Consider the following 103,151-nt stretch of genomic DNA (forward strand, 5'->3'; position numbering starts at 1 on the left):
GGGAGGCATGGGTTCTATCCCTGGGTCAGGAAGATCCCCTAGAAAAGAAAATGGCAGCCCACTCCAGTATTCTTGCCTGGGAAATCCCATGGACGGGGAGCCTGGTGGGTTACAGTGCACGGGGTCGCAATAGAGTCCGACATGAGTGAGCGACTATACAACCACAACCACCTTTACCGAAAGTCTCCAGACCCCTGACTTAGGGGATTCAGAACGATGTGTGGAGGTGGATTGTTATTTTCCATCAGGAAGTCAAGGAGAACCTCACTGATAAGGTGACATTTGGGTCAAGTCTGAAGGCAGGAAGGAGAAAGTTACGTTGTTGTTCAGTCGCTCAGTCCTGTCTGACTCTTTGCAACCCCGTGGACTGCAGCACGCCAGGCTTCCCTGTCCTTCACTGTCTCCCAGAGTTTGCTCAAACTCATGTCCATAGAGTCAATGATGCCATCCAACCATCTCATCCTCTGTCGCCCCCTTTTCCTGCTGCTTTCAATCTTTCCCAGCATCAGGGTCTTTTCAAATGAGTCAGTTCTTCGCATCAGGTGGCCAAAGTATTGGAGCTTTAGCATCAGCATCAGTCCTTCTAATGAATATTCAGGGTTGATTTCCTTTAGGATTTACTGGTTTGATCTCCTTACTGTCCAAGGGACTCTCAACAGTCTTTTCCAGCATAGGGGCATCAGGAAAAAATGTTCAAGGCAGAGAGAGTAGCCGGTGCAAAGGCCCTGAGATAAGAATGCATCTGTTTGCTCAACATCACTCATTATCAGAGAAATGCAAATCAAAACCACTATGAGGTACCATTTCACACCAGTCAGAATGGCTGCGATCCAAAAGTCTACAAATAATAAATGCTGGACAGGGTGTGGAGAAAAGGGAACCCTCTTACACTGTTGGTGGGAATGCAAACTAGTACAGCCACTATGGAGAACAGTGTGGAGATTCCTTAAAAAACTGGAAATAGAACTGCCTTATGATCCAGCAACCCCACTGCTGGGCATACACACTGAGGAAACCAGAAGGGAAAGAGACACGTGTACCCCAATGTTCATCGCAGCACTGTTTATAATAGCCAAGACATGGAAGCAACCTAGACGTCCATCAGCAGATGAATGGATAAGAAAGCTGTGGTACATATACACAATGGAGTATTACTCAGCCATTAAAAAGAATACATTTGAATCAGTTCTAATGAGGTGGATGAAACTGGAGCCTATTATACAGAGTGAAGTAAGCCAGAAGGAAAAACATAAATACAGTATACTAACGCATATATATGGAATTTAGAAAGATGGTAACAATAACCCGGTGTACGAGACAGCAAAAGAGACACTGATGTATAGAACAGTCTTATGGACTCTGTGGGAGAGGGAGAGGGTGGGAAGATTTGGGAGAATGGCAATGAAACATGTAAAATATCATGTAGGAAACGAGTTGCCAGTCCAGGTTCGATGCATGATGCTGGATGCTTGGGGCTGGTGCACTGGGACGGCCCAGAGGGATGGTATGGGGAGGGAGGAGGGAGGAGGGTTCGGGATGGGGAACACATGTATACCTGTGGCGGATTCATTTTGATATTTGGCAAAACTAATACAATTATGTAAAGTTTAAAAATAAAATAAAATTGGAAGAATTAAAAATAAATAAATAATAAATAAATTTGAAGACTTAACTACTAAAATACTTATGCTGACCAAATTAAAAAAAAAAAAAAGAATGCATCTGTTGTGCTCAACGAACAGGATAGAAGCCTCTGTATCTGGGGGAGACTGAGCCAGGGCTGAGTAGCAGGAGTGAGGATAGAATGGTGGCTGGGGCAGATGGTGTGGGATCGGCCACGGGGAGGACTCTGGGCAGGGGAGGACCGTGGCCTCGCTCAGGGGTTAACAAGATTCCTGTGGTTGCATGTGGGGAAGACAGTGGGGACAGGATGGAAGCATGGAGACATGAGAGGGGGCTGCTAGGACAGTCCAGGAAGGAGCTGATGGGTAGCTGCTGGGGAAGGGAGGGAAGTGGGCAGATTCTGGATAAAACTGAGGGTGGCGTTGACAGTATTTCTCAACAGAGAATATCCTAGCTGGGGAAAAGTCTCTCCTAAAAGCGTTCACATCCCAGGCTATCACATCAGACACACCAGGGTCTTAGTCCCAGCTTGACTATATACAGGCTGTATGATGTTGGCTAAATTGTTCAATCTCTCTTAGCCTCAGTTTCTCCATCTATAAAATGGGGCTAGAGGACTTCCTGGTGGTCCAGTGGTTAAGAATCCACCTCCAATGCAGAGGATACGGGTTTGATCTTTGATTGGGGAACTAAGATCCCACATGCCATAGAGCAACTAAGCCAAAGACCCAGCACAGCCAAAATGAAAATTTAACATTTAAAAATGAGGTTAATAGCCAGGGTGCAGTATCAATGAGATTGTTTATGCAAAGCAGTCAGTGTGATGCCTGCACATGGGGAGTGCTCCATCTATATATGGCAGCTGTGATAACAAGGAACCTTCCCCAGGTGGGACCCCAAGACCTGTCTGCCCAGGTCCCTGTCCCTGAAGAGTAGGCCACCCTCCTAGAAGGGAGCTGTCCCTCCATCAATCACCTCCTCTGGATCCCATAGGCCTCTTCTGCCTCGGACCAAGTCAGTGACCTGAAGGCCACACAAAACCCTGAAATATTTCTATTAGGATTTCTGAGGACTCTGTTTACACCAAATACTACTTTTGATACTGTACTTAGTTCACTACAGCCATTCACTGGTCTAATTCTCAGCAATTCTCTAAAAACATATCAAGTACGCAGTATGTTATCCCCATTTTACAGATGAGGACACTGAGGCACAGAGAGCCAAAGGACTTAGAGCTACTAGAGTTGGAAGCTGGGTTTGAACCCTGGCCACCTGGCTCCAAACACCTGGTTTTTCATCCATTAATGCCATTTCTCTTCTCCGCAGAACAGGTGAATTTCACCACACAATGAAATATCACACAGTCATTACAAAAGAATGTTTAGAAGAGTCCAGTAAAATAACATTGGTATGTCAGATGATCGTGATTCAACTCAGATCCAGTGTCTAAGAAAAAAGGCTCCAATGAGGGACACCCACTGTTACCAGCAGTAGCTTAAGGGTAAATGAACACTGAGTGATTAAATGAAATGTTTTGTTAACCATTGCAGCTACTATTAATTGAGTTCTTTCTTTGTGCCTCACCCTATGATATAGGCTTTACATGCTGTATCTTTCTAAGCACTTATGAAGTAGCCAGGGACTTCCCTCGTGGCCCAGTGCTTAAAACTTTGCCTTCCAATGTAGCGGGTGTAGTTCCATCCCTGTTTGGGGAGCTAAGACCCCACATGGCTCAAGGCCAAAAAAAACCACATGAAACAGAAGCAATGTTCTAACATATTCAATAAAGACTTTAAAAATGGTCCACATCATGTACCTAGAGTCTATTACACAAAGTGAGGTAAGTCAGAAAGAGAAAAACAACTATCATATATTAATATATATATATGGAATCTAGACTGCTGACAGTCCTGGGGACAGCAAAAAGATCAAACCAGTCAATCTTGAGGGAAATCGATCCTGAATACTCATTGGAAGGACTGATGCTGAAGCTGGAGTGTCAGTATTTTGGCCACCTGATGCGAACAGCCAACTCATTGGAAAAGTCACTGATGCTGGGAAAGATTGAGGGAAGAAGGAGAAGAGGGTGTCAGAGGATGAGATGGCTGAATGGCATCACCAATGCAATGGACATGAACTTGGGCAAGCTTTGGGAGATGGTGAGGGACGGGGAGGCCTGGCATACTGCAGTCCATGGGGTTGCAAAGAGTTGGTCACGACTCAGGGAATGAACGATAACAACATGCAATCTAGAAAAATGGTATTAATGAACCTATATGCAGGGCAGCAGTGAAACGCAGGTGTAGGGAAGACTTGTGGACACGGTGGGAGAAGGAGAAGATGGGACAAACTGGGAGAGCCACACTGAAGCATATACATTACCATATGTAAAACAGATCGCCAGTGGGAATTTGCTGTATGACACAGGGAGCTCAAACCCCGTGCTCTGTGACAAGGTAGGGGGCGGAGCGGGGTGGGAGGTGGGAAGGTAACTCAAGAGGGAGGGGACATGTGTATACCTATGGCTGATTCATGTTGATGTATGGCAGAAACCAACACAATATTGTAAAGCAATTATCCTCCAATCAAAAATAAATTAAAAAATTTAAAACTGCTCCACATTAAAAAAAAAGTCTTAAAAAAAGAAGTAGCCATTGCTGAACCCATTTTAGAGATTAGGACACTGAGACTAAGAGAAGAGTGGAACTAGTCCAAGGTTACCCAGCCAAGAAATGGCAAACCCAGGATTCAAATTCAGGTGTGTCAGCTGAATTTGAGCTGGTTATCCTTTTCTGGCTCTTTCTACTTTCTTATTTTTCAGTAATAAGATGATTTACTTTCTTAAGGAAAGAATATTTTAGAAAGAAGTCCCCTTAAGAAAGCAGACTCATTTATCTTTATTTTATTAGCCATGTGTATTAGTTTAAAAACATTAACAACCCCACCTCACACCATACACAGAAATCAGTTGCAGATAGATTGCCAACCTAAATGTAATGCAAATGATAAAACTTTTGGAAAATAAGAGAATATCAATATGTTTCAGAAACATGGGGATATAGCTTTAATAGGATTAAAAAAAATCCATAAAGAAAAATTGAGAAATTGAGTGATGCTAAAGTTAAGACTTTCTGTCCATTCAGTTCAGTTCAGTTCAGTCGCTCAGTCGTGTCCGACTCTTTGCAACCCCATGAATCACAGCACGCCAGGCCTCCCTGTCCATCGCCAACTCCCAGAGTTCACTCAGACTCATGTCCATCGAGTCAGTGATGCCATCCAGCCATCTCATCCTCTGTCATCCCCTTCTCCTCCTGCCCCCAATCCCTCCCAGCATCAGAGTCTTTTCCAATGAATCAACTCTTTGCATGAGGTGGCCAAAGTACTGGAGTTTCAGCTTTAGCATCAGTCCTTCCAAAGAACACCTAGGACTGATCTCCTTTAGAATGGACTGGTTGTATCTCCTTGCAGTCCAAGGGACTCTCAAGAGTCTTCTCCAACACCATAGTTCAAAAGCATCTAAAAAATGCCATTAAGAGAGTAAAAAGATGTGATTTCCCAGGTGGTCCAGTGGTTAAGACTTCACGGTCCCAATGCAGTGGGCCCAGATTTAGTCCCTGGTCAAGGAACTAAATCCCACATGCTGCAACTAAGACCCAGAACAGCAAAAAACAAAAAAAACAACAACAAAAAACACCTAATTGACAGAATATATTTTTTAAAAAAGAGAGAGAGTGTGTGTAAAAAGGCAAGCCACAGTAGGAGATGTTCATAGTTCATATAACTAACAAATGGCTGGTGTTCAGAATATATAAAGAGCAAATTCATTTTAAAAACAAACAACCCATAGAAAATTGTGCAAGACACATGAACAAACACACCAAGATAATGGATATCCACAAGACCAGTATGCAAATGAAAAGATGGTCAATTTTAATTGCTCATCAGGGAAATGCAAATTAAAACTATTATGAGCTACCACTACAGATCCACCAGAATGGCTAAAAATAAAACACCTGACATGGCCAAGTGTTGGCGAGGATGCGGAACAATGGAAATGCTCCAACATGGCTGGAGGAAGGAGAATAAATTATTACAACCACTTTGGAAAACTCTTTGGTAGTATCTATCTATTATCTATCTATCTGTCTGTCTGTCTGTCTATCTCTATCTCCCATGAGCCAGCTAGTCTACTCCTGGATTCATACACAAGAGAAATGTATACAGATGTTCACAATATACTGTAAATGTACTAGAACAAAATATGTACTAGAAAGTTAAGAATACCATTTGTAAGAGACAAAAAATGGAAAGAACTCAAATTTCCATCTACAGTCAGTAAATAAATAAACTGTAGAGTATTCACAGGATGGAATGGTACTTGACCATAAGAAGGAATAGACTGTATGTATAGACCCAACCTGGCTAAATTCTGCAGTCATAATGTTGAGAGCTGGCTTAAAACTCAACATTCAAAAAACTAAGATTGTGGCATCCAGTCCCATCACTTCATGGCAAATAGATGGGGAAACAATGGAAACAGTGAGAGACTTTATTTTCTTGGGCTCCAAAATCACTGCAGATGGTGACTGTAGCCATGAGATTAAAAGACACTTGCTCCTTGGAAGAAAAGCTGTGACCAACCTAGACAGCATATTAAAAAGCAGAGACATTACTTTGCCAACAAAGGTTCATCTAGTCAAAGCAGTGGTTTTTCCAGGAGCCATGTGTGGATGTGAATGTTGGACCATAAGGAAAACTGAGCGCTGAAGAATTGATGCTTTTGAACTGTGGTGTTGGAGAAGACTCTTGAGAGTCCCTTGGCCTGCAATGAGATCCAACCAGTCCATCCTAAAGGAAATCGGTCCTGAGTATTCATTGGAAGGACTGATGGTGAAGCTGAAACTCTAATACTTTGGTCACCTGATGTGAAGAATTGACTCAGTGTAAAAGACCCTGATGTTGGGAAAGACTGAAGGCAGGAGGAGAAGGGGACAACAGAGGATGAGATGGTTGGATGGCATCACTGACTCGATGGACATGAATTTGAGCAAGCTTCGGGAGTTGGTGATGGACAGGGAAGCCTGGTGCGCTGTAGTCCATGGGGTCACAAAGAGTCGGACACAACTGAGCAACTGAACTGAACGTTGAGAGAAAGAAGAGAGACACAGGAGTTCACAGTGTATAGTTTCGTTTATGTCATGTGGGGAGCAGGCAAAATGAAAGAGGCATGAAGAGACATACTTAGGTGCGGTAACCTAAATCAGGTAGAAGTTAGTGAAGTGGGTACCTTCATGGGGAGGGAGAAAGCCGTGCCTGGGAGGAGGCTGGAGGGAATTTGTAGAAACCTGGGAAGATCTGTTTCCTCACCTGGGTGGTGGTTACACAAGTGTGTTTGTCATAATTCATTCAGTAGAACATTTATGTTTCATGTGCTTTTCTATATGTATGCCATATTTTGCAATAAAAGATTGCAAAATATATATTTTTTTAATTTGTTACTTCACTTTATTATGGATCACACTGCTGCAGTGAGGAAGACTTACGTGGTTTTTTAACTGAGAGACTTCTGTTGTCTGCCAGGGGAGGAGATGGAGGCAAACACTTCCCTTCACCTACTTCTGCAGGGCTGTGAGTGACAGAGACAGGCTACCTTGTGGTCAGGGCCACTGAACTGACATCTAGGATGGCAGGACTCTTCAGGTAGAGGGTTTCGCTGCTCCCCTGATCTCTGGCCCGGGGAGCAGCACCACAGTCATCCTATTACGGGCACCCAGCGGGTACCAGCCTGCGGATCACTCTTCAAGGAGAGGTGATCCTCCCCAGGAAGAAATCCAGACTATTCTCTCGAGAGCCAAGTCCATCATTCCTACCGAGCAGGCACAGGCACACCCAGCAGCCTGGGGGGTGGGGGTGAAGGATAAATAACTAAAAATGACTCTGAAAAGTAGGTTCGTTATAGCCTTACCTTACAAACTGGGCAGACTGGAAGTCTCGGGTAAATAACTGGGAGGCACTGTGTGTGGCGCTGGCTCTGTGCTGGGCACTGTTCTAAGTAGCTTATATCTATTACCTGATTTAATTGTCACGTAACCCTCTAAGATGGCCACTATTAGTATCACCATTTAACAGATGGAGAAACTGAGGCACGGTGAGGTTCAATCATTTCCCTAAGCTGGTTAATGCTAGATCTAAACACAGGCTAAGTCACCCCAGAGTAGATCTTCTGTTCGCCACCACAAGATTACTCTAAGGAGAGAATAAGAAATAGGAAAATGGGAGTCTATTTATCAAAAGCATAGAAGTATCTAAAAAGAGAAACTAGAAGTAATTATATGGCTGTCCTGAGAGTAGGCAAGAGGCCTGCGTATGATTAGGACAGAGGAAAGGGGTCATAAGTGAGCTATGACCCCTTTATCAGCTACAGCAGGGACCAAAAAGTACAATTCCAGTAGGGCTTTTTTCTTTTTTGGCTGCTCAGCTTGTGGGATCTTACTTCCCCCACCAGGATGGAACCTGAGGCCCCCAGTGGTCAAAGCGCAGAGTCCTAACCTTTGGACTACCAAGGAAGTCCCCAGTGGGTTTTCTTTTTGGCTGTGGTCTTGGTTGTGGCGAGCGGGGGCTACTCTTGGTTGTGGTGTGCGGGTTTCTCATTGCAGTGGCTTCTCTTGTTGCACAGCACAGGCTCTAAGGGTACACAGGCTTTAGTAGTTGGGGCAAGTAGGCTCAGGAGTTGTGGTTTATGGGCTCTAGAGCACAGGCTCAATAGTTGTGGCACACGGGCTTAGTTGCTCCGTGGCCTGTGGGATCTTCCCAGAGCAGGGGTTGAACCCATGTCTCCCGCATTGGCAGGCAGACTCTTCACCACTGAGCCACCAGAGAAACCCCGCAATGGGGCTTTTTAACCTGACTCAGCGATAGAGTTCAGGGGCCGTGTGAACTCGGACTGGAAAAACAACTTTGCTTTGACAGCCCTTCAATTCAATGATCCTCAGCATGTGGTTTGGGAACAAAGCGATTTTCATAAGATGTGTTTGTCCTTTTCACTCTTTAGAAGCTACCTGACCTGCGATGACGTCATCACTGTGATGGCTAATGAAACGTATGCACGTGTATTCTTGAGTTTCAAAAACTTCCTCTTTCTGGGAATCCCTGGAGGTCCAATGGTTAGGAGTCGGTGCTTTCACTACAGAGAGCCCAGCTTGGGAAACTAAGATCTCACCATCCTTGAGACACGGCCAAAAGAAAGAAAAAGGAAAGAAAAGAAAAAAAAAATTCTCAGTTTTATTTTCTTACACTGTTGTTGTCCAGTCGCTCAGTCATGTCCAACTCTTTTCGATCTCATGGACTGCGGCACGCCAGGCTTCCCTTTCCCTTACCATCTCCCAGAGTTTGATCATGTTCCTGTTCACTGAGGCAGTGATGCCATCCAACCATCTCATCCTCTGTTGTCCCCTTCTCCTCCCGCCTTCAATCTTTCCCAGTATCAGGGTCTTTTCTCATGAGTCAGCTCTTCCCATCAGGTGGCCAAAGTATTGGAGCTTCGGCACCAGTCCTTCCAATAAATATTCAGGGTTTCTTCCATGGTAAATATTGATAGATATAACCCCACATATAACAAAACTCTTTGGGGTCCTCAATAATTTTTAAGAGGGTAGTTTACGAACTGCTGCTGTAATTGAAATTTCCCAGGTGCTTCTAACATGGTGGGGGATTGGAAGGGCCAACCCCAGGACACAGCAGATTTCTGGCTTTGTCATGAGAAGAAATTACAGATGTTTTTACACCCTATTATAGTCATCCCTATTGTAGTTGTCACAAGACTCAAACACCATCAATACACTCAACAAAGTTTCTAAATTACTAACATTTTTAATGCATTGATAAAGAAGTACATATATTACTGTATCACATATATAAAAAATTTCCTGCATCTGTGTAATAGCATCCATTTCCTTTGTATCCTGTGTATTTTTTTTTTTAATGCATGTAAAAACATGATTCGGGGAAGGGCTTCACCAGCCTACCCCAGGTGACTTTAGCAAAAAAACGTCAGGTAGCAGTAGTAGCAAAGAACCCAACCACCAATGCAGGAGACGAAAGAGACGCAGGTTTGATCCCTGGGTCGGGAAGATCCGTTGGAGGAGGAAATTGCAACCTGCTTCAGTATTCTTCACCTGGGATATGCCACGGACTGAGAAGCCTGGTGGGTTACAGTCCATGGAGTCACAAAGAGTCGGACACGACTGAACACACACACAGGAGGAAGTTAAAATTGCTAAGGGTAGAATTTCCCTGGTGGTCTACTGGGTAGGACTCCATACATTGAATGAAGAGGCAGAGGGTTCAATCCCCGGATAGGGGAACTATTGGCCCACAGGCCCTGCTGAGCAGCCAAAAATTAAAAGCAAAAACAATTGCTGAGGGTGAGCAGGGTCTTGAGGTTATTTGAGTTTGACTAAAAGGGCTGCTTTTTTTTTTTTTTAGATTTTAAGCTGTAACGGAGACTCCAGGAGGTGGAGAAAAATCCAAGCAGTGCAAAAGCCCATCTTGAACCACACCCCCAGTGTTGTTCTTGGAAACTGGTGTACACAATCTGCAGATACAGCTCTGCTTGAATTTACAAAGCCAAATTGTGGAGTCATTTTGTCAGACAAGAAGAAGCAAAGAAAACCTGGACCTCTGACTTTTCCTGCTGCTCTGGCAAAATGAGGGAATGAAAGTCGCTCTGTCATGTCAGACTCTTTGCGACCCCATGGACCATAGCCTGCCAAGCTCCTCTGTCCGTGGAATTCTCCAGGCAAGAATACTGAAGTGGGTAGCCATGCCCTTCTCCAGGGATTGAACTCAGGTCTCCCACGTTGCAGGTGGATTCTTTACCGTCCAAGCCAGGCTCTGGGAAAATATCCAAGGGTATCGTGGCAAGCCACTTACAACCTTCAAACAGGTCACAAACCTTTTACAGAGAGGTCTCACTGGCTCCCACCTAGTTAGTTAGTGCTTAGTCCGCCCCCCTGGACTGTAGCCTACCAGGCACCTCTGTCCATGGGATTCACCAGGCAAGAATACTGGTGTGGGTTGCCATGCCCTCCTGAAGGGGATCTTCTCCACCCAGGGATCAAACCCAGGTCTCCTGCATTGCAGGTAGATTCTGAGCCACGGTAAGTCTGAGCCACTAGGGAAGCACGGTCCCACCTACATCCCAAGGCAATTTCTGGAACTCACACATTAATAATCATAAAAATAACAGCTGATTCTTATCCAGCCCTTACTCTGGGCCAGGCCCTGTTCTCAGCATGCAATTTCATGTGTCAACTGGTTTAAACTTCACCATAGACCATAGTGTTCATACTGTTATCACTGTCATTTCACAGGCGAAGAAACCAAGTCCCAGCGAGGTCGAGCAACAGCCGAAGTCGCACAGCTCAGAAGCAGCACTGTGATTGGTGGACTTAGATTTTCTGTTTTCAGCATGCGGGGGGCGGGGCGGCAGCTGCGAAGGACTGAACTAAGCTTGGAGAGGAGGAGGAAGGAACTGCCAAGAATACAAAGCCCGTGAGGAGGGAAAGGGATGGGGAATCTCCCCACCCCAACTCAGGTCGCGGATGAAGGTGCCTGAACACCTGAGTACCTCGGGATCCGGAAAGGCCAGAGATGGAAACCAGTGTCAGTGCCCTGGGGGCTCCGCAGCTGCGGGGTGAGGCTCCTGGAGACAAGCACAGACTTACCGGTCCGGGCGCTCACCTGGTGGCCAGCTTGGAGGTGGCGGCGGTGGTTTACCAAAACTTCCTGGGTACCCCTTCCTTCGCTCCGCCCTTGGGGGGTTGCGTGTGGGCGTGGGGCGCCTGGGACCGGCCAGACCAGTGGGACGCGGGGCCCCAGCTGTCTGGGGAGGCCGTCACCTGGAGAAGGCAGGCTCTTCCGGGGCTGGGACAGCTGTGGGCGGTGGGATGGCTCATAAATACCACCGTCGCACTGGTGCCCGAGACGCGCGCATGCTGGGAGCTGGCGTCCCAGAGGGTGAGCCGGGACCCGGAGGGAACCCCCAGCCCCAGCTCCCGGTTCCCGGATTGACAGTCCCCACCTGCCTCTGCCCTGGCAGGCAGGTCCTCCATGACCAGGAGATCCGAACTGAAGCGGGAGGGGAAGGGCTGGGGAGAAGGAGGTTGGGTATGCAAGCGCAGGGCCAGGAAATAGGGAGAAATTGGGGTCACTAACTGCAGGATGGGATGCTGAGATGGGGGCAGGGAGGATGGGGCTGCTCCAGGTGGGATGAAATGCTTGGTTGGTCTGGGGATGGAGTGGAGGTATTGGAGTCACAAAGATGGAAGGTTGCAGGATGGAGGAGAGGACCATGAGATCTCTGAGGGCAGGGTGGAATGCCCAGGATGGAGAGCCCCACCCCCAATCCCATTCCCAAACCTCTTGCACTGGGAGTGAAGGCGGATAAGCAAGGGTTCTGCAGCCAGGACCCCTGAGTTCCAGTCTCCGCTCCTTCACACTTGAGCCATGCCACTGAATCACTCCATTGCTCAGCTTCCTCATCTGTGATACGGGGCTGATGATCACAGAGGCTACCAATACAGGAATGTTGTCGGGCTCCCACGAGTTCATCTATGCAAAGTGCTTAGCATCCAGTGAGGCTCAGAGGGTATTTGTCTCTCAGTCGTGAGTGACGCTTGCTTTTGTTTTCTCTCCAGAGTCTGGATAAGCACTCCCTGTGAAGCCCTCCCTGCCATCCCCGCTGACTCCTTCCCCCATCCTCTCAGCCCCTCCTGCTGATGCCTGCAGGACCCTTTCCCTTCCCCTGCTCCCCACCTCCCCTCTACCATGTGTTCCTTTCGTCCCTGCTGGACCTGCTGCTGTCTACTCCTCTTCTTCTCCCTGGAAGTCCGGGGGTCCCCAAAGCCTCCCAGTGCTGCCCCCGAGCAAGTGCACTTGTCCTACCCAGGTAAGTGTCTGTGACCTCTCCCTGGGCATTTCCCAGTGAGGACCAGTTGGTTTGGGGGCCCTGGTATTTCGCACTGATTCCCGAGGGAGTCTAGGCTGGTGGGTCTTCCTGAGCCTCAGTTGCCCACATCTGTTAAATGGGGATTATAAGCAGTAGGGTATGTGGCTGTGTGGGAAATGGTTCTGGTTCTCAGCCTATAGTAAGCATTTTCCTTGGAGGATTGGAGTTGTCATTATTCATTGTGTAACTGCTCATTGTGTTGTCACAAAATACCTCCTGGTCCTTAATCTTGGGGTGGAGGTGCAAGGGGGTAATAAGACCCTGGACTCTGGACCCTCTGCACCCAGACTTCTGGGTTCTAACCCAGCTTTGTTGCTTATCTGCCGTGTGACCTTGGGAGAGTGACTTAACCTCTCCGGCCTCAGCCTCCTCATCTGGACAGTAGGGTAATATTAGTGAGACCTCCCAGTGGAGAGTAAGTGAAATAGTAACCTGTGAAGTGGCAAATGGGAACTTGGAATGTGGCAGTGGTTCTCACATGTTTCTGTCTCAGGATGCTTTGGCACAGCTGAAAAAATTATGAGAACTTCAGAGAGCTTTAGCCTATGTGAGTTATATCCATAACAATCGCCATATCAGAAACTAAAATGGAGGCATTTAAAAATATTGATTCAATCATTAAAAATGAACAATAGTAAACCTATTCAGTAGTAAGGTAAATGACATTTTTCATGAAAAGTAACTACACTTTAAAAAAGAAAAGCAATATTGTGGGAAAATTGGCATTGACTTATTAAATCTTTTAAGGTCTCTTTAATGTCCTCTCCTATCTGTGACAGTTTCTCAGACTTTTCTGCTTTTTTGGATCCTTGACACTTTTAGGGTAGTTTCACTTAGTTCGTTATTTATTCGTTTATTTATTTGTTTGGCTGTGCTGGGTCTCCGCTGCTGCTCAGGCTTTTCTCCAGTCGCAGCGAGGAGGCTACTCTCTTGTTTCAGAACATGGGCTCTAGGGCAGGTGTGGGCTCAGAAGTTGTGGCTCTCAGTCAGTTGCCCTGTGGCGTGTGGAATCTTCCTGGGTCAGGGATCGAACCGCATCCCTTGCATTGGCTGGCAGATTCTTAACTCCTGGATCACCAGGAAGTCCTAAGGTAGTTTCTTAAAGGTTAGTTGCATTGAGAATCTGAAACCTTATGAATGAAATGGCTTTGGCATTTGCTGGATAAGTAACCTCGGACAAGGCACTTTGCCTGGAGGCCTCTGTAAACTGGAACAAAAATAAAACCCATCTCACAGGGCTGCTGTGAAAACCCAGTGAGATCATAGCTGTCCTTTGTTTGGCCTACACAATAATGATATAATAACAAATATACTCTTAGAAGTGATTCAGATGGAAAACTCATTTAACCTCTTATTGACCTTAAGCTGTAGGTACTATTGTTAGTTCCATTTTACAAAAGAGTAAACTGAGGCCCAAAGCAATGAAGAGTCTCACGTCAGGTCACACAGTCTGGGATTTGAATCCAGGCAGGCTGGCTTAAGAGCCTGCCATATTTGGTCTTCAAACTGTAAATTTTGTACTAATTTTAGATACCATGAGATCTTACTAATGCCAGCAGTATTTCAGTCCACCAACAAGGGTATACTTTAGCCTTCTTTCCTCATTTGCAACTTCTTTTTCCAACATTGAGAAACCAAGCTCCCTCTATCTACAATAGACTTACTCATTTGTTCAGTGCTAGAGTAAGCATAAAGGGGTTGCTCCATGGCCTGTGGGGTCTTAGTCCCCTGACCAGAGATGAAACCTGAGTTCCCTGCATTGCAAGGCAGATTCTCAACCACTGGACCGCCAGGGAGGTCCCTGTTTTTTGATATACTTACAGCCCTCTGTTAAGTGTTTCTATTCCGTATTGACGTCCCCCTACAACCTACGTGTGTGCTAAGTCACTCCAGCTGTGACTGACTCACTGCAACCCTATGGACTGTAGCCAGCCAGGCTCCTCTGTCCATGGGAGTTTTCAGGCAAGAATACTGGGGTGGGTTGCCATGCCCTCCTCCAGGGGGATCTTCCTGACACAGGGATCAAACTCTTACCTCTTATGTTTCCAGCATTGGCAGGGAACACTAGCAGCACCTGGGAAGCCCCGCTACAACCTAGGAAGGCTTTAATTGTTCATTTCTTGGGGTGTGTGAAGGAAAGATGAAACAGGACTATAGCTCTAGGACTCAGGGTTTTAAGAAAATGACAGACTTGAGAAGCATCCTACCCCTGCCTCTCGACTAACTACTCCATTCCCATCCCCTCTTTTTTCTACCCCTTCCCCATTCCAGCCCACGTAAGTAATCCAGCTGTTCAGTTTCTGGTGTACGTCTCTTGTACAAATAAATGAGCAGATACTTGTGTATTCTCTTACACCCTCTTACATGAAGAGTAGCTGCCTACAGACACTCTTTCGTACATTGCTTCTGTTAACGTTGTGTCCTGGACGTCATTCTATACTGGTTCCTAGAGTTCATCGTCTTCCTTTCCGACAGCTGTGAAGTGCTCCTGGATACGGATGTTAGATAGTTCCTTAAGTTACGCTCCTATGTAGGGGCATGTCTGTGGTTTCCGATATTTTGCAGTTACAAACAGTGCTGCCATGAATGACCTGTGCGCGTGCCTTCTGTACACACGTTGCAGGAAAAAGAATCACCTGGTGGGCTTCCCAGGTGGCACTAATGGTAAAGAACCCGCCTGCCAAAGCAGGAGACATGAGAGATTCCATTTCAATCCCTGGATCGGGAAAATCCCCTAGAGAAGGGCATAGCAACCCACTCCGGTATTCTTGCCTGGAGAACCCCATGGGCAGAGGAGCCTGGTGGGCTGCAGTCCGTAGGGTCGTAATGAGTCAAACACTACTGAAGCGACCTAGCACGCGTGCACGCACACCACATGTTATTTTTAAAACCTTGATTTTGTTGCTAATGGGGTTTGTTTATTTGCTTTTGTTTGTTTGCAAATTGACTTTTCTGGTCATGCCTTGTGGCATGAGAAATCTTAGTTCCCTCATCAGGGATTGAACCCTCGAACCCAGGCCCCCTGCATTAGAAGCTGGAGTTTTAACCACTGGACCTTGAGGGAGGTCCCTGGTTGCTGACATTCAAGAATTAGAAGCTATTACTTAAAAGTTTGTATGTGCTCTTGGGATATGAAAACCACTGTATAAAGATTTCGGAGAAGGCAATGGCAACCCCACTCCAGTACTCTTGTCTGGAAAATCCCATGGACAGAGGAGCCTGGTAGGCTGCAGTCCATGGGGTTGCTAAGAGTCGTGCACGACTGAGCGATTTCACTTTCACTTTTCACTTTCATACATTGGAGAAGGAAATGGCAACCCACTCCAGTGTTCTTGCCTGGAGAATCCCAGGGACAGAGGAGCCTAGTGGGCTGCCATCTATGGGGTCGCACAGAGTCGGACACAACTGAAGTGACTTAGCAGCAGTAGCACTTAGCAGTATAAAGACTTGCTCTAGAAGTTGACAGACTGGCTGGTACCAAGCCTGCTTCCTGCACGGCAGCCATCCCTAGAGCTGAACAATGGTTTCCACTCCGAAACGGCAGGCTCTACGCTCGGTCACAGACTCCACCCCTCCCTGCTGCCTTCCTCCTTACAGCTGGCCCTTGTTCCCATATATATTACCTAACTGGCCTCCAGACATTTGAGTTTACAACCCCTAAACAGTGTCATGTGTAAAGTATGTGGCACAAGCCTGCACATAGTAACACCATTTATAATAATATCCATCCACTCATGTAACCCTGACTGTACCAGACACTGTTTCAAGTGCTTTCCTCTTATTTATTCATCTAAGCCTCAAAGAACCCTGTAGGGAAGATACTATTATTATCCCATTTTACCAACAAGGAAACTGAGGCTCAGAGAACTGCAGTGACTTGCCCAAAGAAAGCACAGCTTGGAAATGGTGAAGTAGGGATTGAACTTGGGAAGCTCCGGAACCTGTGTCCTTAACTCGTAAATGTTCAACAGCCTCTCACTCTCTGCACATCTCTCCCCACGTCTACCCAGGCCTCACTGCCGAACCTCCTTTGCCTCTCTCTCCAGGTGAGCCAGGCTCCATGACTGTAACCTGGACCACACGGGTCCCGGTGCCCTCTGAAGTGCAGTATGGGCTGCAGCCTTCTGGGCCCCTGCCCTTCCAGGCTCAGGGCACCTTCAGCCTCTTTGTGGATGGGGGCATTCTCCGGCGGAAGCTCTACATACACCGAGTCACCCTGCAGGGGCTGCTTCCAGGGGTCCAGTATGGTGAGAGGTGCCCCGGGGCCGGGTGTTGAAGGGCGAATGCGAGGAGAAGTGGGATGTGGGCTAACAGCTACTATTGGCAGGTGGCTCAGGCAGGCTGGTACCCTCTCTGCTTACCTGCAAGCCTATTGTATGAGACCCTGGGATGAAAACGGAAGGCTGGAGACCTGGGGTGAGGTGGTCAGAAGGGGCATGGGTTAGACCCATTCAGTCCCCCCACCAATTGAAGATGGATGGGGGTGAAGGAGACACCCTGGGGCGCTCCCCCCACCCCCCAGCCCCGGCAGACTTTGACGTTTTCCTCTCCCCTCAGTTTACCGCTGTGGCAGTGCTCAGGGCTGGAGCCGTCGCTTCCGCTTCCGGGCCTTGAAGAAGGGACCCCACTGGAGCCCGCGCCTGGCTGTGTTTGGGGACCTGGGGGCCGACAATCCGAGGGCCCTCCCCCGACTGCGCCGGGACACCCAGCAGGGCATGTACGACGCTATTCTTCATGTGGGTGAGGAGGCATCTGCTAGGTGTGGGGTGGGAGGTAACGCCAGGACTGCAAGGGGCCGGGAGCCGGGGCCAGCGTGGTTCCAAAGGGACGGGGGAAGAGACTGGCTATGGGGATGCTGTCGCGGTTAACTGGGCTCCCGGGTTAAAATCAGTCTGGCACTTAGAGCTACGTGCATTGGTTTTCTCCTCTGTATTACTGTTTTAAGAGCTGGGACTAGGTTAGATTCTTCCGACTGTTGTGATGACGATACGGACGTCCCAGGGGGCGCTAGTGGTAAAGAACCTGCCTGCCAATGCAGGAGATGTAAGAGACGCGGGTTCGATCCCTGGGTCAGGAAGATTCCCCTGGAGGAGGGCATGGCAACCCACTCCAGTATTCTTGTTTGGAGAATCCCATGGACAGAGGAGCCTGGCGGGCTACAGTCCACGGGGTCACAAAGAGTCGAACACAACTGAAGCGTCTTAGTACACATGCACCATGATGAAATAAGTCGACATTGACTGCCACGCTGTAGGTGCTACATAAGTGTTGGTTGTCATGATCATTTCTGCTGTGATCTGAGAGCCAGGAACCAGATGGGACACGGAAATCGGGGCTATGATTCAAAGCTGTAGTAGACGCTGGAATCAGACTCCTGAGGTTTGATTCCTGGATCCTTAAGCTCAGCTCTGTGACCTTGAGTCAGCTCTCCACCTCCCTGGACCTCGGCTTCCCCATCTGAAACGGGGATGATAATAACATCCACTTTAGAGGGTGTTTTGAGGATTCGGCTGATCAAGCAAAACATCTGGAACACTGCCTGGTACAAAACCAGTGCCAGGGCAGACCATGCCAGTCTCAATGCTGTCATGACTCTGGGAAGGGACGAGATGGGGCTGGGGTGCTGGGGCACAGGAGACCAGCGAGGTCCTGGGTCCTGCAGGCATGTCAGGGACCAGAGGCTAAGGAGACGGTTCCAAGTGCCTAGGCACTTGGGTGTGAGGTAGGGACTGAAGATGCCTGAGCGGGAGGGGGAGCCAGGACTTGATCAACAAGCTCTCAGTTCTGGCAACAGCAGAGCTGGGTCTGGGTCTTCATCCTCTCCTCCACCCCCCACCTCCCCACCCCCACCCAGGAGACTTCGCCTACAACATGGATCAGGACAATGCACGTGTCGGAGACAGGTTCATGAAACTCATCGAACCCGTGGCTGCTAGCCTACCCTACATGACCTGCCCTGGGAATCACGAGGAACGCTAGTGAGGCCCGAGGGCTTTGGGGTGGGCGAGGGCCTGGCTGACAAAACCAGTCCTTCCTAGTGTCTCACCTTAGTTTCTCACACTGCAGCCGCTCATTGACGGATGTGAGAGGAGAGGAGATGAGGGCTGGGCTGGGAGCCAGGCTTGGCCTGATGGTGGGAAGAGGGGGGAGGGGCACCCAGACCCTCCCTCCTACCCTTTTACTTCCTTTTATCCAGCAACTTCTCCAACTACAAAGCTCGCTTCAGCATGCCAGGGAACACCGAAGGCCTGTGGTACAGGTAATCTGGGGGGGGAGCAGGGACAGTGGCCTCCCTCCCCTGAAGGATGGGAGATGCAGAGGAGACCCTCACTTCTGACCCCTGCCCTTTGACCCTTCCAGCTGGGATCTGGGACCCGCACACATCATCTCCCTCTCCACCGAGGTATATTTCTTCCTTCATTACGGCCGCCACCTGGTAGAGAGACAGTTTCACTGGCTGGAGAGCGACCTCCAGGTAACCTGTGGCTGTCCCCCTGGGATGTGCCCCCCACCCCCTCCTCCATCACCGGCTCCCCCCTGCTCCGCCCGCCCCTCACTCTGAACCCTTCTCTGCAGAAAGCCAATAAGAACCGGGCGGTCCGGCCGTGGATCATCACCATGGGCCACCGGCCCATGTACTGCTCCAATGCTGATTTGGATGACTGTACTTGGCATGAAAGCAAGGTGAGCACCCCCTCCCAGGGAACCAGGTGCTGAAATCCAGGTCGGGGGTGAGCCTCAGCCCCCCTCCCCTCCTTGCTCATCTTGCTTAGGTTCGCAAAGGCCTCCGTGGCAAGTTCTATGGGTTGGAGGATCTTTTTTACAAATATGGTGAGTGACCCCCCGCTCCACCCCAGGACTCTCGAGGCCCCGCCTCCCTTCTCTCCTGGATTCAGAGGCCTGAACCCCTCTTGCTTTGTCTCAGGGGTCGACCTGCAGCTGTGGGCCCATGAGCACTCGTATGAACGCCTGTGGCCGATTTACAACTACCAGGTGAGGGAGGCCCCCGGGGAGGGCTGAGACCCATGGGGCTGGTGGTGTCAGTGGACTCCCTCAGTCAGATCCCCGGGGGCCTGGCCGGTGTGACACACCCTCTCCACCTTGTCACTTCTCCAGGTACTTAATGGCAGCCAAGAGATGCCCTACACCCACCCTCGAGGCCCTGTCCACATCATCACAGGATCCGCCGTGAGCAGGGCAGGGTGGGGTGGGGTGGGATGTTGCCTTTGACCTCTGATCTATTGAGGGTGGCACCTGTGCCAGCTTGGGTGCCTCCTCCTTTATTCAGCTGGCATCTCTTAGAGGGTTAGATGTACCTAGTAGTGTGCCCATCGCACAGATGCAGAAACAGAAGCTAAGAGTAAAATACTCCTTTGAAGTCACATGTTCAGTAAGTGGCAGGGGGAGGGGGTGCTTGCCCAGGTCTGCTGGTCGAATCGAGAACAGAGGGCTTATTATTATCCTTGTAACTGGACTCCAGCCTTTATTCACGTTGCACCAGCTCATCCTCCACTGTATTTGGTTTTTGTGTCTCCTTGTGCTCAGTCGCAGCCAACTCTTTGTGACCCCGTGGACGGTAGCCCACCGGGCTCCTCTGTCAATGGAATTTTCCAGGCAAGAATACTGGAATGGGTTGTCATTTCCTTCTTCATTGTGTCTCCTTAGTCTCCTCCCATCTGTGACTATTCCTCCATCTTCCCTTGTCTTTCATTCTGGCCAGTTGTTTGTTTCTGGTTTTTTTTTTTTTCCTGAATGCCCGTGGATCTGGGCTTGTCTGATACTTTCTCATGCCAAGATGCAGATTACGCGTTTGGGGCCAGAGGATCACAAGTGATGGTTGTGTCCTCAGCACATCATACCGAGGGGTCCAGGTCCTCACAGTGTCTCATTCCTGGAGGACTTTCTCTGAATCACCTGTGTAAGGATGTTCTTCCACCATCAACTTGCTGTATTTCCCTTTTGGCTGATAAACATCTTGGGGGAGATGCTTTTAGACCCTGCAAAAGTTGTTTCTCCCCCAACTTTCACCCACTATTTTCTTTTTTAAATCTGTTTGCCTGTTCCAGGTCTTAGTTGGGGCACATAGAATCTTTCTTTTCTTTTTCTTTTTTTTTCAGCTGCAGCACTTGGAATTTTTAGTTGTGGCATTTGAGCTCTTGGTTGAGGCGTGTGAATCTAGTTCCCCAACCAGGGATCAAACTCAGGATCCCTGCATTGGGAGCTCAGAGTCTTAGCCACTGGACTACCAGGGAAGTCTCCACTTACTAATGTTTGAATCCATCAGTGGGTCTTGCCTGCAACAGTGATCACTGGGGCATTCGGCTGGGAATCGTCTATTTCCCTTGTTTCTCCCTGATTTATTAATTAGCAACCTCCTGTGAGGAAGGGTCGTCCCTTCTGCCCCATTTAGTTGGTTGGTTAGTTATGGATTTGCACCAGTGTGGACTCCTGGGGAATTATTTCCTTCTGTGGGTTATAATCCAGTTCTCCTGCTACTGATGCTGCTGTGTACGGGCTCTCACTCTGGCCACTGGGAGCTCCTCAGATCAGGTCCCGCATCCTTCCAAAGTGTCCCTGTCATTTTGTGGGCTCTTTCTTACTTTTTGGCTCCACAGGGTGCTCCAGGAATATTTTGTGTCCCATTCACTCTCACCCCCAGCAGCCTTGGAATCAATCACTTCCACAAGAAGTGAGGGCTTATTTTTTAAGCTGATTTTACAAATTAGCGGTCTTCCCAGTGGGTCACATATGGCTGTGAGAGTTGGACCATAAAGAAGGTGGAGTACCAAAGAATTGATGCCTTTGAACTGTGGTCCTGGAGAAGACTCTTGGGAGTCCCTTGGACAGCAAGGAGATCAAACCTGTCAATCTTAAGGGAAATCAGCCCTGAATACTCGTTGGAAGGATTGATGCTGAAGCTGAAGCTCCAGTATTTTGGTCATCTGATGCCAACAGCCAACTCATTGGAAAAGTCCCTGATGCTGGGAAAGATTGAGGGCAGAAGGTGAAGAGGGCATCAGAGGATGAGATGGCTGTATGGCATCAGCAATGCAATGGACATGAACTTGGGCAAACTTCGGAAGATGGTGAGGGACAGGGAGGCCTGGCGTGCTGCAGTTCATGGGGTTGTAAAGAGTCAGACACGACTGGGTGACTAAGCAACAACACATTAGTGAGATCCAGTGAAGAAGGCTGAGCGCCAAAGAACTGATGCTTTTAAACTGTGGTGTTGGAGAAGACTCTTGAGAGTCCCTTGGACTGCAAGGAGATCCAACCAGTCCATTCTGAAGGAGATCAGCCCTGGGATTTCTTTGGAAGGAATGATGCTAAAGCTGAAACTCCAGTACTTTGGCCACCTCATGCGAAGAGTTGACTCATTGGAAAAGATTCTGATGCTGGGAGGGATTGGGGACAGGAGGAGAAGGGGAAGACAGAGGATGAGATGGCTGGATGGCATCACTGACTTGATGGACGTGAGTCTGAGTGAACTCTGGGAGTTGGTGATGGACAGGGAGGCCTGGTGTGCTGCGATTCATGGGGTCGCAAAGAGTCGGACACGACTGAGCGACTGATCTGATCTGATCTGATCTGAAGGAAGCACTTCTTGTGATAAAAATTCAGACAGGAGATGCAGCCATCCACATCCTTCTTGCTAAGTCACTTTAGTCATGTCTGACTCTTTGCGACCCCATGGACTGTAACCTGCCAAGCTCCTCTGTCCACAGGGATTCTCCAGGCAAGAATACTGGAGTGGGTTGCTATGCCCTCCTCCAGGGAATCTTCCTGACCCAAGCACCGAAGTCATGTCTCTTGTGTCTCCTGCAGTGGCAGGCAAGTTCTTTACCACTGAGTCCCACTCTCAATGGTTACGTCTCTTGGGTGGCATTTGAGAATATTTTCTGTGTATGCAAATTAGTCAGTGTCTCAGTAGAGATGTATTAGTACATCACCCACTTTTCATTTTTTTTGGCTACTCTGGATTTTTGTTGCAGTGCATGGGGGGGGGGTGCGGTGTTGCTCAACATTGCAGCATGAAAGCTTTCTCTAATTGCAGTGCCTAGGCTTCCCGAGTTGTGTGTCAGATGGGCTTAGTTGCCCCACAGTATGTGGGATCTTAGTTCCCTGACCAGGGATCGAACCCACATCCCCTCCAATGGGAGGCAAATTCTTAACCATTGGACCACCAGGGAAGTCCCATCACCCACTTTTTAAAAACATCTCGGATCATCTTTCATACCCTAGCAGTTCTCAGCCTTGATGCATGTTAGAATTACCTAGGGAGGTTTTAAATCTTTGATGCCCTGACCCAACCCCAGGACAAACACCAGAAGCTGAGGGCTTGGCCTTGGTGTTGTGAACATTTAACCATTCTTGTTTCAATCTCTATTTCTGTCTCTGTCTCTCTCTCGATATGTGTGTGCACACGTGTGTGTGTATATGTGTGTGTACAGTTTCACTATCATTTGCAGATCCAATGAAGAGTTCAGCTGCAGAAATGATGTCCTTTTATCCTTCCGTCTGTGTTTCCTAAAAAAATGAGGACATTCTCTTACATCAGTACAGTATAATAGATTCAAGTAGTTAACAATTGATACTATACCATCATCCAGTCTCATTCAGATTTATCCAATTGTCCTATTCATGTCCTTGAAAGATTTTTTTTTTCCTGCTCCAGGATCTAGTTTAAGATCATACGTTCTATTATTGTGTCTTGTTTCTTTCCCCTCCTTTAGTCAGAAACATTTTCCCTTCTTTCTGCATTCTTCAAGACTTTGAAAAATTTGAAGAGCGCAGCAGTGTTGTTTGGTAGACTCTCAGTGTGGGTTTGATTAGGTTGAAGTTACACATTTGTTATAAGAACACACAAAAGTGATACTGGTTTTGCCTGTGTGTTTGTTTTGACATTTACTTATTGGGCCTCGTCAGATCTTAGTTGCAGCAGTCAGATCTTCACTGCATCATGCACGATCTTTTGTTACATACTGAGTCTCTAGTTGTGATGTGTGGGCTCAGTTGCTTTGCAGCATCGGGGGTCTTAGTTCCCTGACCAGGGATTGAATGTGCATCCCCTGCATTGCCAGGCAGATTCTTAACCACTGGACCAGCAGGGAAGTCCCCAGTACTGTGTTCTTTTCAGTGTATCCTATGAGGAAGTGCATGGTATGTCTTTAAGCCTCGGTTTACGCATCTCTTGCACCATACTTATGATTTTCCCCTTTAAAGTTAACAAGTGTCTCCCGGAGCTACTTGGAGACCATGCAAATATCCTGCTATTCCTCATACTTTCGCCGCTACTTTGACCATCCATTGATGGTTCTTGCTTCCAGCAGTTATTACAGAGATGGCTGCAACATGGTGATTTTTCTTTCTTTTTTTTTTTTTTTTAAGCTCCCTCATCCTTCCTGCTCACATCACCTAGTTTTATACTGCAAGGATAAACACTTCCTCTCTCCCAGGCAATGATGATTTTAAAAGCTTTCTTGGAGGGTCTACTCTGCAGCGAGGGTTGAAAGCCACCGATTTCTTCTATTTTGTGAATTGCATTTTCCCCTTAACAATACATCTTGGCCATCTTTCTATACTGCCCCTCTCTGTGATGGCTACGCTCTAATTTATTTAACTGACCCTTACTGATGGGCATTTGGCTGTCTTCCAGCTCAGAGCTTTTACAGAAAATGCTTCAGTGGACAGTCTTGTACAACCACGCACTGTTGTCTAAGTCCAAGACTCGGGGCACAGAAAGCCTGGCTGGGTCAAAACACTCAGTTGTATGTGTTACCAAGGTCAAGTCTTAACCAGCTTTGTCTTCCCTGGGGGTGGCAGGATCCCACCTGGCAGGTCTTTTCTGCTCCCCAGAGGGTACTTCACCTGCCCCAGCCCTGGGGCTAAATGACTCTTTCCAGCAGGGCTGTGAGGAGCTGCTCACCCCCTTCACCCTCTTCCCGCGGCCCTGGAGCGCCCTGCGTGTGAAAGAGTACGGGTACACACGGTTGCACATCCTCAACGGGACCCATGTCCACATCCAGCAGGTGTCTGATGACCAGGTCAGTGAGCAGTGGCCCGATCCCTGCCTGAGAGAGCAGGCCCAGTGTGTTCTGGAGTCAAGTGGTTTAAAAAGTGGACTTGAGAGCTGGAGATCCTGGGTTCAAATCTTGCCTCTGCTACTTACCAGCTGGATAACCTCAAGCAATTCTGAGCCACAATTTTCCTATCTGCAAAATGGGGATGTTAATAGTTTCTGCCTCAGAGGATTGAACGAGGGTTGAATGACTTATTACATAGAAAGTGCTCAGAATGGTTTCTAAAACACGGTCAGTTCTAAAGGGATTTATCAACATGAAGCAGGGGAAGGAAAAAGTAGGTGGGAGGCAGGCAGAGGGAAACCAATATGATGTGTGTGCAACCCCACAGACTGTAGCCCGCCAGGCTCCTCTGCCCATGGGGTTTCCCAGGCAAGAATACTGGAGTGGGTTGCCATTTCCTACTTCAGGGGACCTTCCCGACCCAGGGATCAAACCTGAGTTTCTTGTGCCTCCTGCATTAGCAAGTGAAAACTTTACCACTTGTGCCATCTAGAAAGCCCCATGGCTTAAGCCTAGATGGACCCATATAATCATGGCTCACCTTTCTGTATTTTTGCCATTGTAGTTTTAAAATAGCACTAATAACTATGATTGATTGAACACTATTGTGCACCAAACCCTGAGCTCAATGCCTTATATTTAGTCCCTTTAATCACCACAATAATACTATAGGGCACATTTTATTTCCATTTTACAGCTAAGAGAACAGAGGCTCAGAGAGGGCAAGTAATTTTCCCAGGGTTGCACAGCCAGAGGTTACAGAAACGACCACAAAGACCATATTCTTTTTACGATAAGTAGCTACCATTTATTGTGTGGCCCATACAGGGTCAGGCACTTGTGTGTATTATCTATTCAGTTCTCCCCACTTTTTATTGGGTTGGCCAAAAAGTTCATTTGGGCTTTTTCTAAACATCTTAATGAAAACCACAAACAAACTTTCCGGCCAACTCAAACACAATAGAATATGGAAGTCAGGCTCAGAGTTGGATCATGTGCTGTAGGCCACAGAGGGTGGCTTTGCTGGCGTATAAAGTGAGTTTTGTCTCACTCTGGGGTTTGTGCTCTAATGGTAACAGCCTACACTTACCCAGTCCTTTCCATGTGCCAGGCTCCCTTTTAAGCCTTTTCCAAATACCTCACTTAATTCTAACAGTATCTATGATGTGCGTACTACATCCTCTCTTTCCAGATGAGGAAAACTGAGGCTCAGAGAGGTCTAGCCACTTGTTCAAAGTCACACAGCTTATCAGTGACAGAGCTGGGATCTGAACCCAGGCCACTTGGCCCCAGAATCTGGGCTTTCAGCCCTCATTTCCTCCTCCTTTTTTTTTTTTTTGTCCCTTGCAGGATGGGAAGATTGTGGACGATGTCTGGGTGGTGAGACCCCTGCTTGGCCGGATGATGTACCTCTAGGAATGGAGACAGCTCTCATCAGGAACCCCAGGCCTTGCTGCCAGGCCCTAGAAGGGAGTCGGGGCGGGCCTCGACTCCTCTGCCGTCCTTGGCACCACGGAGGGTGGATGCAGCCCCGAGAGAGCTGGAGCAGCTCTCACCTCCCAGAGAGCTGGGGGTCCCAGCCTGCTGGGTTGGGAGAGCAGGTGTATGTACAGGGAGAGTGAAGCAAGACAGGTCATGGGTGGCACCGTCCTGCCCTCCTGCATAGCACTGATTGGGCGGAATGTCCACAGGGCCTCGGGAATAAAGAGGCTTATGGCTATGTCTCCCTGGACTCTGAACTTCCGCTGGTGATGGCCTTCTCTGGGCTGTCTCCTCTTCTGCCCACCTAGCAAAGGCCCTTACTAGCCCCAAGTCAGCAGGGTGGGCACAGCTGTCATGACACCACTGTCCAGCAGGTGGTGCCAGCGACCTTCTCTTCCAGGCCGGCCCTCCGTGCCAATCCTGCCTGGCTCCATAGCCCAAGGGGAGCTAGCCAGTGTGGTCTGTGCCTCAGTCTCCCAGCCTGCCACCGAGTTATCCTGGAAGCGGGCAAGTGTTAACACTCCAAACTGCCAGCTGGGACAGACCTGCTGTTTTCCTCCCTTTAAAAATTTCCCCCCTCCTTCTGTTTCGCCTCTTCCTTTTGTGTAGTCGATCGTTATTTATTGAGTGCCTGTTATGTGCCAGGACCTGTTCTCCATGCAGTGAACAGCACAGAGATGTCTGCCCTCATGGAGCTGAAATTCTATCCAGGGTGTCAGACAGCAAGCACCATAGATAAGTAAAGCACATAACAGGGTAAATGGTGATGAAGCACACAGCAAAGGCAGGAAGGGGATGGAAAGTCACGGGAGGGGACAGTGGCAGTTTTCACGAGGATGGTCAGGAGACCTCACTGAGAGGGTGATATTTAGATCTGAAGGAGGAGTCACATGGGCAGAGCGGTCCAGGCAGAGGAACAGCCAGTGCAAAGGCTGTGGGGCAGAAACACATCAGAGCATCAGTGGAGACACCAGTGTGATGGAGCCAGAGTAAGAGGAAGAGTGGGATGAAAACAGAGAAGTGACAAGGGCAGATCACATGGGACATTGTGGGTCACAAGGCGGTCTCTGTCCTTTATCCTGAGTGACATGGAGCCACAGGAGAGTTCTGAGCTGGTGATGGGCAGGACCTGACTCCAGAAGTCTTAGGCAAAGGCTGGACTCTGGCCTCAAGGATGAGGGCTCTCCTGAGTGAAGCCAGTGAGTTCCTAGCTCTGCAGGCTGACAGCACATCGCTTTGTCCATTGCGGTTTCAGCCTCCTCAGATCTTTTTCCCACCCAGCACCCACTCTGCCCAAGGCTCTTTGCAGCATTTTTTTTTAGGTTTTTTTTTTTTTTTTTTAATGTCTTGGCTCTATTTATTTAGCTTTATTTTAGTCAGTACTTGCTGGCTGCACAGCATGTGGTATCTTAGTGCCCTGTTGTTTAGTCACTAAGTTGTGTCTGACTCTTTGCAACCCCATGGACTAGTCCACCAGGCTCCTCTGTCCATGGGATTTCCCAGGCAAGAATACTGGAGTGGGTTGCCATTTCCTTCTCCAGGGGATCTTCCCCACCCAGGGATAGAACCCCTATCTCCTGTATTGGCAGGTGGATTATTTACTGTTGAGCCACCAGGGAAGGCCTTAGTTCCCTGACTAGGGATAGAACCCGCACCCTGGGCAGTGGAAGTAGGGAGTCTCAACCCCTGGATGGCCAGGGAATTCCCTCCTTGCACTTTCTTGAGCACCAAGCTCTCTCTCACTGTCGGCTCCCAGCCCTGTGCACTGGCTCTTCAGCCTGTGAGTGCCCTCCCTCCGCTCATTCGGGGCTGCATCTGCTCAGCCTCAGGGCTCGGCCTTCCCCGACAACCCCAGCTAAAGGGTCACAGTCACACTCTGTCTCATCCTGTTTTACTTCATGTCCAACTCTTAGCATTCTGCTATTCGCTCATCGACTGATCGATTACCCTGTTCACTGTCAGTTTGCCTCGCTGGGCTGGGGGCGATCTGTGAGGGTGGAAACCAAGGCCATCTTGTTCATTCATGGGTCCCTTACCTCCACCAATTCCTCCCAGACCCCTTCTCAGGCTGAGTCGGGGCCCTGCCTAGTCTGGACTGTCACTGTCTGGGGGTGGGTCTGTCTCCCCCACTGGACTGTCAACCCCATGAGGGCGATGCTCAGGGCTCACTCCAGCGCAGCCCAGCACTAGATAAATTCTTGAGGTTAATAAATACTTGTGCCTTAATGAAGGCTGCCACGTGTCAGGCTCCAGCCAGGCAATGCCAGGGACAGAGATGAAGCAGCCCAGTAAGATCCTCTGGGAGCCCGAGGGCCGGCAGGGAAATGTGGTTACACAATACGGATGACAAGCAGCAAGAGAACGCCGCAGAGGGAGGCACCAAGCCCATCGAGTGACCAGTGGGGCAGTCACTCATTGCACGCTGTGACCAAAGACTGAGTTGATGTCCGTGTGGGTCTGGCACATTCTGTTGGCCTGGCACTGACCACCAGGCAGAAACCGGGTTCGAATCTCCATTCTGCCACGTCCTGTGGGGTGTGGAATCGCCAGCCCTCTCTGAACCTCTATTTCTTCACCTGTAACAAAAGGGTGATTGTACTTTGTGGGGTGTCCTTGGGATTAAATGAGGTTGAAAGCCTTGGTGTTGTCCCTGACTCCTCTTTTTCTCTCATCCCAGGTTTGATTAGGTAGTAAACACTGTTGGCTTTTTTTTCTGACTGATCAACATGTGGGATCTTAGTTCCCCGAGCAGGGATTGAACCCGCACACCCCCACGTTGGAAGCATGGCATCTTCACCATTGGACCACCAGGGAAATCCCCTGGCTTTGACTTTTAAAATCTATCTAGAATTCGTTTTTTCCCTTCCACCTACAAGACTCCCTCCCTTGTCCTGTCACCTTGCCCCCCTGGTCTCCTCCACTTCCCCACCCCCACTGTCCCCACTCCATAGTCTGTTCCCTACATACATTCCTATGGTCACTGGAGTTGGGGAGCCAGAGCTCTCCCCATAGCCCACCCCAATCAGCTTACTGCCTTCACCTCCCTGTGCTCATCTCCCACCACTTGCCCCTTGCCACTCTGCTCCAGCCCCGTGCGTGTATGCATGCTAAGTCCCTTCAGTCGTGTCTGACTCTGCAACGCTATGGGCCATAGCCCTCCAGACTCTTCTGTCCATGGGATTCTCTGGCAAGAATACTAGAGTGGGTTGCCATGCCCTCCTCCAGGGGATCTTGCTGACCCAGGGATCAAACCCGTATCCCTTCTGTCTCCTGAAGTGGTAGGCGAGTTCTTTATCACTAGCGCTGCCTGGGAGGCTGGCCTCGAATAGATCAGGTCACCCTCTCACATTTGCAGGGCTTGTTCCTCTCCCTGGGAGGCTGCCCCCAGGGATCTGCCTGGCTCCATCCCTGCCCTCCTTCAGGTCTCTTCTCTAATCTCACCCTTTTGGTCCCTCTTGGACCGCCTTGTCAAAACCAGCATCCTCAGCCCCCTCCTCCCATCCCCTTTCCCTGCTTTCTTTTCTTTCTTTTTTGGCCACACCATGCAACTTGCAAGATCTCAGTTCCCTGACTAGGAACTGAACCCAGGCCATAGCAGTGAAAACCTGAAATCCTAACCACTAGGCCAGCAGAGAACTCTCCCTACTTTATTTTCCTTCAGAGCACTCGGACACTGACCTATATGGATAGATGTTTAATCATTTATTCTTTTTTTAAATATCTGTTTATCTATTTTTCTGTTCTGGGTCTTAGTTGTGGTATGTGTATCTAGTTCCCTGACCAGGAATCAAACCCAGGCCTCCTGCATTGGGAGAGCAGTCTTAGCCAGATCACCAAGTAAGTCCCTAACCATTTAACCTTTACCTCCTCCTTCAGAATGTGAGCTTCCAGGGTGCAGGGTTTTCTGCTGGTTCTGTTTACCCCTGCAGCCCCAGGACGTGATTCACAGTAGTTGCTCAACAAACATTGGTTGAAGGAAGGAAGGAAGGCAGGAAAAATACAGGTAAATTTCAATCACGGCACCTGATGCTGAGGGAGCAGGTGAATGACAGAAATGATAGTGATTTCGGTGAATTAGATAAAGTTGCTCAGCCCTAGGGGCTGCCACGGCTGGGTACGTAGGACATAAGGCATGCACGGCTCATTGCAACACTGTGACATGTGACCCACACAGGAAGTGACAGGTTGCAAGCCGGAGACCCTGAGGCTTCAAGCCTTGCAAAGCTTGAGCAAGGCTCAAGTTACACAGATGCCTGCCTGGCAGGTGGGGGCAGGGAGGGAGGTGTAGGGAGGTTGAATGGGAAGGGGGCTGTGAGTGCTCCCAAAAAGGACATCAGGGCCTGGAAAGCTCCTGGGATGTCTGGTTTTGGGGGGGTGGGGGGGGGGCACTATGGAGAGATTAGAAGGAGGAAGCTGCAGGTCTCTAGATTCAGTCATTGACAAATATTTTAATTAATAAAGTCCTGCATTGCTTAAATCAGCCAGACATGGTTTCTGTGGATTGCAAGAACCACGCGAGACTTCTCTGGTGGTTCAATAGTAAGGACTCCACACTTTCAATGCAGAGGGCGGGAGTTCAGTCCCTGGGCAGGGAAGTTCCACATGCCACATGGCATAGCCAAAAAAACAAGAACAAAAACAAAAAACAACTATGCACCTACTATGATCACATGCTGGAGACATGGTGGTGGCCCTTGTGAAGCCTGACTTCTACTGGAGGGAGGAGTGTAGAGAAGAAATCATGAAAACCAAAATGGCATCACAGGACAGTTCCAGATGGTGATCAGCACTGTGAAGAAAATACACTGAAATTAACATGTGGGAATGGAAAGAGTGCTTTCGATGTGGTATCCAGGGAAGGCCTCTCTGAAGAGGTGACATTTGAGCCAGAGGACAGGGAGTCGGTCAAAGTAAAGACCTGGAAGAGTGATCCAGGCAGAGGGCCCAGCAGGTGCAAAGGCCCTGAGGCAGGACTGAACCTGTGTGTTTGAGAAACAGCCACGAGTTTTTTAATAATTAAATGTATTTATTTTTAATTGGAGGATAATTGTTCTACAATATCATGTTAGTTTCTGCCAAACATCAACATGAATCAGCCATAGGTCTCCTCCCATCACGATGAGTTTTGACAGATGTGTATTCCCGTGAAACCACCATCAAAATCAAGAATCAGAACATTTCTGCACCCCAAAGCGTCCCCCATAACTGCAGTTAATGCTTCCCTGTCTCTCTCAGCTTCAGGCAGCAACTCATCTGCTCTTTGTCACTATAGATTTGCTTTTCCTGGAATGCTCTGAGTGGAACTGTACACAGTTGGCTACAGTCCTGCATCCTTCAACTCAACCAACCACGGATGGAAAATACCCAGAAAAAAAATTCCAGAAAGTTCCAAAAAGCAAACCTCGAATTTGCTGGATCCTGGCAGCTATTTCCATAGCATTTACAACTATTTACATAGTATTTACACTGTATTAGTTACTACAAGTAATCCAGGGATGATTTAAAGTAAAACATACCAGGGGACTACCCTAGTGGTCCAGTGGCTAAGACTCCACTCTCCCAATGCAGGAGGCCCAGCTTCAAACCCTGGTTGGGGGACTAGATCCCATATGCCACAACCAAGACGCAATACAGCCTAAATATAGTTTCCCAGATGGCTCAGTGGTAAAGAATCCCCCAGCAATGCAGGAGACACAGTTTCGATCCCTGGGTCAGGAAGATGCCCTGGAGGAGGAAATGGCAAGCCACTCCAGTATTCTTGCCTGGGAAATCCTATGGACAGAGGAGCCTGGTGGGCCTCAGTCCACAGGGTCATGCTGCTGCTGCTACTAAGTTGCTTCAGTCGTGTCCGACTCTGCGGCCCCATAGATGGCAGCCCACCAGGCTCCGCTATCCCTGGGATTCTCCAGTCAAGAACACTGGAGTGGGTTACCATTTCTTTGTCCAATGCATGAAAGTGAAAAGTGAAAGTGAAGTTGCTCAGTTGCGTCTGACTCTTCGAGAGCTCATGGACTGCAGCCTACCAGGCTCCTCCATCCATGGGATTTTCCAGGCAAGAGGACTGGAGTGGGTTGCCATTGCCTTCTCCCCATAGGGTCATAAAGAGTTCTAAATAGAATTTTTAAAATAAGGTATACATACAGGAGAGTGTATGTAGGTTATAATTCGAATACTACACTGTTTTATACAAGGGACTTGAACATCTGTGGGGATCCCCAGGGGTCCTGGAATCAATCCTCCATGGGTCTGGAGAGAGGACTGTAGTATCTTTTGAGGCTGGCTGTTTTCACCCAGACTAATACATTTGCAGTTCGTCCAAGCTGTCCTCCTTATCACGAATTCCTTCCTTTTCGTTGCTGAACCACCCAGTACATCTATGTTCTATGGAATGAATGTACTGCAGCGTGTTTATCTGTTTACCAGTTGATGGATGTTTGGGATTGTTCCCAGTTCAGGGTGATGATGAAAACGGCTCTGAACATTCCTGCACAAGTCATTGTGGGAATACATGTTTTCACTTCTTTTGATAAACACCTAGAGTTGGGTCACGGGGACCTGTGTCTTTTGCCATCTTTCATGGCTGTCTAGGTGCAACCTGTGACATATTTTGAGTTCTACTCAGCATCTTATTTTATGTTTATTATTTAATTGTTCATGGGTTTATTTTCTCTCTCTCAAGCATTTGTTCTCTGAAAAAGAAAAAAAATGGTTAGGAGCCTAGATCCTGCAGCCAGGCTGCCTGTGTGACTTTGGAGAAGTTACTTAACCTCTCTGTGCTTCACTTTGCACACTTGTAGAAAGAAAATAGCAATAGTGCATAGGGCTGTTGTGGGGATTAAATGAAGTAGTATATGTGAAGGGCTTAGCACAGGGCCCCTGGTAGCTCAGAGGTTAAAGTGTCTGCCTGGAATGCAGGAGATCCGGATTCGATCCCTGGGTCGGGAAGATCCCCTGGAGAAGGAAATGGCAACCCACTCCAGTACTCTTGCCTGGAGAATCCCATGGAGGGAGAAGCCTGGTAGGCTATAGTCCATGGAGTCGCAAAGAGTTGGAGCCTGGTAGGCTACAGTCCATGGGGTCCCAAAGAGTTGGACACGACTGAGTGACTTCACTTTCACTTTCTTTAGCACAGGGCCAGCTACACAGATAATTCTCCATACGTGTTTTCAGTTATCATTATGCTTGGCACGCAGAAGGCAATGAATGTCTTTACTGAATGAATTTGAGCCGTCTTTAAGAGCATCAGCTTTGAAGTCAGACTTCCTGTCTAAAATTCCACCAAAGCTGCTTACAAGTGAGGGGACTTTGTCCCACTTCCTACCCTACCTCCATGTCTCAGTTTCCTAAGTCTGTTAACAGGGGCTAAGGATCCCATCCTACAGATATGTGGTGAGGTTTAGAGAAGATGATAAAGAGTCTACAGGGCATCTGGCATAGCAAGCAGTGAAAAAAAACTAGAAGCAACTTAAATGTGCAAGAATAGGGGAATTGTTCAGTACAGATCAACAATTAACAAACAATAGTGAGGGACTTCGCTGGTGGTTTAATCGCTAAGAATCTGAGCTCCCAATGCAGGGGACTCAGGTTCAATCCTTGGCCAAGGAACTAGATCGCCCATGCCACAACTGAGAGTTCACAGGCTCTAAGATTTTGTTGTTGCTAAGTCACTTCAGTCGTGTCTGACTCTGTGCGACCCCATAGACAGCAGCCCACCAGGCTCCCCTGTCCCTGGTATTCTCCAGGCAAGAACACTGAAGTGGGTTGCCATTTCCTTCTCCAATGCATGAAAGTGAAAAGTGAAAGTGAAGTCGTTCAGTCGTGTCCGACCCTCAGCGACCCCATGGACTGCAGCCCACCAGGCTCCTCCGCCCATGGGATTTTCCAGGCAAGAGTACTGGAGTAGGGTGCCATCGCCTTCTCCGGCATCCCACACGCAGGTGCAGTCAAATACCTAAATAAATATTGTTAAAATGGTGATTAAAAAATTCATTTTTTAACCTCAGTGAAAGTTGCTCAGTCATGCCTGACTCTTTGCGACCCCGTGGACTATACAGTCCATGGAATTTTCCAGGCCAGAATGCAGGAGTGGATAGCCATTCCCTTCTCCAGGGGATCGTCCCAACCCAGGGATTAAACCCAGGTCTCCCGCATTGAAGGCAGATTCTTTACCAGCTGAGCCACAAGGGAAGCCCAGTAAGACTGGAGTGGGTAGCCTATCCCTTCTCCAGGGGATCTTCCCGACTCAAAAATTGAGCCGGGGTCTTCCGCATAGCAGGTGGATTCTTTACCAGCTGAGCTACCAGGGAAGCAGCACGGCTTTCAACCTCATGGCTTGTGGTATCTTAGTTCCCCAACCAGGGATTGAACCTGCACCCTTGTCAGTGAAAGCACGGAGTCCTAATGACTCCACGGCCAGGGAATTCCCCCCAAATTCTTTTTAAAATAACACTGGAGATGAATATCTTCACCTATACTCCTTTGTGTATATATTTTCCTTTAATAATTCCTAGAATTAAAATTGCTGTTTGTCGTTGTGTAGTCACTAAGTTGTGTCTGACTCTTTTGTGACCCTGTGGACTGTAGCCTACCAGGCTCCTCTGTCCATGGGATTCTCCTGGCAAGAACACTGGAGTGGGTAGCCATTTCTTTCTCCAGGGGATCTTCCTGACCCAGGGACTGAACCTGTCTCCTGCATTAGCAGGCAGGTTCTTTACCACTTGTTAAGCCTCTGGATGAATATTGTCAAAACCTGTCCAGGATTATAGTCCTACATGTGGGATATAAGAGTGGTTGTTATCTTATATTCTCATCAGCACTGATTATAATAGTAAATAAATATTTTTGTGAGAGACCAAAAAAGATCTTTTGTTAAGAGTCTGATATCCATTTTATTAATTTATTGTTCACCAATTCTGTTTTTCCTTATTGTCTGTATTTTCAAATTTTTGTTCACATTCTTTGCTTACTTTTCTGTTGTATACTCACCTTTCTTATTGATTTGTAAATGCTCTTTACATATAAAGGGCAGAAAGCTTTGTTTGCCATCTATATATTGTCACTGATCTTTTTTTCTCTGATGTACTGAAATTTATCACTTTTATGAGGCCAAATCCGCTTCACTCTTCTCATCTGTTTTGATGTATTGGAGGGTCACGTCCTCACTAACCCCTCCAGGAAGTCCTGTACTGGAAGCTCTTTGGGATCAGATTCCCCCTCTGAGGGCACTGAAGTAGGGGAACCTAATTGCCCATCCTGGGGAAACCCTTGGGGTAGGTCAGCCACTGGGCTTGTTCCAGGGCTCTGTTTGCTAATGGGACCCCCAGCTAAGTTGTAAGAGGGCTTCCCCACATATGGGTTCTAGAACCTGACAGTCTTCAGTGTGGGCAGGCCATTAAAGAGGCAAAGGCTAGATAACTGAACAACTGAATCAGTTTGCTGTAAACCTGAAACTCACACAACATTGTAAACCAACTATGCTGTGCTCTTCTGTTCTTAGTTGCTCAGTTGTGTCCGACTCTCTGCAACCCCGTGGACTGTAGCCCGCCAGACTCCTCTGTCCATGTGGATTCTCCAGGCAAGAATACTAGAGTGGGTTGCTGTGTCCTCCTCCAGGGGATCTTCCCAACCCAGGGATCGAACCTAGGTTTCCTGCATGGCAGGTGGATTCTTTACCATCTAACCACCAGGGAAGCCCAAACCAACTGTAGTCCATTACAAAATAAATTTTTTTAAAAAAGGCAAGGGTTGCACCTGGCCATCCTCCCATCACTGTGACCTGAATAAAGTGCCATCATCTCAGCTTCTAGACTCGGTTTGTTTGTTTTTTTTTTGCTTGCAGGATCTTAGTTCCTCAACCAGGGATTAGATCGAACTTGGGCCCCGTGCACTAGAAGCATAGAGTCCTAACCACTGAATCGCCAGGGAATTTCCAATACTTGGTATTTTAAACATGGAGACCCAGTAAGGCATAAAGATTTCAAAAGAGCAGAAGAACAAGAATGTTTAATGCTGGTGAGGATACTTAAAGAGGGTATTCCCTCTGAGTGCTGGTGGAAGTGTGAATTGGTTGGAAAACTCAACCTTCAAAAAAACTAAGATCATGGCATCCAGTCCCATAGCTTCATGAAAAATAGATGAGGAAACAATGGAAACAGTGACAGACTTTACTTCCTTGTGTTCCAAAATCACTGTGGACGGTGACTGCAGCCATAAATTAAAAGATGCTTGCTCCTTGGAAGAAAAGCTATGGCAAAGCTAGACAGTGTATTAAAAAGTAGAAATATCACTTTGCCGACTTGCATAGTCAAGATTCGCATAGTCAAAGCTATAATTTTTCCAGTAGTTATGTACAGAAGTGAGAGTTGGACCGTAAAGAAGGCTGAGCACCAAAGAATTCAGTTCAGTTGCTCAGTCATGCGACCCCATGGACTGCAGTGCGCCAGGCTTCCCTGTCTATCACCAACTCCCGGAGGTTGCTCAAACTCAGGTCCATTGAGTAGGTGATGCCATCCAACCATCTCATCCTCTGTTGTCCCCTTCTCCTCCTGCCTTCAATCTTTTCCAGCATCAGGGTCTTTTTCAATGGGTCAGTTGGCCAAAGTATTGGAGTTTCAGTGTCAGCATCAGTCCTTCCAATGAATATTCAGAACTGATCTCCTTCAGAATGGACTGGTTGGATCTCCTTGCAGTCCACGGAACTCTCAAGAGTCTTCTCCAACACCACAGTTCAGAAGCATCAGTTCGTCGGTGCTCAGCTTTCTTTATAGTCTAACTCACATCCATATGTGACTACTAGAAAAACCATAGCTTTGACTACATGGACTTTTTTTGGCAAAGTAATGTCTCTGCTTTTTAATATGCTGTCTGGATTGGTCATATCTTTTCTCCCAAGTAGCAAGTGTTTTTTTAATTTCATGGCTGCAATCACCATCTGCAGTGATTCTGGGGCTCCCAAAAATAAAGTCTCTCACTGTTTCCATTGTTTCCTTATCTATTTGCCATGAAGTGATGGGACTGGATGCCATGATCTGTTTTTTGTATATTGTTTTAAGCCAACTTTTTCACTCTCCTCTTTCACTTTCATCAAGAGGCCAAAGATTTGATGCTTTCCAATTGTGTGTTGGAGATGACTCTTGAGAATCTCTTGGATAGCAAGGAGATCAAACCAGTCAGTCCTAATGGAAATCAGTCCTGAATATTCATTGGAAGGACTGATGTTGAAGCTGAAGCTCCAGTACTTTGGCCACCTGATGTGAAGAACCAACTCATTGAAAAAGACCCTGATGCTGGGAAAGATTGAAGGCAGGAGGAGAAGGGGACGACAGAGGATGAGATGGTTGGATGGCATTACCGACTCAATGGACATGAAGCTGAGCAAACTCTGGGAGGTGGCGAAGGACAGGGAAGCCTGGCACGCTGTAGTCCATGGGGTCACAAAGAATCGGACACGGCTGAGGGACTGAACTGAACCAAACTACAGCACAACTTGCAACGTGTGTCCCTGGCCATACGGAGGCAGCAGAGGGCAGTTAGCGAGAGCCTTGCCTGGGAGTTAAAGCTGGAGATGAGCCTGGTGTGTGATTTTGAGCAAATGAAGTTACTTCTCTAAGCCTCAGTTTCCTCCTCTGCAAAGCAGGGATAATCACAGTCCCTGCTGTTTAAATTACACAGCTTAGCACAGTGCATGGTGCATAGAAATGTTTGAGGCATGGGAACTGCTGCTATTATTATATCTTAAAGATGTACATTTCCTTTGACCCAGCAGTTGCATTTGTGTTGATCTATTCAAAGGAAATAATTACAGATGTGTACAAATATTCAGCTACTTGAACTTGGGGGGGTTATTTATAATAGAAAAATATTTATCACAGTTTAAATGTTCAACGAGTGGTTCAAACGAATTAGAGTTCATTGACAGAATGGCATCTTATGCAGCCATTAAAACAAATGTTCTTGAAGAATATTTAATGACATGGAAAGATACTAGTGGTATTTATAGTCTTGTTTTAAAAAGATACAAAATTATTTATAAATGTGTTTCTGATTCTGTTTTATTTTTTATTTTATCTTTTTTTTTTTTTCTGATTCTGTTTTAAAAGGGAGGTGAATGTACAGGGCTTCCCAGGTGGTTCAATGGTAAAGAATCCACCTGCCAATGTAGGAGATGCAGGAGACAAGGGTTTGATCCCTGAGTCTGGAAGATCCCCTGGAGAAGGAAATGGCAACCCACTCACTCCAGTATTCTTGCCTGAAGAATCCCATGGACAAAGGAGCCTGGCAGGCTACAGTCCATAGGGTCGCAGAGTTGGACGTGACTGAGCACGAACACTGAAAGTACAGAGAAAAAAAAGGAATTATGCATCACTCATTCACTGTTTTTGCAGATATTAATTAAATGCCTACTCTGTAAGACACTGTGCTGGGGCAAGGGATATGCACTAAACATTTAAGAGTACTTCTGCAAAGGTGGATTTACAACTCATCCAACCATCCATTCAGCCAATGGGCATGCACAGTGAACAAAACAAAACTCCATGCTCTCACGGAGAGACATGCCAGCAAGGCAGATGACCAAAACCCGATAACTACGACTAGCTAATTCTGTGTATTAGATAGTATGTTAGAGGGTGATCTGAGCAACAGAAAATAAAACCAGACAAGGTAAAGAGTTTAGGAGCATGAGAGGGGTGTTTGTTGCATTAGTCAGGGTGGGCTGGAACAGTTCTCCTGTTAAGGTGACATTTGAGTAAACCTTGAAGGAGAGAAGGGAGGAAGAAGCCATGAGGGTACCTGTGTTAAGTGTTAATGTGTTAGTTGCTCAGTCCTGTCCAACTCTTTGCAACCCCATAAAGTGTAGCCTGCCAGGCTCCTTGCTGCTGCTAAGTCACTTCAGTCCTGTCCGACTCTGTGTGACCCCATAGACAGCAGCCCATCAGGCTCCTCTGTCCCTGGGATTCTCCAGGCAAGAACACTGGAGTGGGTTGCCATTTCCTTTTCCAATGCATAAAAGTGAAAAGTGAAAGTGAAGTCGTTCAGTCATGCCCGACTCCTAGCGACCCCATGGACTGGAGCCCACCAGGCTCCTTAGTCCATGGAATTCTCCAGGAAAGAATACTGGAGTGGGTTGCCATTTCCTCCTCCCAGGGATCTTCCTGACCCAGGGATCGAACCCAGGTCTCCTTCATTGCAGGCAGATTCTTTACTGTCTCAGCCACCAGGCGATCCCAAATGAATATGGGATCTTCCCAATCCAGGGATCAAACCTATGTCTCTCACGTCTTCTGTGCTGGCAGGAAGGTTCTTTACCATCGATGCCACCTGGGAAGCCCCATCTGCACTGAGTGCTTACTAAATTCCAGGTACCAGCAAACACTTTGCATGCATTATCAGATTTATTTTCCCCATTTTGAAATGAAGGGTACCTGGGGGAAGTCTATTCCAGAAAAAAGGAATAATCAGTGTAATGACCTTGAAGTGGGACAGCACCTGAGTTTTTTGTGGGGAGGGGGAAGAGCAAACCCATTGACTGGGCTTCCCTGGTGGCTCAGACGACAAAGAAACTGCCTGCACCGCCCGAGACCCGGGTTCGATCGCTGGTTTGGGAAGATCCCCTGGAGAAGGGACTGGCAACCCACTCCATTATTCTTGCCTGGAGAATTCCATCGACAGAGAAGCCTGGCAGGCTACATTCTATGGAGTCGCAGAGTTGGACACGACTGAGAGACTAACACACACATACACAAACTCACTGGCTAGAACCCAATGAGTGGAAATCACAGAAAAAGATGTCCGAGTTTAGTTTACGGGTTTTTTTTTTTAACCCTTTTTTTTTGTCGTTGTTGTTGTTTTTTACAAATGCCTGCTAAAAACAAACATAAAACTTACCAAAAAGATTAAGATCAAACAGTGTCTTGGTTCAGGGTGAAGTTCTCGGGCTTAGACTGACAGACGTCGTTCAAAACTCATTATTTACTTTCTGTGGTCCCCAAGCAGCTAGTTTGCTCCCTCTGAACCTCCTGCTGCTGCTGCTGCTGCTAAGTCGCTTCAGTCGTGTCCGACTCTGTGCGATCCCACAGATGGCAGCCCACCAGGCTCCCCTGTCCCTGGGATTCTCCAGGCAAGAACACTAGAGTGGGTTGCCATTTCCTTCTCCAATGCATGAAAGTGAAAAGTGAAAGTGAAGTCACTCAGTTGTGTCCGACTCTTAGTGACCCCATGGACTGCAGCCCACCAGGCTCCTCCGTCCATGGTATTTTCCAGGCAAGAGTACTGGAGTGGGGTGCCATTGCCTTCTCCGCCATTTATCTGCAAATGGGCATTAATATACAACACGGTTGTATTGAGCATTCAGCAAGAAATTTCACTTGGCGGGGTGTCTGACACATAGTAGTACATGCTTCAGAGCCGTTTCTGGCCATTATTACCCACTACTGGCTTTCACTCCCTAATTCCTTTGGGTGGAAGGTGGGATGCAGTTACAAGAGAATAGTCATTTTCCCCTTTAAGAATCCAAGTGGGCTGGGAGCCAGCCTTTCCAAATTTTCCAATCCCGGCTTGGCATTTTCCGCCCGAAGGTCTCCGATTGGACAACATGCACCAATCAGAGGCTGGAGAGGGCGCTGCCAGGCGTCCAGCTCCGCCCCTGAGCCGGCCCTGCCCCCTGCCGGGTCAGCCTCGTTGCTATGGGGACTGGTGGGCGGCGAGGGGGGAAAGCCCCGGATGTTCGTTGGGGATTCAACATGGCGGCGGCAGTGGCCGTAGCGGCGGCGGCGCCAGAGAGCTGAGGGCAGCGGGAGGGCGCCGAGTTCCGGGCCGAGCGGCCAGGCCGCGAACGACTGCGGTGCCGAGCCGGTAGGATAAGCTGTCTGGCCAGGGGGTTGGTGTGCGCTGGGCAATGCGGTGGGAGAGCGTTTACGCGAGTAGGGGGCGGGGCCGCTGGGGTCAAAGTTCACTCGTGGGGGAAAGAGTCGCTTCCAGGGGGTCGCGGGTCAACGCTGAGTGGGAGGGAGTTGTAGAGGAGGTCAGAGGTCAAACTAATGAAGGGGGCGTGGCGAGGGGGGCGCAAAATTCAAAGTTTGAAGCGGGAGCTCGTTGGAGGGCTACGGGGTGAATGTCAAAAAGGGGGGTCAAAATTAATAATTTGATGGGAGGATGTGCCCATGAGGGTCAGAGGTCACAGCCATGGGGGTGGCGGATTGGAGATTTAAGGCAGCAGCCAGTGAAGCAAATGAATGAGATTTGGCTTGGGGGGCATCTTTATGGGATCAAGGGTGGAACGTGATCAAATTGTAGAAAGAGCACAGATGATGGTCCCAAGGGTCAAAAGTTAAAACCCAAATGAGACATATTGCTGGAGAGGAGGGATAGGACACTCAAGAAAGAGGTCAAAGGTGCTTTCTGATGGGGGAGAAGGAACCTCCCCTCCCCCAGATAATGAAAAGAATAACAAACACTCATAAAGCACTTACTGTGTATCAGGCCCTGTTCTGAACGCTTACCGTGTATTTAGTCCTGACCACAACCTTATGGGCTTGGTGCCATTATTAAGGGGCTTAGTGTTTTGCCCAGGGCCGCCTAATGAGTTAGTTTTGCAGCTGAGATTTGAACTCTGGAGTCCTGGGCTCAGAGTTCTATGCCCTACTGACCCTCAAATACTCATTATGTTGGTTAATACTTAATGAGTGCTGAGGCTGTACTCAGCACCCTGTGTGCCTAGTCTTACTATACCACAATCTGGATAGACCCACCTCACAGCCAGGAGAAGTGAGGCACAGAGAACTCCTGCTAAGTAATGGAGGAAGATTCCCTGCTGGATCTGAATAATTCCAGAGCTCCGGCCTCCGGTCGCCACACTGTATACGGCTGGAGGTCTGTTCCTGGAAGCAGGGAGCTGGGCAAGGCTGGGCCACTCCTTGGGCAGGAATAGATTGTCTCTTTGGCCTCCGTGGAAGGGTGTGATCTGGGAGGAGAGTTTCCCCTGGGCCTATGGGATGCGGTGTTTGTGGGTGGCCCAGAGTCCAAGTGAGTCTGGCAGGCTTCTGGCTAGGGAGGGTGTCCTTGGGTGGTACTCTGTACAAAGTTGGGTGTTCTCTGTACTTAAAACCGCAACCTCTCATCATGGCCCTCAGTCGCTCCCACCTCTTGTTCTGCTGCTTTCCCCACCCCTCCAGGAGCTCTAGCCACGCTAGCCTGCTTGCTGTTCTTTGGCCCTGCAGGCTCATGCCTGTCTCCAGGTCTTTGACCTTCCTGTTCCCTCTGCCTGGAATCCTGTCTCTGCTCTGTACCCTCTCACTCACCAGTCGCTCACAGCTTGACCGGGACCACTCTGTCCCCAGACACTCTTTATCTCACTGTTGTTCTCTGCCAGCCCTTCACTCTGTCCTTAACTTATTTATCAGAGCACAGTTGAGCTGCCTCCTGCTAGAAGGTGGGCCCATCACAGGCAGGAATTTTCCCATGTTCTTTCCCTGAATCCCCCCAGGGTTGGTGGCGATTGAATGTTGGGCATGGTGCTGGGTCTGCAGCAGTGGACAGGACAGCGGGGAGCCCCTGGCCCCCAGGGGCCCTCAGTGTCCCTTGGTGGGAGCAGACTGGGACCAGACCCCTAGCCAGTGAGACATGGCTACATCTCGCCCAGGGTGATGTGGCCTGCGAAAACATGCTCGGGGATGAGGAAAATGCCCCCACCCAGGGCCCCAGACTCGGAAAGTCCCCTGGGCAATCTCTGAAGGATGGGTAGGAGGAATGGGAAAGGGTGTGCCAAGCAGAAGGAAAGGCGTAAGTGGAGGTCAGGGGTGCAGAACTGGGGGCTTGTGGGCAGCATGGAGCCTGAGTGAGACCCCTAGGGTTCCCAGCTTGGAGTGGGGCGGGCAGTGGAGCAGAGGCAGGTGAGTGGCCGCCCTGTGTGTGTAGAGCTCTGAGGCAGTACTGGGGAGTGGTTCAGAGAGGGGACGCTGGGACAAGGATGCCTGGCTCACACCCAGCTCCATCACTCACAGGCTGTGTGATCGTGGGCAAGTCGCTTAACTTTTCTGGGCCTCAGTTTCCCCCTGTGCAAAATGGGCATAATGATAGTGGCTACCTCAGACCTGCTGTGAGGATGTGGAGCGCAGAGAGCTTGGCCCAAGGCCTGGCGCGTGGTAGGGGTTGTGTCAGCCCTAGTCTTCAGGCTACTGCTGCCTGGGGAGGGCCTCAGAGGTGGCAGTCAGGCCGTCTCCACCTGCCTCCTGGCTTGCTCTGGCAAGGTCACCAGGTGGGCACGTGGCCAGGGAGCCCTACCAGTCCTCACAGTGGCAGCTCGCTCGGCATCTCAGGGCTCCGCACAGATAAAGGGGGGGCTTTGGTGCTGGATAGGGATTTGGTGCCGGACACCCACATTCAGGTTCCCTCCCGGTCACTTAACAGCCATGGGACATTGGGCAAGTCATGTCTTATTTTCCAGTTTTGTTCTTATGATACATTTTAGACTAGTGGAAAGAGTAGAGCTTCAATATAGCAAAACACTGACGCTTCCAGCGTCCAGCCTGGGACCGTGGATACAGTTACAGGCCCCTGTTCTCTGCCCCGCCTTCCTGATGGTAGCCACGGGGCTGGATTTGGCCTCCAGCCTACCATCGCAGATTTTCCTACTGTTACTACCCTCGGAGGGATTCTCAAACGACAGAGTAATAGCTCTCAACCCTGGCTCCACGCTGCAGTCACTTGGAGAGCTTTCCAGAACGCTGCTGCCCCAGCCCCCTGGCCCCTCGCAGACTCTGGCCTGGGTGCCCTTGTCTGGGGCGGGGCTAGCCTCAGCGCGTGGTTGCAATGGCCGGCCAGGGTGGTCTGCTCTTTCACAGGTCGTTATCAATGGCGCCACGGGAAACAGCCCGCTGCTGCTTCTCTGCGTCAGTGTGGCTGTTTCTCTGTGTGGAGGGGTGTAGATCTAGAGCAGGTTGCTCATTTCCCCCTTGTGTGTTTCCTTTTGTGATGGTGCGGCACCAGAGTTACCCGTTTATCTTTTGGCGGCCGTTTAGGTGGTTCCCATTGGGACTGTAACAGACAGTGCTGCCACGGACACTCTAGAGCGTGTTTCCCTGTGTACTGCAGCCGGAGTCTCTTGGGCGTATGCCGCACAGTGGACATGCTGGACCTTCCCGAATTACTCTGTTCAGCATTCCTACCAGCGTGTTTCCCAGCAGTGCCTGAGGGTTCCCTCGGCTCCATGCGGCTTCGGGCAAGCTTGCAGTCTTTGCTGAAACAGTTTCCTCAGCCGTGAGGTGGTGGATTTTATACCACCTGCACCCCTTCCCTGGTCTGGTTGCGAACAGGGGTACGGTTCATGTGATGAGCTTAGCTGGGGTCTGACACCTGTTGAACCCCCACACCCAGAGGAGAAGGCAGGCTGGGAAAGGCTTTGCCTTTCCAGGGTATCCAGGACAGTGGCTGAAACTTTGACCCACCTCTCCTAGGGGATCATCTCCAGGGCTGGCCTTTGGCAAGGGAAACATACTGACTTAAACCTCCTCAGGAAGGAGGCAAAGAGAAAGGAAGTGCCACTCGGAAGGGGACGAGCAGAACCTGGTTACACTGCGTGTGTGTGTGTGTGTTACACTGCTCATCGATCCCCGTGGTGACCAACACAGTCAAAGCCCTGTCCTCAGGGCTCACAGGACCGTGAAGGAGACAGACCTGGCCCCAGACAGTGACGGCCCAGAGTGGTCAGGCTGGGTAGGTATGCTCAAGCAGAGTGGTCAGGGCTGGGACGAGGTAGGGACTACAGGAACCCGGAGGCGGCTCCTCACTCCACCTGGGGAGCCAGCGAGGGCTTTCTGGAGAAGGGAGATATCTGACTAATGAGAAGGAGCCAGGCGCAGGAAGACCTGGGAAGAACAGAGCAGGTAGTGGGTACAGAAAGTGTGAAGGTCCCGAGGTCCGAAGGAGCTTGGGATGTTCAGGTCCCACCAAAGAAGCCAGTGTGGCAGAGTCAGCAGCAAGACCAAGGACATGGGAAGGTCTGGCAGATAGGATACAGCAGGGGTCGATGGGCTGAGACAAGGAGTGTGGATTTCTTTCTGTGTGTGATGAGAATCATCGCAGGGCTTTAAGCAGCATCTGCTTTCCCTTTTATAAAGATCGCTCAGGCTGCCATGTGGGGAACAGATCAGGGAAGGTGGGGGAGGGAGAGGGATAGTCCGTGCCGGGGAGGGTGGGTAGCATGAGGCTGGTGGAGATGGAGAAGGGTCCTGAGTGCTGGCCAAGGTTTCGAGTCCTTTACTTGTATGAACCCATTTGATCTTCACAGCAGCCTACAGGCAGGCACGGCTGTGTGGGGGTGTATTCGCTCAGTCGTGCCCGCCTCCTCGCAGTCCCATGGACTGTAGCTGGCCAGGTTCCTCTGTCCGTGGAATTCCCCAGGCAAGAATGCTGGAGCGGGTTGCCATTTCCTCCTCCAGGGGATCTTCCCGACCCAGGGATCAAACCCATGTCTCTTCATCCCTGCATTGGCAGGCGGGTTCTTTACCACTGGCCACCTGGGAAGCCCATAGGTATGGTTATTAACCCCATTTAGGGATGAGAGAATGAGACCCAGAGAGGCGTGTGACCTGCCTGGGACACACAGCAGGCAGGTGGCAGAGGCAGGGCTTGAACTTCAGGCCTCCGGGCTCCAGAGTCACTGCTTGTTTTCACAGTGGCCCTCCAGTGATTTGGAAGCAGGCTACTTCCTGTTCTTAACCCAGATTCCTGTTTGGACAGAAACTCTTTAGGGGGCAGCCTGGGTAGTTTCTGAGCCCTGGGCCCGCGCCTCCCTCAGGACCTCCCACAGCTCCTTCCCCTTCTGGTCCACTGCGTCACCCCTCCTTGTCCTGCTGGCTCCTAGTGAGCCAGACTTCCTGGCCAGACGCCGCTCGGGGTGTCCCCAGCAGCTGTTTCTCCCATCACCCCAGCCAGGCGGCCACAGATGCTGCCAGCAGGAAGCGGTCTCCTTCCCAGTCACGACCAGGGAAATGGGACCCTTCCCGGCCCAGCCACCCATCCGGGGCTGGGGCTTATTGTCTCACAGCTGCCCTGGCCCACAGGAAGGTTGAGGGGGAGGCAAGGAGGGTCAGAAGGGGAGCTTTTCCAGGTCCCAGGGGAGCCAGCTACGGCAGATGTAGCAGAAGCCACCACTCACCGCTGCTGGTGTCACAGGGCCCTCTGGTCCCACCCTGACCTTCCCCGGGGTGCCACGTGCTCTGCTGCCGTCCTTGGAGCAGTGGCAGCTTCCTTGCCAGGGCCACGCGTTCCCCACACCCCACAGCCCGACCCCTAGTGAGGACCCCGGGGCTGCGGGGAGGCCGGGCCGCCGCGGGCCTCTCCTTCCTCACATGGTGCTCCTGCTGTTGCTTCGGTCGTGTCCAGCTCTTTGAGGTCACATGGACTGTAGCCCGCCAGGCTCTTCTGTCCATGAGATTCTCCAGGCAAGAATACTGGAGTGGGATGCCATTTCCTTCTCCAGGAGAATCTTCCCGACCCAGGGATGGAACCTGCATCTCTTGCATCGCCTGCATCGCAAGCAGGTTCTTTACAGCTAAGCCACTGGGGATGCCCTCCTCAGCTGTTAAATGAGCTATTGGGAGGGTTGGAGGAGACTGATGTCGACGTGTTTGCATGTTGCCAGGCACACAGTAAACTCATCGGATGTGCCCCGCTCTGGGCTGCAGCCTCCTCTTCACCTGCTCCCAGCCCCTCAGGACACTGTGCCAGCCCCCAGCTCCCAAGTGCTAAGAGCTAGATGTGTGCTTTATAAGCATCTCTCAGCAGCTCGGCCCGGAGCCTTGAGGAAGGGGTGTTATTAACCTCATTTCTCTTTTCCTGCATTTTAATTTTAAGAAGGCCCATTTTTGCCCCAGCGGCATGTATGATCTGTTCACAGTTGAGAAGCCACGCAAAGCACAGAGAGTGTGCAGCTGTAGGTCTCTTTCCCACCCCAGTGGTTGGCCCCTTCCCAGAGACAGCCTCGTTCCGGTTTCTCTTCTTTCCTGGACATTTGTTCCTGCGCATCTTTTCTCCCACTTTTGTTTTGCTCACATGGAGCTGACTCTTCACGTTTGTATTCTGTCCTGCTTCTTGCACTTTTCACTCTTAAGTTCTGTGTCAGGAGGTCAGGGGCTCCCTTGCACTTTCTACTTAAGTTCTGTGTCAGGAGGTCAGCGGCTCCCTTGTACTTTCTACTGCTGGGGCAGGTTCCATGGTGTGATGTCTTCCTGCACATGCCTGTGAGCTGTGCACACCTCTGGAGGTGCTTGGGGTCTGAGACGTGTGCCCGGGAGCCCTGCAGTAGTGTCCCGGTCTGCCAAGAGCCCGTGCCTAATCGCACTTCCCACCCACTATGTCCTGGGGCGCCAGGGTCTGTCACCTCCCATGCTCACCCTGCAGACGGGTGTCATCAGATGCTTTGACCTCGGCCAGTCAGACAGGTGCCGAGTGGTCCTTACTGTGGTTCTGATTTTAACATGAGCAAAGGGGAGCATCTTTGTTGAAAGCCATTTGGAATTCCTTTCCTGTCTATGTGTGATATTTTGCTTTCCCTAAAAAGAAGAAACTGAGGCAGAGGCTAGACACCCTACAGCATGTGAGAGAGGCAGATGTGGGACTCGAACCCAGGCAGGCCTGCCCTCTCCAACCCGGAGCTCTTAACCTGTCTGATGTAGTCGAGATTGAGGACACAGACTCTGGAACCTCCCTCTCTGTGCCTCCGTGTCCTCATCTGTAAAATGGGGATGATAACGGCACCTCCTATATGGGGTTGTTCTGAGGATATAGATGCCTGCTCCTCAGGTGGAATGCATAGTCAATGTTCAAGACCGTCAGCTGCCAGCATTAGTCCTCATAGGATTTCTCTTTGTTATTGGTATTAGCAGGTACCGTTCTGTGTGTTTTGAGTAAATGAATTTATCCCAACCTCCCAGCAACCCCAAGATGTAGATATTTAGGGTTTTTGTTGTTGTTGTTGTTTGTTTGGGCTGCGCTGAGTGGCATATGGAATCTTAAGTTCCCTGATTGGGATCCGAGCTTGCACCCCTGCAGTGGAAGCTTGGAGTCTTAACCACTGGACCACCAGGGAAGTCCTAGGTGTACATGCTCTTGAGTGAAGTGAGTGAAAGTCACTCAGTCGTGTCTGACTCTTTTTGACCCCGTGGACTATACAGTCTATGGAATTCTCCAGGCCAGAATACTGGAGTGAGTAGCCTTTCCCTTCTTCAGGGGATCTTCCCAAGCCAGGGATCCAACCCAGGTCTCCCGCATTGCAGGTAGATTCTCTACCCGCTGAGCCACAAGAGAAGCCCAAGAATACTGGAGTGGGTAGCCTATCCCTTCTCCAGTGGATCTTACCGACCCAGGTTGCAGACAGATTCTTTACCAACTAAGCTGTCAGGAAAACCCCGTACTTGTTCTTCTCTCCCTTTTAAGAGGAGGAAATTGAGATCCCAGGAGACCAGCCTGGTGTCACAGAATCAGCAGGGCTGGGGTTTGGCCTGGGGCTCCTAACCACTGCGGGGCACTCCCTGAGCCACCCCCCTCACTGAGCCAAGGGATTAGGAGGCTGTCCCTCTCGCCCCGTCTGCCCCGCGCCCACTCAGGGCTGGCTGCAGCGGAGCTCGGAGGGCACACCTTGGCAGGTGGGGGTGCTAAGCAGGGGCCCCACGGAGAGAGCCTCCCTCCCCCGCCCTCTGCTCCCCTCCGCCAGCCCCAGCCCGGCCCTGGAAACTCCTGATAAAGCGGCATTGTGTGGCAGTTTCGGGCTGGCTTCCCCCAGCGGGTTTCAGCCACTCCCACCCTACGGGAAGCGGCCTGGGCCGCCTCCCCTCCCCCGCCCCTCCTCAATCAATGCTGGGAATGGGGAGGAAGTAGGACAGCAAGAGAGGGCCAGGCTCCCGCCGTCCCCCAGGTGAGGACCCCCCCCCATCAAGCCCTCAGCGCACGTGCTGTCTCTGGTGCTTTCTTTTTCCCTAGGGACCCCTCCTCTGCTGCCTCCAGCGCCTCCACAGCCCCCTTCTCCCTCCTCCCCGTCTTCAGCGGAAGCCTGGCCCCAGGTCGCTGTGTGTGTCTGTGTGTGTGTGTGTGTGTTTAGGTATATTGATAATTCCACCTCTTTTTCAACCTTTAATAATTGTGAAGCTTAACTCACCTACAGAAAAGTGCATCAGTGCACATATCAGTCTAACAGGTAATTATAAGGTGAGCAGCATTTCCCCACACCTAGGCGGAGACTGAGAACACCCCACCCCAGGGCCTCCCTGTTGACCACAACCTCAGTAGCGGCCATCTCCCTAACTGGGGGTCACCGGCTCCCTGCAGTCTGTCGGTTTTACCAGGTGTGCATCCCGAGTCCTAGCCTCCACCTTGGCTGCTTGGGCCCTTTGCATGAACGCCCTCCTCCCGCATGCCCCCGTCTGGTCTCCCTCATCCTTGGTCTGTGAGGCGCATCCCTGTGGTCGTGGGTGTGAGTGGTCTGTTCGCCATGCAGTGTTCTAACCGACTTACTTCTCCACTCCCACTGCCCGGGTGTGAACGTGCTCTTTGAACATATCTGCCAGGATGTCTGTGCCCACACTTCCCCAGGGATCACGTCCAGGGTCCAGTGCTCGGGTGGGGGGTGGTGTGTCTCTTCACCTTTAGCAGACCCCACCACGCAGCTGTCCAGAGCAGGGGTAACCGCACTCGCTCCTGCCGGCAGCTGCACAGCCTCCGTCCCCAACAAGAGGCCTGTCAGATTCTGTAATTGACCTTGGAACATTTTATATTCTCATCTCCTGCAGAAGCTTATCACCAAGATGAGTCCTCTTGTGCTTTTCTCCTCCCTGGGGTTCCCATCCATGCTGGCTCTTACCCATCCCACCTCTTATGCTCGCCTCTGGGCTCTTGAGACCCACGGTGAACACAGCAGGCTCCCTCACTGGGCTCGGTCTGGCAGGGGACTCTATATGGATCAAGAGTGACACGGAGACACGGAAAATAGACCAGACTCCGGGCCCCATCTTCTCCCAGCGGCCCTGCCTCGTTCACGGGTGCCCCATCCGCCCTCAAGGTCGGGCTGGGGGGTCTGATGTCATCCTGACTCCTCTTGGCCTCTTCCTCCACATCCAGGATGTCCAGAAAGCCTGCTCTTCTACCTTCAGATTAGAACCTGGGGCCTCCCACTCTTTGTTGTCACCCCTAGTTCCAGCCACCCTCAACTCCAGCCTCGACCGTGGGGACAGCCCCCCGCCCGCCAACTGCCCCACAGTTGGTCTGCACGCCCAGCCGGAGGGGGCCCGGGTCAGATCCCGTCCCTGTCCTGCGGGGGACCCCTTCCCTGGCTTCATCTCTTTTGAGGAACAGCCTTCAAGGTCCCAGAAGATTCTGGCCCAGCTTCCCTGCTTGCCTTCACTCATCTGCTGCTGCCCTGTCCCTGGAACATTCCGGGCCGAGTCCTGCCTCAGGCTCTTTGTTCAGCGCCCCCTCCTAGGTCTACAGGAGCGATGTCACTCTCTCCCCACCTTCGCCTGCTTGGCTTCCCTGGTCCGCTCACCGTCATTACTGTTCCAGTGTGACCCGGTGTGTTGGTTGGTGTCCTCCTCACCCACCCACCCCCACAACTTAGCTTCGTGGCGGGGGTACGGGGCGGGGGCAGGTGGGCAGCTTACTGTGTCCCTTGCTGTATCCTCAGGGCTTGACTTTCCCTAGTCAAGCCCTGGTGGGCTGAATGAATGAATGAGAGGTTGTAACAAGTGGAGTATATCTTTGCCAGGGTGTATGTTGGGCCAGTGGGGAGGAAGGGTAGTTCCCCTCAGGTGAGGATTACAGAGCAGGCTTTCCTGAGGAGGAATTGCCACTTGAAGGGTAAACTCGGGGAGGTAGAGGGTCGTGGGTTCGAGGCTGAGAGAGCTGCCTGTACAGATGTCCTAGGCAGGAGAGCGCAGGGCACCTTTGAGGAACTGAAAGAAGACTGGCATTTGGTCCTGTCTACTCTGGAATTGAATCTTGACAGCCACTTGGGCCTCTCCGTGTCCCAGTTTCTTCCTCTCTAGAACCGAGGCTCCTCTGGGTGTCCCAGGACGTATCTGAGGTTCTGCTCCTAACACACTTATCCTCGGGCCTGGCAGAGAACTAGGAATGTGATTGGTTTATTATCTTTTTTCCAACAAATACTCAGGAGTGCCTGGCCCTTTGTGGCCTCCAGGGACACTGTACTGATAAACGAACCCAGTTGCTACCCAGTTGGAGCCTGTCCCTTGGACTCTCAGCCTTCTGGCCACACCCCTGACACATCCCAGCTCCAGCTCCGAGGCAGGAGAAGGCCTCAAATGACCTTGAGCCTGGGGAGTCCTTATTCCTGAGGCGGATTAATAGAGAGAACTAATTGAGGGCTTGCACGTGCCAGGCCCAGTGCCTGTACAGAACTCCCACGCTGCTTCTGCTCAGTCCTTCCCGGAAGGATTCGACCCATTTCAGAGATGAGGAAGCGAGGGCAGCGCCAGTGGTGAGTGCTGGGCCCTTCCTGCCCACTGGTGCCGAGCTGGCGTGGTGGCGTCTCCTCCCGGGGCCAGAGCAGCCTTGCTTGCTCTGTGAACATCTGGAGTGCACATCGGGAGCGCCCCCTGTGAAGGGCCCATTCCAGCCACTTGCCTCTTTCTCCTCCAGGCTGTCTGCATTTTCATTTTGAATTTCTGTGAGTTAAGTCTTAAGAGTCTGGACCAGAACCTGTGTTTCTAAGATGGTCCTCCTTACATTCTCTCATTTGGTGCCCTGTCTTTTCAGTTTCTTTAAATTGTGTCTTTTGATGAAGCTTTTAATTTTACTGTAGCCAGATTTATCATCTACTTCCTTTATAGTTTTATAGTTCTACTTTTCACATTTAGCCGCTCTTTGTTCTGGAATGTGTGTGTGTGCGCGCGTGCACGCAAGTGTGTGGTGTGAGGTAGTCACCCAGCTTCACATTTTCCACGTGGCTCCCCAGTCATCCGTGTACCGTTATGACAACAGCCGTAGTTTCTCCTCTGCACCTGGGCCATAAAGTCAAGTCTCTGTAAGTGGGTCTGTTTCTGGGTGCTCTCATTCTTTGTTGTGCTCAAGTTTGCCTATTCCTGCATCAGTACCCCGCTATCCTAATTCATATCATTGTCTTTTTTCTTAATATTTTCATTTAAATGGCCATGCCGGGTCTTACTTGTGGCGCAAGAGATCTTCAGTCTCTGTGGCAGCAGGCAGGATCTTCAGTTGCAGCATGTGGGATCCAGGTCCCTGACCAGGGATGGAACCTGGGTTCCCTGCATTGGGAGAGCGGAGTCCTAGCTACTGGACCACCAGGGCAGTCCCAGTAGTTGATAATAAGTCTTGATGGCGTGGAGAGCAAGCCCTCCCACGCACGCGTCCTTCTTCCCAAGTGTCTCGGCCAGTTGACTTTTTGTAACGCCACTTAGATATGAGACAAGCCTCGTGCCCCAAAAGCAGACATGACATTGAGTCTCCCAGTCCATGAACGTGGTCTGTCTCTCGATTTGTTTAGGTCTCCTCTGATGTCTCTCAGCAGAGGGTCACACTTCTCCAGCCGTGCCTTGCCCACCTCTTGCTGGGTTTATTCCGGGCACTTGGTGACGTGGCAGAGGGGAGCCCGTGGCCACCTCTCCCGCGCGGTGCCTTGCTCCCTGGCCTTGGCCCGGCTGGGTGAGGCCCTCAGAGCAGAGGCAGGAGCCTGGCTTCCCCGTGCTCTGCTTCCTCCCAGGCACCGCCCCTGGGCCCTGGCAGAGGGCGGGCAGGTTGCCCGGAGAGGAGGTTGTAATTTTCCTGAATGATTTCAAGGGCTAATTAAAGGTTTTCCTTGACTAATCAGCTTACGGTTTAATTATCAGGAAACAGGCTCAGGGATGCAGGAAGCAGCTCACTGGGGTCTCCTCACAGAGTGGCCAGAGGGAGCCAGGGCTGGGCCGCTCCCCCCGGGGTGGTGGTGGGATGTGGGGACACCTGAGGACCCCCCGAGGCCCGCCGCGGTTCTCCAGCCCTGCGAGGGGCCCAGGTGCGGGGCAGCTGGTGCCTGTGGTTGCGATCTGCGTGCATCCCTTCCTGGCTCTGACCCTTCCATGGCCCCCTCTGCTGGGCTGGCCCTCCGCTTGCCTCCCGCGCTCCAGCCTCGTGGGTCTTTGTTTCCTGCTCTCACCTCGGTTATTCTCTCGGGCTCGGGCTAAAGGTCACCACCTCTGGGCAGCCTTCTCAGGCCACTCCTGTCTCCAGAGCGGGTGATAAACTCTGCCCGCCACATGCCGCTGTCAGCATCACTCACCCCACCACCGATAAGGGCTCCACGCCTAGGCTGCGCCCTGTGGTCCAGTACTGGGGTCACGGGGGACCCAAGAGGAGAAAGGGGCTCAGGACGGGCACCCCGAGGAGAGGGCTGGGAGTGGGCTTCAGGCCCGGAGGACTGAGTGGTTGCCAAGGCCTTGGGGGAGCAGGGGGCGGTTGACAGCCTGGCCAGTGACCTGGCCAAGGATGGGCTCTTGGCAGTTTGCGAAGGGGGAGGGGACCTGGGGATGGCCGTGCCAGGCCTGGCTTCATTCCTCGCATTCCTCAGCCGGCCCCAGACTCCGTTGGGCAGGCAGAGAGGGGCCTCCTGGGCGGCGTACCCTGCCCTTCCCTCCCCTTTTCCTTTCCGCCCCCTACCCTGCCCCCCATCAGTCTGTCTCACTTCTACCATCCCCTGAGGACTCAGTCCTGGGACTCTGTGTCCAGGCTCCCCCCTGCCCCCATCCCATGCTCCTTAGGGTTACCTGGCACAGGTGTACATCACTGACTCAACGGACATGAGTCTGAGCCAACTCCCGGAGATGGTGAAGGACAGGGAAGCCTGGCGCGCTGCAGTCCATGGGGTTGCAAAGAGTCGGACGCCACTGAGCGACTAAACAACAAAAGGTCAGGCCACTTGAATCTGAATCTCTGGCTGTGGGGCCTGAGCATTGGGTTTTGTGTTATTTGGTGTTTTTTTTTAAGCTCCCTGAGCGACTGTAGTGTGCTTCTGAACCGAGATGAGAGCCACTGGCTTACAGAAATGGTAGAAATCACGTATTAGCTTTCGCAATGTTTGGACACTTTTCTAGGCTTCTGACATGGCGTGATTAAGTCGTGTCAGCCCTGTCACCCCCACAGCCTCACTACAGGAAGATGTGACTATTATTCCCACGTTACTGACGAGGGAGCTGAGGCCCGGAGGAGACGTCAGGGCCTCTTCATCCCTGGGCCCGCCAGCCCCTGTCTGGGCAGCCGACTGTCCCCTCCCGCCTCCTGTCTTCTCTTCCCGAGTCGCTGCCTCTTGTCTCTCCTCTCCTCTCCCTCAGTTTCTACTCCCCCCCACTACCCTGCAGAGGCTTCCCTGCTTGCAGGCAGGATCCTGCCGAAGCCACACAAGGGAGATGGTTTCTGCAGACCCAGGATGAGTCCGGGTGCTGGTCCCCCACACGCCAGCCACTCCTGGCTGTTCCTGGCACCTGGAGGGGGAGGGGGTGAGGGGCAGGGCATGCATGCCTCTGCTGGTGGGGGGCCCAGGAGCAGGGAGGAGCGCCCAGGCTGGTGGACCCCCCAGATCCTGTGGGCCCCCAAGTCTGATGTTGTCATCCGTTGCGGTTACCATTTCAGGCTCCCATGGAGTGGCTGATAGTTTAATTTCAGGAAAAGTTTGTGCTCAGATGTGACTGTTGCATCGCAGGAGCCATTATGATTCACTCAGTGGGAATGAGGGGAGCTGAGAGTCCAGAAGCCCCTGTGCATCCCCGCTCTGCAAGGCTCCTGGCCTCCTCTCCCCCATCCCCTCTGGGCCAGGACTGGGCATCCAGCTTCCCTGCTGGCCTCACCCGGCTCCCCCAGCCTCCTCTGTGACCTGGGGCCAGGCCCTGAGCCCCCGGTGTCTCTGCACTGGTTCCCATTTAGAGCGACTCTCAGCCCAGGTCTGCCATCATCATGTCATTATAGTTACTACTGCCGTGACGTCTGTTACAGTTATTAGAGGCAGGATACATGTTTGGATTTAGTAATTAAGGTTCACAAGGTGAGCGACCCACGAATTCTTCACTGTTCTGACTAGGTCACATTCCTTTTTGCAAAGTGTTTAAAACCTCTGTATGATGGAAGTGCCCACACAGTCTTCTGAACAGTGGCCTGCCGCCCTCCTCAGGACGCCCGCCCCAGCTTCGGCAGTTATCTGTCACCACCAGGCTTTTTCATCTGTACCCCATCCCCACCTCCCTGATTCTTTGGAGGCAGTTCTTAAACATCGTATACTGTGGCCATAAATATCTCAGATTTTTTGCATATAAGAGATAAGGAGTCTGTAAACACACCCACACAGACGAGATACCATGGTCACAGGAGAAAAAGAACCAATACTTTCTTAATAGCCTCGCATTTCCCCAGTTGTCTTGTCGTTTTTTCCAATGTGTGCGTTTGACTTGGCATCCGGACAAGGTCTGCTCTGCGTTTGGTCGACAGGCCCCTGACGTCTTCTGTCGTCTGTAGGCTCTTTCCTGTGCCCGCTGACCGGGTCATTGATCTGTTGAAACCCCTGATCCTCTGTCCTCTGGAGCTTCCCACGGCCCGGGCCTCACCGGGCACCCTCGTGGTGTCACTTCACGGGTCCCTCTGTCCCTGTGCTTCCTGTATGTTGGGCCTTGGGTCTAGAGGCGCGATTGCATTCGGGTTCCACTACTTCATAGATGGTGCTCTGTAGGAATTCAGGCCAGCCTTCATGTCTGGGTGACTATCTTGAAGTAATTTCTTTTTTTTTTTTTTGTAAGTGAGTGGATTAAAATGGAAATTCTTAAGTTGCTCTTAGTTAGGCTGGTACGCAGTACAGCAGAATGGGGCAGGGGGGAGCCGAAGGTCTGAGGTTCAGAACACCCGTAGTCTGGGAGCACAGGGCTGTGCGTGAGCCCCTGGCTTCCAGTGAGCCTTCTTCACAAACCGAAGCTTTGGGCTCCTGCTCTTCTGGGACCAGAGGCCCCCAGCTGAGAGCCATCCGTCCCCCCGACCCTCATTCTTCACCCTCCCTCTGCTTATCTTTAGGGGCTCCTGCCCCAGCTCTGCCCTTGGCCAGCTGGGCCCCCTGGGGAGCTTTCCTATCCCCCCGCCTGCTTCCTCCTCCTTAACATAGCATGATGGTGAGAGGGCAGCTGCACCTCCGGGAGGGCTGTGGTCAGGAGGTCTGGGCTCCGCTAGCGGCTCTTCTGCATTTAGTGTAGACTCTCTTGACCTCAGCTACACCACCCTCCCCTCACACCCTCCCTCCCTTCCTGCCACACAGGCCTCCTGGGCCAGCCTCAGGCATTCTGGAACGTGCCAGGCAGGCTTCAGTCCTCAGGCCTTTGCAGTTGTGGTTCCTTCTACTCTGAAAGCACTTCCCTAGGTTCCCCACATGGCCCCCTCACTTCCCCTGCTCCTGCTCAGGGACACCCACCCCCCTAGACACCCTGTCCGCCACACACACCCCGTGCTCTGTCCCCTCTCCCACTGGTCATGTACTTCCTTGTTTACTTTTATGTTATCTTATCTCCCTCACTCACCAGCGTGTCACCTCTGGGAAGGAGGGACTGGCTTATTCACTGTGTCCCCAGTGCCTGACACAGTGCCTGGTGTACACTGAGTGTGTAATCAAGAATTGTCAGTGCATGACCAATGGGAGTGTAACATGGTTAAGCGAGTGGACTCCGGCCTGGGTCAGACCTGCCATGGCATCCTGGTTCTTTCTGGTTTTTTAATTGAAGAATAATTGCTTTACAATATTGTGTTGGTTTCTGCTATGTGTGTCTGTGTGTTAGTTGCTCAGTCATGTCCGACTCTTTGCAACCCCGTGGACTGTAGCCCGCCAGGCTCCTCTGTTCATTCTCCAGGCAGGAATACTGGAGTGGGTTGCCATTCCCCTCTCCAGGGGGATCTTCCTGACCCAGGGAACCGGGGTCTCCTGCATTGTAGGTGGATTCTTGACCATCTGAGCCACCAGGGAAAAGCCCTGGTTTCTGCCATACATCAACATGACTCAGCCATAGGTACACATATGTCCCTTCCCTCTTGAACCTCCCTCCCCATCCCACCCCTCTAGGTTGCCACAGAGCCCCAGTGTGAGCTCCCTGAGTCACACAGCAAATTCCCAAGAGTTGCAAGGGACCCAGGAGAGCCGCTGCTCTGATCACAGGACCAGTTCCAGTCTTGGGGGGGCGGTGGAGAGAAAGAGAGTGTGTGTGTGTTAGAGACAGATGGACAGAAAGAGAGCGAAAGAGACTGTGTGTGAAAGAGATCAGAGAGCCACCTGATGGCCTCCCCTGGGCCTGTTGCCCAACTGAGAGAGGAAACACACTTGCTGTGGTTAGAGTCCCCGGGGTCCCTCCCGCAGGTACCCCGGCCTCACTGTGATTCCTTGTTGCCTCCCTAAACAGTATCCCATATCGTATTGTGCTGCAGGTTTGAAAACTGGAGGTAAATGGTTCCCTGCTCATCTGCAGCTTGTTCTCAGTATTGTGCTCTGGAGACTTCTCTAGTGGAGCGATGAAGTCGCCTGCCAGTAGGAATGCTCCCCAGCACGTGTCAGAGGGAAGCCCCTCCCCACAGCCAGATGAAAGCAGCCCTGCCCTGGGGGAGCCTCAGGAGGGCGCCTGGGGGCTCCTCTCGGCTCGCCACCCTCCCCCCCCCTCCCCCCTCCCCACCCTCCCCCTTCCCCTGCCCCACTCCATGGTTTGACACTACTGCAGGAGACATAAGAAATGCAGGTTCGATCCCTGGGCTGGGAAGATCCCCTGGAGGAGGGCATGGCAACCCACTCCAGTGTTCCTGCCTGGAGAATCCCATGGGCAGAGAAGCCTGGTGGGCTGCCGTTCATGGGGTCACAAAAGAGTGGGACACGACTGAAGAAACTTGGCACACATGCAGGCACACGTCCAGTGAAGGTGGGCACTCCTCTCCGTGGAGGGCACTGCCGGCTTCCCAGGTTGATAAATGGGATTCAGTTAGAGGCCCTTGACATGGAAGAGGCCTTCCCGGATGCCTGTTAGGTGGGAAGGTGGTTCTGGTACCATTCTGGGTGTGTCAGTTCCACAGAAGGGACCTTCCATGGAGGAGGGTGAGGCCCCCCCGACTCTACGTGGGAATGGACTGGGGACTAGGGAGGAGGCAACAGGGTCTCTTCCCCTGCCCCCCTGCCCCTTGGCTTCCCCCTTCAGCTGGTCTCATCCAGCCTTTCCTGGAGAAACCTTGTGGTTAGTGATCCTATCAAAAGCCCTGATCCAAAGGCGTGGGTTTGCTTCCCAGCTCTGTGACCTGCTAGCTGGATGACCTTGAGCTTGTAGCTCCTCCCTCATCCCTCCTCCACCACCACCCCCGGCGGCCTCAGTTTCCCCATTTGTAAAATGGGATTGTTATACAGATTATTTTATCCATGCAAAGCTCTCAAAACAGATCTAGCACATAGAAATCTCTGTAACAAGTGTTAGGAGAAGGCAATGGCACCCCACTCCAGTACTCTTGCCTGGAAAATCCCATGGGCGGAGGAGCCTGGTAGGCTGCAGTCCATGGGGTCGCGAAGAGTCAGACATGACTGAGCAACTTCACTTTCACTTTTCACTTTCATGCATTGGAGAAGGAAATGGCAACCCACTCCAGTACACTTGCCTGAAGAATCCCAGGGACGGGGGAGCCTGGTGGGCTGCCGTCTATGGGGTCGCACAGAGTCAGACACGATTGAAGCGACTTAGCAGCAGCAGCAGCTGTCAGTAATGTTGTCAGTACCACTCACTCTTGCACTTTGTAGATAATCACTGCGCTCCTCCTCTGACCTGTCTCCCCACCAAGACCCTGCCCTCATGTCTAGTGATAGAAACAGACATGGCACCAGGCAGTGACAGCCCCAGAGTGACCTTGAGGAAAGCACAGGCCCCCGTGTCATGGCTTTGGTGGGGGAAGCCCTGAGGACTGAGACAAGCCCTGGCTCCAGCCTGGGAAATCAGGGGAGGCTTCCTGGAGGAGGAGACATCGGAGCTGAGGGCTGTACGAGCAGTCAGTGTGTGGAAGCCTGTGTGTTCCAAGGAAAATGAATAGCATGTTCTAAGGTGGGAAAGGGCCTGGCATTTTTAATAAATTATTAGTAGTCATGTATGGATGTGAGAGTTGGACCATAAAGAAGGCTGAGCGCCGAAAAATTGATGCTTTCAAACTGTGCTGCAAAGACTTCTCGAGAGTCCCTTGGACAGCAAGGAGATCAAACCAGTCAATCCTAAAGGAAATCAACCCTAAATATTCATTGGAAGGATTGAATGCTGAAGCTGGAGCTCCAGTACCTTGGCCAGCTGATGTGAAGAGCCAATGTATTGGAAAAGACCCTGATGCTGGGAAAGACTGAGGGCAAGAGAAGGGGGTGACGGACCATAAGATGGTTGGATGGCATCACCGACTCAGTGGACATGGGTTTGAGCAAACTCCGGGAAATGATGAAGGACAGGGAAGCCTGGCATGCTGCAGTCCATGGTGTCGCAGAGTCAGACATGATTTGGAGACTGAACGACAATACTAGTAGTTTTTCATGAAGCTTTTCATTTTGAGATCATTGTGCTTTAATCTGGAGGTGTGAAAAATAACACAGGGAGAGCCCCTCTACCCTTTAGCCAGCTCCCTCCAATAGTAACATTTTGCAAAATTAAAATCAGTACAAGATCACAACCAGTATGTTGTCATAGATACAGTCAGGATGGAGAACACTCCATCACAAGGATCCCCCATGCCCTTTTTACAGCCACATCCTGTCCCTGCTCTGTCCCTCATTCCAGGCAGCCATTCATCTATTTGTTCCCCATTTTTATAATTCTGTCATTTCAACAGTGTTACGTAAATGAGATTGTACTGTACATAACCTTTGGGTGTTGGCGTTTTTTTCACTCAGCATAGTTCTCTGGAGATTCATCCAGGTTGTTGGCTGTGTCAATAGTTGGTTCCTTTTTTTTGCTGAGTAGTGGATGTGCCATAGTTTATTGAACCATTCACCCACTGAGGGACATCTGGGGTGTTTCCAGTTTTTGACAATTAGAAATGAAGCTGCTGTTGACAATCTTGTACAGGTTTTTGTGTGAATGTAAATTTTCATTTTTTCTGGGACAAATACCCAGAAGTGCAGCTGCTGGTATGTAGGTGGATGCGTGTTTAAAGAAACTGCCAAACTCTTTTTCATGATGGCTGTACAACTTTACATCCCCACCAGCAGCGAATGAGTGCTCAATTTCTCTTCGTCCTGGCCCGCATTTGGTGGGTCACTATTCTTTATTTTAGCTATTCTAATGAGCATGTAATGATAATTCTCTGTGGCTTTAATTTGTATTTCTCTAATGGCTAATGCTGTCAGACATCCTTTCATGAGCCTATCTGCCATCTGTGTATCCTCTCTGGTGAATCATCTTCATGTCTTCTGCCCATTTGCTAATTGGATTGTTTGGGTTTTTTACTGTTGAGCGTTGAGAATCCTTTATGTCTTCGAAATATTAGTCCTTTGTCAGGTATGTGGTTTGCAAATATTTTCCCCCAATCTGTTACTTTTTTATATTCTTTACATGGACTTTTGCAGACCAGAAGTTCTTAATTTAAAAAAAATTTTTTTTGTTATTATTATTATTTTAATTTTGGCTGCTCTGGGTCTTCGTTGAAGCACATAGGCTTTTCTCTAGTATGGGACACAGGGGCTTCTCCCATCCCAGTACTAACCAGGCCCGACCCTGCTTAGCTTCTGAGACCAGACGAGATCGGGTGCGTTCAGGGTGGTATGGCCTTAGATTGGGGCTTTTCTCCTTGCAGGCTTCTCATTGTAAAGCATAGGCTCTGGTGTGCGAGGCTCCGTAGTTGCAACGTGTGGCCTCTAGTTGTGGTGCTTGGGCTTAGTTGCCCCACAGCATATAGGATCTTAGTTCCCCAACCAGGGATCAAACCCATGTCCCCTTCACTGGAAGGCAGATCCTTAACCACTGGACCACCGGGGAAATTGTCCAGAAGTTTTTAATTTTGATGAGGTCTATTTTAATAATTTTTCCTTTTATGGGTCATGCTTTTGGTATCCAGTCTAAGAAGTCTGTGCTTAGCCCTAGATCTTGAAGATATGTTGGTTTGTTTTCTAAAAGTTTTGTTAAGGTTTGTGTAAGTGTGAAGTTCAGATAAAGGTTCATTTTTTTAGCATATGGATGTCCCTTTGTTCCAGTACTGTTTGTTGAAAATTCTGTCTTTCCTCCATTGAATTGCTTATAGTTCTTTGTCAAAAATAAATTACAATAATGAGATATAGCTTCGCACCTACCAGGATGGCTATTATCTTAAAAAAAAAAAAAAGAAAGAAAACTAACGTGTTGGTGAGGAGATAGAGAAATTGGAGCCCTCGTGGATTGCTATTGGAGATGTGAAATGGTGCAGCTGCTGTGGGAAACAGTTTGGTCTTTTCTCAAAAGGTTAAATATAGAACTACCATATGACCCAGCAATTTGACTCCTAGATACATATCCAAAAAATTGAAAGCAGAGACTTGAACAGATATTTGTACACTTTAATGTTCATAGTTGCTTTATTCACAATAGCTTAAAAGTGGAAACAACCCAGGCGTCCAGCAGATGAATGGGTAAACGAAATTTGGTGTATACATGCAATGGAATATTATTGAGCCATAAAAAGGAATGGGGTTTACATGCATACTACACAATGGATGGACCTTGAAGCATCATGCTTAGTGAAATAAGCCACATGTAGGAAAGATATTGTAAGAGTCCACTTATATATTCCGCATAGAACAGGCGGATTCATAGAGAAGGAAAGTTGAATGGGGGTTGCCAGGGGCTGGGGGGAAGGAGGGAGTGGGGAGCTGGCGTCCATGGGCACAGGGTCTTTGCTGGGGATGATGAGAACGTTTGGAGCATGAGTCACGGTGGTGGTTGTACAGCATTGTAAATGTGTTCAGTGCCACTGTGGTTCACACTCTAGGATTAAGGTTGGTTAAAATCATAGATAGACGTATAATAGTAACCCCATCATGTCTGACTCTTTGTGACCCTAAGGACTGTAGCCAGCCAGGCTCCTCTGTCCATGGTATTCTCCGGGCAAGAATAGTGGAGTGGGTAGCCATTTTCTTCTCCAGGGGATCTTCCTGACCCAGGGATCAAACCTGGGTCTCCTGCATTGCAGGCAGATTCTTTACCATCTGAGCCACCAGGGAAGTCATTATGTATACTGTATAGGCAGCAGTAACCAAAACCATCCCCAGGAAAAAGAAATGCAAGAAGGCAAAGTGGTTGTCTGGGGAGGCCTTACAGATAGCTGAAAAAAGAAGAGAAGCTAAAAGCAAAGGAGAAAGGGAAAGATATACCCACCTGAGGAGAAGGCAATGGCACCCCACTCCAGCACTCTTGCCTGGAAAATCCCATGGACGGCAGAGCCTGGTAGGCTGCAGTCCATGGGGTCTCGAAGAGTCAGACACGACTGAACGACTTCACTTTCACTTTTCACTTTAATGCATTGCAGAAGGAAATGGCAACCCACTCCAGTGTTCTTGCCTAGAGAATCCCAGGGACAGGGGAGCCTGGTGGGCTGCCGTCTATGGGGTCGCACAGAGTCGGACACGACTGAAGCGACTTAGCAGCATACCCACCTGAATGCAGAGTTCCAGAGAACAGCAAGGAGAGATAAGAAAGCCTTCTCAGTGATCAGTGCAAAGAAATAGAGGAAAACAATACAATGGGAAAAACTAGAGATCTCTTAAAAAAAATTAGAGATACCAAGGGAGCATTTCTGGGAAAGATGGGCACAATAAAGGACAGAAACAGTATGGACCTAACAGAAGCAGAAGATATTAAGAAGAGGTGGCAAGAATACACAGAAGAACTGTACAAAAAAGATCTTAATGACCTGGATAACCATGATAGTCACTTACCAGAGCCAGACATCCTAGAAGTGTGAAGTCAGGTGGACCTTATAGTAAGTACTACTACAAACAAAGCTAGTGGAGGTTATGGAATTCCAGCTGAGCTATTTCAAATCCTGAAAGATGATGCTGTTAAAGTGCTGCACTCAATATGTCAGCAAATTTGGAAAACTCAGTGGTGGCCACAAGATTGGAAAAGGTCAGTTTTCAGTCCAGTCCCAAGGAGGGGCAATGCCAAAGAATGTTTCAACTACCATACAATTGTGCTCATTTCACATGCTAGCAAGGTAGTGCTCAAAATCCTTCAAGCTAGGCTTCAGCAGTGTGTGAACTGAGAAATTCCAAATGTATGAGCTGGGTTTAGAAAAGGCAGAGGAACCAGAAATCAAATTGCCAACATCCATTGGATCATAAAGTATGTATGTGCTTAGTCGCTCAGTCATGTCCAACTCTTTGTGACCCCAAGGACTGTAGCCCGCCAGGCTCCTCTGTCCATGGGGATTCTTCAGGCAAGAATACTTGAGTGGGTTGCCATGCCCTCCTCCATGGGATCTTCCCAACCCAGGGATCCAACCCAGGTCTCCCACATTGTGGGTGGATTTTTTACTGTCTAAGCCACCAGGGAGCCCTTGGATCATAGAGAAAGCAAGGGAATTGCAGAAAAACATCTACTTCTGCTTCAATGACTGTGCTAAAGCCTTTGACTGTGTGGATCACAACAAACTGGAAAATTCTTAAAGAGATAGAAATACCAGACCACCTTACTTGTCTCCTGAGAAACCTGTATGCGGGTCAAGAAGCAGCAGTTAGAACTGGACATGGAACAATGGACTGGTTCAAAATTGAAAAAGAAGTACGACAAGGCTGTTTATTGTTATCCTGCTTGTTTAACTTATATATAACATCATGCAAAATGCCAGACTGGATGAATCACAAGCTGAAATCAAGATTGCTGGGAGAAATATCAACAGGCTCAGATATGCAGATGATACCACTCTAATGGCAGAAAGCGAAGAGGAACTTAAGAGCCTCTTGATAAGGGTGAAAGAGGAGCGTGAAAAAGCTGGCTTAAAACTCAGCATTCAAAAAACTAAAATCATGGCATCTGGTCCATCACTTCATGGCAAATAGATGGGGAAAAGTGGAAACAGTGATAGATTTTATTTTCTTGGGCTCCAGAATCACTGCGGACAATGACTGCAGCCGTGAAATTAGAAGACGTTTGCTCCTTGGAAAGAAAGGTCCATATAGTCAAAGCTATTGTTTAACCAATAGTCGTGTATAGATGTGAGAGTTGGACCATTGAAGAATTGATGCTTTCAAATTGTGGTGCTGGAGAAGGTTCTTGAGAGTCCCTTGGACTGCAAGGAGATCAAACCAGTCCATCCTAAAGGAAATCAGTCCTGAATATTCTTTGGAAGGACTGATGCTGAAGCTGAAGCTCCAATACTTTGGCCACCTGATTCGAAGAGCCGACTCATCGGAAAAGATGGTCATGCTGGAAAAGATTGAAGGCAGGAGGAAAGGGGAGTGACAGAGGATGAGCTGGTTGGATGGCATCACCAAGTCAACAGACATGAGTTTGAGCAAGCTCTGGGGAGTAGTGAAGGGCAGGAAAGCCTGGCGTGCTGTAGTCCATGGGGTCACAAAGAGTCAGACACAACGTAGCAACTGAAGAACAGACAAGGTGTATTTTACCACAGTGAAAAAAAAAATCAGTGTTTTAAAACCCAGCTGGGTGTATTTGTTTGGGTCTTTGTCTGGATTCTCTATTCCATTCACTGACCTCTGTGTTTTTCCCCACTGTCTTGATTACTGTGGTTGTACCCCAGGCCTTACTATCGGGGAAAGTGAATCTTCGGGCTTTTTTCATCTCTTTCACAATTGAGTAGTTCTGGGGCCTGGCATTTTTGGAGCCCCTCTGGCGCACCCTTGTGTGAAAGATGGCAGTGTGACTTACCGACTTTCAGAGTCACCCTTGGCGCCTGCCTTGCCCTCGGCCGCCATCTGACAGGAGTTGCACATTGTGGGCAGACACACCTCTGGTCTGGGGCCCTCCCTCCATGCCAGGCCGTGGCCACCTTCACCATTTGCCCGGAGCAGTGCTTCGGTCTCGTCACCTGTCCCCACATCCACTCAGGCCCCCTTCATCCCGTCCTCAGACGTGCAGCCAGAGTTATGTCTTCCAGATGCAGGCCATCCTCAGAACTTGCCTTGGCTCCCCTGACTCCCCTGGCGGCCTGGTCCAGCCCGGCTCCGCTGTGCTCTCATCCCTCCAGCCACCCTTCTCAGCTGGAATGTCACATTTCACTGGGTGGTCCTGGACTGTAAGCCCCGGGGGCCGGGACCATGCTGCACCACTGCCCCAGCCTGGACGGCACATGGTGGGCACGTGTTCTGCTTCTGTTGACAAAATACACGAATGCAAGATGGAACCCGTGAATGGGGTGGTGGTGGGGAGACGAGGCTGGAGAGGTGGGAAGAGCTGGGGTGGGTTTACAAAGGTCTTGACCCTCACAGAAAAACAAAGGCTTTTTTTTTTTTTGGCCACACTGTGTGGCATGTGGAAATTTAGTTCCCCAACCAGGGCTTGAACCCCCTGTAGTGGAAGTGTGGAGTCTTAACCACTGGACTACCAGGGAAGTCCCAAAATCAACCTTTTTTTCTTTTTCATTTTTGTCTATGTCATGCGGCATGTAGGAGGTAAAGGCTTTGAAGAGACTGTTAGCAGAAAAGGAGTTCTGGTGACTTTTACAAATTTAAAAGGATGCGCAGTTACTAAGTGCCTGTGTGCTCAATCGCTAAGTTGTGTCTGACTCTGTGACAGCGTGAACCCACCAGGCTCCTCTGTCCATGGGATATCCCTGGCAAGAATACTGGAGTGGGTTGCCATTGCCTCTTCCAGGGGATCTTCCCGACTCAGGGGTTGAACCCGAGTCTCCTGCATTGGCAGGCAGATTCTTCCCAGGTGCTGCGCCATCTGGGAAGCCGGCAATTACTAAGCACCAAAAGGCGAATGAAAACAAGGCCAAGAGGGGCCAGACTTCACCTGTCTGAGTGGGGAAGATGGGAGGGTGTGAGAACACCCTGGGCCTGAGGCCAAGGGAAGGGCTGAGAGTGGCAGCCTGGCGGTGCTGTGCTTTGCCTGGCAGTCCTCCTGGTAGGCACTTGGCCCACAGACATGCTGGCACACCTGTGAGGTGACTTCTGCCCACGGTTCTCACTGCCGCACCATGTGTAAGAGCAAATGACTGGAAGCCACTGACCTGGCCCCGTGGGGACTGGCTCAAGGCATCGTGGCCCTTCCACGCAGCTGCTAAAGCAGCGGGGCTGTGCTTTGCACAGATGGAAGCCTGGTAAGATCATTAGACGTATCTATTTTTTTTCATTTAAAATCACAATTAGCCTACATGTGGAAAGCGCATAAAGTAGAAATGTACAGTATGACCAATGACTTTAAGGGGAAGACCCACGTAACCACTTCCTCCAGTTGAAGTAACAGATGGTGCCAGCCCCTGCCCCCGCCCCTGGAGGCAGCCCCTTCCCTGACTTTTGAGGCAGTTGCTCCCTCCCTTTTCTCTTTGGTTTTGCCCCCTCTGTGTGCATCCCTAAGGAGCATATTTCATTTTACCTGGTTTTGAACTGTTTCTGAACAAAGTCCTAGGATGTGTTGGGTTTTGTTTCGCTGCTTCTGTTTAATATCATGTTTGATGTCCATCCACACATGGCTGTGGGTCGCTTGTTCTCGCCGTTGTGTACTCTCGTGTGGGGCTAGTGGATCACACAGTTCATTATCCACCTGCTGTGGGCGAGCGTTGGTGTTGTTTCCAGTCTCGCCGATTCAGACTGTGCCGTGTGCACCTCCCCGTGTGTGTCCCTGGGGGTGGATCCGGGAGAGCGCGCCAGGTCCCCAGCGTGTCTTCACCTCCACTGGACGCTGCCAAACGCCTCCTGGTGCCCGCGGCGCAGACGAGCCAGGAACGGTCTTGAGAAAAGCAAAGTGCAGTTGAGTGTGTGGTGTGCAGCCATTTATGATTGTTTTTTAAGTGCAAAAGCATCTGTGTGCACATGCATGTGTGTACACACACACACGCTCACACAGGTATGCATAGGCTCTCAGAAAACAACAGAATCTCTAGTAGAGGTGACTCCACGGCCGAGCTGGGGCAAAGCAGAAGGGCGCCGACCTGCCAGTGTTTCCCCTTCGGGGCCACTGACTTTTGAACTATGTTCCATGTTATAAAGAGACAGAGACTGAGACAGAGAGAAGGGGAAGAAACGGAGGGGAGAGAGGAAGCCTAAGTATGGCAGAACTTATAGTTGAGAATCTGAGTGATGGGGGTTCGTTAGTTTAGTCTCTCTCTGGGAGCATGTTTTAAAACTTCCATTATGCAGTTCTGTTCTGGCGTGAGAGATCCTTTTTCTCCCCCTTTAGCTGTTCCAGGTGTTTGGTTGTGGCATGCAGGCTCTTAGTTTCGACATGCAGTCTCTAGTTCTCTGACCGGGAATTGAACCAGTGTCCCCCTGCACTGGGAGCATGGAGTCTTAACCACTGGGCCACCAGGGAAGTCCCTGTGAGAGGTTCTTGAATGGACATCTCCTTGCCCCTGAGGCCAGTCCCCAGGAGGACCCCTTGTCTCCAGTGAGACTTCCTTTTGGAGGAGGGGTGCTCCCTCCTTCCCCCGCCCTCCCCTGTCCCTTCCCCGTGGGACCTAGTTTCCTTGGCTGGTCAGACCTACCCAGTCCTGACCGCCTCCCTCACCAGAGCCCAAACCAGCCGGTCCGGTTTGGGGACCCGCCCCATTTGGCTCCTGTCTGGGTGGCTGCCTGACAGGTACTTCATGCTGCCGGGGGAGGGGGTAGCCTGGACCCTGGGGAGGGGGCCCTGAGACCTGCCCTGCAGCGGCCCCAGGCTCAGCTGGAAGCCCCTGGCTTAGTGAGCAGGTGGTGGACCGAAGGGGTAGATGGGGTTTCCAGGCCAGTCAGGCCTCCTGGTCCACGTGATAAAATGGCCTGATAAAGTACCTGCTCATTTAGGGCAGTGGTAAGCTAAAGGACTTCATGCATGCTGAGAGCACGCCCCAGCCCAGAGGAGGTTCTCCGGAAAGTCAGGCCACTCATTTTCAGAAGGGTTAATTACACCCTGGCCAGCCAGCCAGCATGGCACACAGAAGTCCCGGCCCTCTCCACCTTTCTCCCCATTGCCGTCATGGCCTTCCAGCCCCCCTCACACCTAAATATGGCAGTGAGGGGGCGGTTCACCATGATCTCCCCTGGCGAGCCTGCAAGTCTCAAGTTCATCTTGATGGGCAAGGGTGTCGGAGCAGGAGCGCCCCGGTCACTGTGCCCTCTGAAGTTCCTGCTAGAATCGCAGCCTGGGTGCCAGGGGACGCAGCAAGCCCCAGATCTCCCGCCACCCTCCTCATCAGAGAGGCTGCTTATGCTGCGGTGCCCTGTCCCGCACCGCAGCCCTGGCCACTGTTTCACACCTAACTGGCCCGGCAGCCCCTCTCAGACGTGCAGCCCTGGGCTGTGTAGCCACTGCTCCCCTGGCACCTCGCCTGGCCTGGGCTTGAGATGGGGGCATGCGTATGTGGTGGGAGACTGACCCTGCCTACGCAGGGGCAGTGGTTGGGTCCCCTCCCCTCCACGGGGACAGCTGTGGGCCACGTGGCCCAGGCTTTCCAGGCTCAGCCCCGCCTCCCTCCGCCCCGCCCTCCCCCTACCCCTCCCGGGGGTTGGAGCCACAGCCAAAGCTCAACTCCTGCCAGGGCAGGGCCGAGTTGCCAGCCGCTGCCAGGGCAGCTGGGGCACAGAGGCCAGCCAGCTCTCCTCGGTGGGCCAGGGGAACCCCTCGATCCCGGCTCCCTGCTCCGTTTCAGCTGGGAGCCCCCTGTCTGCTGGCCTGCCCCACTGCGGGCAGCCCAGGCCCGAGGGAGGGCCAAGGATGGTGGAGGTGAGCTGGCCTGGCCTCGAGGAGGAGGGGGCGGGCCGCCTGGGTGTGGGGGAGGGCAGCCACCTGAGCGCATGCGAGGGGCCACACCTTTCTCTGGGCCAGGGGCGGGGTCTCGTGTGTGTTTCAGGCGGAGATGGCAGGTGTCTGTCTGCTGGGACTTAGCCCAGGCCTCAGCACAGGTTCCCCCTCCACACATACCCCTCCCCCGAGCGTCTCTGTGGGAGCGTGTTCTTGGGGTCTGGTTTGCATGGAGGTGGTTCTGAGGGGTCACTGGGTGACCACAGACTTGGTGGTGTGTATGCCTGGGTCTGTGGTAGGTCTCATTACCCACTGTGTGTGGATCCCATGGTCTCCTTCTGTATCAGGAGGGCTCCTAGGTGGATGGGGTTTTGGGGTCTGCCTTCCTAGGTGAGTCCAGCCGTCACGGAGTGTCTGGGATTGTGTGTGTGCATGCGTGTGTGTGAGTGTGTTTGTAGGTGGCGGCTGAAGTCTATCTTTGTGTCGTCGGCTTCCCCCAGGATCCTTGTATGCGTCTCCAGATCTCTCCGGAGCCCTTGCATCTTTGGAATGGCTCTTTACACTGTTTGTGGAAGGGCTTCTGGGTCCTTAACTTCCTGGGGTCCCGACCGTGGGTCCCCAGTGTTGTGACCCTCTGTTCCCAGGGCTTCCTCTGAGCCAGGCCCCTCTTAAGACTGCTCCCCACCTTCTCCCACTGATGCCACGCAGTCGGCTCCGGCCACTTGCTGGGCCCGAGTTCCCGAGGCAGGAGCTGAGGCTCAGGGCGGGCTGGCCCTTCCTGCGCCCAGGCTCCCACTGTCCCGTTTCAGGGGCTTTGCCGTGTGACCAGAGGGTGTGTTCCTGTGGTCTGGGGATGTGTGGCTGGACGCCCATGCTGCGTGTCTGTGTCAGCTTCTGTGCACTGTGGCGTGACCTTGTGTGCTCTGTATCTTGGGGGTGTGCACGTGTGTCTGTGTGGGAGGGCGGAAACCCTTAGGTTAGGGGGCCGGGGAGGCCTCTGGAGCCTTTTTTCTGCCTCCCGCCCCCCTCCTTCCTGCCCCACCTCAGGGGAGGAATGAATGAAGTCTCAATCTGGTTTCCCCAGTCTCCGGGGGCTCGCCCACACTCTCAGGTTTGTTATGGCATCCATTCCCCTCCCCGGGGGGCTGAGGGACTCCAACAGTGTGCCCTTTGTGTCTGTGCCCTGTGGAGCCTGGCCGGGGGGCGGGTGGCAGGGGGCCAAGCCTGGGGCTGCCACAGGAGCCGCCTGGCCTCCCGGGGGGCTCGGAGCACCGTCTCTTCATCCAGCCACATTCTCTGAGCTGTGCCCAGACCTGTGCTGGGCAGGGTGGCGGAGATGGCCCCAGGGCCTGTCCTCCAGGGGGACACAGTCTAGCGGGAGAGGCAGACCGGCCCTCGGAACATAAAGGGGGCCCACTGTGCTGCCCCATCCCAGCCCTGGAGAGGGAGCGTCTTAACAGCGACAGGAGGACTGGCACGTCTGCTATGGGGACCCTGCTCTGGGGACCCTGCTCCGGGGACCCTGCTCGGGGGGCCCTGCTCAGGGGGCCCTGCTCGGGCGACCCTGCTCTGGGAACCCTGCTCTGGGGACCCTCTTTCCTTCATCTGTTCCTTTATTCGCGCGGAAACAACAGCAGCGCTAATAACCGCAGTCAGCCTGTAGCGGTGAGGACCCACTTGGTGCCAGGCACTGCTCTGAACACTTTGCCAGGTCACCTCTTTCCATCATTCGAACATCCCCTGGGGAGAGAGGAACCATCATGACCCCCCAGTTTGCAGACAAGGACATGGAGGCCCAGAGTCACGATCTCCCGGCCCACGGCTTGACGGTGGTAGAGGAGCCACAAGCCTGGGTGTCCACTCTTCCTCACCAGCTGCCCTCGGAGTCCTTGTGGGCAGAGGCCTGCGGTGTGGCCGGAACACGGAGAGCAGGCTGCCCCTTGCTCCCTGCACGGCCAGCTCCAGGCCCTGCTCCCCCAGGCCAGGGTGGCCCCGGATATGTGTCTCTTTGTGGGGTTTCACCCATCGTGGGGACTCACGGTCTCTGGCGGCGTACCCTCTGTGTGATGTGCCTCTGGCCGAGATTTACTGCCACCTGCTCAAATTGCCTGCCTAGGCTGCATGGTGGCAGGGCCTGGGGAAGTGGGCTTACAGCCGGGCACCTCTTGTGTTCGGAACAAACGCCAGGTTATTTGCTAAATAGCCAGACTCTAAGGAAGCGCAGTTCCTTTGCAGGCGTCAAGGTCAGACTTCCAGGCAGTGTGAACAGGGCTTGGGGACTCCTGTCTAACCCTCTGCCCTGCTTCTCCTGGAGTCCAGCCTCATCACCGCGGCAGTGGCATCACTCAGTCACAGCACAGCTATTACTGGTGCCTGCTGTGCGCCAGGCCCGCTCTAGCTGCCAGGGGTGCAGCAAGAACAAGACAGACAAAGGCCCCTGTTCTTGGGGAGCCACCGCTCCCCTCCTGGGGGCAGGGGTGGGAGGCAGGACCTAGGATCAACCGGTATATAAAATGCAAGATGGTAATAAATGCCACGGAGAAGTATAAAGCTGGGTGCAAATTTTGTCAGGGGGCCAGGCAATGTGTTTGCACTAAGACCTGACGATCGAGGAAGGTGAGCCGCGCGGCTGTGGGCCGCGGGAGCAGTGGGTACCGAGGCCCTGAGGCTGGAGCAGGCTCCGCGTGTCTAGGCCTGGAAAGGAGGGGCTCTTGTGGCAAGGGTGAAGTGTGGGGAGGAGGTGAGGCCCCGCGGCGGGCGGGGCCCTGCTCAGTCCCAGCGGGGAGTCTCATCCCGGTGGAGGGCTTTGTTTTCTTCAGATTCCCTCCTAACCATGCGGCCTTTCTGATCTCGGTCCTGGTCATCAGAGGCTGAGTTGTTTCTTGTGCGTGTTCTCGCCCCATAAACCTCTAGGTCCTGCATCTGGAGCAGAAGCTTTGGCAGGAGTCAGGGTTGCTGGGAGGCAGGAGGCTAAGGGGGCAGTGACAGGTCTTCTCCAGGGGGCAGAGTGGACACTTTTGTGCCCCGGCGCTGGGCAGCCCTGGCAGGGACTTCCTGTCTCTGGGCCTCAGTTTCCTAGTTTGGGAAACAGGAGAGGAGAGGCCTCTCCACCCGCATACCCAGGAACCACCCAGAGGGTTTAGCATGGTCAGAGTCAGCACTGAAACCCGTGTGTCCCCTTCATCCACCCAGTAACCACACAGGGCAGAACCCTGTTACTGGGACCCAGCTATAAGAGCCGGAACACGATTCCTGCCCACGCCGAGCCACCGACTTAGCTGAGAGACAACTGACAGGATCGTGACCATGTAACATGTTAGGTGATGCTAAGGGCCGGGAGAGAACGGACCGGGTGCCAGGCTCTGGGGGGATGCAGCCATGGGCAAGACCAGACCAAAGCCTCCAGCCTTCTCGACCTGTCCAGCGCACCCAGAGCCTACCCACTGCTCCCACCTCCACAGGCCCCACGTGTCCCGTCCACCCTCTTCCTGCTGGCCTCTCGCATCCTCCGCCTCCGAGCCTCCCTGCTCCTGCCCTGCTCACAGCCTTCCTGCGGCTCCATCTCACGCAGGTAAGAGCCGAGTCCTCCCTGTGCCCCCCGCCCCGCCCCGGCCACTCGGCCTCCGCTCTGTTCTTTGGCCCTCAAGCACTCTGCGGCCCCAGGCCTTTGTGCTGGCTGTTCTCGAGGCCAGGGTCCTCCTCCCCCAGGCACCCACTCCTCTCCCCACCCTGCTCTAGTGTGACCTCCTCTTCGAGGCCCTCCCTGACCGCTTCACTGAAGATCCCCACGTCCCCTCAGCCTCCACACCCAGCTGATCCCTGCTCTTTTTCTTCTCAGCACTCACCATCTGACTCACTAGCTGGCTGTCTGGTATATCTGCTGTGAACTGTCTCTCCTTTCCCCTCGAATGTGAGCTTGGCAAGGGCAGGGACATCCCTGGCTCTCCTGGCCTCTGCTGTGGGCCCTGCCCCGGGCTTGGCAGAGCTCAGCTCTCACCCGACAAGGATGATGGAATAGATGGTGGGTGGGTGTGATGGGCCCTTTGTGGGGAGAGCAGGTGTCTGCCAAGGAGAGAGCTTGGGCACATGTCAGTCCCAAAGCTTGAGGCGGCGTCTGGGGACAGTACCTGAGGATTCCCTGCAAGGACTAGGCAGGAGGAGAATGGGGGGGCAGGCACGTGGATGGGCAGCAAGAGCTGAGCAGAGGTGTGAGGGGAATGGTCTGGAGTTTCAGGGGGGCCATGAGAGCCTGCCAGGGCTGCCAAGGTGAGCCAGACCCCTGTCCAGCGTCAGAGCACAGCGCAGGGAGGCAGGCAGCTAGGGGGCCTTTGGAGACAGTAGGTGCAGATGATGGCAGAAGGGTGAGGGGGCCGGTGAGCGCGTCTCCGTTGCCCGCTTCCTGCTCTAGTTTCACTTCAGTGACTAGGAAAGGGCGGCCGTGGCCCCTGCTGCGTCCTCCACTCGGGCCCCAGGACCCTGGCCGAGTCAGCACCCTCCATTGCCCTGTTGGGTGGGGGCAGTTTTATTCGGGGCTGCAGGCAGGGCAGGAGGAAAGAAGTCTGTGTGCACACACACACGTGTACACAACACACTCCCGAGCACGCGGTCACACTCGCAGACCTGGCTCCTCCATGGGCATTCGTTTCCTTGGTGCGGGGAGCCGCAGCGTGGTGCCATTTTTTTCTCACGGAAGGTCAGCGGGCAGAGCCTTGTGAGTGCAGGGGGTGACTGGAAAATGGGAAGGTTTTGCTTGGACAGGTGCAAAACCTTCACATCCCACATGTGAAATCATTCACAAGTTTTTTTTTTTTTTTTTTTAATTGAAATAAACATTTTAGAGTAGGATCAATAGGTGTCTGCGTTGGGGAACAAACAGTGAGCTTCAGATGCTTCTCTGCCCGCGTCGGTGGCTGAAGGCTGCGCCCTGCCCTCCCGTGTTCCACGTCGCTGGGGTCACGGCTTCACCCTCTGCCTCTGGGTTCCAGGCCTTTCTCTGCCAGAGAGAGACCCTGGGCAAAACCTGAGGTGTCTGAGCAGGGGCGCCAGGGAGCAGGTTCAGGTGAATGTATTCATTCACCAGATGTTCGAGTGCCTGCCACGGTGCGTCGTAGGTACTGGGGTCATAGGCAGTGGGGAACTCGACAGAGGTCAGGCCCTGCTCCCCTGGAGGAACTGACATTCTCGTAGGAACAGACACCGAAGGCTCACCCACACACACAGAGTTACTTGGTGAGTGCAGAGGGGAAAGATAAAGCAGGGAGGGCGCTGAAGGTGTGAGGACGGGAACAGGGACATTCATGCCTAGACTTGGGCAGAGACAGAGAGAGAGGGAGGGAGCTATGTGGAGATCAGTGAGAAGAGAGTTGGTGGGGGCCCAACTGCAAGAACAAAGGCCCTGAATCGGGGCATGTCCGGGGTGTGAAGAACAGTGAAGAGGCCAGGTGGCTGGGCCAGAGGGGGCAAGGGGGCCTGTGGGAGGAGAGCCGACCGGCCGATCGTGCAGGGGCGAGGGGGCCATGGGGCAGAGTTTAAGGATGTTGACTCTGCGGTGGAGCAACTGTCTTCCATGCCCACCTCTGCTTGGTGATCGTAGCAAGAGGTTTCACCTTTGTGAGCCTCAGTTTCCGCATCTGCACGATGGGAGTGAGGTCAGCCACTCCACGGGAGTCCTGGGAGGCAGTGAGCTCAGCATCGGCATCTGTGCAGGCTCAGGGTCCCCCATGGTGGTAGAGGTGGTGGTGCGAGTCCTGGGGCTGAGCCGCAGTAAACCACGTTTGGTGGCTGGCACTGGCTCTTGGACTGCTTTCTCGCTGCAGACGGCCGTGCTGAAGGCCTGTGGAATAGGCGAGGGAGGAGCCCTGGGGGGTGGAGGGTGGCGGCGGTGGGTCCCCACTTTACACCGCCTCCCACCTACCACTGGGGCCTGGGCAGGTCGGAGGAGGAGGGACCCTCTCCGCCAGGACGGGTCAGGGCAGGAGAGAAAACGCAGTGTCTGGGTGGACAGAGGAAGGGGAAGGAGGGAGGAAGGGGCAGAGACCAGGGACAGCCTGGGAGTTGATGACGATGATGACACGGAAGCACAACCACAGGACAGGCAAGTCTCCAACTGCCTGGGTTCAAATCCTAGGGTTCCCCTCGCTGGGCCTCAGTCTTCCCACCTGTGAATTGGGGATGATGGCCATGCCTGTCTCACAGGTTAGGGGCAAGGGTGGAATGCGATTAGACACAGAGCAGGCCCGGGCACACTCGTGTCTCCGAGGATGTGGCTGCTATCGTTCCGAGAACTGGCGGGGCCCGGACTCGGGTTAGGCCAGCCTGGTGTCTTGAGTCCACTCTGCTTCCCAAGCTGTGTGTGCCCTCTCTGTGCCTCATTCTCCTTGTCTGTAACACAAGGCCCAAGTTGGCCCCTTCCTCCGGGGTCGGGCGTGCAGACTGTGGGTCGAGTGCTTAGCAGAGGGGCCGGCGGGACCGCTGTTACTGTCAGGGTGACCGATGTCTACCGCCCGCTCCCTTGTTGTATGCACCGGCCCTGGGGCCAGGCCATCGCGCTGGGTTCTCTGTGACTGCTTGCAAGAACTCCTGGAAACAGGTACTATCTCGGTTCTCCTCTAACAGAAGAGGAAAATGAGGCATAGAGCTGCTGGCCCAGGGCCACGCAGCGTGCTTCCCCCGTGGGCTGGCTCAGCCTCGCAGCAGAGCCGGCCTCTGGGCCCTGTGCTGTCTGACTCCTGAGTTCTGGGCGTGCCTGGGAACCCAGCGCCCACTCCTTGACACCCTGCTGCTCCTGGCCAGGCCCCTCCCTTCACATGTGGCAGCTCCTCTCCCTCCCCTCTGTGGCTCCAGTAAAGTCAGGTGCTTGGGGACTGCTGGAGGGGTCAGGGGAGCCCGCGGTGCTCAGAGCTGCCCGGGGTGGGGCTCCCGCCTGGCCACTATAAACACGGCCAGTTCCTCTGTTTGTCCTGCCCTCTGTGCAGCGCCCAGAGGGAAGGGGTGGCCCCAGGCAAATATCCGGAGGTGTGCCCCTCTCTCCCCATCCGCAGGGGGCGGGGGCTGGGGGGCCTGGGGGCTCGCGGGTGGGCATCCTGGGTTGGCTGCCCCCTCTAGCAAGCTGCCTCCTGCCCACCCCGTTTGGATCCTAAGCTCCTCCCTCTCCCGGGTTTAGTGAGGGGTCATGCGGCTAATCCTGTCCTGCAGAGGGCTCAGAGCTGACTTGGGGCCCGCAGGCCACGGGCTGGGGGGTGGGGATGGGCAGGCAGAGTGAGAGAGGCCAAGGTGAGGAGTGAGGCTGGGCCTGAAGCCAGATGGGGGCAAATCTGGGCAGACAGGAGGCAGTGGGACCAGGGCGGGCGGGTGAGGGGGGCGCACGTCTGGGCAGATGGGGGAGAGTCGGGGTGTAGGGACGAGTAGAGGAGCTGGAGCTGCAAGGGAGGCGAGGGCAGAGAAGCCTGGAGGGAGAACGGGATTGGTCAGGGTCCCCGAGGCCTGGGAGGGTGGAATGCACAGTGTTCTGGGGGCTGGAATGGGGGAGCCGCACTGAAGGGGCTCCTGGCTTGGTGGGGGTAGACAAGAGGCTGGGGCAGAGGGCCCCCGACCCTGGCCAGGTCTGTTCCCCTGGCAGAGCCCTGGCTCTGGCCACCTGCTGGCCAGGAGGCCCAGGCCAGTTGAGACAGGTTGGCTGCTTGGGTCCCCACCCGCCTCCCACTGGGCTCCTGCTGCCAAACCGGTTCTCCTGGATGGCTGCCCACCGATGGCCCCACCTCTGGGCTGGGGATGGCGGCCTTTCCGCCCTCACGCCCTGCTCCCGGGAAAGGAGCCGGGAGGACAACCAGGGGCTGCCGGGCCGCATCGTGGATCCGCTCACGAGCGTCCTCACTGGGTCACGAGACTCACTGTGCTGGGGCCGACCCCATGCCGGGCACTGTGCCAGGTGCTGAAGAGCCAGCCTGAGCCAGATCGAAATCCCCACCCAGTGCACTTCCCCTCGTCCTTCGGGTCTCAGTTCACACAAGCCCTTTTCTGGGAAGCCTCCAGTATCCCTACCCTGCCGTCCCTGCAGGCTGGGTCTGGTACTCTGTGACCCCAGCCCCGACCATCCTGGGCCTTCAGAGGCTGTCTGGGTCACCACTGTGTCCCTCACACGGACCAGCACAAGGCTGGCCTCAAAGGAGTGAGTTACTGATGGCTGGATGGATGAGTAAGCAAAGGATGTTTTCTTCCCACTTTACAGATGAGTAACCCAAAGCCCCAAGAGGAGACATCACCCGCCCAAGGGCACTTCTAGCAGAGCCAGCAACAAAGCAGGTCTGTGGGGCTCCAGGGGCATGTGTGTGGGACCGGGGTTCTGGGGGGCGCAGCACCTGGGCCCCTGACACAGCTGGGAGTCATCCTCGGCATCAGAAGAGCAAAGGCCAACTGGGCCCTCCCTCCATGCCCCGCACCGAGCCCTGCTCATTAATTAACTCATTAATCCTCCCGGCAGCCGCCCCATGGGGGTCAAGCCGAGTCACAGACAGGCTAAGTCACTTGCCCAGGGTCACAGTAGGTGGCACAGAGAGATTTGCACTCTGGCCATCTGGTTTCCCTGCTCTTCATGTCTCCGGCCCCCTCTGTGGGACACCAATATTCCGCATGTCCCCTTCAGCCCCTTTGGTTTTTAAATTCAGCTTTCATAGGTTCGGGAAGACCCCCTGGAGAAGGGCGTGGGTACCCACTCCAGTATTCTTGCCTGGAGAATTCCGTGGACAGAGGAGCGTGGCGGGCTCCAGTCCAAGGGGTCACGAAGAGTTGGACTGAGCGACCTTCACTTTCGCTGAGCATTTACCACTGTTGCGCCAGGACTGTTGTGAGGACCGGCCTGGAAACCACGGGCCCTAAAGACGGGCAATTTAGTCTTTTAGGATCCTTCATGAAGTGGGTCTTGCCCCACTCTGTGAGGAACTTGCCTCCTCCTCTAAGCCTCAGTCTCCTCATCTGTAAAGTGGGGGTATGTTAGTGAGGCTGCCTAGGAGTCACGCATCGGACAGGGGCTTGGTAACCATGTGTTGAACAAGTAACCAGAGGTACATGCTGTTTCTAGCCCACAGTCCAGGGTGAGAAAGCAGGCACAGAGGTGGCAGGCCTTGGGCACCAGTCACAGAGCACATCCTGTGTGTTGGGCGGGGGCTGGGACGGGGGGCGGCAGATGAGACCGGGCCTGTGGCACCGGGAGTCGCGATGGGAGTTGTAAACGCTGAAATGTAAACACAAGACTGGCTGTGTGTGTGTGAGTCGCTCAGTCGAGTTCGATTCTTTATGACCCCATGGACTGTAGCCGGCCAGGCTCCTCTGTTCGTGGGATTCTCCAGGCAGGTACACTGGGGCAGGTGGCCGTTCCCTTCTCCAGGGCATCTGCCTGACCCAGGGATCGAACCCAGGTCTCCTGCATCACAGGCGGATTCTTAACCATCTGAGCCACTAGAGAAGCCCAAACATAAGACTGAGCAGCGCAGTTTCCAGAAGTTAGACATGCTGCGAGATGGGGTGGAAGGACAGGGGGCCTGGGGTATGTTCAGGAGAGGAGCCACCAGCAACTGCCACCTGAAGCGGGCGGGAGTCAGGCGTCAGTCCCCACAGAGGGAGCTGCCACGGCAGAGGCCCTGAGGTCAGAAGCCACCGTGAGCCAGAGGAAGAGCTGAGAGCAGAGAAGCCCACTGGGAGTGCTCACCTTTTTACCTGAGTGGGGTGGGGCCGCCAGTGGGCTCTGAGCCAGGGGCCTGACTGGAGTGTTCACAGGGTCCGGGCTGCAGATGGGGTGCGGTCTGTGGAAAGGGTGGGGGCGTGGGGAGACCAGGGAGGGATGGAGGAGAAGCAGCAGGTCCTGGCGAGCCGCGCCCTTCCTCAGGCTGCCAACCGGGGCCCCACTCTGCACTCTCCACGCAGAGAGCCTGGAGCCATGTTCGGGAAGAAGAAGAAGCGGGTCGAGATCTCGGCGCCGTCTAACTTCGAGCACCGCGTGCACACGGGCTTCGACCAGCATGAGCAGAAGTTCACTGGGCTGCCCCGCCAGTGGCAGAGCCTGATCGAGGAGTCGGCCCGCCGGCCCAAGCCCCTCATCGACCCCGCCTGCATCACCTCCATCCAGCCTGGGGCCCCCAAGGTATGCTGGCGCCCGCTGCTGCTTCTCCTGACCTGCGCCGACCCCTGTGGGGTGACCCCAGGCCTCAGCACCACACTGGACCCTCCCTTGCTGCCCACCAAACAGATGCACCCCAACCACACCCCCCATCCTCACCTTTCACTCACCTATCCACCACTGATCCCTCACCTGGCACCAGCGCCAACCCACCTTCCCTTCCTGAGAAGCCTCCGCTGACCTTGACCCTCTGACGATCCCCCATGCCAGCCCCAACTCATTTGTCTGTCCTGAGCCCTGTGCTCCTGTCCCCAGGACCACAAACTCGTCCTGGGTCTTGACAGGCCTCCCATCGCAGGCAGAGGGACAGACCAGTTCCCACGTGGTCAGGGCTGGGCCAGGAGAGGCCCGAGGGGCCGTCTGACCCAGCCCCAGGGTCCAGGCCAGCTTCCTGGAGTCAGGGTCACCTGAGCTGAGCCCTGAGGGCAGAGGACAGGAGGAGTCATTCAGGCAGATGGTGGAGAGCCAGGGCTTGTTAGTGGAGGAAACAGCCCGCGTGAAGCTCAGGGGGCGGGGGGGTGGTTTCAGTTTTTTCCCTGCCATCTAAGCAAACGTGCCGAGCTGGGATTTTAATCAAGGTGCGTTTCCAAGGCCCATGCTCTTAACCCCGTTCCTGTCTCCATGGTCTTGGCTCCCCGGGCGTGGCCTGTGGTGAGGCTGTTCTAGGGGCAGGGGGTGTGGCCCCCGCAGCCTGCAAAGCCGGCCTCGGAGCACAGACTTCACCTGAAGGGCAGTGGAAACCAGGAAGTCAGCCTGGGTTGTTCCGAGGGGTGGGGGTGGGAATGTGTGGGCTGGTCAGCAGGCCCGGGGCTGACTCATCCTCGCTGGTGCCCTGGGTGCCGTGCCCAGCCCAGCCTGGCGGGAGGAGCCGCAGGCAGATGCTCTCCTCCAGGGTCTCCCACTGAGGTGTTTGTGTGCCCCAGGCAGGGGGCTTGGGATACTTTGAATTCTTTGCCACTGCCTAGAAAAGCAAGACTTTACATCCAAGTCTGTTTCTGCCTTCTGATGAATCGGCTGGGGCCACTGGAGGGGCAGCCGCCCACGCAGGCAGGGTGCTGGCTCTTCTGGGCCCACTGGCCGCACCCAGCCCACCTTGGTTCCACCCCCTGCCAGGCCCTGTGGCTGCATGCCTGCTGGTCATGCCCTCATTCAGGCACTTCCTAAAAATCCTCCCCAACTGCCAGGGATTCCTGACCTCTTATTCCAGCACCGAAGCTTGAGCAGGTGTCTCCCTTGTTTCACTGGGCCCCTGGGGCAAGACCAGGCTGCCCTACTAGCAGCCAGGGTCCAGGAGAGGCAGGGGCAGGCGCTGCCCACAGGGCACGGTGGCCTGTCGGTGGGTTTGCGGGGTTCGAGTTTTCTGCACATATCAGGCAGTGCTGGCCTCAGGTTGTCTGGCAGCCCATGGCTCTGCCTGCCAGTGACTGACGCACAGGACTGGGGCCTGTGCTCTGCACCGGCAGCCCCTTCCCAGCCTGCCCGCCTCACTTGCTCACTCATGGGCTCAGCAGGTACTTACTGAGGCCTTCTGCGTACCAGCCACTGTTCTGGGCCTCAGGTGCAGCCAGGAAGAAACAGTGGCCACCCTCACGAACACTGCACCAGGGGAGCAGGCCACGGACAGCTGTACACGTGCTTCACGTCCGCTGGTCCTGAGTGCTCTGAGAAAAGGAAAGCAAGAGCGGGATAGGGAGGGTTCGAGGCTGGCGTTTTAGACCACAGGAAGTCAGGGAGAGCCAGCAGCAGAGATCTGAAGGGGGCGCACTGAGGAGGGGAGCCCCGGGCAGACGGGGGCGAAGGGCTCCAGGCTGAATGAGCAGCCAGTGCCTGAGGCTGCGGTATGTCTGGTGTGTCTGAGGAGCAGTTAAGAGGCCCCCGTGTGCCTGGAGCTGGAGGGTGGGGGCCCCTAGGGGGAGCCTGGAGGCAGTGCGGTGGATCAGGACGGTGGCCACAGCAGGCAGGGTGCGCCTGGGGCACACAGGGTGCTGGTTCGCGTTCACTGGCACCGGCCCTCGGGCATTCTTGCCCTCTGCTCCGGGCCCAGACCTTTCTCACTTTACCTTCACCCCACCCTCAGCCTCCACGGAAACAGAGGGCGTGTTCGGGGCTCACAGCCCTGCCAGGCTTCAGGGAAGGAGGTGCCAAGCCGGGCCCTGGCCCCCACATCCTGTAATTTGCAGCTTTCCAGAGCTTGTTATGGGCTGGCGCAGCCTCTGCCCTCCTTCCCCTGCACCCCCCCAAGTCTGGAGAACAAGGAAAAGGCAGGGGGTGCTTCTCTGAGGGGCATCCTGGGAACCGATGCTCCCAGCCCAGGGGCAACAACCTGATGGGGGGCAGCTCCCCTCCTGTCACGAGGCTCGGTGCTGGGGGAGGGACTGTGGGGCCTCCCCCGCCGCCCCGCCCTCCCAGCCCACCATCACCCATGGCATTTCTTCATTCCGTCTCTGTCTTGTCTCTGTGTGTGTTGTGTTGTCCTGTCCGCCTGTGTTGGATGCACGTCCTGTGTCCCCCTCCTCCTTGCCCGGCCCCCACCCTGCCATTGCCCTGGACCCCAGACCATCGTGCGGGGCAGCAAAGGCGCCAAGGATGGGGCCCTCACGCTGCTGCTCGACGAGTTCGAGAACATGTCGGTGACGCGCTCCAACTCCCTGCGGAGAGACAGCCCGCCGCCACCCGCCCGTGCCCGCCAGGAAAACGGGATGCCCGCGGAGCAGGCCGCCACAGCCAGAGGGGGCCCAGAGAAGGCGGGCAGCCAAGGCCGGGGGGCCAGTCATGGCGAGGCGGGTGGCAGCACTGGAGACAGGCGGCGGGCGGGGCCGGACAAGAGGCCCAAGTCTTCCAGGGAGGGCTCGGGAGGGCCCCAGGAGTCCTCCCGGGACAAGCGCCCCCTCTCTGGGCCTGACGTCGCCACCCCCCACCAACCCGCCAGTCTAGCCAGCGGGGCGAAAGTGGCGGCTGGCCGGCCCTTTAACACGTACCCGCGGGCCGACACGGACCACCCGTCCCGGGGCACCCAGGTAACCACTCCCCCACCCCAGGACCCCTGACCGTTGCCTTGCCCACCCTGTTCCCACCCACCAACTCCAGCCTGCCCCAGCCCACTGTCCATCTCCATCTTGACCGCCATTGTCTGTTCTGCAGCCGGGATCCCTGTCCCTCAGCCCCTCCCCTGACAGCCGCCTTTCTTTTCTGTTACAGGGGGAGCCTCACAACATGGCCCCCAATGGGCCATCGGTGGGGGGCCTGGCTGTCCCCCAGTCCTCCTCCTCCCGGCCCACTGCCCGAGCCCACGGCGCCCCCAGCCCTGGAGTGCTGGGCCCCCATGCCTCTGAGCCCCAGCTGGCCCCTCCAGCCCGTGCCCTCGCCGCCCCCGCCGGGCCCCCCGCCCCCGGGCCCCCCGGCCCCCGCTCACCACAGCGGGAACCCCAGCGAGTGTCTCACGAGCAGTTCCGGGCTGCCCTGCAGCTGGTGGTGGACCCTGGCGACCCCCGTTCCTACCTGGACAACTTCATCAAGATTGGCGAGGGCTCCACCGGCATCGTGTGCATCGCTACTGTGCGCAGCTCCGGCAGGCTGGTGGCCGTCAAGAAGATGGACCTGCGCAAGCAGCAGCGGCGGGAGCTGCTCTTCAACGAGGTGGGCCTGCCGCCCCGTCCCCATAGGGCTCCCCTGCCCCCCATGCTCCTCCTGGGGCCCCCCTGCTCCCCCCAGGGATCCCCCACCCTCCCACCTGCCCCACTCCCCCTAGGGCTCCCCTGACCCCCGGCTCCTCCCAGGGCCCCCCGGCTCCTCCCAGGGCTGCCCTGCTTCTCCCAGGGCTCCCGCACCTGCCCCCATCCTCCCGGGGCTCCCCGCCTCCCCACCTGCCCCCCCCAGCTGTCCCACTCCTCCCGGGGCTCCCCTACCCCACGGTTTAGAGGGCATGCAGGGCTGAGAACCAGGAGAGGCCCTATGGGGCTGGGGTTTGCCAGGTGTGAGTTCTGAGCCCAGCTCCTGTCCTCGCTCTTCATGCCTCCCCAGGCTGTGTCCTCTGTCCCCACGATACCCACTGCCATGCCGTCCTGTCCTGGCCAGGCCCTGAGCCCCAGCTCCAGGCCCTGAGCCCCACTGACCCTCTGTGTGCCTTCCAGGCCCCTCACCACGAAGTCCCATACTGGCCCCACACTGTTGACCCCACACCTGCCTCTCCTGGTTCCCCATCTCGGAGAGGCCCCACCACCCCAGTCCCCAGGGTTAGCCTCCCCGTTGCTACTCCAGCCCCCCAGGCCTGAGCCTGTCGCCCCTCCCCCAGTGCAGCGCGCAGGGCGCACGTTTAACATGGCTGCCGGAGCTGCACGCAGTGAGTGTCACGCTCCCCCTCCAGGCTTTGCCTTGCTAGGCCTTCCTGCCCCTGGAATCTAACCCCCACCCCCACCTTGTGTCTGAGCCGCCTGCTTGTCCTGGTCTCAGCCCTGTGCTTAATGCTCTCGTCCCAGCGCCCTCTCCCAGTGCCAGCCTGGCCATCAGGGCTACTCGCAGACCCACTCAGGGCTGGTCAGAGATCAACATCAGCAGCGTGAGGTGTGCATGGGGTGGGAGCACCCCGGAAGAGAATACAGATGTCAGGCCCCTCGGTGCCTTCTGGGTTTCTTGGCTTCAGGCGTGGGAGGACAGTCCCTGGACTGGACCTCGATGAGCAGGAGTGGCGGGTGCAACTGGACCTGCAGTTTGGCAGGGCCCCCCGAGGCCGAGAGGGCGGGCTCTGGCAGCAGGGGCTGCTGGTCCTCCCCGCGCCGTGCCGACCCCGCCTCCTGCATGCAGGTGGTGATCATGAGGGACTACCAGCATGAGAACGTGGTGGAGATGTACAACAGCTACCTGGTTGGGGACGAGCTCTGGGTGGTGATGGAGTTCCTGGAGGGAGGCGCCCTCACCGACATCGTCACGCACACCAGGTACAGCCGGGCAGCTGGACGCTGCTGGGTCCCCAGAGTGCCCCCAGACCTCGCCCATATCAGGACTGCTCCCCTCCAGACGCCTTAGGGTGGGGCCACCTCTCAGAACCAACACACTGTCCCCATCACACCTCCGGGGCGGGGCCGTGTCCCCATCAGACCCCAGGCTGGGGCCCCTGTCTGCCCCTCTCACTCCCCTCCCCCCACCTGCCCTGCCCTCCCAGGATGAACGAGGAGCAGATCGCCGCCGTGTGCCTGGCCGTGCTGCAGGCCCTGTCTGTGCTCCACGCCCAGGGAGTCATCCACCGGGACATCAAGAGCGACTCCATCCTGCTGACCCACGACGGCAGGGTGAGCAGTGGTTGGGGGTGGCTTGGCCTCCCCCGGCCTCTGCCCAGCTCTCCCCCTGCGGGTGGGTGAGCCCAGCCCCCAGTTCAGTCCCTTGAGGAGCAGTACGTGTATTCATTCCTCGTGCATCAGTCCAGAGTCAGGGGTCCAGGTGAGTGGGGGCCTCTGCCGTCATCAGCCCCAGCCGCTGAGAGCTGGAGTGTAGCCCTGGACCCAGAGCGGGGAGACTGCATCTGGGTGGCCGGCCACCGCTCTCAGCCACATGACAACCTGCTCCTGGCCTGGCATCCAGGACTGGGCTGCGGACTCTCAGTCCTGCCTTCTGGACCGAAGCTCCGAGTTTGCAGTCCATGGATGAGCTTCCTGATCCTAGAACCTGCATTCGTATTCCAAGAGCAGATGTGATTTTTCAGGGGGATGGGGCCCTTGACTTTCACCAGATTCTGGTTGGTGATCTGCCTGCCCTCCCCCAGGAAAGTTAAGCCAGTTCACAGAGGCGGGGGCTCGGGGGAAGGCTTTGCTTCCCAGGGAGTCTCAGTTGGGGTCATGAACACCTGAAGATTCTACAGATGTGTAGGGGACACGGGTGAGCACAGAACTGTATGTGCAGTGTGTGAGCAATGCTCTCTGGAGGGTCCATTGACATCCTCAGGAGTCTGAATAGGGCCCATAGTTCCCAAGAAGGTGTAAATCCTTGTTTCTGAGGAGGTGGTTGTTGCAGAGGGACAGGCAGCATCCATCTCACCCCCTACCAACTAAAGACATGCTTCCTGCCGGGAAGCCAGGGCCCAGGGCACGGCATTGGGAGCCAGCCTCAGGCCGAATCCCTGCCCAGCCTTTGGTACTCATGGGACTCGGGCTGCCTCCCCCAGGAGTCCCAGCACAGACCCTGTCAAGGAGGCAGATGTGTGATCTCAGGCAGCTGACACCGCTGAGGGCCCCGGCCAGGAGACGGCAGAGCTCAGCCGAGGTCAGGCTCTAACCTCTGGGCAAAATGTAGAAACCCAGCGTGTCGGAGGCTGAGGAATTAAACAGGCAACTGCCTCTGCCCCACCAGCACCTCTGACCCCTGCTTCTGCACCCTGCTCCAGGTGAAGCTGTCAGACTTCGGGTTCTGCGCCCAGGTGAGCAAGGAGGTGCCTCGGAGGAAGTCCCTGGTCGGTACACCCTACTGGATGGCCCCAGAGCTCATCTCCCGCCTGCCCTATGGGCCAGAGGTGAGCCAGAGGCAGCCAGTCGCCCTGCACTGGTTTGCGCTATTGCAGTCCAGAACAGCCGGAGTGTTGGGTGAGGGGGCTTGGTCACCAGGGACTGTTTGGGGGGCGAAGTAGACTTGCCTGCGTGCACTCCTCGCCGGCTGAGTGCTAGTTCGGAGCCAGTGCTTGGCAATGGGAACAGGAGGCTGGGCAGAAGGGGCCCTGGCCCTGCCTGCCAGCCTGGGGCAGAGGCTTCAAACTGGCTGATGTGCTCTGAAGATGCTCTTGCAAGCGTTTTTTTAAAAAGAGCTCTCACGTGAGTTTGAATTTGATCCCCTGGTGGCAAGCCAAGTGATATGGGCACAGAAGGCTGCATTCCCTCATGGCAACAGTCAGGTGCTGAGGAGCAGGGGAACCCTGGTCTTGGTCACAGCCCCCACCCATCTGTGTTGCCTACACTGACCTGCTTCACTCCCTGCCATTCTCTGTCTGGCCCTGAGGTCTTCCAGCTGTGCCTGTGGCTCTGAGGACAGTCAGTCAATAAGACTTGACCCAGTGCCTGGCCAGGGTGCCTGTGGAAGCATAGCTTGGGGAACCGCAGGCAGGAGTGGGGTCACACTGGGAGGGGAGGCTGGTAGGAGATTCTGAGGGACCATCTCCACCAGGACTGCCTGTGACAAAACCTTCTCAAGAAGGATTTAGCAAAGTGGAAAACCGTGGGTCCCTAGGACTGTAAAGTTTGGCGGGGGCACAGGCTTCATGCCCAGCTGTGTGCAGTGTCCCTCCCGCCTCTGATTGTCCCCGTGTAGCCCTCACTCAGGCAGGTGCTGCCCCATCAGAGCAGAAATGAGGACTGTTTTCCTGACTATCTTGTTTAAAGTCTCAGGGTCAACTGTGATTGGCTCAGCTTGGGTCACGTGTCCATTCCTGAACCAGTTACTGTTTCCGCACTCTGCTGATTAAGACAGCTTGGTCATGCACCATGGACTGAAGTAGCGAGGAGGGGGTTCTCCAGAGGAATCCAGGGGCAGGGGGAGGGGGTAGCAAAAAGAAGGGGATGGATGCAGGGTGGTAGAACCCTTCAGAGGGTTCCCTGGGTGAGGAGTGCATAGGGTCTGGCAGGCTGGGTCCCAGTATCAGAGGCAAAAATGGAAGCAGGGCCACCTGTCTGTGGGTGTCCCCTGAGCGCTGGCCACACCCACACAGCTCAGCCCTTCTGCCCTGCCCCCACCACAGGTGGACATCTGGTCTCTGGGGGTGATGGTGATCGAGATGGTGGATGGGGAGCCCCCTTACTTCAATGAGCCACCCCTCAAAGCCATGAAGATGATCCGGGACAACCTGCCACCCCGACTGAAGAACCTGCACAAGGTGGGCCCCTCCCGCAGGCAGTGGGCGTGGGGGAGACCACACGTGGGTGGGGGAGGGCACCGCCCAGCCCCAAACCCAAGGAGAGCGCTGGGTGTAGGCGGGGCTCGGTGCTGATGGCTCTGAGGTGGTGCTTACTGCGTGCTGAGTCGCCCCCATGCCCCCCAGGCCTCGAGCGTCCATGTGGACTCTGCGCCCTCAGCCCCTCAGAGCTTGCGCTCAGGCTGGCTGGTGAGGTCCAGCAAGGGGACCTTCTGGTGGGGAAATTGCCTGCTGAAAAAGGGGTGCCTCCAGGGCCCAGCCTTTGCCAACTCCTGCCGAATCATGAAAGTAGGGAGGTGGTGAGCCCCTGGGGCCAAGCTGTCAGTGCTGAGGGCCTCTCTGCCCCTCCCTGGGCAGTAAATGCCATCGGCCCGTTGGGCAGGAGGAAACTGGGGACCTGACAGCAAGTGAGCAGACTGCTCACCTACCCTCTCGCCCTGCTCCCGACAGGTGTCACCGTCCCTGAAGGGCTTCCTGGACCGCCTGCTGGTGCGTGACCCGGCCCAGCGAGCCACAGCGGCCGAGCTGCTCAAACACCCGTTCCTGGCCAAAGCGGGCCCTCCCGCCAGCATCGTGCCCCTCATGCGTCAGAACCGCACCCGATGAGGCCTGGTGTCACCCCCACCCCTGAACCAAAGAGCCCCCTGGGTCACCCCTGCCCGGCCAGAGGCCAGTGGGGGGCCGGCCCCCGCTCCTCCCAGCCCCGGAGACACTCCGTGTGGCGCCGCCCTCCTTGCCAGGGGGGTGTGCGGGACCCTACTACTGAACTCCGGTTTTGATTTTGTGACTTTGAAAGAAACACAGGGACTCGTGGGAGCAAGTGAGGCTCCCAAGACGCCCCCACCCTCTGGGACAGGCCCGTCCCCCGGGTTTTCCTGTCTCCAGGAAGGGCAGGCGGCCCCCCATCACTGGAAATCTGCCATGGGGACTGCCGGGGGTGGAGACAACACTACGAAAGGTGTGCGTGTGTGTGAGTGTGTGCGTGCGTGCGTGTGCGTGTGGAAGGTCCAGTTCCGCTGTCCTCCAGCCTACAAGTGGGGGTGTCTGAGACCTCGCCTGACACGCAGCCCCTCCCCCGAGCCATTGCAGGGGTCGATCATGAATGTCTGAAGAGTGGCCTTTTCCCGCGCCCCGAACCCCTCTGTGTGGCTGGACCTGGGATCCAGGGGGCGGGGCTTCCCACCCACCCCCAGCCTCTGCAGAACATGACTACTGCACCTGGACAGCCTCCTCTTTTCTAGAAGTCTATTTATATTGTCATTTTATAACACTCTAGCCCCCATCTGGGGACAGACAGTCCTTGGCCTGCGGGGTGGCTCCAGGGACAGAACCACCGCTTGAAGAATCAGGTTCCTGGCCCCTCAGCGCAGCCCTGCCCTCCCCTCCCTCAAGTTAGTTTTACAATTAAAACATTTTCTTGTTTTGTGTGTGTGCAGTGTGTGTAGAGCTTCCCCCCACCCCAGGTCCAGGCCTGCTGGTGGGGAGAGCTGATGGAGCAGGGCTCTAGGCTTGGGGGGAGGCTTGGCTGACCCCAGGATTCCAGCCGCTCTAAGGGCCAGGGCCATGTCTGGCAAGGAGGTCGGGGGACGGGGCGGCGGGGGCGGGCAGTGAGTTACAGCCCAGCAGCCAGTAACCCGCCTTCTCATGGGGACCAGATCGACGACCCAGGCCTGGAAAGGCAGCCAGTTTACCAGTCCACATGCTAGGATGATCAGCTTGCCATGTCTGCAATTTGCTGGAAACATAAAGGTTGGGTGGAGTGCGTTCAGTGGAGGACTGATCCTTGGGACCTGACGTTAGGAAACTGGTCAGCAGGCAGATGGGCTTTAGGGGGATAGGCTACAACGGAGGGACCCAGGGCTGCCAGCCTCAGAAACACGCCATTGGCTGAGTCCTTCCCTCCAGGCTGCGGCTGGGGACGTGGGGGCCGAGCCTGGGTCTCAGGAGAATAGCCAGCCGACAGGTGACACCGCTGCTTCTGCATTCTGGGCAGTGACCACCCCAGGCTGGCTTGGGCTTTACGCACGCCCTCTCCAGCACCTGGGAGAGCAAGGAGGGAACCCCCTACCCAGAGCCCTCCAGGCATCAGTGGCACCAGGGACCTCAAGGTGGTGTGTGGGCAGAAAGTGTGGAGCAGACGCAGAGAATCCAGCTTAGTCCTGTCTCTGCCCCACCCCCGCCACTGTCAGCACCTACCCCTTAGCACCCCTCGCCACAGGCCCTGAATTCCCCAAGAATCGGGGCTCTGTTTCTGTGACCGCCTGGCTGAACACAGGCATGACAGACAGACAGACATAGAGATTTAAAACAGCAGTACAGCCAACTACTGCTGTATATGAGTGTGTTTGAGGCCTGGGTGAAATGGATACATTTTCTGTGGGGAAAAAATATATATATATATGCCAAATGGTGTGGGGAGAAACAGTACGAGAAAAGACTGAAGTACACCCTCCACACCCACCCCCTGACAACACACACACACAACTTCAAACTTGAGTGCTTTTACAAATGAATTCCACCCGACAGATGGATCAGGTAATTCCCACCTTATACAAGTTGTTCCGGAAAATAGAAAAAGAGGATAGCTCCCAGCTCCTTGCGGAGGCTGCTACACCCGTGAGCTGAGAGCCAGATAAGGCCAGTGGAGAGAAGATGGCTGTCTCTAACTCAGTCCTGTGTGATGAGCTCACGGGATACCCAGAGAGCTCTAGGTTTCGGGATGGGAATCACTTGCCCGTCCATTGCGTGGTGGGGGCAGCTCTGCATGGTTCCATGGAGACTCCGCTATTATTGTCACCTTCAGTCACCATCACTGCTGTATCAAGAAGGGTCTTGAGTGGTGTGAGGGCATCTCCTCCTCCAGACCTCCCTCCAGGTACCATGCAGACGGGGTCCCAGGGTATCAGTCAGCCTCTCCAGTTTCCAGTGGGGTCTAGGAGCAGGGAGGGGCAGGGCTTAATCCAGGGGGTTGGTTACCAAGGCACTGGGAAGACTGGAGGAGCCAGAGGACCCAGCCGTGCAGTGGTCAATTGCTCCATTGTGTCGCTGTTTGTGACTAGCCCGCCAGGCTCCTCTGTCCATGGTATTGTCCATACAAGAATACTGCAGCAGGTTGCCATTTCCTCCTCCAGGAGATCTGCCCCACCCAGAGATTGAACCTGCATCTCCTGCATTGCAGGCAGATTCTTTACCGCTGAGCCCAGCCAGCAGTCATTAAAGGCGGGGGGCCGCCGCCTCCTGGAAGCTGGAGTAACAAAGGAGTCAGTGGCACGACCAGAATCCCAGAATGGGTCAGCCGTGGCTGGAACGGGGTTACTCTCTCCATTTCTGCCTTCTGCTCCCATTCCAGTGCCTCCTACCGCCAGGACCTCACTTATGTCTACTGGCAAGGGAGTTCTACGAGGAGTTTTCAGGCTTCCCGCCTCTACAGAACAAGGGAGCTCTTAGAAGCGCAAGTGGGGCAGAGCAGCAGCGGACACGTCCCTCGCAGCCACGTGGCCTGGAGGACGCCCTCTGTCCACACGTGACTGACCAGGCATCGAGTGAACGTTGCCTCCGCTGCGGCAGGGGGCGCTCTGGGTGCTGGTCTGAACTGCAGACGCCCAGGAAGGGGCGTCAGGGATGTATTCACCTGTGGGTCAGCGGTGTGTTTACACCGACCCAAAATGAGTGATTGAAACAAGTCGGACCGGTGGCTCTCAAAGTGTGGTTCCTGGACCAGTACCATCCCTGGGAACTTGCTGGAAAGGCAAATTGCTAGGCCCCACGCCAGGCTGAATCAGAGACTCTGGGTGGCGCCAGCAATCTGTATTGTAACAAGCTTTCCAGGGGACGCGGATGCCCACTCAAGTTTGAGAACCACTGAGATCCACAGTTGCTCTCGGTAAAAGGCCAAGGAGCATGGGACGCAGCCCTGCTCAGTCAGCAGGGTCCCAGCCTCCTTCCACCTTGCGGCTCCTCCATCCTAGGATTGCGGCCCCTCCCACGTGAATAGAAGGGCACGCCCCTTCCCTTTAAGTACGTGGCCCAAAGATTTCCCCGTGGCCTCTTTGGCCTGAGTTAGTCACACGGCCACGCCCCTCAGCAAAGGAGTTTGGGAAATGTAGTCTTTATTCTGGGCGGCTGTGTGTCTAAAACTTCTATCACTGCAAGATCTTGCTATTAACTAAATACGCCAGGCTTCAGCGCCAGAAAACTCAGAGGAAGACCCAAGTGTACGCAAGAGCAAACTGATGGGGAGCGGGGGCAATAGATGGTTTAATAACAGTGTTGAGGAAATTGGTTCATCTTATCACTTCATGGGAAATAGATGGGGAAACAGTGGAAACAGTGTCAGACTTTATTTTTGGGGGCTCCAAAATCACTGCAGATGGTGACTGCAGCCATGAAATTAAAAGACGCTTACTCCTTGGGAGGAAAGTTATGACCAACCTAGATAGCATATTCAAAAGCAGAGATATTACTTTGCCAACAAAAGTCCGTCTAGTCAAGGCTATGCTTTTTCCAGTGTTCATGTATGGATGTGAGAGTTGGACTGTGAAGAAAGCTGAGCACCGAAGAATTGGTGCTTTTGAACTGTGGTGTTGGAGAAGACTCTTGAGAGTCCCTTGGACTGCAAGGAGATCCAACCAGTCCATTCTAAAGGAGATCAGCCCTGGGTGTTCTTTGGAAGGACTGATGCTCAAGCTGAAACTCCAATACTTTGGCCACCTGATGCGAAGAGTTGACTCATTGGAAAAGACTCTGATGCTGGGAGGGATTGGGGGCAGGAGGAGAAGGGGACAACAGAGGATGAGATGGCTGGATGGCATCACCGACTCGATGGACAAGAATTTGGGTGAACTCTGGGAGTTGGTGATGGACAGGGAGGCCTGGCGTGCTATGATTCATGGGATCACAAAGAGTCGGACATGGCTGAGTGACTGAACTGAACTGAACTGATGGAAAAAAAACTGACTCCTTACCAAATACAATACAAGGGAAGCTGAGGTCGGTACTGTGCAGGGCAGTAGCTGCTATTCTCATGTGCTTATTTACTTTTAAATTGAAATAAAATTAAGTATTTAGTCTCTCTGTTGCACTACCCACATTTCACATGTTCAGTTGCTGCTTCTGGCCAGCAGCTGAGAATTACACATTAGAGATGTGAAAACTATTACCTTAGTTTATCAGACAGTGTTTCTCTAGCTGGATTAAACATCACCATGAAAGGTCAACTATAAAGTTGATGGAGGAAAATAATTGATAACCTAGGGGCAGAGAAGGACTTCTGAAAACCCCAAAGGAATAAATTACAAAGGAAAAAAATATCAATTTGATTATGCCAAAATTTATTTTGTTCAAGGAAGGACATAATGGGCAAATGTACTGGGTTTCAGAATGGGAGAAAATATTTGCAAATCCTAACATCTTTAAGATATATTTTTTTAAACAAGAAAAAGAGCATTCCTTACAGAAAAATGGGCATTCACAATGGTATAAACAAGCAACTAAGAAAAAAAATTCCAAAACCAACAGGGATGTGCACAGGTGCTCAAACTCATTAGTAATCAGAGAAACACAAATTCCAGGGACTTCCTTGGTGGGCCAGTGGCTAAGACTCCAAGCTCAGAATGCAGGGGGTCCAGGTCAGGGAATTGTTAATATATCCCGCATGCCGCAAGTAACTTTCCATGCCGCAACGGAAAAAAAGAGCCTACTTGCTGCAACTAAAGATCATATGTGCTGTAATGAAGACAGATCTCAAGTGCTGCAACTGAGACCCAGTGCCACAAATAAATTAATAATAAACATTTACTTTTTTTTTAAAAAAAAAAAGCAAATTTTAACAATGAGCTGTCATTTTAACACTACGAATCTGGTAAAAATTAAATGTCTGGCTTAGTCAAATGAAGTGCTGCAAGTACGAATCTCCTAACAATTCCACTCTGGGTGACTTTCCAAAGAAATTCTCTCTTGGGACCGTGAAGGGGTGTGCCCAAAGATGTTCACGGCAGCAGTATTTATGTGGGAGCTGAGGGCACAAGGCAAGGTTCCTGCGACGTCATCAGGAGCCAGGGCCCACCTGTGCCCATAGCAAAAAGCCAAGCCAAAAATTGTGGATATAAAATAGTCCTGGCTTCGCAGGTGGCTCAGTGGTAATGAACCCACCTGCCAATACAGGAGACTCGGGTTTGATCCCTGGGTCAGGAAGATCCCCTGAAGAAGGATATGGCAACTCACTCCAGTATTCCTGCCTGGGAAATTTGACACATAGAGGAGCCTGGTGGGCTAAAGTCCATGGGATCCCAAAAGAGTTGGACACGACTAAACAGCAACATTTGCAAAACCAGAAAAGAGACTTGTTCACACAGTAGAATGACTCCCATGAGCAGAATGGAAAAGGGGGGGGCACAAAAGAAGGAACGAAAGAACAAGAGAGGGGTTTTGGGAGGAGTAAAGGCCTTGAAGGCCACGACGAAAGTCTGTTTTGTAAGCAAAGGGCAACCCCCTCTGGTGTGGGTTGGGGTCTGGTTACAGGTATATAAAATGAGAATTATCCAGGAGATTCTAACATGCAGCCAGGAATGAGAATGGCAGTTTATCTGCCGCAGTAAGTCACTCTTGACCTCAAACCTCGTGCCTACCTCCCACCATGTCCCACAGGGGAAGGGCCAAGGAATCATTCCACACCTTCCCCCATTTCACAGACGAGGAGACTGAGGTCACATGGCCTACAACGGCCAGGCCTAAAGCCGTGAGTCCCTCATTGGCTTTCTTCTTTTAAAAAAAAAAAAAAAAATTTATTTATTTATGGCTGTGCTGGGTCTTTCTTGCTGCCCTGACTTTTCTCTAGTTGCATTGAACGGGGCCTACTCTCCAGTTGCGGTGTGCAGGCTTCTCTTGCTGCAGAGCACGAGCTCTAGGGCCCATGGGCTTCAGCAGTTGCGGCTGCCGGGCTCTAGGGCACAGCCTCAATTGTTGTGGCATGTGGGCTTAGTTGCTCCTCGGCATGTGAGATCTTCCCGGACTAGGGATCGAACCCCCGTCTCCTGCATTAGCAGCGGATTTTTTTTTACCACTGAGCCACTAAGGACACCCTCATTGACTTTCTGAGCCAGGCCTCAGGCTGGGCAGAGAGGCTGCAACAGTGAGCAGGACGCTCCGACTCTGACACACCAGGGCCAGACAAATGCCATGGGGCAGGGGGAGGAAGTGGCCACACGCAGCCCCCTTTGAAGGCCAGTGACTTCTCAGGGCTCCACAGCCTTGCAGAAGTTTGGTCTGATGATGCCAAATGTTCTGATTTTCCTCAAGAAATCCCCATGTTCATGTGAAAGTCCTTGAATCTCAAAGGTAGGTCACTAATTAAAAACATTCAACAGTATCATGTGGGCCAAGCAAAATCGAGGGAATAGTTAGCATTCATCAAAACCTTACTGTGTCCAGCGCTTTGCTGAGTTCCTGGTGTTACCTCATTTAACACTGTAGAGGCTTGAATAGTGTTCCCCTCTTCCCCCACCACCCCAAAAAAGAAAAAAACCAGATACATCCCCATGGAACCTGTAAGTGTGACCTTATTTGGAAAAGGGGACTTTGAGATGTGATTAAGGACCTGGAGGTGAGATCTTCCTGGCTTATCTGAGTGGGCCCTAAAACCAGTGACAAATGTCCTTATAAGAAAAAAACAGGGAAATTTGAGACACCCATGAAGCCCTTGTGAAGACAGGCAGAGATTAGAGTCCTACGGCCATGAGTAAAACCACACCAGCAGCCTCTGGAAGCTGAAAGAGGCGAAAAAATCTCCCCCTAAAGCTCCAGAGGGAGAAAGTCCTTGCTGACACCTTGATTTCAGACTCCCTGCTTCCAGAACCATGAGAGAATACATTTATGCTGTTTCAAGCCACCCCAGTGTGTGGCAATTCATAATGGCAACCCCAATCCTCCTAGGGCTTCCCCAGTGGCTCAGGCAATAAAGAATCCACCTGCATTAAAGGAGATCTAGGTTTGATCCCTGGGTCAGAAAGATCCCCTGGAGAAGGGAAGGGCAACCCACTCCAGTATTCTTGCCTGGAGAATTCCACGGACAGAGGAGCCAAGTGGGCTATAGTCCTTGGGGTCACAAAGAGTCGGATACAACTGAGTGACTAACTGTCCAGGCTCACCAACCTTCCTAGCAGCCCTCTGAGGAAGTACCTTCCTTGTCCTGTTTTACAGCTGGGACGCTGTGGAACAGAGACTCCAAGTCGCCAGCCTGAGGTCACACAGCAAGATAGTGGTCAAGGCAGGATTCAAAGCCATCACCATGCCACAGCCTCCTGAAGACTGAGAATCTCTCATGACTGCACCTGAGGGACCACAGGTCTGAGCAGGAAAGGGTCAGCCTCTGTCTTCTGGGGCTGCAGTCAACCAAACTAGGCCAGACCCCCAAAAAGAGACTCCAGAAGAGAGACGGCTGTTCTTGGAAAATGCTGAGGGGTTGTTGGGTCAGGGCAGGGGACAAGACGGGGCAGCAAACAGGGTCCTGACCTGTTGCTTGGGGGTTGGAGACAGCTCACAGCCTTTTCCAGGTTGACCAAAGGTATCTGCAGAAGTCTGGGAACCACTGGGTTAGACAGAATTAAATTCTCTCTTCCTTTCTTCCCCTCTCCCTCTCTTCTCTACACCTTTATCCCCAACTTTCTCTCTTATTTTGCCATTTAATCGTATTGAGTATTTGAACAGGTAACAGAAACCTATGGTACAAAATATAAAAGATTCCAAAGGGATTAAATTGCAAAGTCAACCTTCCTTCCTCCACATGCCCTGTCCCCGGGTCCCCATCCCCCAAGGCAGCCACTGAGACAAGTTTCTTGCATCTCCTTCCAGAAATGTATGCGCATACCTAGAAATACCTACATGCGTATACTGGCATATGTTCTATTTGGCACAAACATTCGCAAAATGTGCACATCCTTCTACAACTTGCTCTATTGTGACCTAATGGTATATTCTGGTGGTCGGTCCCAGGTGGTGTACATAAGCAACCTCGCCCGTGGTCATGGCTCAGTAGTATTCTGTGGTGCATATGAACCCTGATTTCACTGGAACAGCCTCTGCTGATGGACATTCAGGGAGCTCGCGGTGCTTTCCTAAGCAATGCCACAGGAGAGAACTTGCACGTACTTTCTATCTGGCAAATTTATCTTGCCCCCTCCCCTGCCTGCCCTGGACTCCCACCTGCCTGCTGCCCCCAGGTGATGCCTTCTGGATATCTCTGACCTTCTGGATCCTTCTCTGGATCTGGTCAACTCCATTCTAGTCTCCATAAGCATCTCTGTTGTCTATGTCTCTGCTTCAGCCTCTCTAGATTTCTCTGCCTCTCTTTCCTTCTGTCTCCATCTTCATCTCTGTCTGTTTTCCTCCTTACCAGCTTCCCTTGTCTTCCTCTTTCTCTCCCTCCATCCCGTCTTGTTTCCCTCCTGTTATCTCCCAACTCATTCTGCCTCTCTGTCGCCCCCTGCAAGGTGAAGCTGGCTCAACACATGTCCCCACCTCAGAGCCCAGTGGTTTCTCCCCGGGGATGTGGTACCCAACCTAGAACACCTTTCTCCCAGTCTCACGGCCCTCTTGACCTGGCTGGGCTCTCCCATCCTCTGTAGTCCTGATGGAGAAGCCACCATCTGCTCGTCCAACCCTGGTGCCCTGGTGCCCGCCTCCCACCCTTTCTTTCTCTGTACCAGCAGGATTGGACCCTGGGCCCAGCTGGCACTCCTGGCGGTGATACTGGTTTTTCATCAGGAGTCATGGGAAGCTAGACTGAGGCAGGTTGGATGTGGCTTCTGGGCTAGACAGAGCCTCATCCTCCTGTTGGGGACCCAGCCTTCTTGCCCTCCCTGCTCAACAAACAGAGCAACCAGTCTGTGTCAACCCTGAGCTGGGGACAAATAACAAACCCCCACCCAAGGCCCTGCCCTGGTGAGGTTGACATTCTCACCGGGTGACACAGTTCATGACCAAGTGAACGTACCCACATACTCATAGGTATTTAAAGACCACACGAAGTTCAAGAAAGAAAGAACGGGGTGTGGTGACAGAGGAGAGCAGGGGGTAGGAAATTGACCTGGTGGGGGAGTGTCCAAGTTGCTTTATATGAACCAATAGGGAACAATCACTGAGACGCATTGTTAGATAGAATAAGGAAGAGGGGTGTGTGCCTTATGAAGAGATGACATTTGAATGGAGAGGAAGTAATCGATGGAGGCATGGAGTGGAAGACCTTGTAGCCAGAAGGCGAGGCATATGCAAAGGTTCTGAGGTGGGAAAGAAGTTGGCAGGTCAAGGACCAGCAAAAATACGGGACTTATGGTGAGTGAGGAGGAAAGTGTGGACCACCTCACATAGCGCTGTGGGGAGGAGATAGACCCATTTTACAGATGAGAAGCTAAGCTTTGGAAAGAAAGGAAAGTCCTTTGCCCAAGAACACATAGGGTAAGGGTGAGGACTGCTGAACTCAGGCAGCCTTCTGCTCCTCACCACTAGGACAGTGGTTCTTAGTGAGGGATCCCAGACCAGCAGCACAGCATCACCTCTTGGGTCCACCCCAGAAACACCGAATCAGAGACTGGGGGTGGGGGCTTCGCCAGAGGCCCAGTGCTGGAGACTCCACAGTTTCACCGCAGGGGCCGTGGGTTCCATCCCTGGTTGGGGAACTAGGATCCCACAGGCCGCAGAGCAACTGAACGCCATGACCACTGAGCCCACAACTCCAGAGCCTGCACCACAACTAAGACCTGATGCAGCCAAATAAACGATTTTTTTCAAAGGAGTGAGACATAAGGAAACGAGAGCGAAGGAAGGCACGTGACCACAGAGGCAGAGACTGGAGTGATATGACCACAAGCCAAGGAATGCTGGCGCCACCGGGAGCTGGGAGAGGCGAGAAAGGCATCCTTCCTAGACCCTCTGAGGGGTTGCCACCTGCCAACTTGATTTCAGACTTTTGGCTTCTAGAACCATTAGAGAATAAATCTGTTTTGTAAGCCACCACATATGTGCTAATTTGCTGAGGCAGCCCTAAGAGATGAATCTACCGTTTGATGGGGCAGACGGAGCAGCGGACTCCAGCTTGACTTCCCACCTGGGGCAGAAGACAGAGCCCACCCAGGCTTCCCCCTGACCGCTTCTGAGAACTCAGAATCTTCTTATGTGTGGAATTCAGAGATGCTGGGATGTAATGAAAGGGACAGAGATGGGGATGAGGTAAACTGAGACCAACTCAAAGGCTTAGAAGCAGGGCTGCAAACCAGAATCTGGGGCAGGGGAGAGTCTGGGGAGCCGGGAAGGGTTTCAGGAGAGCAGAGATGACTCACCAGATGGCTGGTGAGAAGGATCAAGATGCATAAGGAGCTTGGGCCCTAACCTGGGCCACCCTTGCAGGGGATGCAGACTCTGGGGCCAGACAGCAGAGGTTCAAATCCCAGCTTTGCCACTTTCTGGCTGTGTGACCTTGGGTAAGACACTTCACCTCTCTGTGCCTCAGTTTCTTCATCTGTAAAGTTGGTTTAATGATAATACCTACCTTACAGGGGGCAGTTCATTTAATAGACATAGAGCGCATAGTGCCGGGCACACAGCAACTGCTCCATTATAGCTATTACTGTTTTTATCATCTCATTCTGTTCCTCGGGTGTTGACATGGTGATGCCTCTCAGATTTGTGCCTCAGCCCTGATACCTGTCTTTGAACTCTGCCTTGTACATCCAGCTGCCCCTACCCCCAATATTGCTCCTTTAGATATCCAGTACTGACATCTGGGGCTTCCCAGGTGGCTCAGTGGTAAAGAATCCTCCTACCAGTGCAGGAGACATGGGTTTGTGTAGCAACCCACTCCAGTATACTTGCCTGGGAAATCCCAATGACAGAGAAGCCTGGTGGGCTACAGGCCATAAGGTCATAATAGAGTTGGACACAACTTAGTGACTAAGCAACAACAATAACTGACATCTGAGACAGAATACTGCTTCCTGCTTCCTCCTCACCGTCAATCCTGTTCTGGCCTCATCTTCCCCTCTCTGCAAATGGTACCACCTTCTTCTGCCCGTTGCTCAACCCTCAAGGCCAATCAAGCCTTTCCCCTCTGTCAAATCAACAAAGATATTCAATCTGTCCTCGACCCAGCAGTCACTCCATGGCACCACTCTGGTCCTGTCCACCCCCAGCTCCTTCCTTATTGTTTCCCTGCACCCTCTGCCCACACTCAGCTAGAAATCAGTTCATCACTTCCTAGCTGAAACTTTCCCTGCAGTTTCACTGTGAATTTATTACACTTAGATAAATCCTACAGAGCTGCCCCCAGCAATGCCCTATCTGATCTCATCTCCCCTGCACTCCCTCCATTTCAGCCACACTGGCCTCCCTCCTGTTCCCCAAACCCACCACTCCTGGTCCTACCTTAGAGCCTGTACACTTGCTGTTATCTCCTTTTCAGGTCTTTGCTCAAACATCACCTCCTCCAAGAAGCCCTCCCTGACCACTTCAGCTAAAACGGGCTTCCTATTCACTCCTTTGCCCTGTCATTACAACCTTTTTCACCATCAGAGCATTTAGTGCTGCCCTTTAATTAGTTACTCATTGAGGGAATTCTCTGGTGGTTCAGTGGTTAGGACCCCATGCACATCAGGGTGCAGATTCAATCCCTGGTCAGGAAACTAAGATCCCATGAGCCCAATGACTTAGCCAGTAAACAAAAGAAAGAAAGAAAGAAAGAAATTCTTAAATTGCTGAAATCCATCCCTCCTCCCACAAGGAAGCTGCACAGGGATAGGAATCTGTTCTTCCACCATTATATCACCAACACAGAGGGATTGGACACTGTGGATGTCTAATAAGTATTTATTGAAAGAATAAAAGGTAGTAGCCTATGAGGCCCACTGTTCTACATCTTGCCTTTTTCACCCAATAGACTTGTGGCTAGTGGTAAAGAATCTGCCTGCCAATGCAGGAGATGCAAGAGACACAGGTTCGATCACTGGGTCAGGAAAATCCCCTGGAGATGGAAATGGCAACCTACTCCAGTATTCTTGCCTGGGAGATCCCATAGACAGAAGAGCCTGGCAGGATACAGTCCATGGGATTGCAAACAGTCAGACGTGACTGAGCGACCAAGGGAGAGGAGGGGGAGGTTTGTTGCTATTTCCTTGTCTGTACATCAGGACTGCTGTGTCCTTTTGCCTTTTTTTCTTACTGGGATATAATTTACATACAAGAAAATACACTCATTAATTTTTTAAAATTTTATTATTATTATTTTTGGCTGAATGCAGGATCTTAGTTCCCCAACCAGGCATCGAACCTTTGCCCCTGCATTGCAGCATGAAGCTTTAACCACTGGACCACCAGGAAAGTCCCTAAACCCTTTTCTTCTTTCAGTTGCACTGGGTCTTCGTTGCTGTGCTCAGGCTTTCTCTAGCTGTGGCAAGCAGGGGCAACTCTTTGTTGCGGTGCTCAGGCTTTTCATCGCAGTGGCTTCTCTTGTTGCAGAGCAGGATCTCTAGAGCACAGACAGCATTTGCGATGCTTAGGCTTAGTTGCTCCCAGACATGTGGGATCTTCTCAGACCACAGACCAGGGATGGAACCCATGTCCTCTGCATTGGCAGGCGGATTCCTAACCATTGGACCACCAGGGAAGTCGCCCCCCTCCCCCAACACACACACACCCATTCTAAACACACAGTTTGATGAATTTTGGCAAGTGTATACTCCCATATAACTACCACCACAATTAAGATATAGCTTTTTTCTCACCCCAGAAAGGCCACCCCTCTGCCCTACAGCCCAGGCAGCCACCAACCTGCTTTCTTTGATTCTAGATCGCTGTTTCAGAGCTTGAGTCCCCACACTGGGACCTTTGCTGATCAGAAGGTGAAGAAAGGAGACACTGGAGATCTAATGTTGAAAGACACTTGGCTCTGTATGGCTCCTGGATCGCTCAGATTTAAGTAAAACTATTTCTCATAGTATGGGGTGATAGGGAGGGTGTTTCTAAAATTTCAGATTCTGGGGTCCACAGGGACTAAATTAGACTCCTGGGCATAAGGTTTGAAAATACACTTTTTTTTTTTCTTTTGGCCATGCCATGAGGCATGTGGGATCTTAGTTCCCTGACCAGGGATCGAACCCATGCCCCCTGCATTGAAAGTGCAAATCTTAACCATTGGACTGCCAGGGAAGCCTGAAGATACACATTTAAAATAAGTTTCCTGGGTGAATCTGGTGAGCACTAAAATTTGGGGATCACGTGGTATGAGGATATGGGTGAGACAGAAGGGCATTCTGGCTAGAAAGAACTTTCTGAGCAAAATCCCTGAGATGAGTGAGAACAGGGACCAGAAATCCAGGGCCTGTAATGCTGGCAGAGAGCTGGGATTTTTCTCCTGAGGGCACTGGGGAGCCATGGCAGGTTTAAGCGGGGGAGTGACTACTTGTGTTGAACCTTTCATAAGACCCCTTTAACTGTGGCCCGTGTGTGTGTGTAAGAGAAGGGGCTGAGGACCCCAGGAGTGAGATAGTGTGGACACCATGGCAGGAGGGGGGCAGACAGAGGAGGGGTGTTGATCCTGATTCTACAGATTTCCTGCCTTTTTTTTTTTGGTCTCTGGCTCTGAGCCACTCCCTGCCCTGGATTCTGACCTGGGGACAGCTCTGACTCCACTAGACAGACACTCCTCCTCCTGACTCTGTCCTTTCTTCCTCCTCCGATGAAGACAGGCAGGCAGCCAGGCAAGGGTGTGGGTCTGTGCGCTTGCAGTGGTGGTGGGAGTGTCTCCAGTTATGCATGGATCATGGGCTCTGCAAGTATTTGGAAACCTCTTGGGGACTTCTGGGTGAGCAGGAATATTGCACATAAGTTAGTTTGTCCCCTTCTGTGGGTCCTGCCTCCCCCCAGGGCCCTGGCTAATTCCCAGCTTTCCCAGGATAGGTCACTTCACCTCTCTTGCCTCTCAGTTCCCCAATCAGTCAGTGGAGGAACTATTACCAGTGCCCACCTCCCAGGGTTGTTGTAAGACATAATGAGTTAAAGGCAGACACTCAATAAATGTAACTATGTTCTCCCATCTGTTTCCGTGTGAGCCACTGTCTCTGGGGGTAATTTGAATATGTATCCCTGTGTATCACATGAAACTCCGTGTCTAATTTGCCACATACCAGCTGTGCAACCTTGGGTGAGTTACTAGACCTCTCTGAGTCTCAGTAACTGAGACTTCTACTCTCAGTTACGGAGACTTCTACAAAAGTAGAAGTCTACAAAACGGGTATAACAATAGTACCTATTTCCTATGGAAGATATGGAGATTGAATTAATTACTCCACCTAAAGAATTTAGAACAATGCCTGGCACACGGGCGTTAATTACATGAGCATCATTTGGGTGTGAGCTCCACTCTGTGTGTCTGCAGAATGTGTCTGTCAGCATCTTGTGGGAACCTGGGGCGGGAAGCATATGGGGTTATCTGGGGTGGTATGGGACCAGGCCTGTGAGGGGGCCCTCTAGTTTTTCATCTGTGAAATGGGGATAACAACAGCTCCCTACTCAGGGTTGGTGTGCAAGCTGGCCCGCAACTCCATGTTCATTCACTATTATCTTTTCTTATGTATAAAATGCCCGTAATAATAGCACCTAAGTTGTTAGAGGATGAAATGAACTTGTAAAAGCTTAGGACAACATCTAGCAAGCAGAAAGCATTCACTGTGGCACTTGTTACTGGTAACTTATGTGGGACTGAGCCTGTGCTTACCTGGGCAGGCTGTGGGATGTGGCAAGGGCAGGCTGTGGGCGTGGGCATCTGGCCCTTCAAGTTCCTCAGCCACCCCACTTCCTCCGCACCCCCGACCTCCTGCCCCCGCCATCGCTCCAGCCCTGACTCCAAACTCCCTATGACCTCCCAGGGAGGAGGTCTGGCCAGCCTGCACCGCCTGCCCAACCCCAGGAAGAGATGCAAGGCACCCTCCAGGAGGGGTTACTACCTCCCTTTCTGACACTATCTCAG

General features: G+C 52.7%; 2 protein-coding genes and 1 non-coding gene across 13 annotated transcripts; 2 read left to right on the forward strand and 1 right to left on the reverse strand.

Moving 5' to 3' along the window:
• The first annotated feature begins 12,450 nt into the window (after positions 1–12,450).
• ACP7 (acid phosphatase 7, tartrate resistant (putative)) lies at positions 12,451–26,130 on the forward strand. Its single transcript, NM_001192532.2, has 12 exons — positions 12,451–12,571; positions 16,678–16,878; positions 17,189–17,371; positions 18,486–18,609; positions 18,828–18,890; positions 18,992–19,106; positions 19,208–19,315; positions 19,405–19,462; positions 19,557–19,624; positions 19,748–19,819; positions 24,538–24,675; positions 26,065–26,130. Exons 1-12 carry the CDS (start codon positions 12,451–12,453, stop codon positions 26,128–26,130), a joined length of 1,317 nt encoding a protein of 438 aa, NP_001179461.2.
• Positions 26,131–28,936: 2,806 nt separating this feature from the next.
• On the reverse strand, positions 28,937–29,010 carry TRNAG-UCC (transfer RNA glycine (anticodon UCC)). The gene has a single exon. It is a non-coding gene; the product is annotated as a tRNA-Gly (tRNA).
• Positions 29,011–40,912: 11,902 nt separating this feature from the next.
• PAK4 (p21 (RAC1) activated kinase 4) lies at positions 40,913–88,565 on the forward strand. 11 transcript variants are annotated; one of them, XM_059876873.1, is made up of 11 exons: positions 40,913–41,046; positions 72,545–72,654; positions 77,311–77,384; positions 78,964–79,218; positions 81,810–82,271; positions 82,453–82,890; positions 84,055–84,188; positions 84,413–84,539; positions 85,628–85,753; positions 86,969–87,103; positions 87,593–88,565. In XM_059876873.1, exons 4-11 carry the CDS (start codon positions 79,015–79,017, stop codon positions 87,746–87,748), a joined length of 1,782 nt encoding a protein of 593 aa, XP_059732856.1. In that variant the 5' UTR covers positions 40,913–41,046; positions 72,545–72,654; positions 77,311–77,384; positions 78,964–79,014; the 3' UTR covers positions 87,749–88,565.
• The last annotated feature ends 14,586 nt before the right edge of the window (positions 88,566–103,151 follow it).

This window comes from Bos taurus, chromosome 18 (assembly GCF_002263795.3).
Source record: "Bos taurus isolate L1 Dominette 01449 registration number 42190680 breed Hereford chromosome 18, ARS-UCD2.0, whole genome shotgun sequence".
NCBI lineage: Eukaryota > Metazoa > Chordata > Mammalia > Artiodactyla > Bovidae > Bos > Bos taurus.

Excerpts from the sequence above, each read along its gene's own strand:
- ACP7 (NM_001192532.2), top strand. The coding sequence starts at position 12,451 with ATGTGTTCCTTTCGTCCCTGCTGGACCTGCTGCTGTCTACTCCTCTTC. Across the intron at positions 18,891-18,991 it reads ACCGAAGGCCTGTGGTACAG|CTGGGATCTGGGACCCGCAC; the intron begins GTAATCTGGGGG and ends TGACCCTTCCAG. Across the intron at positions 24,676-26,064 it reads AGCAGGTGTCTGATGACCAG|GATGGGAAGATTGTGGACGA; the intron begins GTCAGTGAGCAG and ends TGTCCCTTGCAG.
- PAK4 (XM_059876873.1), top strand. The coding sequence starts at position 79,015 with ATGTTCGGGAAGAAGAAGAAGCGGGTCGAGATCTCGGCGCCGTCTAAC. Across the intron at positions 82,272-82,452 it reads ACCCGTCCCGGGGCACCCAG|GGGGAGCCTCACAACATGGC; the intron begins GTAACCACTCCC and ends TTTCTGTTACAG. Across the intron at positions 82,891-84,054 it reads GGGAGCTGCTCTTCAACGAG|GTGGTGATCATGAGGGACTA; the intron begins GTGGGCCTGCCG and ends TCCTGCATGCAG.